Below are 144,179 nucleotides of genomic sequence, written 5' to 3'. Positions count from 1 at the left end.
CAATGTTGATAGCCAAATTTCAGAAATAAAAAGCCATTCTATAAAAAGTAAAAAAGCTTAACTAGTTACAAAAAAAAGCAAACATCAATTTTTTAAGGTCCTAGTCTTTTATAACCTAGTAATATGTCCCTCCATGACATCAAAATATAACGAAATGTCAATAAAAATAGTTGAAATCAGTTTTCATCATGAAGTACCAGGGAGCAAATGCAAATGAGCAAGGCAACAGAAAACAATATTTTGATTTATTTATTTTTGCTTATAATGTGAAAACTATTTCTATATTTGTCACGTTATCACTTAAACAGCAATAAAATAACTAAATAACATCATAGTCTTAATAACTTCTCAGTTTATTCTTCCAAACATCCCTCACGTTTTTTTTTTTTTTTCATTTTGGATATGACTAGCCTAGATTGTGATTTTGAAATCCTGAAGTTCATCATTGAATTGCTTATACTTCTCCAATTATGACATTGAAAAGAAAGATTCTTTGGTTCACGATATGTTTCTTTTATAATTTCATCAAGTCTTTCAATAAAAAATATTATGAACTGTGTAATACATATGTATATATCAGTCTGACCAATTATTTCATATTAAGATTTTTTAAAATAAAATTCCCATTCACTTTTTGCATTTTTTTTGTAAAATACAGTGAAACCTGTGTAAGTTGACCGCTTGCGGTGCAGTACTTTGGTGGTCAACTTAGACAGGTGGTCAACTTATAGAGGGTACAGGGTAGTACTGAAAACTTTTTTTTGTCATTTCTTGCCCCATGCATTCATTTTTTAACTAATTGGAATATTTTAAACTCACTTTCATTGTTTAACATTACTTCAAAACAATAAGAAAAAATATTATTTAAATATTTTTAGAGATTACCAGAATGATGTGTAAGGTATCATACAAATTTAAAATTTCTGTAAAGCGATCAAAAAAAAAAAATTGTCTCATTGCTTATGAAAATCTACTTACTTGAAATTAACAATTCCTAAAAATTCATAACAAGTTAAAAGTGACTCAAATTCTTCATTTGATTTTTTCTTGTACATTTGTAACCGTGGTAATCTACTTATCAACAAAATAACTCCTTATTCAAGTTAGGCGCATTACTTAAGAATAGCCCAATGTTTTTCGATGGAAACATAAATATTTATAGGTTTTTTCTTAAATGTCTATTTGCTTATTTGACGCATAACTGAATAAACTTTTAGTACAATCTAGTGCTTTTGCCAAGTGGTCAACTTACAAAGGGTTTTTTTACAACACTCCAAACCAAAGCTGGTGTATATTAGTAGTCAAGATAGACAGGTGGTCAAGTTACAGAGGTTTTCCTCCATTATGTAGGATAGGACTAATTCCGTTCCTGACAAAAGTGGTCAACTTAGACAGGTGGTCAACTTACAAAGGTGGTCAACTTTAAAGGTTTTACTGTACCCAGTTTTTGGGTATTTACCCAGGCCTTGGGTAAATACCCAAAAAATATTTACCTACCCGCTGGGTATTTACCCGATCCACATCACTAGTTGGGATGCATCAGTAGGCGCGTATGATTTAAGGCGTGAACAAAAAAGTTTTTTTTTTTGTCAACAGGCGAGATGGAGGATAAAGTAATGACTTTCAGATACTTTTGAATTCAATAGACAAGCATTTTTTGCATGAACTCTGATGACTATCAGTCCAAATATTAGAGGGCCATTTTATTCTGATGCAGGATTAGCTGGGATTCCCATCCAGTGTACTTCAGAAAGACAAAGCACCTGCTCATGTGCCTAACACATCAAATATATAATACCAATGTGATGAACTGCCTATCGCTTAGTCCAGATAAAAATCCAATGGAAAATGTGTGGGAACATCTAGCAAGAAAATTATATGAAAATGGAAACCAATAATTTTCGGCCCAGGACCTTAAAGGAGCGATAGACCAAGCATGAAATCAAAATAAACTCCCCCCTCCCCCACAGGTAATGCAAAATACTTTCGATGGTAAACCACGTGTTTTAAGTAATTAAGGGTAACAGAATCACAAGTTCATATTAACATTTAACTGTGTTTCTCAATCTTAAATATTGTGAAATCAAAGAGCAAAATGAGCTCCTACGGGAAAACAAGGGAGGCAACCGCCCTCTCACTTCCAAGAGTCAAGGATCCTGCCCCCCCCCCCCCTAACTTTTCAGGGTGAAAAATTAGCAATTGATTGAGAAGTGTTTTTTATCGAGTGAATTGATTTTTTTTTCACAGAAATAAAGACAAAAAAGTACAAATAAATGGACTTTTCTTATGCTAATTGATAGGAATGCAACTTTAAATTGGAAGTTTACTGTTTCAGTCCAGCCTGATTTCTAAGGCCACATTCCATACTTTTACAGATACTTTAATCGGCAAAGTCGGCTAACATCTAAACTATCGCTAATTTTACCAAAAAAAAAAAAAAAAAATCAGCTTCAGGATGCCCCCGTCCCTGACACTCTTCACTTCTGACCCCCCCTCCCACAATTTTTTGGCGAACCACTTGCCTCTGTGCTAAAAAGTGTCAAAATCATGGGATACCCTATTTTCTGTTTTTCTAAATAAATTCAACAAATGTTCATTTCAACAAAAAAAATTTTACCTACTACTTTGGGCAAAACAGAACAATGTTTCAAAGAATATATCCAATATCAGGGGAGGAGGGGGAGCTAGGTTTTCTATAAAACTAAATCGTCCCAAAAGAATAGCAAAGATTTTTATCAAGTAAAACAGACAACCTGGTTGGCGATATTGGGCTGCTACATTTGCAATTTATTTCCCTTTTAATAGTTTATCAGAAAACGAAAACAAATTCGACGGGGAATATTACCTTAAACTTAATTAATTGGTAAATTTGAAAAAAAAAAACTGACTTTACTGACTAAATTCTGCAAAAATTGACTTATAGTGACCAATTTTTAAAATACTGACTTTGACTGACCCGTTTTATGACCTGGACACATGCATCTTTTATACTGTCATATTTAATTAATACTTCGTTCATGAAGAAGTGTTATTGTTGAACTCGACAAAAGTCACACAATTTTAATTAAAAGATACGTAAATGATAAAAAAAAAATACATACAAGTCGGAACACCATTATGCATCTTTTATACTGTCATATTTAATTAATACTTCGTTCATGAAGAAGTGTTATTGTTGAACTCGACAAAAGTCACACAATTTTAATTAAAAGATACGTAAATGATAAAAAAAAAATACATACAAGTCGGAACACCAGGAATGGACATGATTTAATCTAAGGCGAAGTCTAAATAGCAACATCCAATTCGAGCTTTGAGCTTCGAATGAAATTTCGCGGCCAAAACAAACACGGGTGTCACTTCAGTTCCTTAACTGCATAAATCATCACCAAAACCTCACCAGACAAATATATTAAAATTACAGCCGGAAGAAAAACTCTAGAATGCTTAAATTGAGTTTATAATTACGCTTCAAGCTTATAATGCCCTTTTTTTTTTGGTTAGGTTGATTTCACCATTCATTGCATTTGCTGCGTGCACTAGTGTTTCATAGTTTAGCCTTGTGAATACATTTTATTTTATATTAGCTCTTGGACTAGTTCTAAATTCTCATTAACTGTTCGATCCGGTGATGGTGCTGCCATCTATCGGTATATAAAATAATGGAGGCAAGGCACTAGTATGCAGTCCTCGACATAAATACAGTTGTTGTCAGTTCTGACTCTTGAATAGAATAGAATATTGTTTCAGTTTAGCTTTGGCAACAGATTGATGTAAATAGAAAATAATTTGTGAAAACTTTTGGTTTCAGAATGTCCCCGCGCCAAGTTTACACATAGTAAAAATTCTAACAAGGAGTAAGTGCATGAAATATTTAACCAAATTTAAATGTTTTTTTAAAAGTCTTAAAACCCTAATAATAAGAGAATGACACACAATTAATTAAGGAATGTTTTATAGGCATGAAGACAACAACGCTATATTATTGTAAGCTATGAGATGCGAATCTGTTTCTTAATTAGAAATGAATGGTGATTTTCAAAACTAAATAACACAAAAATATTAAAGGTTTGAAACGGTGCAGAGCAAAGAAAGCGTCCAGGCCCCGTTTTGAAGTAAGACAGTAATAAGACACAGAACGTGCGTAAATGTGCCCCAATGAACATGCGTAGACGTGCTCCGTCGGCAAGTTTGGATTTATTTTTTACATGCAACAAAATATAATATGTTTTCTGTCCATACAAATACACTTCTCAAAAAAGGATAAAATTCTGCTAATTTTCGTATATTTATTTGTTCTTAACTGTGTATTATTTATCCACAATAAGCTTCAAAACGTTCAACACAAAATTGACTCAACTTGGTAGAAAAAGTTTTTCCATCTGCATGCTAAACCGAAGCTCGATGGATGCTCAAAAACTTGTGAGACTATTTGCTAGGGAGTAGCATCGATTTGGTATGACTGTCGGATCTCCAGTTATGACTCGTTTGGGAAAAAGGGCACTGCGTATAGGTGTAAACGTCCCCCAGTCTACCCTGCAATAAATGATAATTTTTCATCAGAAGAAAAAAATGTATATTTAAAACTCCTTTAGTTTTAGAGTAGTTTTCCTAGTCTAGGGCTGTAGTGTCATTTCGTGATCAAAAATTACATTACCCCTTATCTCCCCTTGGAAAATGGTGATCATTTTTTCTAAAATTTATCAAGCTACTATATTCTGATTGTTTATTTTAAATTTCGAATGAGTTATATTACAAACATAAATTGAAAACAAAAATTGCACTAGTTCTTAAACAAAAGCACTTAAGTTTTATTCATCAAACTAACATTATTCTTCAAATACTTAAAATACACCACCAGCTCAGTTATTCCATCCGAGGACTGCAGTTTCGTGCTTTTTAGCACTCATCAGTCCAGAATAGGAATCAGATGAGCTGGCGGAGAAAATCCTCTTAACAAGAAGTTTTGTATACTCTTACTACAAAATACCATGCCTTGCCATCAATCTTTGAGTTGAACTGCACCATTGCTGTGGTCACTCATCTGGTGTGCTAATTCTACATTAGTTACCAGTTTGTTTGGCTCTCGTGGCTCCCTTAAGAGGATTTTCGCCGCCAGCTCATGTGATTCCTATTCCGGGCCGATGAGTGCTAAAAAGCACGAAACTGCAGTCCTCGGATGGAATAACTGAGCTGGTGGTGTATTTTAAGTATTTCTGCCTTAGCCCAGGCTTAGGGCGGTAACTTACTACAAAATATTATTCTTCAATTTATGATTTTTAAAGGAATGTATTAAAAGTATTATGCTAAAATTATTTTTCTTATATCAGCTTCTAAATATTACATTTAATAGTCCTTTGAGTTATAAGTGGAACTGAAATTACTTTGGTAGTGTTGCAAGTTTCTTTTCATAACTTTACCAACTGTTACAGAAGGGAGTTTTTATATAAAGGAGTTATTAGCGATTTACTCACATAAAATATTTTTTAAAATGAACATTTCAGAGAAAAATATATGAAATATTCATTAATTACCTCTAATTAATTCTTATATTTATGCATTAATAGTAGTATAGTAACTACAAATTGGTTAGATTAGACCCCTTTAGCTTTAGCACACTTTTGGATAGTTTAAGACTCTTTTGGATGATAAACTTCCTGCTCTGTCCAAAACCCTGGTCCTGATTACATTATTTTGTTAAAATGTAGAGTATGCAACTAGACACTTTCTTTGCCAGAACTATTTAATTTACTGTTTGATAAGAATATTATTTTGTTTTGAGTTGGTGTGTTGTTTGGACTAACCAAAAATAAAACAATGCTAATCAAACAGTAAAAAGTAAATTAAATAAGTTATGGCAAAAAAAAAATATATCTTGTTGCGCAAGCCCAGATCTATAAATACTACCCCCTCCCCCTGCAACAAAATCTGTAGAACCCCTCCACAGAGGCCAGCAGCGCATATTTGCACCGTTATAAGTCTCAGTATTATTCTTTTTTTTTCTTCAATTTCTTGGACGGTTAGACCCCTTAAGGATGTGAGCCGCATAAAGACATGGAGGGCTGCTTAAGGACATGAGCTGCGTACCTGCACAGGTACACAGATCCGGGCGTGATGTTGCAAACTCGACATTTGGACAAAATGCTGTGAAATGGCCTTTTAGCAAGTAAACATGCAATGCATGAACTGAACTGGTTTATTTACAACATCACTTTTGATTCAAATCCTAATTTTATATAATATTTGATTCATTCTTCTGCAATGTGGAATTTTGCAAACCTGAATTTTTAATTTTTGAATTTTTCAGGAATGATGCAGTTTGGCATTTTTTCGAAAGACAAAATATGTATCTTGGGAAAACTACACTAGTTCATAAAACATGTACATTTATTTTGCAGATAATGATGCTTTAGTTTGTATAAAAGACACAAAGTGTCATTACCATCCCATGTTAAAAAGTCATGTAGAAATTACAAAAAAAAAAAAATAGTGGTTTTAATTCTACAATTAAGTACTAGAAATAGCCTGTGACAGAAAATAAAAAAACAAATAGGGTAAATGCTCCAGTAGTCAGCCTTTTAAGAGATCAGTTGTTAAGTTTTGTTAACCTATAAATTTCAGCTATCAATACAGCAATAAAAACAATGTAAAACTTTAGGCTGTACCTTTCTGATAATGATTCACTAACTTGTTTCTGGAATAATATTTTTATTTTAAAAACCAAGCTATTGTTACTATGAGAAAATGCTCCAGTAGTCGGCCATAGAAACCTAGTAGTCGGCCGTTTCATTTTCGTTACTCTTATGAAGTGAATAAATTTGAACAAAATTGAATGATTATATTTTGTTGCCATTTTAATTTTTCCTAAATATGACAAATTAACCTAACTATTATTTACTCATTTCAATAGCAAAACACTAGAACAGCCGGAAATAACTTCTGGAGGGGGGCGTTTTTATCAAAACTACCTTCTGGGGGATTTAATTTATTTTTTTTTTTTTTGATCAAGAATACCTTTTGGGGGGGGGGATGATCAGAAATACCTTTGTGAGGGTTTTGTTTTTGATCAAAAATACCTTCTTAACGGGTTTTTTGATCAAAAATACCTTCAGGAGGGTTGTTTTTTTTAGTCAAAAATACCTTCTGAAAGGGTTTTTTTTGATCAAGAATACCTTCTAAAGGTTTTGTTTAGCAAAAATATCTTCTGGGTGGGTTTTTTTTTGATCAAAAATACCTTCTGGATGTTTTTTTAGAATCAAATATACCTTCTGAAGGGAATAATTTGATTGAAAGAGTCCTTTCATTTGCATAAACTACTGTATTAGAATTTGCATTTATGTTAAAACCAATGCCTTTGAGGGGTGCTTTAACTTCCCATCCCCCATAATACTGTGACACTGCCAGGGGAAACAAGCGTAAACTTGTTAAGTCAACCATTTGCTAATTTTTCAATGTGCAGCCAAGAATTCCTTCCAATTTTTTTAAAAATTGAACTTAGTGTAGATTAATTGAAATGTTACATGGTCGTGCATTTACGCAGGGGTTGCTATACACCTAGAAAAGAGGGAAAACATGGAATTGTCAATAACCTGGACCTGGCCATGATATAACTCCGTAATTTTATTGATTTAAAATAGAAAAATCATACAAAAAGCATTCTAAATCAAAAGCAAATTAATGTAGCAATTTGCTACTTTTTGTTTCTGTCTGTCTGTCTTTGCATTAATTATTATTAATTCATAATTATTTAATCCTCTTTAATGCCATTGTTTCACTTGCAGATATTTCAAATGGGAGATTTCGGGATGAATGAAAAAAATCATCATCTGCCTTCCTGATGTATTCTCACTGTTTTGCTGCCAAGTTTCGGCATCTTCAGTTTTGTGGTTTGATGTAGCATTACTGCAGGCCAGAGAATGGTAACTCTTTCTCTCTCCTTAACTGTTTTTATATGCTGGGATTGTTTGTGATTCAGTCCTAGCTACGAACCCCTTACTCAGTAGCATTTTGTAATTAAGGTCTGTTTCATCTCAATTAAATGTTTGATCTCACATTAAGCTCTCTCGGCTTAGATTGCTTCATTTCTTCTTGGTCTGGTGTTAGGTTTTCACCACAAATGTTCAGCTGACGTATTTCATATTGCCTTTTCCATTTGCCTTGTTAGCTTATGCTAGCTGTAACTTCTGAAGAGCATTCTTAAAAAAATTTAAGAATTGTAATTAGAAACTTACATAAACAATTATAAAAAAATTCAAACATCTTCAAATATTGTAAATCAACAGAAAAAAAATAACTGCATTATTTAAGCAGTAATAGCGAGCTCCCTACTAGCATGGAGTGATATCAAGATCAAAAGAGTTATTTGAAGGTAAAATTAAGGATAACAACAACGTTTTATTGTATCTTAACTGACTGAATTCAAGTTAATTATTCTCGTATTTTTCAAAGCAGCCATTAAAACAATTGGCAGTGATCTATAGGACAGGGGCAAATACAAACTACCATACTCAATGTGGACAGAGAATTGTCGACTGTTTAGGGGAGTGGACTCCCCTTGTATCCGCCCCCCCCCCCACGGACACATCAGCCTGTGCTACATTTGCAGGTTTAATCCTCATTTCTGACGTTGTAGAAAAAAATCTTCACTTCTAAATGTTTTTTTTTTTTCTTTCCTTTCAAGTTATTTATGTGTAAAAACACCATCTTCATTTATATTTGAAGTAATAACTCAACAGTTTGAAACTATTGTAACTAAGTAGACTACTTTAGAAGAGAAAAGCAGCGCTCTAGAACAAAGAACGCAGTTGAGAGCAGTGAACAACACAAAGGAAGGGCAAGCTAGGGGCGGCAGAGCATGTGTGATGTGCACGCTGCATAAACATTTGAAGGCCATTTCGCAATTGCCTAGTCATTCAACTAACTGTACATTACATATTTATTTCTCTAGAGTCTAATTTCAGCCATTCGTAGTTTCAAATGAGAGACAATTATAAATTGTCATTCCATTTTCGCCAGTTCGGTGAAAAATCTGGCTGAATATTTAGAATTCAAAGTCAAATGGGCAGCTAAAGATATTATTCGATTTTTCGCTGACATTTTCCAGATATAGGCTTACATATATCTCAATTTCATTGTTTTTTACTCCTGATGTCCAGTGTTATAGGTAATTGACCGATTAATGCAAGAAAAAGCGTAGTGCGCTTCATATTAGTTGTTTTAAATAGCTTCCATTTGTTGTCCTTGCAAAAATGTAAATGAAAGGCACCCCATGGTTTTTTTTTACATTAAAGTTAATGGTTTGATCAATTTGTCATACTTATACAAATAAATACAAATACAAAAGTGACGACCAGCAATAGGCTCTGGGCATACTATGTTTTTAAGAGTGATTTTAATCATTTCTTAAAATTCTTATGTTAACTGGTTTCTGGAAGTAAAGTATTTTTTAAAAAATTTCTGATATCTTTCTTTGTAGAAAAATTTAATATACTGTTTTATAGTTTTTTTTTCCAAAAAAAAAAATGACTTGATATGTTTTTTTTTTACCATTTTGTTAAAGAAGTAGCATCTTTTTAAAATATATCTTTAGTTCATCAACTTTACACAACTTAAAACGTTTAAAATACCGCATTTTATAGAAACACACACTGGATTTTAAGTAGAGCAAAGAAAGGAAACCATTATCATTGGTAATGTAAATCAGGGAAATTTGATGAACATAATCAGGGAAAAGTCGGGGAACTCTTTTTCACAGTTCCTGTCGCCACCCTCTCTTAATTTTCGGCGTAGTCGCCATGTTTGGTCATTCCCAAGATGTTGGTACGCAAGACTTGGTAAGTGCCTACGTTTTCGTAAACATAATTAGATGTTTATTGCAATGCAAACTGCTGAAAATTATGCCATTTTTTCAGATAATTCTTAATTATTGTCTCAAAAAATGTAGAATTTTATCTTCAGAATGTTATCTTATCTTCATTGCTTTAGAGGCTGATGTGCTAAAAACTGACCATTTCATCTAAGTTGTAGTTTATAAGGATTTTGAATTTTTCTCTACTTTTTTGTAACAAATTCAAAAATCTATTTAAAATCATGCATTCTTCATGCTGACGCCATGTTTGGTCATTTGCAAGATGGAAATAGACGAGACTATTACTTCCCTAAGTTTCCAAAAACAGAATTTGATGTTTACCTCAATACAAACTATGGAAGATTACATATAATGTACAATAAATCATGCTTCTTTTTAAATGATTTTCATAAAAAATGTGAATTTTTACCTGCACAATTGTATTTGCTTTGGAAGCTTTGCTACAAACTGAAACATTTACCTAAAATGCAGTTTCCTGCCAACTTCTCACATTTGCTAATTTATTTATTGATTCATTTTCTAAAAAAAAAAAGAATTCAAAAGCCTATTTTAATTTAAATTTTCCACATTTAAATAAATATATATTGAATAATTGCTTTTCATAGTTCGCAGAATTCTATTTATTTTTATGGAAGTAGTGAAAACTGTCCCCCCCCCCTTTTTTTATACTTTAAAATGCGGCGACAGTGGTGGCCACTAAGTTTTTCAGGTTTAGTAGCCACTGGCCAATTGGAAAATTTCTGAGTCTTGAACGTGTATTTTATGAAAACTTAAAATAATTTAAACTGATAATAATGCTGCAGATTATTTTCAACTGCCCAAAAGTGTGTCGCAGACTGGTTAGAAAGTTTCTGCTTCCGGGGTTCCCATTGATTAGAATAATATTTCTGCTGCACAAAGACTTTTTTTCTGAGGATCAAAAAGTTAAAGTAAAAAATTTCCTATATGCCTATTGAAAACGGACTGTCATTTCCATCAGCTTTCGGATCGCATTTCGACCGGCGGATCGGAATCGGTTGATGTCGCCGGATCGGAATCCATTGATGTCGGCGGATCGGAATCGGTTGATGCCGGCGAATCGGAATTCGTCTATGTAACTTGTATTGCTTTGAATTGACGGACGCTTTATTAAATTTTTTACTTCTTTTAAAATGAAAATGGACTTTGAAATTTTATTTATCTTCTCCGCGTTTCCGACCTGGGGTTCGTTATCGAGTTTAAGAATTTACGGGTTGGGGGGGGGGGACCTTTGGATTGCGTGGGATTTACCGATTTTTTGCTCGTTTCGTGCAATATCGCGCTCTATTTCAAACCCTGATATTTAATAATTTTTTTAAAGATTTATAAATATGTTATAATGTTTAGATAAGATGTGGTTTTGTTTTATGCTTTGCTTAAAAATAAGGTTTCCATGATCATTGTAGGTCTTTTTTGTGAAATACAGTAGAATACCTTTATAACGCCGACCCATATAACGCAATTCTCTATAAACCGCACAACTTTCAGAAGTAAGCAATAGGTTTTTAAGTTGAAAAAATCCCTCTGTTTTGCCCAGCTAACATAAAAATGGTTAGGAAAATTAAATTTTGAAACAGTTTTTCATCTTTCCAGCTTAATTCAAAGCTTTTAAATGAAAATTAATATTCACAATAAAGAGAAAATATCAGATGACTCTTGAAAATGCAGCTGTTATGCAAACGATGAAGCTGGCAGAAGTGAAGGATAATTCACTTTCTTTTAATTGTAAAGCATATTTATTTGTGAATGATTAGTCGTATAATTAGTGTTTTAAAACTCATTGCAGATAGAACTCATTCTGAAGTGCTAATATATGTATATTCTGAATATTAGTTTCAAAATTTGTGAAATGACCTATATAATGCCAAAACCTGTATAACGCAAAAGCTCTTGTCCCAAGGTGTGCGTTATAACGGTCTTCCACTGTAATATGTTGAACTATTACTTTTCTTAACTATATTAGTCATAGTGTATGAAAAAACTGCAAGTTTTTATTCTGTTCTGAACTAATTTTGGAGAAAAAAGGAATATTGCAAGAGTCTAAAAATCTGTTACACACACACAGAAAGAGGAATCTATGCATAGTTTTTCCAGTTGAAGTGAAGATTGTATGATGCAGTAGGGGAAGGTGGAGCACCTTCGGACATGGCCCACCATGGGACACCATAAATTTCAGCTTTAACACTAGAACCGCGGAAATTTCCGTATACCTAAAACCGCGGGCAGGGGTCAATTTGACTCACAGCTTAAAATGGGTTCGTTGATGTTTAAAAAGAGTCAAAGAAATATTTTTTGATGAACAAGAGTAATACTACTAAGATTATACAGTATAATAGTAACAGCTCTTGCATGTATTCAAGAGCTTCCTTGACCGAAAGCAAACGACGTTCTCTTGACATTTTTCTGCCGAGACAAAGAATGGTTTGCAACTAGCAGTATAAACGCAGCTCTGTCAGATAACAAAAGGAAGAGAAAAAGCTAGTTTTTCTTATCAGTAACCTGTCTTGTTCTATGACCTTGACCCATTTAACCTTCAGTGTCTACTGTAGATCCTTTTCATACCAATTGGGGAGCAGTTTTGACTGTTACCGATTCCAAAAATCGTTTCATTTTGCATCTACTAAGCAAAGGGTCATTCTGACCCTTACCGCGGTTTTAGGTATAAGAATTAATATCTCGGAAATAAAAAATTCTGAATGGCTAATTCTTTTGCAGGTTAATATTTATTCAATTTTAGAAAAAGTCAAAAAGTTTCAAGTCATTCCGCTTGTAAAATCTGTGAAAAAATGGAAATGAAATTTGATTTGGGTCAGATTGACCCCTACCGCGGTTCTAGAGTTAATTTTGTAAAAGAAAATTAGTTCTCTTAGGACATCATCAATGACAGCAGGATTTATGCTTTAGAGTACTTTGGAATTTCTCACAAGAACAGGAAAAATCTGATCTAATTTTCTTTGTTTTGAAAGGATAAGTGTTAACATTAATAGGTGGTTTCATTATTAAATATTTTTTTTAACTAAGAAATGGAATAATTTCAATCATAGCAAGTGGGAATTAAAACATGGCCTTTCACAATAATTTTAAGGTTAAAAAATGTATTATGCTGCTAAGTATAACTTTTAAGAAGTTGATATTGTTACCGATCCCGTTTGATTTCCAACTTTCTTGAAAGGATGACACAGTTCTTGAGAAAAAACACTGAAGATTTATTTACACTATGTACAGGAAAGACCCTTAACAACTGCTAAATTAATCATCAGCAATTAAGAAAATATCAATCGACACCGTAAACTCAACGGTTACACGTATTTACATCCAAATAAGAAAAACAACACAGCAAAATGCCTCGCAATAAACAGAGCTAATACGCTCTCAGTACAACTTCTCAATCGAGACTGACTTTTTATGCCGCAGAGGGTATTTATAAATCCTTGAAAAGTTTCCACAATGTTCCATTGAGAAGTTTCGATAACATTCTACAAATATCTCCTACTTTCTTTTTATTCATTCACAAATTTTATGAATGAAAAAATAGGGGGACCTTATACTTCAGTCGAATGTCAGGGGGTTGTATATTCATTACAAGAAACTATTTACAGGTTACGTTACTACAATAATTTTAGATGAAAGACAATGGAATAAACGCCAAATTTAGCTAGATTACGACAAATTAAACACAAAAATAATTACTGTTTACAGAATTTGTAACAATATATAATAACAATCTTAAATGTGGCAGATTGGGACACTGTCCCAAGCTGCTCCACAAATGTACAGTGCAGAAAAAGCTCATTTCAAAAGTATTACAATAATAAAATAACAGAAATTGTGAGATCTAGAAAAGAAAATAGGAAGTTCCCTGCTGTTGATGCGTCTGTTGTTGAAACAGCAGCAGAGAATTATTAGTAATAAGATTTCAATTATTTAAAATGACACTTATTGGGATTATTGCTTGTGTCCCAAGGTGCCCCACCTAGTGGGGTAGGTTGAGACGGTGTAACGACTTTTTAATTTTTTTTAATGAAAATTTAATTTGATGAAAGAATGGAGTAAAATTAATTTTTATTGAAGCACCAATGTCTAAATTGCACGTTCAGCTAACTACCAAACGGCACGACCTTGAGGGTCACAGATCTGGATGAAATTCTGAATTTAGATCAGCTCGCACTAGATATGAAGCCAGGTGAAGCTGTTTGACTGCATAGGCCCTAGTTCGGCTGCAACGGGGGTCCAAAGTTGCTGTTTGGGTCCAGAAATGCAATGGTTTTTTCTTTGAAATGCAACTTTCTTTTCCATTTTCTTGGTCTACATGGCCGTATGTGTCAATTAAATGCATTCACAACATCCCCTCCCCCCCCCCCTAATGTTGTACTGACAAGAGACGTCGAACGTCTTCGGAGGGTAGACGTTGTCCCAAAGTTTCAAATTCCAATAAAGACGCCATTGCTATTCTGGAGTCCTGCAATTCAGTGTAGTTCAGAAGGCAAAAACTTGAGGGTCATGAATTTGGATAAACTTCTGGATTTAGGTCAATTCATACTAGATATGAGCCCAGGTAAATTAGTTTGATTAAATAGGCTTTAGTTCGGCTGCAATCAGGGTCTATCTTTGCTAGTTTGGCCCTGAAATTGCAATAGCGTTTTCTGGAATTTGAAATTTTGGCACAATATTTGCTTTCCTAACATGTTTTGCGTCTCCCGTTAGTACAATGTAGGGGCGGTGGAATTTATTTTATACTGTGAATGCATTCAGTTGGGTGATACTGCTATGCAATATCAAGAAAAGAGTAAAAAAAGGTTGATTTCAAAGGAAAAACTAGTGCATTCTGGAGCTAAACTAGAAACTTTGGACCCCCCATTACGGCCTAACTACGACCTATGCAGTCAAACCGCTTTACCTGGGCTCATATCTAGAGGGAATTAACCTAAATCCAGAGTTTTGTCCAGATCCGTGACCCTCAAGGTCGTGCCGTTTGGTAGTAAGTTTGGTGAAAATTGGTATGAAAGTAAAATTTCTAAAAATCTTTACCTAAAAAGTGTCCCAAGGTGCCCCACCTTCCCCTATAGTTAGATTTAGAGCAACACATTCTAAAAATGCGAAATTAATTTATAAAAAAAAAATCAACTGATTTAAATCAACGTTCCCTGATGTAAAGCAGGTCCTTAGGTATGCCGCAGGGCAAATCCATAACAGTCACAATGTTTTAGAGGAATATGTTTTTCTCAAGGCATTTTAAAAATTAGCTTTATGAAGGATAAAAATTTTATTTGTTTTGAAAACTGAAAGCAGTTTGCTTTTTTTTTCCATTAGAATAAAATAGTTTTCTATTTTTAGATTGAAGTTCAATCAAGGGATTGTGTATGTGACCAGAGTTTAGTAGTGCAGTCTTGTGAATCCAAACTTAAAGCTTAAAATGCAAATGAAAGTCCAAGACAAATCAGTCTTCCGAATATTGTGAAAAGACATTTAATTACATTTCACATCTGAAAGTACATTTGAGGACTCATACTAAAGAGAAACCATATTCTTGTGAAATTTGTAAAATGTCATTTTCTGAGAGTGGAAGTTTGAAAGTCCATTTAAAGACACATACAAAACCAGTGGCGTAGCTAGACCCGACTTTCGGGGGGGGGGTTACTTCTTTTATCTCTCTCTCTCTCTCTCTCTATATATATATATATATATATATATATATATGTGTGTGTAATTGCTTGGAATTTTTTCCTTTTCTTCTTTTTTTTTCTTTCTCTTCTCTCTTCTTTTTCTCTTTTTTTTTTTTTTTGAGACTAACTTTTCGGGGGGGGGGTTTGTCCCCAAAACCCCCCCTTAGCTACGCCCCTGTACAAAACTGCAAGTTTTTATTTTGTTCTGAACTAATTTTGGAGAAAAAAGCAATATTGCAAGAGTCTAAAAATCTGTTACACACACAGAAAGAGGGATCTATGCATAGTTTTTCCAGTTGAAGTGAAGATTGTATGATGCAGTAGGGGAAGGTGGAGCACCTTGGGACATGGCCCACCATGGGACACCATAAATTTCAGCTTTAACACTAGAACCGCGGAAATTTCCGTATACCTAAAACCGCGGGCAGGAGTCAATTTGACCCACAGCTTAAAATGGGTTCGTTGATGTTTAAAAAGAGTCAAAGAAATATTTTTTGATGAACAAGAGTAATACTACTAAGATTATACAATATAATAGTAACAGCTCTTGCATGTATTTCAGAGTTTCCTTGACCGAAAGCAAATGACGTTTTCTTGACATTTTTCTGCGGAGACAAAGAATGGTTTGCATCTAGCAGTATAAACGCAGCTCTGTCAGATAACAAAAGGAAGAGAAAAAGCTAGTTTTTGTTATCTATGACCTTCACCCATTTTACCTTCAGTGTCTACTGTAGATCCTTTTCATACCAATTGGGGAGCAGTTTTGACTGTTACCGATTCCAAGAACCGTTTCGTTTTGCATCTACTAAGCCAAGGGTCATTCTGACCCTTACCGCGGTTTCATGCATAAGAAGTAATGTCTCGGAAATAAAAAATTCTGAATGGCTAATTCTTTTACAGATTAATATTTATACAATTTAAGAAAGAGTCAAAAAGTTTCAAGTCATTCCGCTCGTAAAATCTCTGAAAAAATGGAAATGAAATTTTATTTGGGTCAAATTGACCCCTACCGTGGTTCTAGAGTTAATTTTGTAAACAAAAATTAGTTCTCCTAGGACATCATCAATGACAGCAGGATTTATGCCTTACTTTGGTATTGCTCACATGAACAGTTCAAGACTAATATAATTTTCTGTGTTTTGAAAGGTTTGGAGTTGCATTAATTGGTAGTTTAATTATTAAATATTTTTTTTAAACTAAGAAGTGGAATAATTTCAATCATAGCAAGTGGGAATTAAAAATTTTCCTTTCACAATCATTTTAAGGTAAAAAAATGTATTATGTAGCTAAGTATGACTTTTAAAAAGTTGATATTGTTACCGATCTGGTTCGATTTCCAACTTTCTTGAAAGAACGACACAGTTCTTGAGAAAAAAACACAAGAGATTTATTTACACTATGTACAGGAAAGACCCTTAACAACTGCTAAATTTATCATCAGCAATTAAGCAAATATCAATCGACACCGTAAACTCAACGGTTACACACGTCTTTACATCCAAATACGAAAAACAACACAGCGAAATGCCTCGCAATAAACAGAGCTAATACGCTCTCAGCACAACTTCTCAATCGAGACTGACTTTTCATGCCGCAGAGGCTATTTATAAATCCTTGAAAAGTTTCCACAATGTTCCATTGAGAAGTTTCGATAACATTCTACAAATATATCCTACTTTCTTTTTATTCATTCACAAATTTTATGAATGGAAAAATAGGGGGACCGTATACTTCAGTCGAATGTCATGGGGTTGTATGTTCATTAGGGTGGAACGAAAAAAACTAAGTTTTTATTTTTGCATTGTAATAGTGCAGAAAAGTTGCGATTGGTGAAGACTTACAAAACAACACAAAAATTTTTAAAATCGGATAATATCTTCCGATCCGGCAACGAGCCTTAAAATTTGAAAAAGTGGAAAATTTCATTTGTTCTTAGAGATTTTTTAAAAAAAATTCTCCAACGTTTCTTTTTAATACTCTAAGACGGAAAAGTTACGATTGGTGAAGCCTTCAGAAATTTTAAAAAACATATTGAAATCAAATAATACCTTCTGATCCAGGAACAAGCATGAAAAGTAAAACAAGAAGTTCTGTCTAGAACTAGACGAGCCTACTTTCCCGTATACCCATACTACTTTCTAGTACCTGATCAATATTCTCAAAAATAGCTAAAATCGCAAATTTTTTCAAACATATTTTTAAAATACTTTAAGCTGATTTCTAGGAATAAAATATTCCTCATTCATCTAAAAAAATTAGATGCGTAAAAAAAAAGCAGCTAATACACTTTTGGCATTAAAAAAATCTTTAACAGCTTTCAAAACGAAAAAATAATAATTAAAATTAATAAGCTCATTAAAATAAATTCATTATATAAAAAAAAACCGTTTCTTTCTCCCCTGTTGCCAAAAACAATTTTTTAAATGAATAAATGCACTTACCAAAATAAATTAAGACAATAAAATGTCAACTTAAAGAAATAATTTTCATTGTCAAAAAAAAAAAAAAAATCGTCTGCGCATATCTTTATGTAGAAACATAAATGACTTCGAGTTTATTCGCCGAAAACTGAATACCTAAGTTAAAACTTTAGCGTAAAAATAAAAACAAGTCAGATCAACAATAATTATTTCACAGTCAAAACCATTGCGTCGGAGTCGGAGTCAATCTCATTTTTGGGTAAAGGAGTCGGAGTCGATATCTAAGAATCGGAGTCTGTCATTTGTCCTCCGTGTATAAATTTTTGCCAAAGCAACGAAGTCAGAGTCGAAGTCGGGGAGTCGGAGTTCGATTAATTGTCGGGCACAGGAGTCGGAGTCGGGGTCAAGTGCCCCTAAATTCTTGTCGTCGAAGTCTGGAGTTTGGTGTCAAGAGCTATTTCCAACAAAATTTGTTTGAAGTAAATTCACATTCAAGTACGGAATCTACATTGACTTTCAGTTTCCCTATAGGTGCTAATGTTAAGGGATTTGAACTGTTCAAAATTGAACGGAAAATTGTTCAAATCAAAAAGATAATTTATATACAAGTTTTTCATCAAACGCTTTTTCCTACAAAGTTTGTTTGAAGCAAATTCGCCTCATAGTTCGGAATTGCCTTGAATTTCCCCGTAGGCGCTAATGTTAAGTTTTTTTGAACTGTTCAAAATTGAACAAAAAATAGTTCAAATCAAAAAGTAAAATATGGGAATGAGATGTCATTGCCGAGATCTTTCGAACAAAAAAAATTTGTTCGAATCGGACTATTCATTCAAAAGTTATTGGGGGGGGGAACAGACAGACAGACAGACCGACAGACATTTTTCCCCATCTCAATACCCTACTTTCCAATTTTTAATTTTTCGATATTTATTCAATTATTTTATTTATTTTTGACTTTTTTTTTGCAATATTTTTAAGATGCATTAAGCCTTCTTTCATGCTTTTTTCTTCTTTTTTTGACTTTTACTGGGAAAGTAGGCTAAAAAGGGAGAATTTCAACTTCTCTTAGTGATTAAAAATAAAATTGTTCTTGTTTTTTCCCCCGGTGTTACAGGGAAAAGCCTTTTAAAAAACCCTATATTACACATAAACATTAATTTATTTCTTGACTTTTAAGGTATCTTCTAAACATGCAAAACTACCATTCTTTACAACAATGAAACATTTTCAAATAATAGAAAGTTATAAAATATTTACCAAATTTACAATCCAGTATACAAGTCTTATTGTTTTAAGTGTTAGTTGTTGAAGCTAATTTAAAATCAGATTTTTTGGAAAATTCGGGCATAATTGATCTGGATTTCAATGTTGCTCTTATGTAGCCATCTCTTGATTTAAATCCACACACTTTGAGTGAAGCCTCCGTCATTAGCTTCACACATCTTTCGACAGCTTGCGTATGGCAGGGGAATAGTTTTATATCCCAGTCGGGTATAGTGCCTGTTACAATAAAATTTTCAATGTCTTTGTTAGGAACTTTTTGAAGAAAAGGTGGAGAAGATAGCTTTGTCGTGTTCCAATTAATAATCTCTGCGTAAACTTCTGCTTCGAAATTTAGAGATGGAATGACAAAGTTTCTAATGCTTTTGCGTTTAGAAACAGATTCTCTGGCTTTCAAGACGTTTTTAAACGCTAGTTCTCTTATGCCTCCTTTCATCAAACACCATTGCCATTAATAAGTTTTCGAGATGCGCAAAGAAAGAGTTTCTTTCAATGACAGGGTAAAAAACTTGTTTTAGATTGTCAGGTAAGTATTGACAGGTTTGAATTGTTCTGTAAACATGAATGGCACCGTCTGTGAAATTTTTGCGGTTCTTTATTTCGCTAATGGGGCGTATTAGATGCATATACTGTACTAAGCGGCATAAACAAATATGAGTATCGCGGGATTAAAGGGCCATGTGGACAATTTACAGGCAGGCTCTAGTACTAAAATATCATATTTGTTTTATAAACAAACGTTCTTCCATTAGTATTTCATACCGAACTTATGAGGAGCGTTAAATTAAAAAAAAAGAAAAAAAGCTGAAAAAGGGCTTAAAGTTTACATTTTTTCAAACATGTAGGTTCGTTGCGCGATCGGAAGATATTGTTTTTTTTCAAAAAGATTTTTTTTTTTTCGCTTTGAAGTCTTCACTAAACGTAACTTCTCCGCTCTGTTGCCTGAAAAAGTACATTGATCCAAAAATGTTAAAAATTCGGAAAAATCCTGAAATTCTCAACTTTTTCGATTTTTTATTCTTGGTTCTGGATCAGAAGGTATTATTCGGTTTCAAGTTTTTTTTTTTTTTTTTTCTGAAGGTTTCACCAATCGTAACTTTTCCGTCTTAGAGCCTTAAAAAGAAAACAAAATTTTTGAAAAATCACTAAGAAAACACGAAATTTTCCATTTTTTCAAATATTCAGGCTCGTTGCGGGATCGGAAGATATTATCCGATTTTAAAAATCTTTGTTTTGTTTTGTAAGTCTTCACCAATCGCAACTTTTCCGCACTATTACGATTCGAAAATAAAAACTTTGTTTTTTTCGTTCCACCCTAATGTTCATTACAAGAAACTATTTACAGGTTACGTTACTACAATAATTTTAGATGAAAGACTATGGAATAAACGCCCAAATTTAGCTAGATTACGACAAATTAAACACAAAAATAATTACTATTTACAGAATTTGTAACAATATATAATAACAATCTTAAATGTGGCAGATTGGGACACTGTCCCAAGCTGCTCCATAAATGTACAGTGTAGAAAAAGCTCATTTCAAAAGTATTACAATAATAAAATAACAGAAATTATGAGATCTAGAAAAGAAAATAGGAAGTTCCCTGCTGTTGATGCGTCTGTTGTTGAAACTGCAGCAGAGAATGTTATTAGTAACGAGATTTCAATTATTTAAGATGACAATTATTAGGATTATTGCTTGTGTCCCAAGGTGCCCCACCTAGTGGGGTAGGTTGAGATGGTGTAACGACTTTTTAATGAAAATTTAATTTGATGAAATAATGGAGTAAAATTAATTTTTATTGAAGCAAAATTTCTAAATTGCACGTTTAGCTAAGTTTGGTGCAAATTGGTTTGAAAGTAAAATTTCTAAAAATCTTTACCTAAAAAGTGTCCCAAGGTGCCCCACCTTCCCCTATAGTTAGATTTAGAGCAACACATTCTAAAAATGCAAAATTAATTTATAAAAAAAATCAACTGATTTAAATCAACGTTCCCTGATTTAAAGCAGGTCCTTCGGTATGCCAAGGGGCAATTCCATAACAGTCACAATGTTTTAGAGGAATATGTTTTTCTCAAGGCATTTTACAAATTAGCTTTATGAAGGATAAAAATTTTATTTGTTTTGAAAACTGAAAGCATTTTGCTTTTTTTCCATTAGAATAAAATAGTTTTCTATTTTTAGATTGAAGTTCAATCAAGGGAATGCATGTAAGCATAAAGTTAAGTAGTGCAGTTTTGTGAATCCAAACTTAAAGCTTAAAATGCAAATGAACGTCCAAGACAAATCAGTCTTGCGAACATTGGGAAAAGACATTTAATTACATTTCACATCTGAAAGTACATTTGAGGACTCATACTAAACAGAAACCATTCTTATGAAGTTTGAAAAATGTCATTTTCTGATCGTGGGAGTCTAAGGAAGCATTTGAGGACACATACTAAAGAAAAGCGATTTTCTTGTGAATTATGTAAAATGTCATTTTCTCAGAGTGGAAATTTGAAAGTCCATTTGAGGACACACACTAAAGAAAAACCATATTCTTGTGAAATTTGTAAAGAGTCATTTTCTCGGTGTGGAAGTTTGATGAAGCATTTGAGGACACACACAAAAGAAAAACCATATTCATGTGAAATTTGTAAAGAGTCATTTTCTCAGAGTGGAAATTTGACGAAGCATTTGAGGACACACACAAAAGAAAAACCATATTCTTGTGAAATTTGTAAAGAGTCATTTTCGGAGAGTGGAAGTTTGATGAAGCATTTGAGGACACACACAAAAGAAAAACCATATTCATGTGAAATTTGTAAAAAGTCATTTTCGGAGAGTGGAAGTTTGATGAAGCATTTGAGGACACACACAAAAGAAAAACCATATTCATGTGAAATTTGTAAAGAGTCATTTTCTCGGTGTGGAAGTTTGATGAAGCATTTGAGGACACACACAAAAGAAAAACCATATTCATGTGAAATTTGTAAAGAGTCATTTTCTCAGAGTGGAAATTTGACGAAGCATTTGAGGACACACACAAAAGAAAAACCATATTCTTGTGAAATTTGTAAAAAGTCATTTTCTTATCGTGGAAGTTTAAGGGTGCATTTGAGGACTCATACTGAAGAAAAGCCATATTCTTGTGAAAATTGTAAAAAGTCATTTTCTCGCAGTGGAAGTTTGAAAGAGCATTTGAGGACACATACAAAAGAAAAACCATATTCATGTGAAATTTGTAAAGAGTCATTTTCTCAGAGTGGAAATTTGATGAAGCATTTGAGGACACACACAAAAGAAAAACCATATTCTTGTGAAATTTGTCAAGAGTCATTTTCGGAGAGTGAAAATTTAAAAAGGCATTTGAGGACACATACTAAAGAAAAACCATATTCATGTGAAATTTGTAAAAAGTCATTTTCTCAGAGTGGACATTTAAAAATCCATTTGAGGACACATACAAAAGATAAACCATACCCTTGAGAAATTTGTAAAAAGTCATTTTCTCAGAGTGGAAGTTTGATGAAGCATTTGAGGACACATACAAAAGAAAAACCATATTCTTGTGAAATTTGTCAAGAGTCATTTTCGTAGAGTGAAAGTTTAAAAAGGCATTTGAGGACACATACAAAAGAAAAACCATATTCATGTGAAATTTGTGGAAAGTCATTTTCTCAGAGTGGACATTTAAAAATCCATTTAAAGGGTCATTCAAGAGAAAAACCGCATTTTTGAGAAATTTAAAAAGGCATTTCCTCAGAATAGAAGAGCTTTCTGATGATGCACTCAAAAGAAAATCGGTATTCGTGTGATGTTTGGATACTTCACATTTGAAATACCATTTGAGGACACATGCTAAACAAAAAACATATTCTTATAATTACTGTACAAATAATTTAAATTCCAGTTAATATTTAAAAATACCTTGGAAACTCATTGACAAAAAAAAAAAAAAAATTAGTTTAGGACATTTGTGAATGCTCACTAAAGAACCACATTTGTGTTTTTCTTTTCTTTTTAAATACTTTATGAGAGCACATGTTGAAAAGGCATTTCAGAATAAGCACCAATGCAATAGCAGAGTGTTGTGAGTTTTTTTTTTACTGAAATCTGCTTTTGAGAATGCTTTCTTCAAAGAAGCCATTACTGTTGTGATAAAAGTAGCATTACTGTAAATTTAACTATGAAAGTCTGTCTGTGGATATATCATTAAGAAAGATTTTGTTCCAACTGATGATTGTTACACATTATTTACTTAGTATGCATATAAAATGGCAAATGATATCGGAGGAGATCCCGTCGGCCTTAAAGACCCTTTGCCTGTTTTCCCGAATTAAGTTCCGGCAAGGCGAAAGAGCCAATTTGGGAATTCCAGATCGGAGGCCCGGCCATTGTATAGTTTGTGTTTCCATTTCGTGAAGTCCAAACTCGGTTCGTTCTAGGGACAACATGTGACTAACCATTTTCTTTGCCGAGATTACCCTTCCATCAACCACCAGTGGGTTTAACAGTTGGAACTTCTACTTTAACGGGAGAAAAATAATATTTTGAACTACTTTTGATGACAGTTTGATTCACACCATCATGGAAGAGTCGAATAGATACGCGCCATAACGAATTGAAAGAACATTTTAATTCAAAAATTGCATAAAAACTTGATGCCTACAAAGAGGTAGCGAGTTCAAATGAAAGAATTTCTTTCCCACACTCCATGTTTTGATCAGGACAGAGCAGTCTTGAAACACCATTCTTGGACAATTTTCTGACCTGTGACAGACTAATGTTGATGATAAAACAAATATTAAAAACTGATTTTTTTTTGACATGCTATTCTCAAATCTATTTTACAGGCATGCAAATAAATAAATTTGCACAAAAGCTTTCGGCAACACTGTTGGTTCATTAGAGCATGATCTCCTTTCTGTGATGCCTGCATGGAGGAAAAGGAAGGTTTGCAATCGATGTAAAAAATACTAAAAATGACAAGTGGTGCAAAGTTGCTCCAACAATTAAGGAGTTTACTTTCAAAACAGATTATATCCACTTTTTTTAAAAAACCTTTTTTTTTTGAGCAATCACGATTGCTTATTGTTGTCACTTGACTGTTTTTGGTGTTCCTATGATTTTATCTTCCCACCAGCACCCTCCGCAGCAACACTGTCGACCGGCTCATCACGATGCTGCACCTCTAGCGAAAACCGTCTCCAGGTTTCGTCAATATCCTACACACACACGCATACACACACACACACACATACCCACACATACTCATGCCTGCACACAGACAGAAACACAGGCCTGCCGAGCGGTTTGAAGGCGAGGGTGTTTCGTATTTCATTGGAGACTAATGATGTAAGCACATAGATGTTTTATCACTGGACGGAGTTACAGCAACACACAAGTACACGGAAGCGCGAAAAACAGAACAACAGTATAGCCACGCACTCAGATATCCTGAGCATACATCAACACAGAGCGGGGCGCCGTCTAGCGGCCAAAGCTCCCGCGACATCCCCCGACGAAGTTCGGAAAAAGGGATTTAAAGATCTAAACGTTCTGGTGGTTTGACAACCCTACCAGAACGAGTTTGTTTATGGGTAATAGTCTTTGGTGTAGGACAGTCCTGAATTGGGGGAGTCTCTGGAAACAGTTTCTAGCGCCTCTGGCGCAGCCTCGGGAACATTGATTGTTTCCTCGGTCTCTTCTGGTTCGGGCATCGGAATTAGGTGTTGGCGATTTTGACGAATTTCACCACTGGGAGTCAGGACGTTGTAGGACCTTGGTGTCTTTGCCGGAGAAGCAATGATTCCCGCTGTTTTGGAGTCTGGAATCCAAACTTTCTCACCTGTGCTTAGAGGACGCAATTCATAAGCAGCATGTTTTCGATCAAAGGCCGCTTTTTCTTTTTCTTTACGAGAAATCTCTTTTTGTAAATGTTCTTTCCCGTTTGGCCATTTTGGACGTAATTGTTTAGGGTGAACTGGAAGTCGAGTTCGGAGAGATCGTCCCATACATAGTTGAGCAGGGCTATATCCCGTTGGCCCCGATGTGTTACGATAGGTTAGTAGAGCAATGTTGAAATCTGAAGACTTTTCCAATAAGTTTTTCATCGTCTGTACCATTCGCTCTGCTTCGCCGTTTGCCTGCGGATAGCGGGGACTACTTGTTTCATGCTTAAAGCCGTAGTCAGCAGCAAATGATTTAAATTCTGATGATGAATACTGTGGACCGTTGTCGCTAATCACTAGGTCAGGTATGCCATGTCTGGCGAATATGGGTTTGATACTGTCTATGGTTGCTGAAGAAGTCAAGCATGCTAATTCACAAACTTCTGGGTATCTTGAGTAATAGTCTGTGACTAATAGAAAGTGTTTACCTCTAACTTCAAAAAGATCTGTAGATACCTTCTCCCAAGGTCGAGTTGGAGGAGTAGATGGAATTAAAGGTTCTTTATTTTGAATTCTTGTTTTGACACAGATCGGACAGCAAGTTACCATTTCTTTTATTTTTTGAGAGATACCTGACCACCATACTGACTTCTTAGCTCTGGATCTACATTTGTTTATGCCTAAGTGTCCGTCATGGATTCGGCGTAATATATCTTTCTGTAATTTTTTTGGAATTACCAGCCTAGGACCTTTTAGTAGTAGTCCGTCAGAAAAAGTCAGTTCGTCTTTACTCTTCCAGTATGGACCCGCTTCAAATGGCATGTTGCCGTGTTCTGGCCACCCTTCTTGGCAAAACTTGATAACCAGAGATAAAGAGCTATCCTTCAGAAGTTCTTCTTTTATTTCTTGTAATTTCTCAGAAGAAGCAGGGATGGTTTTTACGATATAATTAACATAGGCTTGTACTTCCCTGTCCGACAGCTCATCGTGATTCGTTTTATGTGTTTCAGGCGATCTTGATAATGTATCGGCAGTTGCAATTAAGTCACCTGGAACGTAAATTATGTTGTAATCAAAACGCATCAATCTGATACTGAAACGTTGAATACGCGGTGGTAGGTCTTCGATGTTCATCTTGCCTAAAAGAGGGACTAGAGGCTTATGATCAGTCTCTAGCGTGAACTGAAGTCCTAGCAAGTATTGTTGAAATCGTTCTGCTGCCCAGGTCGCAGCCCAAGCTTCCTTTTCGATTTGCGAATAACGCTTTTCTGTGTCACTTAAAGATCTTGAAGCGTACGAAACTGCTCTTAACTCGTCATTGGGTTGTTTTTGGAGCAAGACACAGCCTAAACCAAAGGATGAAGCATCAGCCGATAAAGTAGTTTCATATTCTGGATGATATTTTGCTAAGCAGACTGGCGAAATAATTAATTTTTTTATTTCTTCCATTGCTTCTGATTGAGGAGTATCCCATTGAAATTCCACATTTTTATTTAAGAGTGACCTTAAAGGTTCTGTTAATGATGATAAATGAGGGATGAATCTAGCAACGTGATTTACCATTCCTAGAATTCTTCGAACACCGGATATATCACTTGGAGCACTAAGATTCTTTATTGCACTAACTTTCGCAGGATCGGGTCGAATACCATCTTTATCGATGACGTGCCCAAGAAATTTTACACTAGTGCATGAAAATACACATTTAGATAGATTGAGAGTGACTCCAGATTTGGATAATTTTATTAAAATTTTTCCAGCCTTTCGTCATGTTCTTTTTGATTTCTGCCAAAAACTAGCGTATCGTCGGTTTGATTGACCACTCCTGGTAGCCGTTCTAAAATTCATTGCATGCGGTGTTGAAAATGTTCGGGAGCCGATGTAATACCGAATGGAAGACGTGTGAAACAGAATCTTCCGAATGGTGTTACGAATGTAGTAAGATCTTGGCATTCTTCTGCCAGGGGAATTTGAAAAAACCCAGAGTTCGCGTCAGGTTTGGAAAATATTTTAGCTTCTCCGAGTAGTCCTAATGACTCTTCCACAGTTGGCTTTATGGTTTTTTCATGGGCTGCGTATTTATTGAGTTTAGTGAAATCGACGCGGATTCTAACTTCTCCGATTGGTTTGATAACTGGAACTAGAGCTGCACACCATTTCGTCGGACGAGTTATTCTACGAATTACCCCCATTTTCTCGAGCCTATCGAGTTCGAGTTTCACTTGTTTTCTTAAAGGCAATTGTACTCTGCGAGCAACATTAACACTAGAGGGAGTAGCATCTGAATCTAAAACTATATGATAAGTTTCCTTCATTTTACCCAGTCTGCTGAACAATTCAGGAAATTTTGATTTATAAGGTTCCTTTTCGTTGCAAGACTTTCCTACTGAACTGGCTATCTTGATAATGCCTAAAGCTTCTATAGCAGGCCAACCCAACAAGGGCTCAGAAACTGAATCAACTGCAAAAAGTGTCATCATCAAAAACAGAACAAATTGTGTCAATTTTTTTTTTTTTTTACTATTGAATATATTTATTCTATGTGAACATTCAAGTATAAATATAAAGGTAACTAATTTATGCAGCTGAGTTTAATTAGTTGTGTAGAAATTAAATCCTTCATTAAAAATTTCAATTTTTATGCAACAGTTTTTTTTTTCATTAACCAAATTTTTCGACGTTTATGCAAATGTGCAAAAGAAAGTGTTCAAAATTGCAATTGCAATTCGAAAGTGCAATAATTCACTTAAATGCAATAAAATACAAATTTTTTTAGTTACGGAAAGTAGTATATTAAAAATATCAGCTAACAAAAGAATAGCACAAGTTTTATAATGTAAGTGTTTAATCATCTTAATTTCTTGTACTTTAATCTATGATTTAAAAAATAATTTTCGTTAAAACATCGTGCAAAACCTATTTGCAAAAATCATTTAAAAAAATTAAGCTTTTTTTTTTTTTTTTGCATTTAAATATTGTACATTTAATAACATTCTTTTGAGTTATGAATGAAACTGAAATTAGTTGTCTCGGTAGTGTAGTGAATTTCCATTCACAATTCTTCCAGTTGTTACATAAGGAAGTTTTTATGTTTTAGTTATTGGCAATTTTTTTAAGTAAAATGTTTTTTAAATGAACATTTTGTAGAAAAATATAGTATCAAATACTCATTAAACCTCATTAATATCTATATTTATGCATTATGAATATTGCAGTAAATACAAATTGATTAGATTACACCCCTTGAGCTTCAACATAGTTTCGGACAGTTTTGGACTTTAAAAACCACCTGTCCTGTCTTAAACCAGTTTTGGACAGTCCGAAACCCAACCCTGATTTCGATGGATGCTGTAGTACTGGAGCCATCCTGAACAGATGACAACGGCGTCCAACATAAAGTCCAGCTCTTGATGAGACAGCAACCCTTAGAATATAATGCAGCTGGAATGCAGGCTATGGTAAAACTATGGGATGGGGACCTCACTTAATAAAATGTGGAAAAATAAAAAGATTCCAAGTGGAAGATTATTGTTTTGTTATCTATTCCGACTTTTTTAATATTTACACTCATAAAATTGTGCTGTTACTCAACAAAATTAAGAGTAATTATGATTGTATCTAGCAATTTTATTAAGATTTGTTTTTCTAATGTTAATTACAGTCAAATATTTTAAGATGTTTTCATTTTTGTGTGCAGGTGCTTCTTCGTGCCCAGTTCAGCTCTTTAAACTGGACATCACATCATAGACGTGGGGAGAATCAGTGTTGATGCAAGTGATTTTCATACGTTGAAAGGTTTTCGGCATTGGTATGTTGCCTGAACATACTTTTGAAACAGGACATTCATCATTGCACTTCATTATACTGTAAAAAAATAATTTTTTGAAATTTTGATTTCAAGAGTATATGTTGGACAGTTCCTGTGTATAAACACACCTTACGAAAGGTCCCTGAAAGTGCAGAATACAAAACGCTGCCTGTGTATAAACACCTTAAAAAAGGTCCCTTAAAGTGCATACTACAAAACGCTGCCTGTGTATAAACACCTTAAAAAAGGTCCCTTGAAGTGCAGAATACAAAACGCTTACTTATGTGTTTAAATGAAAATTTGCCACTAAGGGAATAAATTTAGAGTCATCAGAAAACAAGTTCCTTTGAAGAATGATGTTTTCATTAGATTGTTGATAAAAATCTGTGACCATAATGATTATTCTCTAGTGCTCAACAAAAGGAATGTAACACATGTTTTCTTAGTGGAGACATCTGCTGTACTGATGTAAAATTTGGTGGTTTGTAAGCTGGACTGAAAAAATTAAGAAGCATATAGATTTTATGAAACAAAATGGTACATTATTGAACAAGCCTTAGAATCTGCCTTTGTGCTACTGCTTAATGTAAAAAATAATCTTCGAATTTTTTCGACATGTCAGTTCCTATGAAAACAAAATCAAATTTGCATGAAACATTGTGTATTGAAGACAAATTATATTCTTGTGAGTATTGCAAGAAAACATTTTCAGTAAATTCAAGTTTGAAAACGCATTTGAGGATACACACTAATGAAAAACCATATTCTTGTGATCAGTGTAGTAAGACATTTTCTCACAGCTCAAGTTTGAAAACCCATTTGAGGATGCACACTAATGAAAAACCATATTCTTGTATGTATTGTAAGAGGACTTTTTGTCAGGTCTCAAACATGAAAAAACATTTGAGAATACACACAAATGAAAAACCATATTCTTGTGAGTTTTGTAAAAAGACATTTTCTCAAGTCTCAGTTATGAAAACACATTTGAGGATACACACTAATGAAAGACCATATTCTTGTGATGAGTGTAGTAAGACATTTTCTCACAGCTCAAGTTTCAAAACTCATTTGAGGATACACACTAATGAAAAACCATATTCTTGTGAGTACTGTAAAAAGACATTTTCTCAAGTCTCGCATATGAAATCACATTTGAGGATACACACTAATGAAAAACCATATTCTTGTGATCAGTGTAAAAAGGCATTTTCTCACGCAATGCATTTGAAAACGCATTTGAGGATACACACTAATGAAAAACCATATTCTTGTGATTATTGTAAAAAGGCATTTTCCGATAGTTCTACTTTGAAAACACATTTGAGGATGCACACTAATGAAAAACCATATTCTTGTGAGTATTGTAAGAAGACTTTTCGTCAGCTCTCAAACATAAAAAAACATTTGAGGATACACACTAATGAAAAACCATATTCTTGTGAGTTTTGTAAAAAGACATTTTCCCAAGTCTCAGTTATGAAAACACATTTGAGGATACACACTAATGAAAAACCATATTCTTGTGATCAGTGTAGTAAGACATTTTCTCACAGCTCAAGTTTGAAAACCCATTTGAGGATACACACTAATGAAAAACCATATTGTTGTGAGTTTTGTAGAAAGACATTTTCTCAAGTCTCGCATATGAAATCACATTTGAGGATACACACTAATGAAAAACCATATTCTTGTGATCAGTGTAATAAGACATTTTCTCACGCAATGCATTTGAAAACACATTTGAGGATACACACTAATGAAAAACCATATTCTTGTGATTATTGTAAAAAGGCATTTTCTAATAGTTCAAGTTTAAAAACACATTTGAGGATTCACACTAATGAGAAACCATATTCTTGTAAGTATTGTAGTAAGACATTTGTTCAGTGTTTCAGTTTAAAAACACATTTGAGGATTCACACTAATGAGAAACCATATTCTTGTGAGTACTGTAGTAAGACATTTTCTCAGAGTTCAAGTTTAAAAAGACATTTGAGGATTCACACTAATGAGAAACCATATTCTTGTGAGTACTGTAGTAAGACATTTTCTCAGAGTTCAAGTGTAAAAAGACATTTAAGGATTCACACTAATGTGAAACCATATTCTTGTGAGTATTGTAGTAAGACATTTTCTCAGAGTTCAAGTTTAAAATCACATTTGAGGATACATAATGAAGAAAAACCGTAGGGTTGTGATTAGCGCTGGGTGATGTTGCAGATTTTAACATCATATTACAGCAGTAAAATATCTCAATATTCTAATACATTGCAATGTTTTCTGTACATTTTCTTTTCCTTGAATCAGGTGTGTCATCGGCGAAGGGGGGGGGGGATGGTTCCTGTTGCATGCCTCTCTATTGAAATATTTTAGGGGTGTTTGGATTTCTGTCAGGGTTTGTATGCTTCGGGAAAACCTGTAATTTTCAGGGAAAATGACATCAGGGAATGTAACTGCAAATAGTTTGTAAATACTACATAGAATTTCAAACAAGCATAGTATTCTGAACAATAGAATAGTAGGCTTTGTTAATTAACATCAGCCTAAATTGAATAAAGTGGTTAAAAACATTCAAGTTCTTTCATTTTTTGGAACTTTATTTTGCAATTTTAGAGAATGTTATTCTAAATATTAAGTATGTTGTACATATAAAGCATCAGCTTCCATTAGAAAAAGAAAGATCTCTTTTTGTGCATAACATGTTTCAGCCCTCCTGATTTAATTATTATCATTATTTTTATTTCTTTTAAAATCTTAAAATATTACCCCCATAGGTGGACGAGGCGAAAACAGGAAATTCAGTGCATCAAAGAACATCTGGGCCAGTGGATTTTTACGAGGAATCTACTCACAGGGGTTGTCCCCCCCCCTCCATAGCAGAACAAAAACTACCCTATGTGAATTCCTGAGCTTCAAAGAGCCTATGCTAAATTTTGAAAGGATGCAATACAAACTTGATTTTAATGAGAAAAAACCCCATGGGGATGTTTCACATTTAATAACACATTTATTGACAGGCCCAAATGAAAAACCATGTTATTGTGATTATTGTGAAGAAACTTTTGCTCTGAATTTTTAATACACATTTGAGCGTGCACACTAATCCAAAACCAATGCTTAAAAGAAAATAAGCAGCAGTCACTTTCCTTTTTGTCATTCAGGGTGTGTATGCTCTTTCAAAACTACTCCAACAATACTCCTTCATTTTAAGAAAAAAATTAAAAGCACGCTTTGAATTCCTGCATTTCGCAACTCAGCCCTTCAAAACCCGTATTTTTTCATTTGAAGACTGCATAATCTTCCATTTTAGGACTACATAATCTCATTCAAAATGTGTTAATTTTCTTGTTTTCCTAATTAAACACACATTTCTTCAGACTTTTTGGTATTGTCACCGAAGCGGTGATTTGTCACCAAAATGTTTATCCTAATTAAACACACATTTCTTCAGATTTTCTGGTATTGTCACCGAAGCGGTGATTTGTCACCAAAATGTTTATCCTAATTAAACGCACATTTCTTCAGATTGTCACCGAAGCAGTGATTTGTCACCAAAATGTTTATCCTAATTAAACACACATTTCTTCAGACTTCTTGGTACTGTCACCGAAGCGGTGATTTGTCACCAAAATGTTTACTTTCAATTTATGGACATTTATCATTGCGTCCGAAGCTCCTGGATTTCCATTGGATGAAAATGGTGCCGTTAGTCACCTGCCAAAATATGGAGCATTCTATACAGACTTGCTTTTGTTTGTAGGGAGACTAATATTCAGGTGAAGGGTGCAAACTTTCAAGGGGTTGAGTTATAGGGTCCCTAGACCTTGAAAAACAGCGAAATTCCTAAACTTTTATTCATGTTGTGAGCTTAGGTACATTTTTTTTTCAGAATTTAGTTTTGAACTGTACACAGCATGTCAAATAATCTAAACTGCAAAATTGTAAAGTAGATGCCCCCCTTCCCCCTCCCCAACACCTTTATCTGCCACTGCCGACATGTGCTATAGGGTGGTTCAAAAAAAAACTTTTTTTTTGGCTAGAGTCCAGGACACCCCCTATTTATTAAGACTTACTAATAGTATTATGCTGTAAAAGTTTTAGCTTCTTACTCACATTTTAAGAGGATGCTCAATGACCCCATCATTTAACATTAGCCGTAGCATGGAAAATGCAACAAATTTAGAAACATTTAATTTTCCAAGCTGTTTTTATGTAAATTATTTTATTGCAATGTATATGCATATTAATGCTTTATATAATAATAATTGGCATTGTTTTTTCAGTTTATTATTTTATCGCCCCCCCCCCATTCTTATGAAGTTTGGGGAGGGGATTGAGCACTCTCTTTCTGTTAAAATAGGAAGCTAAAATTCTTCCATTATATTACTATCCTCAAGTCTAAAAATACTGAGGGGTGTCCTGTTATCTAGGAGAAACTTTTTTTTTTACATGTATTTTTGAACCACCCTAATGTGCTAACATTTAATACCTTGAACACTTTTTAATTTTCATTTAAAAAAACCTGCTCCATAATTTAGTGTGTCTTTTTCATATTTCAAGTTTGGATATTATAGTTTTGAAGTGATTAAATAAGGAAAAATTGGTTCATTCCTAAGAGATGTAGCTTACCAGTTCCCCTGGTAATTACATAGCATATACCCTAGTACACAAATCCGTAGAAAACAAAATTTTTTATGTATTTTTCACCTGTATGAAAAATTCATAAAACACTCAATCCCCCCCCCCTTGCACTTGAAAGACCTTGCCATAGATTCTACCAGGTGGAATGGAAATTTCAACAAGAATAACATTTAATCTTCCTGTCTATAGTCCTCAAATAATAATTTGAAAATAATTTTTGATTGATTTATTTATTTCATTTCTTGAAGATCAATTTTTAGAAACTAAATTAAGGGCATTGCTAATGTGTTGAAATGGTTCAAATTCATTTTTTTTTTTGGATGGAAAAGATTTTTATTCTATAGGCTTCAGTTGGTTGCAAGAGCATCCATGTTTGAAAATTTTGAACAATGCTGTAATGGTGTAGCTCTAGGCGGCTCGCGTGTGGGGGGGGGGGCCTGTAACTGCCGCTTCAGTTTCAAAAGTTTAGGGATGTGTCCCTTCCCTTTCCTGAGTTCAGAAGTAACAATCGATTGAGAAATGATCAAATGGAGTGATTCACTTGTTCAAAGAAAGAAGAATTGATTCAATATGTATATTTTAAAATTTTCTCATTTTATTATTTTTAGAAAATTTAACTTTAGCTTTGAATTGGAAGAAGTTTACTGTTGCCATTCGTCCCGACTTTTGAAACTATGTCCCGAGACTTTTAGAAAAAGTCATGTAATCAATAATGACATTAGAATTCAATCTCTCGATTAAAAAAAGTCACCTTTAGGGACCTCTCCCCCCTCCCGGCCTATCTAACCTCCCCCACCCTCTCTCCTCTTTTGATCCCCACATTTTTAGTGCCCCTGCCGCCTATGGGTTTAGTTCTATCTAGTAGTATTTTGTTTTAGTTCATCATTTCTTGTATTATCTTCTCTTCAGTAGGCAAAGCGAAGATTACCCAGTATGTGTTCCTTTTTAAATGTTTTGCTTAAATGTATTTCACTTGACTAATAATAAAGAGTTGTGGTGTCTTCATTTTGAAAAGATAAAACTATCTTCGCAAGTGCCTGTAATGTTCAGTACTTTGTGCATTTTTATAACAACCAAGGAATGCATTTGAAAAATGAATTTCACGGAAGACTTGATGTTTGTGATTATTGGTCAATAAATTGTCTCTTGAAATGCTGCTTGTGTGTTTACGCGTTTCTCGTCAGGTTCGTCACTTGACTTTTTTACTTTCTCTATAATGCCAAAAATTGAAAAGTCAGTTCAATTGTCCTACTCATTATCCCCCCGCTCCCCTTCTAACTGTGCACCATTTCAATTTGCTTTTAATGTTTACTTACGACTCAATGTAGTTATTTAGCTGATTATGTTACTTGTTATTTAATGGAGCTTGAATTTCTCTTTCAACGAACAAAATTTGCATTCCCTTGAAGCTCTTGTAAGAGGTTGTTCGCAAATGCTGTCCCAATTTTTTCCATCATTTTTGAACCCCCCTCTCCCCCCCCCCCCCGCTCTTAGTCACAAAATGTAAGACTTCATTTTACCCCTCCCCCACCCTTCATCACACCATTTTTCATAAACATATTCTTATTAAAAAATATGTTTTCACACTTCTAGTAACCACTTGCCTCCCCCGTGTTTGAATTTCACCCCCCCCCCCCAAAGAAACTACTCTTAACTTATGGGAAGGGTTTAGAAAAACGTAACTTTTGGAAATACCCATATTTGATTTTCATTCTTAACAAAAACATACGTAAGATTTTTGAAAAAATTAGCCAATCAAAACAAATTATTGGAATTCCCAGAATTGGCTATAGAATGTTTTTTTTTTTAATTTAACTTTTTTTTTTCTTTTACCGAAATTTGCAGGGTTTTTCCCTGATGAATTGAAATTTTTAAGAATAGTTATGCTATTTTAAAGTTTGTTTTATACATCTACGTATATGAGTGCCCAATACATAACACTGGTGGGGGAAAAAATACCAATACCAAGAAAAGCTTGTGCTAGATAAACGAAATTTGGTGGGCGTGTTTCTACATGTGAAAGATGACATCAATTAATTACTTGCATAAGTGAAGCACTAGTAGCGCTACTCAGAACTTGCAAATTAGGGTTGCCTTAAATGCGTGCTGCGAAGTTCGTTAGCGTTTTTTTTTTCATTTGCGATGCCATGAAATTCGACGTATTGGGTAGATAGCGTAGAATGCTTTTAAGAAGACGGAGGCTAGTTTGAATGACGTTGTGCAATAGGCTGGTGTTTTTTGTCTCCACGATATTGCATAAAGGCTTAGTGGGAATGAGTCCACAGTGCATGATTTTCGGAAGCTGTGATCAAGGGAGGGTAATGCCTCAAGAAGAACGTTTTCCAGGCTGCCACATGGTCTACGTAGAGGGAAGATCACTATATTTGGTGGTCACATCGTACTGCGTCTACGCAGGCCAGGCTCCTAAAGGTAGGCGCCTGCCTAGATTGGCAGATTTTAGAGATGGCGAATTTCAAAGCTGAAACTTTTTTTAAAGCATGAATATCTGTCTCAGCGTCATAAGATTCACTGCTTCGATGTTGAAAATAATAATAATCGTGACAATTTAGAGTGTGCACCAGTGCTTGAATATGCAAAGCATAGTTCGGAATTCAACTAGAAATTCATTTAAATTTTAGAGGCGACAAATTGCGTCATTTAAGAAACTTTTGAAAAATATTAAAATCGGTTTCAGTGCCATAAGATACACTACTTTAATGGTATAAAAGATAAAGTGTGTACCAGTGCTTGGATATTCAAAACCCAGTTTGGAATTCAATTAGAAACTCACAAATTTTAACCACTTTACTATGATTTCTATTTTGTTAATATATTATTATTTTATAGTATTATTATTATTCAATGGCAGGGAGGGAGGATCATTGTCAGTAACTCCTAGTGCTTCAGAACTAATAGGGTCGGCCCTGCGTCTGTAGCAGAAATTCGAGCTGCATTTGGTGCCACAGTGAGACAACGAAATGTCAGTAATATCACGGACAGCTCTGAGTCAGATGCCTTGTGTGGTGTTTTCCACCTAAGCCAAGACCTTGCAGTTTGCGATGCCAAAATGGCGTCAAGCCATAGCTTATTGGAAGACTGAGTGGAGATCCGTATTCTGATGAAAGCAGATTCTCGCTTGGTGCCATTGACGGCATGTGTTGGTCAGAAGGAGGCCAGGAGAACGCCTGCAACAAACTGTCTGCGGCCTTTGCCCGTGGGAGCACTCTCGTGGTTATTCCAAGCACACTGACTGCAAATTTGTATGTCAGTCGGGTATTGCAACCTGTAGTATTGCCATTAATGAACATCACTCAAGGGGCGATTTTCCAACAGCACTACGCTCGCTCTCACACCGCTGTTGTAATGTAACATGCTCTACAGAGTGTCGACGTGTTACCTTGGCCTGTGAGAACACCAGATTTGTGTCCAATTGAGCACAGGGTTGGTAAAACCGTTTTATTTTTTTATTCATATATTTATTTTGAAAAAAAAAACTGATTTTTTTTTTGAACAAACCAGGTCTTTTTTTTTTTTTTTAAGTTTAAACCGGGTTATTTGGTTCAAACAATGTAAGAAGAACAATTTTATTTTTGGAAGATCCTTAGGATTTTATAAATCAATTGTCAATGAATGCTTAGCATTCGCATTCGTACCTGATTCCTTGATGATTAATTAAATAATTATGAGAACAATTAATTTTACCCTCAGTTTGGAGCTTCAGAAAAAGGGAAAGAAGAACCAACAGGAGTGCTGATAAATCTTTTTTGTAAGGCATGTAGGACTATAGGGCAACGTTTTATAAACACTAGTGTTCACCCAGTGGTCGAAATGCGACCATATTCATAAATGAATTATTTGAGAAAGCTTGTATGAATTTAACTATTTCCAACATTTATATTTCTACTCTTACTCATGGTTACTGCATATCTGAAAACATACAATTTTTATACGTACATACAATACCAAACAGTAATAATTTATTCCAATTTTGCTTTTTACCTGTTAATCTCAAAATAAATGGATGAAAGGCGATATTTCGGTAATGGGGTCGTTACCGAAATTTTCAAAGTATTTTTTACTGAAAGAGGATGCTTAAAAACAAAGGTTTTAACCATTTTTTAAATAATTTGAATAAATTTAATATTTTCATCAACTATTTTAATCGGTGTGCAGATTGAAATTGATTTTTTGACATCAAAAGCGTTAAAATGCCACTCATTGATGCCATTAGCGCACAACGCAAATTATCACAACCCGAAAACGCGGTTGAAAGCAAACCGTAAATATTTAGTTCCGCACTGGAGTCGCGCGCCAAAGTACATCACTTATAACGTCATAAAAACCACGCCTTATTTCCAAAATCGGACATTCAAAAAAGTTAAAAAAAAAAAAAACATCTGTTAAGAAAATCAAAGGTTTTTCTGGCTCAACATTTTTTTTTTCTCTTATTCTATCTATTTCAGTGGCTAAAAGTAGTACTTTTGATTGAAGGAAACAACCGTATTGAGAAATAGGTGTGGTCGACAAATTGCTAGATTGAATAATTTTATTCTGGATATCATGTTGCTTTGTGCTAACCCTATGCAAATAAATGTTTCCCTACTCTTTGTTTACGTATGCAAAGGAAAAACATTTTTCGCGCTGGCATTGGAAACAAAAAAATTGACGCCAATGGATAAAAATCACCAATTATCCAATTTTCGAAATCTTCCGTATAAAATGAAGCATCACAAAACTCAATTTATACGTAAAACTTCTGTGTGAACAATGTTACTTATAAAACGTCTGTGATTATTATTTAAGTTACTTCTTCGTCATTAGAAATATAAATTTCCAAGTATCAAATGAACGAACTCTTCTCGTGTCAACGTATAACTTTCTATTCAAAAACACTGGGCGTCGTATTAATAGTAAAATTTTTAAAAAAGGTCGACTTTGTGATTTGTTTATGGTTAATGGCGGTGCATAACTGATGTCACACTTTTCAACATCTTCGACCTTCTCCCTCCCCCCTTTGTCACAATGTTTTGCACGTCACTTTACCCCCTCTTCCCTTTGTCAAAAGTCACGCTGTTTTTCACAAACGTTCCTATGAAAAAAAGGCTTGTTGTTACGTTCTCCCCATTGTATGCTCCTCTTGTCACGTCTTTCCTTGTCACAAACTGTTACTGCTTTGTGAACCCCGCCTTAAATCGGGACTTCATTCGTGGATAGCCCCTATTTTGTGGCAGCCATATGCAAATATACATTTCCCTACTCTTTGTTTTCATATGCAAAGTAAAAACATTTCTCCAGTTGCAATTAGTGCCAAAAATTTGACGCCAATAGATGAAGAGCGCCCGCCAATTTAACAATTATCGAAATCTTCCCGAATGAAATGATCCTGCGAAACTCAGATTATGCGTAAAACTTCTGCATGAACAATGCTTCTTTTAATAAGTTTAAAATTATTGACTAAGTTGCCTTGATCTCTGCCGTTAGAATTATTAAATTTCAAACAGTCAAATGAACGAATCCTACTTGCTACATTACAAAATTGTTCATTCAAAAACACTGGACGTTGCAATAATAGTATAATTTTCTTAAAAAATCGTGTTTGTGATTTGTTTACGGTTTAGGGGAAAACTGAAAAATGCACTTTTCAAAATTTTTTATCTCTCTCCCCTTTGTCTCAAAGTTTCATTTTTCACCATAACCCCTCTTCCCTTTGCCACATATCACACTGTTTTTAATAAACGTTCTTAGCAAAAAAAGGCTTGATGTCACATTTTCCCATTGTATGTTCCTCTTGTCATTTATTTCCTCCTCCTTGTCATGAACGGTTACAATTTAATGAACCCCACCTTAAAAAGGGACTTCATTCGTAGTCAGTTCCTTGCAAATAGACATTTCTGTACTCGTTTTTTACGAATGCAAAAAAAAAAAAAAAAAAAATTTCTCGTCCTGGCATTGGTGCCAAAATGGATAAAGTTCGCCAATTTCACAATTATGGAAGTCGTTCTGAATGAAATGATGCCGCAAAACTCCCTTAATACGTAAAACTTCTGTACAAACAATATTTTTTGTAAAAGTAGGCATGATCTTGCCGTTAAATATAAAATTTCCAACAGTTAAATGAACGTACTCTACTCACGACGACATTATTGCCCATGCGAAAGCACTGGACGTCGTAATAATACGCCAATTTTATCAAAAGTTTCACCTTGAAATCTGTTTGTGGTGATAGCAAATGCAGGTATTATTGGGAGCTGGAACTGAAAGTCGTCCCTCATTCCGTAAAATAATTTATTTAAATATTAAAATCGCGAAACCATAATCAAAATAAAAATATTTTAAATGCCCGTAGTTACCCAAAAAGCCTCAATAATAAAAATAAACGCAAGTATTTCATTTCTTTATGCTCAAGCGAGAATTGGCAACACCACAATATTATCCAGCAATTTCTTCACGCTAATTATTAAATGTCGCGTGAAAAAGCAAATAAAAATCAATTCTCACTAACTTTTAATCGCTTCTAGCGCTGTTTCTAGCCAATATCGAGGTTTCGATTTTCGCGCGGTAAAACCGGGTAAAACGTGTTTCAAAGCATTTTTCGCCAGCTTTCCAACCATACCAAGTTCAAAGCATTAAAATGCATTTTTCGTGTAGAAAAAGCGGTTTAAAAAATGAATTAGAACGTAATATTTCACGCTTCCAACAATGAATTTCAACAATGGAAAGGAGATAAAATTAAAAATGTTGAGTTTCGCCAGCTAAAAAAACGCTTATAACTTTTTTTCTAGTGGATTTAGGTTATTGGACCTTGGTCGCCCTGACAATTTCTCTTCGTTAGGAGTATTTTTAACCACCTTTCCAACCATGTCAAATTCGAAAAAATTGGACCATCCGTTCGCGTAGAAAGAGCCATTCAGGACGAAAATGCGTTTTTTATTAATATCTCCGTTAATTAGCGTTCGATTTCAAAAAATTTTATTGATGACACTAAAACTCGGCAATAGTTCCTAAACAAAAAAAGAATGAAGGAAATCGGTTCACAAACAGAGGATGAATCGGTACCGAAAGAAAACGGCTTGCTTATTAATATATAAAGATTATAGTATGAGTGATAGATTAAAACAAACAATGCAGTAAATATGTTAAATGATTAAAATATCATTTCGCACATGTAACAGACATGGTAATACATGATCCCTTCATAAAATTATTGAAAAAAAAAATCATTTTACTGAAACTATCTGTTTAATTTCAACTAAAAAAATACTGTCAAATAGAGGGGAAAAAAATACCTTTGTTCACGTACTTGTTTTTAAAAAAGCTGGTAATTTGCAGCAGAAAAAACAATTGAAAGCTGAAGTGGGGATCAAGTATCCCCAGTCTCCCATTTTTTCGCAATGACAAATTGCGATAGGACTCGACTCGTTAGGCTTTTTGTTTCTACTTCTGACTTTTATCGCAAACCTAATTTGAAAGTCAAAATTAGAATGAATACCAGGGGGATTGTGTCGTAAAGTTGAGAAGGTTGCTTATAAATTATTTGATTCTGAGGCCCATGGACGCCTGCAATATAAGAAAAAAATATATATATATCAAAAAACGGACGGTCAACGGTCAAGTGAAAACAATAAGATATTCGTGATTACTGAAAAAAGCAAAAAATAAGAAATATTAATTTTGGTGAAAGTATAAGTTTAAGCATTTAATAATTAAAAAATACAAAAAAGTAAATAAAAAATAAATAAATAGTTAAATTTGTTTCTGATAAATTCAGATCCCATTTTTCGCACTCAAAACTGAGACAGGAATCTATTTAGAGTAAGAAAAAGAAAGAATATTCCGAAGAATGATAAAACATGACGTAAATTATTTTTCCTCTACTCCAACTGTTTAAACTTAAATAAATATAGCAAAAGAGGGTACATCAAAATAAAAACAACTTATTAGTTATCTATCAGAGTAAAAACAAGAGTCCACAATAACCCACATAATTTCGGCACAGTAGAAAAAAAAAAGTCTTGGAGTAAATGGCTGTTAATACTTAAAAAGTAAATTCAAATCAAAAGTGCTTCTAAATTAGCCTGTTGATCACAGGCTGCCTCCTTATATTTTTCAATTTTCATGCGTAGTTAACATTATGTAATTTTATTAACACTATTATGAAAATTGGCTCAAAGAAATAGGATGAAATTTTAAAAATATTTTTGGAAAATTAGGAAAGAGGAGAAAACTTAATCGTATCTCAGAAATAAACCATTAACTATTTCAAAAGTTAAAATTATAAAAAAAAAAAGTGGCCGAGACATTGGTAGCATTAAATATACATTATGATTATTATTCGGCTCTTCCGATTAATCTGCAGATTATCAGCCGTCGATTAATCTGAAATCGGTAGTTGGCCATATTGCTTATCGGCGAGTCCCTAGTAGTTAACTACATGTGCAATAAAGTAGTTGTACTTCGTTACAAGAAAAATGTTTTTCCGACCACTGAATCAGCGCATAATTTAATTTTTTGTATAATACAATTTTGTGTATTTCAGATTATACTTGTAGAATTCAGTGGGTGGTATGCGACCTACGGTAAGTGTTGGGTGTGTTCTTTGCGCAAGGTCATCTTCCAGTGATCAGGATTGAATATTAGGCTTGGTGTCAAAAATGCCTCAAATAGGCTCATTTTGACCCGCTGGTAATCAAAAAACAGATTATTATTTGCTTTAATACCGTATGGGTCATTCATCAAAAAGTGTAACTTTTCTGTCACACGGTTTTCACAGTAAAAACTTTAAGGAATAATTCATTTAACAATCATTTTTAATTTCACCAAAAATATATCTATTTAAACCTGCCAACAATTTTTGAATACGCGTAATAATTTTTATTTTAGTATAACTACCATATCACTCCGACCGAGGTGGCGGCCGATACTCCTGTTTGACCAACCTGCTTCTCTGAGGCCTATTAGACGGCCCCTATCAAACTCCGTCAGCTGTTCGTACTGCCGCCGGTTACGTCTTAGAAGCATCTTAAGTCACAATACAGTCAACCGAAGTCAACAGATTCGATTGAATAGCCCTACGGCACAAGTACTCATGCTTTTAAACTATCCCACCTGTGCAACTCACATGCTCATAGCGCGCTTAGCCTTGTTTCATTGGCGCTGAAATTTTAATCATTTGCATATCGGCTACCAAACTGCATTTCTGCCGAGTTTCATGATTGTGGCTCTAATTCTTCTAGGTGCATATATTTTTTTGCGACAGAGTGTATATAGATTTTGCTTTAAAACAATATATTTTGTGAGCTTTTAGATGGCTAGAAGCTCACGCCATCTTTTAAGGGGGTCTTTACACCCAGTAAAAGGGGCATATCTTTGAATTGAAAAGGGGGTTCCTTGAAACCCCGAAACACGTGTATTCCGCAATTTGTTTATTTGTGCCAAACAACGTTAGATATTTCCTGTTAAGTAGTAATATATTTAAAGATTTTATTGTGAAAGAAAATAAGTACTCAACTGAGCAGGTCATTGTTGTTACGTTCTTTAAGTAACAATCTCTTTGAAGAAAAAATAAATTGAGAGGGACACAATGAGCCTTAGCCTCCATAGGGTATTGTGTCTCTTATGTTTTATGGAAAAAATATTACTATTGTTGAAAGTCTTGTTTTTCTTGGAAGAAAAAACAAAAACAAAATTCAGTGAAATGCGTTTGAAATATTTACAAAAAAGCTATAACTCAGAATTACTTACCATGTTGCTTTGTCATAATTCCTTTAGAAAAGAAGAGAAAATTTAAATCAAGCTCAGCAAAAATACATCATTCTTTTATACAGTTAACGCATAAATTGCCCATTTTTGAGTAAAAAAAGGATTCAATTCTGATGATGTGCGTGTGCGTGCAAAAACATTACATTCAATCTTAATAATTTATTGGAACAAAATCTAACCTTACTAATGCCAGCTGACTTCTGGGTACAAACAAAAGACTGCCTTGAAACTTGATGATTGAAAAACTTATCGCTTGATAACAATTTTTGTCCAAAAGTCTCTACGTTTTCATCTCTGAGTAACTGAATACAGTCACTTTTTGCAAAATCGGTTATCGCTCGATAACAATTTTTTTCTTCAAAGTTTCAACGTTCTCATCACTGAACCACTGAATACAGTAAACTTTCGCACATTTTTAGGACATTGTAAGAAAATTTGAGATTGTAGTCTTCATCGATGCATTTTTATATTTCAGATTTTAACTAGTTTTTGGTTATAGATTTACCGGCCCAAATGCAAATTTTTGATGCACAATGTACAGGGTGACAAGCAATAACTTGGACACACATAATACATTATAATTTTAATACTAATAAAAATATTACGACCAAACATCAAAATAAATATGAATATATTATGTTGCTTGATATACAGTCAACTCTCGATATCTCGACTTCGCTGAACTCGAATTTCCGCTTATGTCGAAGTTTTTGGATGGTCCCAAACTTCTGCTAATGTTCTTAATGGGGTTTTTTCGTTAACTCGAAGTTCACTCCGCTTATCTCGAAGTTTGAGACAGACATCTCTTAACATTTATTGTCCTGATTATCAGTAGCGAAACCAACTTGACCGTAAAATGACGGAGAAAATTCTGCTATTTTCACCACCTGCTCCCTTTTGTTAGGGCTTTGAAGACGGGGGCGTAATTGACAGGTCGCCACCTCTTTTGACGAGAGAAAGAGCTAAAATGCACTCGTTCACGCGTTGCTTGTTCACGCTTCGATAAGTTCTTTTCAGTGGCTCTGTTAGAACGAGTACAAAAGGGAGATAGACCAGACGTTGATAAGGGATTAGCAAGAAAGAGAGCACGTGTAATACCCCCTGGGTGAGGGCTAAACCAGTTAGTGACCCACCAATTGAACTTGGAACTGCTCACTTGAAGCTTCGCTGATCTCAGCTTTTTAGCACTCATAGCATTTAGTAAATGATTGCATGCTCAGCGTTTTGAAAAATGAGTAAGAGAAAGCTAAAAATTTTAACTATTGAAGAAAAGGTCGATTTAATTAAAGATGTAGAGAATAATCCTACCGTTAAGAAAAAAGACTTGGCCCTGAAATATGGCATACCGCCGAATACATTATCGACAATAATGTCGAACAAAGAAAAAATATTAGAACATTACGAAACAAAGGGCGGTTCTGCAAATCTTAATCGTAAAAAAATCAAGGAGTGCACATACACCGACATTGAAACGGCACTCTTGAAATGGTTTAAGAATTATGAGCATAAGCGGACTGAAATCCCTGTGAGTGGAATTCTCCTTCGTGAAAAAGCACTTGATTTTGGCAAACTCCTTGGACACATGGACTTTGTAGCAAGCAGTGGATGGCTCGAGAGGTTTAAAGCTCGTCATAACATAGTTTTTCGGAATTTACATGGAGAAGCTAAAGACGTCCCGGAAAGTCTTTGTGAAGAATGGAGAATAAGACTTCCCACCCTACTGTTTGGTTACAAAGCATCAGACGTCTTTAATATTGATGAAACCGGATTATTCTACAAATGTGTTCCCCAAAAAACTTTAATGTTCAAAGGAGAGTCCTGCGCTGGAGGAAAAATGAGCAAAGATCGCTTAACTGTTCTTGTTGGTGCCAATGCTGATGGATCAGAAAAATTACCCCTCTTAGTTATTGGTAAATCGAAAAACCCACGTTGCTTTAAAAACGTCAAATCTTTGCCGGTAAATTACAAAAGCAATAAGAAATCCTGGATGACCAGCGAGCTGTTTGAAGAATACGTGAGAAAACTTGATTTGAGTTTTCATAAAAAATCTCGAGAAGTTTTGCTGTTTGTGGACAATTGTCCAGCACATTCAAAGTTAAAAAATTTAAAGTCAATTAAACTTGAATTCTTCCCACCAAATACAACGGCAAAACTTCAGCCAGCTGATCAGGGAGTAATTCGTAATTTAAAAGTGCATTATAGGAAACGAGTAATTAGAAAGCTCATCAACGATATTGAAAATAATAAAGAGCATACAAGTTCCATATCGGTATTAGATGCTCTTCGAATGGTTTTTAGTGCCTGGCAAAATGATGTTTCCCAAGACACAATTGCTCATTGTTTTCAGAAATGCGGATTCTTTCCTTCAAGTGCTCCCAATATTGTTGATGAGGTTAACGAATGTTTGGACAACGAGTTCAGAGATGTGGTTCAAGAACAATCATTGGAACTTTCTGACTTCGTAAACGTCGACTCCGAGCTCATTACCTGCAATGAACTTTGCGATGAAGATATTATTGCAGAAGTAACAGCTAAAGAAGATGGTACGGACAATGAAGAGAAAATTGAAATTTCTGAACATAATGATTTGCCAACAAATGCAGATGTTAGTAATGCACTATCGATTATTCATCGTTCTATTGAAAGTCGGGAAAATGTTCCACAGGATATATTCAATGCCATGAGTAAAATTAATGATTTCATACATAGCAGAAATATTAATTCAAAAAAACAAGCAAGTATAAAGCAATATTTATTAAATGTGAAGTAAGAAATACATTTTTTTATTAGTAATATTATTTTTGCTTATGTTCTTCAAGTTTTACACACTTTTGTATTTTTTTTTGGGGGGGGGGGAAACTAATACAAGTTTTCTCTCCTATCTGAGCATTTATGTGTGGTTTTGTTTAATTACTTTTACAATTGTTTCAAAAGGGAAATAATAGTTAGTTTTCGGTGTCTCGAACTTCGGCTATGTCGAATCTTTTTCTTGGTCCCTCGTACTTCGAGATATCGAGAGTCGACTGTATTTACAAATTTGAAAGTTGTTACCTTTAGCCTTAATACAGAGCTTTTAACATGTCACAAAATTTTCGGCAGTACGCCGCAACTCTCTTACTGATATTTTATCCCATTTCCTTGCATTAGGATTTCTTAAGGGATGCCATAGTTTTATGATGTTTAGCACACACCATTGTCTGTAAGACCTTCTTACATTGTTAAACGGCGTCAACGACCCTAATCTGAAAAGGTTTGTGGTGGAATAGGTGCTATTGAGAAAACACCACTTGTTGTTATCGATCAAGGGATAGTCTAATCAAAGAGAAAAAAGAGGTATTTTAAATCAAACAAATTACAGGGTGTTTGGGACAAAAAAGTTTTTGATGAAAAGTTAAAACTTTTCATCAAATTTTGGGGAAATATTTCTTTTTTTCAATTTTTTGTGATAGATAAAAATAAAAACCGAAAAAGTTGGTCGCTTGAATTTTTCCAATAAATTTTGAGGTTATGTGAAAAAAATGCAAATACAGAAGTTGCGACCTTTTAACAACTATTTTGTTTTTAACCATTTTCCATAGGACTCGTAGGTTTTCCGGAAATCGTGATAAACCGTTTTCAACGCTTAACCTCCCCCCCCCCTCCCTCTTCCCGACCTCAGATAACCAGTAAATTATTTTTCCAACAAATTTTAATATATTTTCTTTTTTTAATAGGTTTCGTTCTGTTTCTTTTTTTACCTTTTACAATTTTCAAAGGCGTTGGCACTGGCCTATTTGTACATACTCTAAATAATTCTTACCAAAGAAACTCAAGATCAAGCCTTAAATCTGATTAGAGTCATGTTGTCTAAACGCTGCATTATTTTTAACAAAAAAGAAACACATGATTGCCACTTTTGGCGACTAGAACTTGATTCTTTGGTAGCAATTTTCAATAAAATGGTCTCCAGTTGGAGAATGGCGACAACTAATTTAGAGCTTTACATCTCAAACTCGATGACGAATGTCTTTCCATGATGATGCGGGTTTTTTCATAAATCATTTAAATCAGTTAAAATGTTAACATCAACCAACTGTGTCGATTTTCAACGTGAGGGGAAATTTGTTTGGGGCTTTCAGGTTCATTAAATCTGGAGTTTTAAGCGTTTGACATTGAACTTAAAAATCTTTTCTCTATTAAAATCACTAAACTAGCTCTTTTTTTAGAGGGCGTTCCATTTTAATTTGCAAGTTCTTTATTTTCACAACCGTTAGTCCTAGATGTGTACTTCCAATTGCAAAAATGTTCAAAATCAGATGCAGAATTAAGATATTGAAAGTTTGAAGCAAAAATTAAAAAGAGCCAAAAAATACAAAATTTACCTTTTTATACGGACCCGAGGTCCCCTAACTAATCTTTAGAGAAATAATGTCCATTGATAACTATTACTGACACAAAACACTTGACATTTGTGCTACTAAAACTCAAGGAGATATTCGAGTTTAAAGTTTTAAGGGACCATAAAAAAGATGAGATTGGAACTTATCGCCCTTTCAGAAGAATGTCAATTTGTCGAAGTAAATACAATAAGTATTTATATTTTTCATTGCTATTCCAAAATCAATGCAAATGTTATGCCATGAAACGCAAAAATGCACAACAAAACCTTGAACAGTTTGAAAAATCACACTATATGCACACATATAATTTTAAACCCTTGTCAACCGCTGTATTTCCCCCCAAAAGGTGTTATTGATGGCGAGTGTATTTTTTTTCTGTTGGAATGATTTTTCAATGGAGAAAATTTTCCCAAACATAAGTAAGGAGACCTGAGGCCCGAATAAAAAGTTAAATTTTGTATTTTTTTACTCATTTTTATTTTTACTTTCAATATCTTAACTCTGCGTCTGATTGTGAACATTTTTACAATTGGAAGTATACATCTAGCACTTCCGGTTGCGAAAATAAAGGTCTTGCAGGTTAAAACAGAACATCTTGTATATCATATATATATATATATATATATATATATATATATATATATATATATATATATATATATATATATATATATATATATATATATATATATATATGTATATGTATGTATGTATGTATGTATGCATATATATATATTAGTAGTTTTAATAGAATCTTTAATCGAAGAGAACGAAAGTTTATTAATATTAGAAAATACCACTTGGAATTGGAATCGCTTCAGAATCTTGGCAACCTGAAAACTAATACCAGGGAAGAAAGGCAGAACAACTAAACTCTTAGTGTTAAAAGTTCTATTAAGAACAATATTTTGAGATTTTTTGCAAAGTTTTTATAAATGGAATCAACTAAAGTAACTCTTCTCTTAAAGATTCGATTCACCCTCTTAATTGTTGTGGGATCTATATAAAATTGTTTGCATTTGCGGACTCGGATACATCGGACAGACCCGCCGTTCTTTGAAATTTCGGTTAAAAGAACATCAAAGATATGTGAAAAAACAACAGCTGAATAAATTCAGTATTGCCCAACACTGTTGGGAATCGAATAACTCTTTTGATTTTAACTTTTATCAAATTATCCAAAAATGCCCTAATTCGTTGGATCTTGATTTTTGGGAATCTTTCCACATCCTGAGCAACCGGTTTAATTTAGTTAACGATCTTACTGCAATTCCGTATTTTTCTTCTGTGTGGACTTCTTTGATAAAATTGGTTTAGTTTTTCTATAATTTTTATGGAAATTGTCGTACGTTTCTTACTTTTATTTTTTTCATTTTTGGTTTCTTATTTCGTTTTGTGATCAACTAATTCCAATTTGTTTATCATTCACTCTGTTTTTTCCTGCATTTCTCCATTTGATACATTGCTTCCATACATAGTTTTTCCCGCTGGTAAATTTATTGCTAATTTATTCAGAGTGGTTTCATTTTTGGACTATTTGCATTGTTTATGGGTTTTCTTGGAAAATTTATTACTTAACGGTTTTTTTCCTGATGGAATTACGTAATAAATTTTGCCTCCAGGTGTCATTTTATCTATTTCGTTTTGCTTATTTTCTATTTTTTGGTATTTATACTATCTCTTGTTCCACCGTGTTGCTTTTCTCGGATGACTTTTCATCCAAAAGCTCACACTTTGCATTGAAAACAATGTTCCTTGTAAGACCGAAACACGTGTCCAGGGCCGTCCCGAAGGGGGGGCGAGCGGGGCAATAGCCCCGGGCGCCGCGAAATGAGGAGGCGCCGCAAGGTGCACCTCGTTTCGACGGAACACGTCGACATTCACACGAAATGAGGGGCGCCTTGCGGTTCCTCTCTTTGTATAAAATGCCCCGATTGTATAAAATTAGGGGCGCCTCGCGGCGCCCCTTCATTTCAGTTATCATAGATACGCAGCCATAGACACACAAAATAGAGAATCATTGCAACGGTTCTCTCTATTTTGTTCTACGGCACTAAAATATTCCTGTCTCTCAGTCTCCAAAGCATTCGTTTCCTTTGTATCATTGAAACAGATACAATTTCTGTGAATTTAACTGTTTAGAAACAAACAAAAGGCACTTCTCTTTTGTCTAGTTCTCACCAAATTTGCTTGAGTTCTGCCCCTGCATACAGTGACGTAACGAGAAATTTTTTTAAGGGGTCACTTTGAGAAAAAAATGTTTTTTTTTTATTGATCGGGTAGGAAAATATGTCAAAAGGTGTCCGGTCAAAATTTTGTAACTTTTAGTTTTAAAAACGCAATTTTAGCCTTAAAAGCAATTTGTAAGACCATATTTTGTAACATTAGGGCCAGTGATTTTTCGAAATTAGAGAATTCTGAGCGATTTTCGGTGTTGTTGAATGTTTGTGGGCTTCTCCCTAAAACTTACAAATATTTGATGCAAAAGGATAACATCTTTGTTTATAACATATAAGAAAGCTAAATTGGTGCAAGTAAAACCAAGAAACTCTTAAAAAGAATCATTGGATGAGTTCAGATCGAAATTTAATTTTGATGTAATTTACTTCGATAAATACATTTTCTCTTTATAATCAGCAAATTATATTCGTGTTCTTAGTTTGATCAATATGAATAACCAATTCAGTTTTAATTGTTTGTTTTTTATCTAGTGGGATAACATTTTACTGGATAAATATTTGGATTTTTAACATTTCCGTTTTTCGAAAAGTTTTTGGGGCATTAATGTTTCACAAATATCAAAAACAGATTCATTGCTTGGGTTTTAATTTGTATTATGCATAGCCCTTTGATTGTTCTGTTTATCAATATGTAAAATATCCAAGTATGTACTATGCACTGATGTTATAACTAACTTGATTTTTCTGTGTGTATGGGGGGGGGGCGCTAGGAAACTTTCGCCCTGGGCGCCGTCAGCTCTTCAGACGGCTCTGCACGTGTCTGCTGTATTTTGCATATTTTTGTGCTTCAAAACGTTATATAACTAATTATTTTAGGTGGATATGTGTTTTTTTTTTTGCATGAACTAGGTTGGGATGGTTCTCTTTTGCCTGGACAATTTATTTTCTCAATTTAATTAGTAAAAGCCCTCAAAGAATTTGGGCACAGCCTGGTAGTTTCAATTTCTAATCTAATCTGTTGCAATAGCAGCAAACATCACTAACTGGTGATTTAAACACAATATTAAACTCGCAAAATACTCTACGAAACATGGACTTTTTTACTTGTAATTTTAATCGACACAGTTGTTAAATTACTTAAAAAGTTTTATAATATAAAATCAGAATATAAAGACATTCTTTTGCGACTTTTTGCGATTGTGATGACTTTCTCGTCCCCTTTCAGCCTTTCTTAAAAAATCTCAAACAAAACTCTTTTTCCCTTCAAATTTTCTACTAGTTCGTTCTTTAAATCGAAGTAAAATGTGCATAAAAAAAGTTTTTACCATTTGGAACTACTTTTCCGTTACTGTTGAAAATGCTAAAAAAAGCTAACATTGAATCCATGTGTGCATTGTAGAAGTTACATAACAGAACTACAGCTCACCATTGGCTGAAGTGGATTTGTTCTTGTTTGTTTAGGACACATGTATGGCTATGTCCTTTTATGCACAGAATGTCAACTTTCAAAGCTCTAAAATAATAGGATATAATTTTTTTGAGGTGAAACCAAACGCACTACTGCATAGAAAAGAGGCTGACGAATAAAAATCATTCATTACCTCAGTTTTGTAATGAAAATAAGTAAATTTTTGTGGATATGTTTGCTTTTGTATGGCACCTTTTCAGATAGAAGTGTTTAGTTTACTTAATTTTACATCTGTGCACATTTCTTACTGTATAGATAATTTATTTTTTGATGACTAGTTTATGCATTACGTTATGACTTTCAGACTGTTTCAATTTATTAAGTGTTTCCTTCTTCTAGTATTTAGAGTGATTAATTATATGTCTGAAAATACAGTCTGAAATTTATGCAAAACTGATTTTATAATATATTTAATTATTAACCTTTGGTAGGAATTATGAACAATTTAACTCATTATATTTTATTCGGTATACAGAAAACTATGGCAAAGAGTATTCAGGGTTAGCATAAAAGTATCGCGGTTTTGAAAATTGATATTTCATAAACTATCACACTTACCACCATAAATCTATATAAATAAAACAGAGAATATATGTGTGTGTGTGTGTGTGTGTGAGTTCCCTATACAAATCCAGTTTTTTTCTGATCTGGACCAAATTTGGCAAGGAGGTACTTGGGGCACCTGAGAAGGAATGTGAGTGTGGGAGGGGGGGGGGGTCGAACGCCAAAAAAGTACCGAACAGTTCGAATTTTAATTTTAAGACCCGAAACTGGCATTAAATGGCTTTTCTACCCGAAATAATTATCCAACCATTTCGATTTTGACGCAATTCGAAAACCCGCGAAAAATACCCATTAGGTTTATTCATTTCCTTCGAATTGCAAAAAAAAAAAAAAAAAGGCTGTAAAATCACTGGGAAAAAATTAAAAAGCATTATTAAGCGTAATGGAATAGAAATTTTATGTCGAAAATTTATCGTTTGCGCGATCTCATTTTAGGTTAGCATGAAAACAATTCGCAACTCCAGCGCTCGAATACGCTACCTTGCGGTGATTTACAAAATTAAAGAAAAAGGTAAAACATTGCGTTCCACGTGTGTCTGTTGGTAAACATAGGCAGTTTGTTATGAGTATTTATTAACACATTCGATGTATCTTAGATTGCTTTCGGCAGCAGAAATTGTTTCGTCCGTTAATGGTATTCTCGAGCTTTTCAAAATAATGTTAGTTTTCATTATTTCCTTCGAAAAAGTGAGATTATTGTCGTAAATGGCGAAAGCGTAAACACAAGAAAACTCTGGATTAACCAAATTCGCATTAGCATGAATATCTCGTCTCTAAAATGTGAATTGACTGTCGTAAATAACGAAATCCTAAACACAAGAAAACTCTGGATTAACACGCATTTGCATGAAATTAAAAACAAATATGCTGTTCGAAGCTTCTTTTTTTTTTTTTTTTTTGAAAGAGGATAACGTTATACCAGGTATTTTTTTTTTTTTTGTGCGAATTTCTAAGAATATGGGGTTTTTCCCCCCCTTAAGTTCGAAAGAAGAATTTGATAACATTAGCAGAAAAATTAGAGCTTTCATCTCCGCCTAGTTTAAAAATAATTAATTTAACTAACCTTATTTTACTGCAGCATTTGGTTGAAATGGACAGTATGCAAAATATTTTCTTGAATATATTATCGTAGAACGAAATGAAAAAAGTTTAACTCTGAGAATTTTCATCGCCAAAATAGTGCGCCAACTTTACTTTATTGCTTACATTATCAGCTGAAGAGTTTCGCTAGAGATTTGTTTAGGGTTATAGTTTTAGTATTGCGCGAGCTAAGAACCCTTGGCGAGATTTCGCATGCCAGTTATAAACCATTTTTATTTTTTATCATGTGTGGATTAAAATGGTAGAAAGATTACAGAATTCGATAAGTTTAAAGGAATAATGCAAGATCAATTAAAAAGAAAACTACCACCATGTATCCGTGAGAATTTTATTGATGGTGCATGGCAGAATTAAATCATAACTCAGAAATTAGAAACATACGAAACAGAAAAACTTAAAATTAACCGATTCGGCAGTTTGAGAATTAATTCAGCTACAAATATAAAACTATTGGTTCTAGCCAAACAAGACAACGTAAGCTTCTTTCGAACATATTTGAAAGCTTTATCAGCAAATACAATGTAAAATAAATATGTTCGTAGCGAAGCAAAACATGTCACGAACACCATACCCATCGGAATGTATATCTTATAAATAATTCAGACTGTCATTCGTTAGAAAGTCTTTCGACATTTTCTAATGTGGCATTCACATACAACCAGGGTTGGCCGGATTGGACCCAATGGGTTTTTTTGAAAAAACCCATTTAAAAAAACCCATTATTTAGCCCACTTTTGGGTTTTTTAAAATTTTCTGAGAACTTTTTTTAAAAAAATAATTAATTTAAATACTTTTACAATTTAAACTTCTTTTTTATTTCTTCTTCACAATAGGCAATGGACATAAAAAATGAATTTTGAACTTTAATAGTATTTCTTAACTCTTAAAGGCATTAAAAAATGCTTCAAAGATTTTAAATAAATACATTTAACTTTTTTCCTTCAACTGGTCAATAAGGAGCTCAAGTTATCTTGACTAAGTCCTGTCACGTCAGATTTTCTCAATATTTGCAGATTGTACAAAGAATACTACTTTAGCTAAAAGGCTCTCATGTGAATTATTTTCTGCAAACCAACACATCACAAAACTCGAATAAACAAGGTATATTTTTTAGAAATTAACAGGTTTTACAAATGGTCGGACAGAAAATGGAATAGGATGTACAGTATTTTCATTATCGAACGAAAAAGTTTAATATTTCTTACTCTGTACACAGAAAATAGAAAAACAGGCAACATAAAATTCAAAGAAATGTCTTGATTAAGCTGGAATTCAGTAAAAAGGGATTTAAACTACTTGAAGTTCTACAGTAGTTTTGCATAACAAAATGAAATACAATAAAGTAAAATACAAAAAAAAAAAATGTCGAAATTAAAAACGAACAAATAAACAATAGATTTTATCACTCAAGAAGTAACTTTGCCTTAACTGTTGGTAATCATGGAAACTTAAAAAATCTGAAACTTCACCATTCTTGAATTTTGTCGTCTTTTTTACCTTTCTTCAGAAAACGCTGAGTTTTCCAGCTTTTTTTATCAAGACAATTTTTGTGCTTTGTCCATATACTTATGCTACGAGTACGCCACCTTTCCCCTAAAAAAAGACAAAAAATCCCACATTTCTTTAAAAAAAACCCAGCTTTAGTTGGGTTTTTTTTGGGTTTTATTTAAAAAAAAACCAAAAAACCCTGGGTCCATGTGCTTTTTTAAAAAAACCCGGGTTTTTGCCAACCCTGCATACAACGTAACCTTAGGAAAATGAGGGTATTTGATTATGCGCATTTGCGTAGGAATCAGTTTTATTTACGCAGATTTCTTCATTGGGTGCAGGTCGGTTAATGTTCTAAAAGCAAGATGTGTCCGAAGATACGTGTTTTTCTTTTCATGTTTACATTATGAAAAGTTCTTCTTTTAAAATGAAAAAAGAACAATTTTGAATCAGTTGTAGTTATTGAAGAATCAAACCTTAATTTTATGATAGTGCTTGTAAAAAATATTATTTTAAGTTAAAAATATTTAATGCTTGACTAGTAAGAAAAATATTTCTTAGGACCTTCTGATTTTGGAAAAAGTTTTCAAATAAATAAATACAGTAACGAATAAATAATACTAATGTGACTTTCTCGATTGATTTTGAACGAGTGTGTCATTTTTACGGATATATTTTCACTTTAATCCCGTTAATTTAAACTTTTATCTCAATTGTGATGTATTCCAATATAAAGTACCATTATGTACCATAATATGAAGTATCAATTTTCTAAAAAAACATTTTAGCACTAAAAAAATAAGGATTTTTACTTGTTACAGGTGTGAATGTAGGGTCGCAAAAGTGTCTGAAAGAAGAAAAAGAATTGGAGCAAAAAGATACCTGTGGAACTTTCAAAGAAGTCGTCACAAAATTTCTCGGGAACTTCAAGGACCCCCAACTTTATATCTAAACAAAATTCAAATAGTTTTGTTCTCGGATGACTTTGAAAGTGCATTTTTCAAATTCGCATTTGAACTTATTTCCCCAAGATCAAGGTGCGGTTAGTGAGGAACAGAAAGTTTCTACCAAGATATCAAAGAACTGAAGCGTAGATTTAAGATAGGTGGAACAGGGGGTATTCACGGGAGGGGAAGGGGGAGAGAATAGACACGTGTTAGTCCGGGTTCCTGTTTGTTAAAAAATAATAATAACTCGTAGAGGTTTTTTTTTCATCCAAAGGTAAAGAAAAAAAAAACATTAATTACATTGATTAAATAAGATTAGTTATGATAACAAATGTATATCTAAAATAAAGAAAAAACCACCAGAACTTATTAGGGTTCAGCGTGATTTATGTCAAAAGAGAAAGCGGTTTTCGTCAGTGTTTGGAAACTCATCATGACACAGACACGAAAAACTCTTGACACTATCAGGTGGGTCTGATTACCTAACAGGCTATGGTCTAGTCCCAAAAATCTAAATCGTACGTGAAAGAACAATCATGAACAATTTTGGCAGAAGAAAAATCGACGTTATGATAGCAGGACCAACAACTCTGGGCAATGGAGGAACGTTTAAAATTCCTTTTTTTTTAATAGATATAATTTTCATGTTCTTTTATACGGAATTTGAGAACACGTCTAGTCTGTCCTATCTAAACCAATCCACGCTGACGGGAAATACTCCATCTGTCCAATTCCGGAACAGAGTGTTTAAGTTGCGAAAATTTCAGTATATTATTCGGTGAAAATACGACACAAAAATTCAACATTTACTGGGTTTTAGCAATCTGTTGTCTGATTCTTGGAAAAAGCCATCAAAAGTTTTTTTTCTTTTATGATCTCGGAACAGCTGTTTGTGGAGTTTTTTAACTCCTTTTAATAGTTTTTTTTTATACAAGTACACAAGTTGTCCTAATTATTTTCTCATTGTACAAAGTTTTTAACTGTTTTTTTATTTAACAATATTTCTATCTGTCAGTATTAAGTAAACAGGCTGCTAAACATCCGGAGTCATTATAATGCAAAACAGTCTGTAATATTAAAAAAGTTCAGTACAGTATTCATTATGCTTGGAAAATTTAAGAACCTTTTAATGTTAAAACTATTTTCTAGGTTCTTTGACGGGTATTAGTACATAGCAGCACCTATTGCTGGATTCTTGTGTCCCATTGTATGTGGAGCTTTAACTAACGAAGAGGTAAAAAATTATTTACTTATTATTTTCTCAAATAACAACCTAAGTTGTTGCGAATTACTCAAGTTGTAGGCTGATATTTTCAAATTGCCTGTAAAATTGTTTAAATAAGCAAAATGATTTTTTATTCGATCAGTAATTATCAACTTATCAAGTCCTGATGCTGACATGCACCCCCACACCAGTAACACCTCCAGCGTCATGCTTAACTGTTCCAACTAAGTTCTTGGAATTGAATTCCTCACTTTTTTTTTCTTTACAATCGACCGCCTCAACGGAAATAAAACTTTTAAATTTGTTTTCATCTGAAAAATATATCATATTAAAATAGCTTATTTAACATTTATTTTGAGAAGAAAAGCCTAAAATTTCTGCTTTTCGGATTACCAAAAAAAAATTCTACGGGAAGAGCGCCTTTGCAATCTAGCTGTTCCGAGAACTAGACGAACAGTTTCAGGTGAAATTGAAGCGCAAAATGTTTTATTAAGTTCGGCAGTGACTTTTACAGCACTGAAACGTGGGTTTTTCAACAATAACAAAGTCTCTTAATTTTCAAAATTAAGTTGATTTAACAGGGAGGGGCAGGGCAACTTGCTCATTTGAGTTAGAAGTCCTGACGCAAAAACTATTCTGAAGGTGATGGGGGTAAGGCCGTCCTAAAGTCAACCAATCAGATTACAAATCTCTAATCACGTTTTGTTTGAGTGACAACTCAAACAATACAAGCATTATGCATTTTTTAAGAGATGACTAAAAATGCTATAACTATCTTTTCTGATTTAAATCACGATGTTATCATTTATGAAGATAATTTGTTGTTAAACCTAATCAAGGAACAGGCTCTTGGTGAATTGCTTCTCTAATGTAGCGATCGAAGGCAGTCGGAAATGGGCTTTAGACAATAGGGCAATTCCACAGAAAAGGGGAAAAGGTGGCAGAATTTTAAAATAATCTTTTTCTCACAATTTTGGTATCAATGGAAAGGTAATTATCTGAAGTGTATGGAAATAACAAAAAATCTGCAACTAAAGCAAAATTAATTAGAGTTCTGAGGCTTCAAATCAGGTTGTTATGACCATGTTCTTACGAGTAACTTTTTTTATACGACTTAAGAATGGCTGTTTGATACTTACATTGTCGCATTTTTCAAATATTCTCTCTAAAATATGCTTCTCAGAACTCTCTAGAAGAGTTATATAAAAAAAATTGCACTTTAACTGCAAAACTTAATATTTAGGGATTTTTTCATATAAGGCATTTTTGTAATTCTACGTCCGACACCAAATTGGCTGAAAGTTTATATTATGTAAAACTGAGTGGAGATTTTTACAAAATATTTTGTCTGCAAATAAAGATTTTATATGCAATTAAATATAATCATTTAAATCAAATTTCAAAAAACTAGTTATGCTTAAATAAATGGTCAGAAAAATTTCTACGTCCGACACCAATATTTTCCTGACTGAAACTAGGTTTATAAGTATACGAAAATTCCTGGTTAAATTAAATAATTCACACATGCTATTCATGCCTAATTGTGTATTTATATTTATATTTTACATAACATAAATTTAAAGAACATATACACAATATTTTGACTGGGGAAAATATCTGAAGATAAGAAATGAGTCTCATATGTTTATCAATAGCGATTAAAGTAGTTATGTATAAAATTATGAATATTTAAGAAGCATTAGGGTTCTCAGTTCAAAAATAACACTCCTCCCTTCCCCAGCTTTCACTTAAAAACTCTCAGGTATTTTTGGTGAACTCACATTTAAATGTGAGTTCACCAAAAAGCCCCTGTTTGTGCCTAGAAATGCTCAGTTTCGTTTTCAACAATTTGTAATCAACATCCAAATTTCTTATTATTTGTTAATAGGTTAGATTTTTCTTCATTAAAATTCTACAAATCAATCTTCATTTCTTTTCACCCTAGAGATTGAGTTTTTTGTTGTTCACATAGAGATTGTAAAAAAAAAAAAAAAAAAAAATTGACAAAATGCATCTAATCTCTCTTGTTCTCGTTATAGTATTTTCCTTATTTTATGAGTGAAGACTTAAAATATAAATTTCCTGGAATGGTATACAGATATTGATTTATTAGGGGTGTCCATCTCCCTAAAAGCAATGAGATCCCCCCTGCCCCCCCCCTCCCAAATCCCTCAAGAACACCCAGAAGAATAATATTTTGTCAGAAAAACAAAGAAATGTCTTGAAAAACATTCCTTGTAAACAAGTTCTGTGACATAACTTGGGCCATGACCCCCCGCCCCCCCAACATTCTTTTTGCATAAAATTTTTAGTTTCAAATTATTTCAATTTTCACAAAATTATTTGATTTTTCACAAAAAATGGAGCCTTGGGGAAAATTCTGCACAGACTCCTGTTATGCCTATTTTCCCCTTTTTTATGCTTTAAAATACCATAATATATAATTCCATAAACAAATTAAGAGTTAAACAGCTTTTTAAGATGTTTATTTCATGTCGGATGTTGTCTGCTTTGCACATTCTACGTCCGACACCAACTATTCTACGTCCGACACCAAGGGGGAAAAAATTTGTGCTATTTATCCGTGAATTAATTTGGTGAAAAAGGAAAAATTATTCATATTTCAACTTTACTTTTCAACATCCAAGTAGTCAAAAAATCTGAAAACAGTTCATTGTGCTGAAACTTGGGTTTTTTCAACGTACGTCAATTTTCAGTTCCCCTTTCATCTACGTCCGACACCATGAGGTTTTTTATGTTTAATATTTATAGTTTGAATTTTTTTTCAGAAATTCTATAAGTTTTTATATTGTTCCTACATACATAAGTATTGAGAAAAAAAAATGGCTCAGTTCATCCATTTTAACTCTGAAAAATATGAACCTTTATTGGTAAATTTCGTGCAAATTCTACGTCCGACACCGTGGAATTGCCCAATACAACCATACTTTATAACGCGGGAGTTTTGTGCAGTACAAAAGTCTCCCGACGAAATAAATAACATTGTTTTTTCAAGTGCTTAGTGTACGTTAAAAAGGCTAGGTTAATCGCTAAGTTAATAAACTGCAAGTCCAGAAACGACAAGAGTTGTTTTCATCAAAAATCTGGCATTTCAAACTGATTTTTAACAAATTTAAATTGTAAATTGAAAGTGAAGTAAAAAAGGTTATACTTTAATACATATTTTTTTAACTTGTTCCTGATGGTGTGTCATTGTTACTGAGTTCTTTAAACATTACTTTCAAGGAAAACTAAGCCTGTCTTAAAGCAACCCTTCCTAGAAGGGTAAATTAATGACAATTACGATTATTTATACCTGGATAGTAAATTAATGTTTAATGCATCCTTATACGTTGTCAAAACACCAAAGAGTGTAGCTACATGTAATTGTAAATATATCAGAATTTATACCATTTTGATCCTTTTTAAACGAGAAAACTGAAAAAGTAGCCCCCCCCCCCAAAAAAAAAAAAACGATTGATTAGTTGCCATAGTTTTCTAACCTGTACCTTAAACTACACCACTCGGACTATAACTACAGCTGTGTCCCAAAGTTGTCGACCCGTCGCGATCAAAGTTATTGACCTCTAAACTTAGCCATTTTTAAAAAATCATCGACTTTGAGACCGTTTAACTACTAAAGCCAAGAGAAACGAAAGCTATTTTATATTTTTCTTAATACTATACTGTAGTGAGTTGCTAATCATATACTTATTTTCGAGGGTTACTCGCGACTTTAGCAGATATACAGACCCAAACAAGGCAAAAAAAGTTTAAAAAATTGCATTTTCAATTGACCTTTGCCCTCGAAGTCATTAGTGAGTCACCAAAATATTTATACTACAACCCAAATTCAAAATAATAGAATATCAGAACTGTTTGAACAAAACTTGTCCCTGAGTCGAGAAAAATGAACACATGCACACACACAAATTAAAAAGACTATAACTCGTTATTCATGAATGGGTAAATCAATTTAACCAACTTTTCATGTATTATTTTAACAATTTATGGATCATTAATACATTGGAAAAATAGATAGATTTTTCATATGGGTCAAAAAATTAGAATAATTTATTCATTCAATGTGAATTTCAAAAGATAGCGAAAATGTTTGCATACCTGTTTCCCTATAGTTTGTCACAAGTATGGAGCTTGTGGCCCGGATAGTTTTACGCTCTTGTAAAGGTCTTTTAATGCTCAAAATGGGTCTTCGAGGTGATAAATAGGAAAAAAAAAACAAAGTTGTATCGTTTCTTAAAGTTAGAAAAAAAGCTGTCCAACTCAATTCAAATGAATATTTTACAATCTATGGTATATAAGATTTTAAAGGAACATAGAAGGACTGACCATCTGAAAAGTAACCAAAGTGGACGAGGTAGAAAAATTGTCAACACCTGGCAGAGATGAACCCAAATTAAAATAAATTATCCAAAATAATCGTCGAAAATGCTTCTTACGTCCATTTAGTAATGGACAGAATGTATAGTTATCTTATCCATGCCAACTACACCTGACGGTTGCGTAAACGGCAGTTGAAATTGCGGACCTACGAAGAAAGACCAAAGATAAACATGAAGCAGAAACGTGCACAACTCTCCTGGAGCAAAGAGAAGCTCTAACGGGGGCAACAAGGTTGGAAAAGTATTATATTCAGTGATAAATCTTTTTTTTTTTTTTTTTTTTGAAATATCTGTGAGCAAAAAAAAAAGGTGTTTGGGTTTGACGTTTAAAAAGAAAAGCGTCTGAGAAATCTTGTGTAAGACGTTCTCTGCACTTTGACACATCTTTCTTGGTTTGTGGGTGCATGAAGGCTGCTGGAATTATATATATTTTTAAATAAAACAATGCGCGACTTCCGCTGCTTATCAATAATATTGTATGATACTTCATCTGAGGCACAATAGTTACACATTTAGTGACACATTTTATCTTTCAGCAAGATTCTACTCCGTGTCACATCTCTAAAACGACTCATGGATTTTAAACAGAAAGTCGAATTTCAGTATTAAACTGGTCAAGCAACTCTTCCAATCTCAATACGATGAAGAATTTGTGGTGCCGTCAAATCTAAAGAAAGCAGTTCAAGACCTGGTGCCCGCCAACAAAGTTGAGCTTGATGCCGCATTCAAAAGGGTATAGAAACAGTGTCAGAAACGAATTATGTAAACAGGTGGTAGAATCCGTGTGAGAAAGGGTTAAAGCATTAGATCCAGCAAAAAATGACGCATTCTAATATTGATATTGTTCCTTTTGAAAGTGTTTTTCCCCCTTTAATTTGAATATTCTAATTTTTTGACTCAATGTAAATCTTCATCACTATAAACATTTGGATTATTCTGTCTGAGATTATTTTTAGTTGAGTAAATTTGAAATGAAATGCACTTTAAGGTCCAAGAAAGGTGGCACGTTTATTTAAATACCTAATTTGCACTTATATTTGGTTAGAATAAACTTTTTTCCAGAAAGTGGGAAGCATTCTATTTTTTTGAATTTGAGCAGTAGAATGTACCTAATATCAAGTAGTACCCTTATTTAAAAGAATAGGCTTGGTTCACTCATTGCTTTTAAAGCAAAGCAATTATATATTTAGGTCTTTTTTTCCCATGACCTTAAACTTTGACCCCTACTCAAGGACAAACATATCAGTTTAAAAAAAGAAAAAGAAACTTCACTTTTCTTATCATAGTACCACTACCACATCCTGAAATTTTTACGAAAATTGAAGACATCAAGTATCAAAGGTATCCAGCTTTAAAAGAAATGACTCTTAACGATCCTAGAGTCAAATGATATAGAAGAAAAATGATCATAATTCGATTACATTTTTCTGAATAGAAAAAACTTTTGATTAAGTGAGAATTTTTGCATTTTGATACACATACATGTTAAAGGTGCGTTGTCTGTCGAACACTATTACTAGGATTCGTATAAAAATTGGTACGCATATGCACCTCAATAGGAGAGGTGGAGATAAATTTTAGCCACCAATCATTTCGAAGGGGTGACACAGTAGAGTGATTTTCTCGTCAATCATTAGGGCTACTTATATATCTCGTAAAATAATACAATAATTCAAACAAAAACAGAAATACAAGGGTACCTCAACTGAAACATTTGTGGATTTACCTTTGGTTTTTGCGCTTATTGCTCAAGAGGAGGACTTGGAATGCGTTTGTCTTCCATCATGACTCCCTTTCATAATTCAGTGCCTGTGCAATGTGCATGATTAGAACTGTATCTAATATACTTAATCTATCCAACTAGATTACGATGATACATAAATTTCAAATATCTCTAAGACAGCAAAATGCTCCAACCTGGCTAATATAAATCGTCAATTTCAAATGTCGCTATAAAAATGAATTTTGATAAATGCGATAAAAAGAAAGAATCGATTGCTCACATATGAAATATCGAGAGGAAAGTTTCATTATATAGGCCCATATCATACTTTACTGCACACTCCAGGGTCCTCTACAATGTCGGATTTATCTTGTCACAAACAGAAAGGCTCCCCATGACAATAAGGGCTCTGAAGGGAATACAAAAATGCACATGATAAACGTTTTATATAATTCTGTGATAAACGAAGGAGCCCCAAATATGCATTTAACGGACCCCCAAACCTATAAATATGCCACTGATCCTCCGTACATACCACAAAGAGTATGCTACCAGTTTTTTTAAGAGACCCTAAAGACCACGGACTAAGCATTTAATCCTGACCAGGGGCTAAACAATACCAGCCCACTCTCCCTAGAAGTATTAATTTAGGACGGAATCTTGGAAGACTTCGACCACAACTGATTGAACTCACACCAGTCAAATTAGCGCACATATAGGACCTTCGATCGTTGTCGGTATCGAATCCGAGACCCTTTAGCCACGAACTCAGTGCTTTACTGATTGGACTACCTTAGCTCAAATTAATTCACTGTGAAATTGATAAAAGCTATAAATTTTTGCTTTTGACCGAAGGTTGAGTAATGAGTATGTACCGCAGGAGCTGCATCCAAGAACTAAATTAGTTTTCTGGGTAGCATAGCTTGTTTTGCATTTTTAAGTTGTTACGTGAGGAAGAAGTTTTAAGATACAACTTTGTTACCCGATAACGGGTATTCCATTTCAACACTAAGCCAAAATGTATTGTTTGAAACTGAATCAAAAAAAAAAAAAAAATTGAAAAAAAAAAATGGAACCGACTTCAAAATTGCTCTAAAAAGTGAAAAATAATTTTACTCTTTAAACGTCACCGATAATGCTTTTAAACATAATTTTTGAAGTTGGCGCAAAAACGATAGATAAAATCATTCACAGACATAACTCAACTACAACTATAAATTTAACCAGGCCCAGTTTCTTCACTATCACATACATTATGCATTGCTGACAACATATTTGAATAACGATATAAATGCTTTGTTCGTAACTTTGGATGCTTTTCTGAAAAACCTATGAACGAAGCATGGTTACACTGGATTTTACGTTTTGTTTTTGCGCCAACTTCAAAAATTATGTTTAAAAGCATTATCGATGATGTTTAAAGAGTAAAATTATTTTTCACTTTTTAGAGCAATTTTGAAGTCGGTTCTATTTTTTTTTTTTTCAAAATTTTTTTATTTCATTCTTTTTATGTAAATGTAGGTATTTCAGAAATAGTAAGAAGTTACGAAACTTCACCTTATTTTTTTCATAAAAAGGCACCATACTAAAAAAAAAAAAGAAAAGAAAACTATAAACAAGCGTTAAACTTTAAGTGATTGGCACTTAAAACTTATCTTTCTTCCTCTCTGGAATTCATGTGTAGTTAATTTAATTATAATTATTTAAGTATTAAGTTTTTCCCAACTAATTTTCATTTCACAGCATCTAAGTTGCTTATTATGCAATCCTGTATCTTCTTACTTAGCCCCGATCATCTGTTATTGGCATAGACGATAACGATAAAAATACTACTGTGTGTAGTTGAGGCAAACCTAATGGTAGCATTGTGAAGGCTAAGCAGATCCTAATGACTGCGTCACCTCGCTTCCAGGTTAGGTTTACCCCACTATGGAGCAATAACACTGATGAAGGGAAGATTTCGATAATTCACATAGGGTTACTATAAATCAGCAGGGTTACCAAAATAAAATTATTTACGCCAAAAATGAGACGACAGCGCCAGATTCCCGATTATCGAAATATCCCCCTGAAGAAACTTGATGCTTGCTTCAGAGAAGCCTTCATTCAAAATTATCATTACAATTACTATTAATGTTACTGTCGTATGGCACCAAACTTTCATAACAATGGGTTTTAAATTTAATCATTTAATAGGGAAATTACATGAAATTTATTGTTTTTTGCCCATAACTTTTTTTCTAAAGAACAAATATGGTCAAACAAAGTAATGGGACCTAAGTTGAGACATCCCCTATCCATTAAAAAAATAATAATCAAAATCGGTTCACTAGGTGAGACGCTGTGAGTGGACAAACAAAAAAAAAAACATACATACGGTATCAACTGATAACCGCCTCCTTTTTGAAGTCGGTTAAAAATTAGTTTCCAGCAGATGGACTATAAAAATGCAATCATAATTCTTACTCGGGCATGGACAGTGCCATATGTTTCTCAAATGAACAGTAAGGACTTTTATAATCACAAAATAGTTGCACTGCGTTTTCTTCATAGAGATTGTTTTTGGTAGAAATTCCCTTTAAGAGAGCAAATATTCTACGTTGTTCTTTTTAGGTAGGGAACACGGAAATTCAACCTTCTTTATAACGCTGTTATTTTGCCCCTCACAACAAATGTGTTTACTGTTACCCGTTGGGTGAAAATAGCCACTTCATTCAGTTCACCTAAAATATCGGATAAGTACAGGTACTTATCATCCGTCGGTTCTCGTGTGAAATCTGGAAAACAGCCGAAAATATTGATGCCTTTTGCCCCAGCTGAAAAACCCTCATTTCATGTGGAAGTTCATACAACCTTTTAAAAACTTGTTTTGGATAGTCAGCATATTTCATATGAGAATATTCATACTGTGCTGCCTACCCATCTCTTCATAAATCTTGCAAAATAGTCTTGTTTATACAAAACGAGATTTAAAAAAATAAATTATGTTGTAAGATCCATCAAAAATATTCCTCAAGTCAAATGACAGTTACTTGATTATGCTTACATGGCAATGCAAAACACAACTTCAATCAGGAGCAACATTATATGTCCTTGATGACGAGTATTTCATTTTTCTTGAAACTACTGGAAAATATATTTATGCAACTGCTAATTCGCGGCGGAACCCTTCTTATACTTCGGCGGAACCCCAGGGCTCCGCGGAACACACTTTGGGAAACGCTGCCTTAGAGCAACAGTGGGATATCTTAGTGTTATTTCTGGGATTAGATGTCTTGGTGTTGCCCTGAGGCGACGATATATTCGATAAATGGTTGTAAAAAAATATTAAAAACTATTTGCTATGCCACCAAAATTTCCAAAATTTTAATAGTCAGCCCCAGGAGAAATTTTTAGTCACCACACAAATTATTTTTAAGATTTCATCCAAGAACTCAGAGTAATAGATCTTCTGAAATATTCTTGTTCTGAAAGAATTAGTCGCCATTCCGAATATTTTTAGTCGCCCGGCTCGAGATTAGTCGGACCGGGATACATAAAAATATCGCAAGATTTTAGCATCAAACAACTTTCTTTGCTGCAGCAGTGACAATGATTTGGACGAAAAACCTTGTTTTGAAAGGTAATAGACGGGCGGGAAACAAAAGAATCCTCTCTTCCATCGATTAGAGTTCCTATATGTTTTGTACTTACGAATTTCGAAGCAAGAGTAGAGGGAAAAAATCACCAGCAATAATATTTTTTTTAATCCCGGAGTGGCAGTTATTTTTAAGCAATTCCGACTCCCCTTTCGTAACAAGTCAGTCCGAATGCGACTTCGCAGCCCAGTAAAAAAAAAAAAAAAAAAAAAAAAAAAAAAAAAAAAAAAAACTTTAAAAATAATGAAACGCGGTCGGTGCAGTAGTTAAATGGCTGGACGAAGTTATGTACGTCTCAGACAATGTTGAGCAATGCGATATTTATTCAAATGTTGTTTTGTACGTAAATGCCGTGTTCTTTCAAGTAAAAGTTCACTCATTACAATGTTGAGCAATGCGATATTTATTCAAATGTTGTTTTGTACGTAAATGCCGTGTTCTTTCAAGTAAAAGTTTACTCATTTGGTTTGTCTGGTAAAATATGATCAAACGGCAATTAGTTTTATGTATTCAACAAAATAATTTTTAAAAATGAAGAGGATCATTAGGAGAAGGAGAAAAAAAAACCTTAAAAGGTTCAAATTTCATAAAGCCTCTTTAAAGAATTGAAAACCACTTAACACACGAAAACACACACACGCTTCACCTCACTCCACTTTGTCACATGTCACGCTTCATTTTTTATTACGCTTTTATTTAAAAATGCGTTACGTTACACTTTTTTTGCTTCCTCCCTCCCCCTTGTCACAAACTCGCACAGTTTCATGACCCTCTTCCTCCCCACTGCTACCTCAAAGCATGACATCGTTTGTAGACATTGCCTTTTCTTAAAACTATACATTTTTTTTATGCGCAGCGAAAAATCAATTGCTTTAAACGTTTATATTTCATTAAATTTTAAATATTTTAACTTCAAACTTTATTATGTTTCTCTATTATGCTGTCAAATATTCTGAAAGTTTAGTAATGTTTGACAAAAAAATTCTGCGTGATATGAGCCGAAAACCTTCAAAAAAAATTTTGCATTTTTAAAAGAAATGCTTATATTTCTGTGGGTATAAGAGATACTCTCACGAAAATATAAAAATAAATTCTAGATAGGTTTTTAACTTATTTCTGAAATTTTTAAGTTGTTTCCAGCTATTTACATTGCAAAATGGTCAAAAGCCTTTTTTTTTTGTTTCCTCAATTTGTTATTCATCACCTAAACGAACAGTAGACTTAATTTTTATTGCAAAATAGCGGCAGGAGTATACCTTTTATGTGAAAAAATTACAGAGCAATTAAACTTTCATTTCTTGAGAAATCCGTAAAAATGTGAATTTTTGAAAGTGTCCCAATACTTTTGGTCATATAGTGTATGTATGTTTGTTCCTATGTGGCGTTCTAGAGGTTAAACGCCTAGGCCAATTTTGATAATTCTTGCTTTAATCGGTTTGTCTTAACCTTAGGAGTGTCACTAAACACACGACAGTAATCAAAATTCACCATATCAACAATCAGTCGCCATTTTGTCATTTCGAGATCGTGTCGCGTGCTACCTGCTTGCGACACAGCGAGCGACAAATGCAGGTAGCGTTTTCACTGCCTGAATGTTTTGTTCACTAAGTCTGCTAATTCGAATTTAATCTTTAACATATGTTGCATTTGTTTTTGCCTTGATTCAAGGGACTGAGTTTCGCGTCGTGTGCTTTCTTGATGGGCTTTTTTAGTTTTGCGAGAAAAATTTGACTGACGACGTTTCCGATTTCGCGTCATCATGAGCTATATAGGCTGTGATGTGGCTGACTTAAGTTCGCGCATTTTTGCTAAAGGTCAAGCACATCTAGCTTTAAGCCGAGTTAAAATGATCAGTAGTTTAGACCACTGAAAGTTACCTTATAAACCTCACGATATAAACTCTCTCACTGAAATGACAAGATTTCGAAATTTACCGTCCTATAATCATAACAACTAAGACAATGAATATTAACTAAAAAGTGTAAAATAAAAATAAGTATTAAATAAAAACAAAAAACCAGACTGCGTGAAAACCAAAAAGAAAAAAATATATGCCCAGTAGTTTAGAATTTTATTAAGTAATACTGAATAACTACACCATTGAAATAGTTTTATTATCGATACACACATAAGACGAATCATAAATTCAAAAGCAGAATAAAAGGATCAACAGTAGGGGCCCATTCAAATTCTACGGGGTTCCTTGATTTGAAAAGGAACTGGCCCCGAGGGGGGGGGGCAGTTCATGGGAGTTCCGATAGGAGTCATAGAAGTAAGTCTTATACTCTCATTCTGCACCGAATTTTTTTAAGCTTCTTTTTAAAAAAAAGCAGAATAAAAAGATCGTTTTTCTTAATTTTTCTAACATTGGGGGAGGGGGGTGGGTATACTTGCCCGCCAAAACAATGTTATCAGTTAATATAAAGCTCCTTTAACCTCCAAAAAAAATAATAATCGCTCTAAAACTAAGGAAAATTGAAAAAACTTATGGGGCCTTTAAAAAAAAATCGGTGCGTATAGGTGGGGAACGGAGGTCATATTCGGATTCAGGGGGTCATTTTACATAAGAATCAGCCGAAGAAGCATTTTGAAGTTTTTTTTTTTTTTTTTTTTGGCCGCACAGTGTACTTGGACTTCACCGATTTATTCAGTTTTTCTAACAAAAGAAAAAAAAAAGACGAAAAAGTAGATACACGTTTTTGATATTTTAGCCAGTCGAGAAAAAGTATTTTTCTTTGATGGATAATAATCTTCACTTAGAAATTTCAGATTTCAAAGTTAGCACCCCTTTATCTGATTGGATTTTTTTACAAGATTTTTTTACAAGTTAAGATTTTCGGAGAGAGCTGTTATTTCTGTTCTAGTTTTTAGACACTCTCCCAATAAATTTTTACGTGTCTTCGAATAGGGATTTTTTGGTACGAAATAGACATTTTTAAGAACTAGTACTTGTACTCTAGCACTGGTTTCAGAAACTGTTGTCTTTAATTTACTAAAGATTGTTTTGGTCCCTTTTTCCCTATTCAAATGGCACTGTAGTCATTCATGAAGTGATTTTATCCTTAGTTTACTGCTGATTGTACAAAACTGTTGTCCTTACTCAAACTGGAATTTTTTAGAACAACTGAATTTATTCTAATAGAGATAGATTTTTAGGGTTGCCACCTTTGTTATAATGAAGAGTTTTCTAGATGTTGCTTGCAGTTGAATATGAATTTGTTAGGGGGAAAAAACTTCGTTAACAAGCACGAAGCAGTCTATGCGGGAGTGAAGCCTAATTTTACAGCTCAGTATCGTTTATAATTATCTATATAAGTTTTTTCCAGATTTAAAACTAATATTTGCTTTCGCTGAAACAATATTGGTTTTCTCGCTCGAAGGGAAACTCTCTTCTAAAAGAAGTGCGCTTGATGAATTAAATGAATCTTTAATGAATTAAATTATGATCCCACTAGATGACGCTAAGGCTTAACGGGCCTTGCCAATTAATGACTTTTCTGTGTTAAACCGATGCAGCTCATGCACCTACCAATCAATGTCAACGTTTCAAAGTTTGTTTATTTTTGATTGGACGGCGCCTATTTTGACCGGAAGAGGAGCTGAACGGAAACCTTGAATCCACCAATCAATGGCAACGTAATCGAAAGAGGGTGTTCACTGTAGCGCTCTCTTTTTTGCCATGAGTTTCAGCGATAGTCACGACTTTTAGAATTAAGTGGGGCCATGTTTAAATTCAAGGTTTGAGACATTTTTTGTGCATTTATGCTCCCAAATACTAGTAATCCCACTGCGTTTTGTACCCATAAAAGCCTCTAAAAATCACCAAAACGCATAGAGGATCTGAATGCGCTATATCAGTAGTTACCAACCGGTGGTTTTGCGGACCAAAGGGGATCCATGAAAGCCTCGGGGGTGGTCTGCTGGAGGTTCCGTGACTATTTTCAAAAAAGATGCTGATTGCATCAAAATTTTGACTTTCGTCAAACAAGAATAAGTGAAAATATTCATCCTGATATATGTCAGATACGCTTTGAATTGTTGTCAGATCTGTAGTGTTTTGAAGTATCATTTACTTTTGAGCTACAGTTTTCCTTACTCTTTTTCTAACCCGAAGAAAAAAAGTAATGCGTTCGTGAAAATTTCGACGGATTTACACATTTTCTTAATTTAAGTGTAAATAACAAAACTATCAAAAGTGTGAACATTGGTTTTCAATAATGACTCTCATCTTTTATTTATCTAGACGAAACAAATTTGAGGAAAACCGCCACCTTTTACTTTGATAAGTATTTTACCAGCTGCCTGTAATGAAAGCCTTTATAGTCCAATGAATGCATTGTCGCTTACAGGAAATATGCGACGAATTTTTGACTCCAGAAATTTGTTAAGAGTGGTTAGTACAGATGCTGAAGGTTCCCGGTCCTGTAAGGTAAGTTAAAGTTGGGGGGACGGGGGGGGGGGGCAATTTTTCGGTGTTTCGAGTATTTCTCGGAAGCGGTGGAAAAATGTGTTTCAAACAAAAATGAAAGATAACAAATTTACTGTGAAATTATTTAGATACATATTTGTGAAACTTCCAATGTTTTTATAAGTGCATCATTTTTCTTAAAAGTATTTATCTTAATGTGTAACAACTGTTTTGAAGTGTATTGTTTTTATTTTACAATTTCTCTCTCACTTTAGAGTAATTTTTGTCGTGCTGTTATATCAAATGTGAATAATTGCAATTCTTCTTTTACAATTTATTGCAGTGTTTTTGTCAGCAATAATAGCACATTTTAAAAGTCTGTCGCTTCAACGGTTTATTAAATAGTATAAAGAAGTTTTAATTGAAATACTAATGTTGTGATACCAGAAGGATACATTATTAATTGCTGCTAGGTTTGTTAAAAATCATTTCTGCAAACAACATTTATTTTGACAAATTATTTTAATTTGTTTCGTACTTTGAAAATTTTATAAAATCTACTTAGTTTGAAAGTGATGTTGGAAATACATCTTGAGGATAATAACCACTATAAAATCTTCGTAAAGGTTGCTCAAAATGTTCAGAGTTACCCTCCTCCCCCCCCCCTCCCCTCACAAAAATTATTCCTGTACATTAAGTAAGACTGCAGAAAAGTACCCTTTGCGAGCGGCTTATCTGCGGACTTGCAAAAAAAAAAAAAAAAAAAAAAGTGCTGAATAGTATCTGAATGTAAATAAACACATCAGTTTTAACTTAGCGTGATCAAAATCCATTAAAAAATATTTCTATTTATTTCTCCCCTTTCCCCCCTTCCTATGACATCAAACCTTCCAAGATCATCGAAATCTGACTAGTTGAAATTTAACTCTTAAATCTGCGCTAAAAATATTTTTTATGTCTGCAATACTTACTGCTTTAGATCTACATTTCTAGTTGAAACCTAAATTGTTCTATGTACACTACTTTCGCGCTTAAACGAGTAACTGGACCAGTTTTGTTCGGATAGAATTTCGTTTCTGCTGAAACATAGCTTGATCTGTTGCAGTTAATTTGTTTGCACGATTTCCTTTCGTTTGTGTGGAATGTGTTTCCAATAATGAGCGATCCCTTCTTAGCTTTTACATACATTTTTTACAAACCCTTTTCTCGTTCTTAGCAAACGTATGCAAGTTTTATTAATTTTTTAAGTTTTCGCATACACTAGCATATTTTAAACCTATTTTGCAGAGTATCCGTGAAATCCGATAATCCGTGGTTACTGTGCCATCCTATCCAGGGCCGGATTAGCCATAGAGCAGAAGTAGCAAATGCTACGGGCCCCGCTCTTCTGGGGGCCCCGCGCCATGAGAAAAATTCCAGAAAAAAAACTACTTTCCGCACTTTAATCGTTTAAATTCATCTCTATCTTTATCTTTTTATTTAGATCTAGCTTTTCTAAATACTCAGGGAAATTAAAAATCTTATTTTTTTCTTTGGATTGCTTTCCAGAACTTTCTCTCAATTGAAGTCTTAAAAACGCAATTTTAGTTAATCTTTCTTTGTGGACGGAGAAAAAGCTCCGTTGGGTCAGAAAAGTTTCAAAACTAACCTAAAAATTACAATTTTAGGCAATGTTTGGAGAACGGAGAATTGGGTTTTCTCTAGATTTTTTTTCTTTTTCTTTTTTTCAAAATGAAGTCAATTTTAAGGTAACTTAAGAAATTTAAGGGAGTTAGGGTCCTAAAACTTTAGGTTGTTTTATAACAATAGAGGATAGGGGAAGGGGTTCTTTCCTGAAATTGTGTTCAAAAATGAAGTCAATTTCAGGCTATCTTTGGAAGGAAAGGGTTTGAGGGATCGTCTCATGGTATAGCTGAAAACAAAATTTCAAGCTATGTGGGAAGATTAGAGAAAGGGAACTCCCCCAGAAACAATTCTGACGCGGTTTTAGATTATCACTGGAAACGTTATCAGGGGGGGGGGATACGGGTTTGCTTCGTAAAATGTTAGAAACTGAATTATTTCAAGACGCAGGTTATCTTTAGCTTTAGGTAAAGAGTGGTGGTTTGGAGCCTTTCCCCCCGAACGTTGAGAAGCTAGCCAAGTAGGTGGATATTCTCCTTTGGAATTTTTTTGAAATTTTGAAATCGAGATGGTTCAAGGGCTTTCTCCGGAATTTTTCGGAATTTGGGGTCGAAAAATTTAACAATTTTGTAAGCAACTCTTAAAGCACAAATCCTAAAACCACACTTCAAAGCTCTCTTTGGCGATGTTAGACAAGAGATGGGAAAGGGTTACCACCCAGAAATTGTTTGAAAGTGGCTTTCTTCTTGAAGCTTTCGAAATTGGAGTCCTGAAAAGGTAATTATTAGTCATCCTTTAAATCCTCTTTGGTTACTTTAACTTCATGTCAATTTGTCACCCTCAAAATCCCCCCCCCCTGCCCGCGACACGAGCCCGTAGATCCGGCACTGTAAACAACAATGAGCAAAATTAAGAGGTCATGATAGAAGAGAAGAAAAAGATTCTGAGACTTACACTTATGTTGAGCGAAATTGTTAAGAGAATATTATTTTTTAATTTTTAATGAACTAAAATAATTATGTGTAAAAGAGAGACTTTAAATATAGTTTTTAATTTTTTCCTCTGAGTGGGAGGGAACTAAAAATCTGCCGCTCATGCCCCGAACCTAACCCATTTCTTTTGCATCACCAAAGGTAGCCAAAAACTTTTTTATTCGAACTTGAAATTCAGAAAAATTCAGGAAGAAAATAGTTTGACATAATCGAAAACCCGCTAAAACTGCTTTCTGGAACTTCAGTTTCGAAAAATTTCCACGGGTGTAATCCCGAGCTCGATCCCGTCCTATAACGTCGTCTAATAAGGTGGCCTACAAGTGCGTATTTTGGACTATAATTTCGAAAACTTTCTATGGGAGTGTACCTCTCCCCCTCCGACATTGTTAACGATGGTCCAAAATGTACTTTTTAGATTTCAACTTGGAAAATTTTCCGGGTTGCCTTGGAGAGTGCCTGAACCCCATCCCATACCGAAACGTAAACCGCGATAGCCTTCAATCTATCACGTTTTCACAACTTCACTTTCGAGAAATTTCCAGGGGATGGCTTTCGTGAACTCCGCCCCAAAATCACCAAAGAAGATAAAAAAAAAACTACCCTTTCAGAGTATATAATTACGAGAGTTTTTGCTTAAAATTGTGTTTTTAGATGTATAATAGGTAATCAACTCGAAATTTTCCCAATGGGACCTCCTTGAACACCCCTCTTCCCTCTCTCTGCAACATCATTAAAGATAATCTACAGTTTTATTTAAGGCTTCAATTTTAAAAAACTGCCTGGAGAGAGTCGCTATGAACTCAAATGTTTTCCTTTGATCTTACCTAAGATATAATGCAATCGCGTTCTTTGACTTCAGTTTCTCCAAATGATGACCTCCGTATCTTCGCTTTCTAATATCACCAGGTGTCGTTAGAAGTGAGTTTTTAGTACTGAAATATCGAAAATTTTCCGGGGGTAAGCCCCCGGACCCCCTCCCCCCTCCCTTTATATCGTCCAAACATTACGTTTTTGGAATTAAAAGTTAAAAACGTGTAGTAACGGGAAGACGAGGGGCAACATAAGAGGGTCCTAACCGTCGTAAAGCTCTAAAATTATATCCACATTTATGTATTCATGCGTGTTATAAGTGCACCTCCCATCTCCATGAAGAAAGAGCTCTATTTACTATATCATGCAAAAACGAGGGCCCCTTGGAAACATTTGCTACGGGCCCCGCGCTGGCTTAATCCGGCCCTGATCCTATTCCGCGGATAATCGAGAGTTTACTGTACTACTTGATAATCTATAGGAAACTGCGACTTCTTACTTCCTTTTACAAAAAAGGAATATTGTATTCGCAAAAAAAATTTTACTCAAAATTTGGCATTAATTTCCATTTTGCTCACCCCCGAATTAACGTTGAGTTTTTTTTTTTTTTTTCAACCCGACCACACGTGGATAAGTACCTAAGAACGTATAGACACCCGAAATATCCATTTTGACGTTCCCCGAGTTAATTACAACGACTTTTCTCGTGACGTCCGTATGTGCGTATGTGCGGATGGGCGTATGTGCGTATGTATGTCGCATAACTCAAGAACGGTATGTCTTAGAAAGTTGAAATTTGGTACGTAGACTCCTAATGGGGTCTAGTTGTGCATCTCTCCTTTTGGTTGCATTCGGGTGTTTCTAAAGGGGTCTTTTGCCCCTTTTTGGGGGGAAATCATTGTTAATTTCGATGTAAACTCAAGTGGTGTTATAATTTATGCAAACACTTGGCAATATATCGCCAAGATTTTGGTCGCCAAGTTTTGTCGAAAACTTGGCGACAAATTTGTCGATTTTTTTTTTATTTTTTATTTTTTTTAAATCTGGTTTCAATTTGGCCATTGTTGATGATATTTAGAGAGTTAACAATTGAATCACATGAAAATTGCCAATAATGGGGACATAACTTTAAATTGGTGTAAATGAAAGTCATGTGAGGAAGTCATCAGCTCGTTTTGTAACTGATACAGCTTCATCTTACATTGCAACTATGCTAAAAAAGAAGTAGTTTCGGTTACTAAAAATATTTATGGAATTGTAGTGTGCTAGAGTATACCCAAACTATACATTTGCACTGCAGTTTTATTTCATTCCATTTTATTTATTTATTTTTTTAGTGTGGACGAAAACTATTTTTTTTTAATTTTAATTTTCAATCCTCAAAGTAGATGGTAAAAATTAACACACAAGTGGAGCAATTACTTAGAAAATGATAATAAAAGTTTTTAGACAATAACAGGGTTACTTACACCGAAATACCGTTAATCCTTGCAGACATATGTAAGGTGTAATTAAACACAGAAAGTGGTGAGAACTTACACTTAAAGATGAGTAACTTTCCAGGAAAGTTCGGTGAAACCTTACTCTTTTTGAAAGTGTAACATTACAAACAGGCATAAGATCAGTTAGAGAAACTTTCTGTTGATCATTATGACTTCGAAAGGGTGCACAGTTTCACTTATCTAGGCTCCATTATCACAGACTCTGGAGGTAACACCGAAGAAATACAGGCTAGAATCATAAAAGGACACCGGACATATTTTCTATACAGCTACCTTCTGAAAAACAAATTGCTGTCGAAATCATTAAAATACAGACTGTATAAAGCAATCATCCGACCGATTGTGACGTATGGAAGTGAAACCTGGACCCTGAATAAAAACGATGAAGACCTATTGATATTTGAGTGAAAGGTCACACGTAGAATCACTGGTCTTTTGAAGATGGGTGAACAGTGGAGAGTAAGAACTAATATTGAAATTGAGAATATTCTTAAAGGAAAAAATATAGTTCGCTTTATAAAAGCCCACCGTCTTTCATGGCTTGGTCACATTGAGCGAACAGACAATAATTTAGACTGAAAAAGATCCTGAAATGGAAACCTTTGGGAACCACACACGACCAGAGGACGACCTATAAAGAGATGGTTGGATGATGTTCTTGCAAACCTGGAAACAATGAAGATCCGCAGATGGAGGGAGAAGGTCGGTCAGAGGGTGGTCTGGAGCAAAATTGTGGATCAGGCCCAAGGCCCATAACGGGCTGTAGTGCCACTTGAAGAAGAACATTACAAACATTTCATGTGTAAGCTTGCAGACAACTGTGATGTAACCTTACACAGAAAATAGTGAACCGTTACGCTATAATTACATTATCATTGTGTGACCTTCCACAAGCGATGTGTAACTTTACATCAGTTATGTCAGTTAAGTTACTCTAGAGCAGTGGAGCCACCTAGACTGCTACCGATTGCGTGGAGTGAGGTTACATTTTTATTTATTTATTTATTTATTTTTTACAGTGCAGGGAATGCAGGGAATTCACTTTCAGGCCGGTTGTATATTTCGAAATCTATGATACACCGTCAGATCAAAGCAGTTTTGTTCGTTACCATAAGTTTCCGTTTTGTTCTTTAGCTAGATATTTAATTATAATGTTCTGCAATTTGTGTTTATAGCAGAAATTGTCATTTTTAAAAGTAGATGAAATTCAGATTCAAACATATTTTTTAACTTTAAATTTTCAAGAATGATTTTTTTTTTTACAGAGCTAGACACAATAACAGTTTCGATGCTTTTAGTTGTCAGATTTTCTTTTAGGGGATAACATTCTTTACTTTCTTGATATTTATCCGCATTTCAAGTCTGAGAATAAAGTTCCTAGGTCATTTTTGGGCAATTATAAATTGCTTATTAAGCTCACTTGACTAAAGATGCTCTTATTTTTCAGATCGCCATAAACACGAGAATATGCTAGCTCATTGTTTTAATATTTATTAAGAGGAAAATATTTCATCGCCACGGTTACAAATCATTTGCGTTCATTCCAAACTTAACTTAAGCAGATTTTACTTTTAAAAAGAGACGGGAGAAGGAGGTGTAAAGTTACGTTTTTTTCGGAAAAAGCATCAGCATAGATGAACTGAAAAAACAAACTTCATCTAATTACAAAATTTCAAGATTACTAATTACCACCATTTAAGATTGGTAATAAATAAAAATGCATGACGTTGTACTCTGTAAATAATCTATATAAGTGTACTAGTGGATATCGGCCATAAAATCTTTATCTTTACTACCGCATCTCAATCATCAACTATTTTTCCATGACTAAACTTGTATTACCTATTCTAAAAAATCGCTAGTCTTGATATGACGGGTGCAAATTTCTTGGTCATTTCTATTCCATTCCATTTGTAAAAACAAGAAACTCATCAGTAGGGTCCGGGCAAAAACATAATTTGAATTCAAGACGTCAAAATTAAAATAAATACTGGGTGATGCTGGGTGGTTTTTTTTTTTTTTTTTGAGTTTTACTTTTATTTAAACCAGTTTTATTTTTCAAATTCAATACATATTAAATACTTTTCCTAAACTAAACTAACCGAAATTTTTTTCAACGCTTTATTTTACCACGGAGAGACCAACTTTAGGAGCTTTTGCGCCATAACTTTTAAGACATTCATCAGTTTTAGAGGAGATTTAAAAAAAAAAAAAAAGAAACTTTTATTTTTCATTCTTATGAAAACAAAATAGTAGTAGACGATTTTTCTGAAGTTAACAAATTGTATCTTCAACTGGCGAGTAGAAAAATAAAAGAAATTCAAAATCATTTCTATAAAGTGCGAAAGACCTTTTTATATGATCGTTGCAAAAGAGAATATGTCCGAAACACTTACCTCGTCAGAATTTTTTAAAAATAAATATTCTGACATTGCACAACTTTTTTTTCCTTCGATAATCATGTGACTTACACATACAGCGATTCCCTGTGACAATGAGGGTATTTGTATTTTTGCATATCCATGCGTAACAATCTTATTTACGCAGCTTTCTTTCGCGCGTGGAATCATGGAATAACGCAAGAAGAGACAGTAGGTACGAGACTTTTTGTGATTTCTTTGGAGAAAATAAGTTTATCATAATGAAACACAACTACTTTTTATTGATACCAGTTATTGATACCAGGAGTTGATTTTTGAGTTCACCAGTGATTATTAGATTTTGAGACTTTTTTTTATGCATGAAATAGTTTTTGATTTCGAGAAGCATTTCCTAAAGAAAACAAAATTATGAAATTTATGTTAAAATAAGTCCAGTGCTCAGTTGTTTCCAGTTACTATGAATTAAATTTTGAATTAATCATTGATAAATTGATTTTAAGAGCAGTGTTTTATTCCATGAAATGATTTTTGATTTTGAGAAGCATTTCCAAAAGAAACAAATAAATCAAATTGTTGATGAAATAATTCCAATGTTCTATTGATTCCAGTTATTTAGTATTACATTTTGAATTAATCAGTGATAATTTGATTTTAAGAGCTGTTTTTTATTGCAAGAGTTTTTGATTTTTAGAAGTATACTCGAAAGAAAAGAAAACTTTTATCAAGCTAATGTTGAGGTTATTGTACAGTCTTTCTTGACAATAGTATGTAATTCATTTTACAGCAGTAAAATGTTGTAAAATATTGCAACTCCCCCCCCCCTCTTTTGAAGCTATACTTGTTCCCCGTCCCTCTCCTTCCCCCTAAAAACTTTAAAATAAAATCTGACCTGATTTAGAGCCGAGCCCTCCCAAAGGCCGGGGCTCTAGTTTTTGTTTAGGCTGTCATTGGCCTGGGTATACTTACTTTCCGCAGTGATATGCGAGAACTGCGGCGGACATTTCTTGTCACAATGCATCAATAATGGACTAAGATAAAGACTTAATTCATGATGAATGAGTTTGTAATACTACTCAATAAATTACCTATTTTTATTGCTTTAAAGAATTTTATTGCTTTAAATTTCTTTTATGAAAAACAATGGCTAAAAAATAAAGGCTAGAAGATTTTTGAATTTTTTTCAGTTTTCTAGTGAAAATGTTGTTAGGATAATGACACTATTAGCAGAGTTATCAATATTATTCTCTTATTTTTTGTCCCTTTTCCTTTTTTGACTATTAGTTCCGCTTTTCATATAATTCTCTTATAATTTACAATTTTTATCCGGATCAATTTTAATACTTTGGTAATGTAATCTTTTTGTTTGACACCTTTTTCCCAGTCTATCTCGCCCTGTTTGCTTCTTTTTAATGTTCGTCATGATATATGAGTTTGAATGAGTAACAAGAACAAACAAAATGAAGCGTTATAATCGTGAGATGAATATATATTTCCAGTGACGGAAAAAAAATAATAAAACGCCGGAGGAATGACGTCAAAAAAGTGACAAAATCACACATAACCTGTAAAAACAATATCACGCATTCTTTTTTGTAGACCTTAAACGTAATCCGTGATGTTTGCATACAATAAACAGTAAACAATACAAAACTTACATATAGTAATAGTAAAATATAAAAGCATATACTTACCAGGGGAATACTGCAACGACTGACACAAGCACGCTTTGTGGCAGTTATAACGCGATTATATAATTATCGTATTGATAATTGAAGCGACAATATTTTAATTTTGATCAAAACAGTTAACTTGCTTTTAACTTTAGTCTGTTACGCGGATTATTCGCGGTTAAGGAGATCCTTCAGCAGTTTAAATGTTGAATATCAATCTTTCAATTTCGCCAGGTGAGGGTAACATTATTCTTCCGTGACGTAAAATATCACTTTTTTTGCATATAAATAAATATAAAATATGTTTTGATGTTTATTCAGGCGTATGATTATGGTAAAATACATTATGCCAGGTTATTTAAAAACGAATGTTAGAGGTATTTGTATAAAAAGTAGAAAAAAGGCAAGCCAGGGGAGTATACATCTATAACTATTTTCTGTTATTTATGCTGAAATGAAACAGTATTGAGAATTGACTGTGTGTTCCAAATAAAATACAACGTTCTTTACGATTTCATACGATAACAATAATACAGGATGTTTCAGTTAAACGTTTCAGAACTCCTAAGAGGGGTAGGGTGCATCCTGACTGCTAGAAATCACATAGTAATGCGATTCGAAATCGTTTTCTTGATCCAAGAAATTTGAGATATGCCGGAAGAATTCCTGACTGTTCGGAGCTAACTGCGCCGATGATGTGAGGTTTGCATTGTAGCCGATTGAAAAACCTTCGAGCTCTTACTTGGTCCCATGTACCATTTGCTTTCTATCTTCACTTACGGTCTCTTTTTCTTATGATGCTTCTGTGTATATCACCGCTTAGGAAAGCATTTCCGACCCCGCATTGCTGTATGATTTCGAGTCGCCAGGATGCACCCTACCCCTCTTAGGAGTTCTGAAGCGTTAAACTGAAACACCCTGTATAATTTGTCTTACCTAAAGAATTTCCATGATCCAATTAAAATAGCGTATATTCACCCAAATGTGTAATATTATTAGTTTTTGTAGAACAGTTCTTTTGCTCAAGGAAATGACTTTATCGGTAGTACCTTGTATTTGCTTACTGATTAAACAATCAAAAATCGATCTTCAAATGTGGAATTTCTGCTATTTTTAGCACTCTCATCAAAACGATTAGAAGTTGATTTATTTATTGAAGTCACCATAACTTAAGAAGCCCTCATCAGGTAAAATGATTCATGTGTCCAGGAAAATTATGATGTGCTTAGACTGCTGTCGTTGGAAACAAAAGTATAGCGTAAAAGATACAAAAGAAAATAAAAATGAAACCTCTACGACAAAGATCAATGGTAAGTACTGCATGCATTTTTGTAGTTCTTAAAAGAGAAATATTTTAGCATTAGTGTCCGGAAGCTGACTTTTCTTTCCGATTTTGATGATGCTGGACAACTTTGTAATTGACTTTCGCCCCGTTTCTGTTACCGTTTCTGAAATAAGAAAGCTAACTCCGAGTTTTTCCATCAGGTGGCGCTGTAAGCTGGTTCATTCAATCATATGTGGCAACTTAACTATAATTAGACCCCACTTTGTGACTCTGCTCTGGCAATTCAGAAATTATTGGGTACGGAAACGTAATTTAACGAGCACCCTACAAAGTGCAGCAAAACATTTATCATCGACGGTTAATTCATTTAAAAAATTAAATAAACAACTGTGTCTATCAAGACCCGGTCTCAACTGATTCAAAAAGTATCTCATGTTTCGCAAATGTTTACGTATTTCAGTGGCTCAGATGAAAGTGTTGAGGAGTGCTGAAACATCAAAGGCTAACTGTTATCAATTGATGACAAAGGTTGATCAAGCTTCATGGCAGCTTTGGCATGCGCTAAAAGAACCTGAGAAGCAGTCAGATCACGGGACGCGGGAGCGTCCCGCCCCGCCAAGGAAACCAAACGTCAGCAGCCAGCAGAAGCAAATCCACCGCCAAAGACGAAAGAAAATAAAAGCGACCAAGAACAAGATTACACGACAGATCAAGTTGGGATTTTTTGGGTTTTTCACCCCTCTGTATCTCAGCCTCATGAAGACCCCCGGAGTTGGTTTTTGGTACACTCAATCTCTAGTGGCCCCTGACGCCGTAAACCAGAATACAATCCCCTGGACCATCAGGGGGAGGAGGTATTAAAGTTATAAAATCGCTGTTCAAAAAAGTTTTCGCTTTCTTTGACAGGGCTACAGCCCAGACGAAAAAAGGAATCAAGCTGAAATTTCGCACACATTCCTTGTGCCCTACTGATGTGCCTTTTGTGCCATTTGACCCCCCTCCCCTTCCAACCTCGTTTTTACCCCCCAAATTGTACCTTCCCTGGGTTCTATCACAGCCCCCCGGGGGGCTACGGTAATGATTTTTTGTATACATGTTCTTGGGGGAGCCATTGAGTACATATACAAAATTTCAACCCCCAGGGACATCATGGGCCGGAGTAATTAAAGTTTGAAAATCACTAATTTTCCATAAATTATCATGTACTTACTCTCAGCTCATAGGGTTTGTTTATCTCGGACTGCAATTGCAAGGTTAGAACAGATCTAACAGTTATTCCAAAGTTGTCTTAGGAAATGAAATTCAATCAAGACTAAAACAGATCCAACAGTTGCAACTAGACGTTAAATCGCGGATAAAACAAATTTGCCACTGCGACTGCGCATGAGCGCAGACTTAGCTCATTGGGCTTTCTGTTTTCAGATTCTATGTTTGTTTATACTTAAGCACAGAAACAAATTAATGAATGAGATTAGAATGTTGTCCTTTCCCCTCCCCCCATTGCCGATACGAAATTTCCTTCCCCCTGTTTTTCAGTTTTGATATATTTATGGAGGGAAGAAATTTTAAATGTCGGCGCGACACTGGGGTTAAGCCATTACGATATTTTACGTGACAAATTATATGAAACTGTACGCATATGAATACGGCACATATAACTTTTTAATTGAAAGCGAAAAGTAGCTACTTTTTTTATTGGTGTGCTTATTTTCTAAATTAATGGATTTTTCACAAACAACACTTAATGAATTGAAAATATATGAAATACTTGTGTCGATATCCGTGCTTTGCAGTAATTTGTTAGCTGAAAAAAATTTTGCAATTAATTTAAGCAAGACTTTTAATGAGCTTAGTCCACGCGCAACAATGCGCATTCGCTATGGCAGATTTGGGATATCCGCTATTTGACATCGAGTAAAGTTGTATAGATCTTCTGACACATTCAAATTTAAATATTTAATGGCTTAGCTTTTTTTTTTTTGCTTGGTGATAACATGCGTTATTTCATTTTTTAAATGAACTTCTAAACAAAACTAGGTATTAAACAAGACAAAGACTTCTATCAAGAAAAAGATAAATCACCAAACAATTAAAATTATCCCATAAAACGTAAAATAATCCACGATTTAAGAAAAAATTTAATGACAAAATGTGAAAAGCTAGATTAAAATAGCCGTCAAGCTGTAAAACATTTAAAGAAACCTTCATGAAAATGTTGAATAATCTGTCAAATAAAGAAACTGTAATAGAATTTATTTAAAATACTCAAAAACAATATAATTTAAAATATAGTATTTTATTGTCCAAGAAGTTTTCTTGGCAACAGAGAGGATACAAGAATTGTAATAAAATTTAAACCGCATAATTCTCGCAAAATGAACATAGAATCTTAATAGTCAGAAAATAACTTGATGTAAAATTAGGCTAGCCATTATTGTTCCTTAAAAACACAAAACAGCGTTGTTTCAATTGAAAATTTTCTGACTTGAAGTTGTGAATTCTATAAATACAGACAAGGTAATAATATCAATGCAAAAAGATGTGATATCTCATCAAAAGCAACCCTGTTGTAAAAATTTCCCCGCCAAGAAAATCTTTAACTTTTCCGTACAAAAATAACCTGCATCCTAAACCCAAAAACCCTCAGCCATAAAAAGTTATGATATCTAGTTTGCCCGTCAAGTATCTGCCAAACTATCATCCTCCCTCTTCTCCTTTTTCATCACAGCTACTTCCATTAAAACCTCCTCCCACCTTCAACTCCTCAGAAATATGGATAGATCTTTTAAATTGTTTATCTTGTTTGGAGGGAAGCTTTTTGCTTACCAAGCAACCACTTCACTTTGAAAAGTGAATTTTGTGCGGAAAAGTTAAAGGTTTTCTTGGCGGGGAAATTTTTACAACAGGGTTGTTTTTGATGAGATCAGATTTAACTTCGAAAAAATGAGTAATGTAATGAATAAAATGTAATCTGTGTCAGAATCTTACTTAAAATTAGAAAGTGAATGATAGCATTTTATAAGATAATGATATAATTTTACGTAATTTACTTTAATTATTTGCTTGTTTTCTGAAGAAATTATGAAGAAGGCAGATGGTAAGTAAGTTTGAACAAACAACAATTTTATAACGTTAAAGTGTACTTTATTCAGTTGCATATGTTTGTTATTAATTTGAAAATTCAACAAAACTCGAAAGGCTATTTATATTTATGCTACAAAGAGTCGATACTGAAAGAGTTATGACATGATGCCATGATACTTCTGATCAGTTTAGTTATTATTTGTGATAAAGTGTTTAATTCAGTGAGTTTCAAGCTTTAGATAACTACGCCTTCTTCTCTCATGAAGAAATTGTTATATACCCCCCCCCCCCCATCTCCTTTAATTTTCAAATTTCACCCTAAAGTTAAAAGTAATTTTCAAAATTTTGCGAAAAAAAGGTTTTATCATACATTGTCAAGTTTCATTTATTTACAATTTCAAAAAAATGATTGAAATATAGTCACTCCCTAGTTTTTTTCTCACTGGTGTATCATTACCTACGACAAATTTGCAGATAAAGACGCTACAAGGCTCGCTAGCATTAATGCTTTAAAATTATATTAGGAAAGTAAAATATAATCCTAAGCGATGTCCTCCAACTCTATATTGTGAAATATTTCCGTAGTAATTAAACGTTCACTATATTAGATTATTAAAAACGATTAGCTTTTCTTGGATGACTTTTGCTTGAAAGGGTGCTGCATTGTAAGCCGAAAATCTTTAAAATATCTTTAAAAAATTTCCGGTTTCAATTTTTAGATTTTTTAAAGAAATTACAGCATGTGGAGCTTAGTCTGCTTAAAACTAGACATTTTCCCACAGAAAAAAGGGATGCTTTTACGATTACATTAGCTACATTTATGAATTTGCATATGTGTATTTTAATTGCAATTATTTGATTGAAGTAATGTATTTATACTTATGTGTGCGTCGTTTTTGCTGTTTGGCGACATGATAGGTGTGCTGTCAAAGGGTAAGTGTTCATGTAAGAAACTGTTCCAGTTATAGGCGAGGTGTTTTGGATAATTAATCTACGTATATATACGTAAAATTACGTTCATTTTATAAGCCACGTTAGTAGGGGAGAAAGGAGAGTTTACCGACAGCAGGCGGTGTGCGGTGGTAACACCGCCTGCGACCTTCGGGTTGCGCCTGTGACCTCCGGGTTGCGCCTCCCACCCCTGGTTGCGCCGTCCCTCCCCACCCCTGGTTGCGCCGTCCCGATCCGCCTCCTGCGTCATCCCACCGCCTCCCAACTCTTCGTAGAAGATGACGGGGTTTTCGCTCGTCCGCGTTTTCGCATCGTGAAAGGTTAAGAGGGTTTAGTTTCGGTTTTAATTATTTTAGCACTTTTTTTTTTTTTTTGTACTTAGAATATTTTGGACTTTGTCGTTTTTTCTTCTAACCTTATACGAAGGTTTTCGAGCGCCTGCGTTTATTGGACTTTGCCGTTTTTACTTTGTAACCTTATACGAAGGTTCTCACAAAAAATAAGCTTTCGCACGACCGCGTTTTTCCATGAAAGGTTACAATAGTATTTTTTGCAAAAATAAATTTTTTTTTTTTAAGTTGATGGTCCCACCAACCAGCCCGTTGTATTAAATCGATACACCCCATCAACTATTTTTCAATAATCTGCCGATGCAATTTGCGTACCAATGCAGTTTGTCAACAAATTTGCCTAAAATTTCCTGAAACAAAATGTGACATTAAAAATCAAAGAAGGACCCTAGAAGTGTCACTTCTACAATCCTTTAAAGTGTACTGAAATGAAATGCAACTTTACGCAATTCCCCAATTCTGAAAATAAACTTTGAATGTTTCTTCCTTTCGAGACGATAGCAGAAATAGAATATACTCTTAGCACTACATAGTATAAATCTGTTTCGCATATGATTCGCATAAATATTATCTCAGGCACTTCACTATAAGTGTTTATCACCATCTCAAACTTGGTTTTTTTTTTCCTGCTGAAATAAGGAAATCAATCACGTGTTCATGTTTTGATTATTATTTTTCTTCCTGCTGAAATAAAGAAATCAATCTCATGCTCATGTTTTTTGATTATTTTTTTTCCTGCTGAAATAAAAAAAATCAATCTCATGCTCATGTTTTTTGATTATTATTTTTTTTTCCTGCTGAAATAAACAAATCAATCTCATGCTCATGTTTTTGAGCAATCACGATTGCTTATTGCTTTCATTTGACAGTTTTGATGTCCTATCTTTTTATTTTCCCACCGCCACCCTCCGCACCGTCACCATCGAACGGGTCCTCCAGATGCTGCTCCTATAGCGAAAGCCGTCTACAGGTTGCATCCATGTCCTACACACACGCGCATACATACACAACTACACACACAAACACACATACACCTACACACACATACACAAACACATACACACAAGTACCCACACATTCATGCCTGCACACAGACTCAAACACATATGCCTACACACACATACACATACCCCCCCACACACACACATTCATACACACAACTACCCACACACTTATGCCAGCACACAGACACAAACACACATACCCCTATACACAAACACACATACCGCCCGCACACAAACACACACGCCTACATACACACACTCGTGATTACGAAAAACATAATTTGAATTCAAGATGTCAAAATTCAAATTAATTTATTATTATTATTATTATTTTTAGCCTGCTGAAATAAAGAAATCAATCGCATGTTCATGTTTTCATCATTTTTTTTTCATGCACCAAAGTAATTTTTGTAACTTGGAAAATTTCGAAGAAATTATCTTCTTAACATATACTTATATTTTCTTCTTTTCTTTTTACCTACCACAATAAAGAAAATTTGTTTATTCCATCAAATTTTCAATCTTCCGAAAAGGAAGAGAAAATTATGTGTCAAATGAATCAATATATACTAATAAAATAATTATTTTCAAATAAGTGCTTCAACATCAAATTAATTCACATGATTGAAATTGTGTCTAAAATAACAACTTGAAAAAAATTATACTGATTAAATACATTTATTTTAACATTTATAAAAAAAAAGTACTTACAATTCATTTATTCGTGCTTTCAAATATCCGATTGTTGCTATGTTTCTAATTTCATAATCACATATTTTCACTTTTGATGACAGTTCATTTACAAGTCTTAAAAAGTCAATGCAACTGTCAATATTAAGAGTGTTCAATTTTTCTCTTGAAGTGTAAGATAAGCAGTCATGTCGTCTCTGTGAGGGATGATTCACTTTACACCCCTCGCAAATGAAGAGAAGGTTGATGCATTGGCACATTTCAGAAATAAAGCACTCGCGAATTATTTCAGATGACTCCAACTCATCATTGTAATTTTGCGTAAGTCCCATCTCTTCGCATGATAACATTTCTCGAAAATGTTCAAATCCAGCTGCTAAGATTTTCTCCTTTAAATTCTCACAATCTTCTTTCATTTTTTTTATACACAATTCACTGAGGACGTCACAATCCTTTTTCATTGTTAATCCGTCAGAGCTTTCTTCAAGTTGATACAATTCACATACGCCATCTTGGCATACTACTAGCACATCACTTCCCGCAACAAAATTACTGCTGGAATATTTTGAATTATATTTCCAAATTTTCTCTTGAAAGTAAAGCCAACTCAATGGTTGAAAATTAATTTTCATACCTGAAACAACATTTTCAAGTTCGATTATAACTTTCCCGTTTTTTCGTAAACATACATTTATGTTTACATTATCTGTTAGTGTAGCAATTTCTATGTTTCGTTCCTCAAAACGATTGAACGCGTTTTGCAAAAATCTATCCAGCCAGTCTTCTTTTGTAAATTCTTCACAGGGGTGTGAAAACGGGAGGATTTCACTGCGGGGTTCCTCTATTGAACTCGTTGTTGGACAGATATCGCTTGACGATGACACGGTCGGGGAATGTTCCAAGCTAGCACCTGAAAGCATACGCCGTTTTCTCGACAATTGAGGTAATTTCCCACTCGAAGAAATCAATTGAATATGTACTTGCATCTGAGAATAAAAGGCGTTTTCGATGCGGTTCTTCACATGTTGAGGCAGTAGCACTTTGTTGCGATTTGCCGTAAGAGGGCGTGTTCCTCACCTATTTAAGCAAGTTGTCTTGTATCTTTTGGCTTATGTTTCGTTATGCTTATGTTGTGTGATGTTATGTTACATTAGTTGAAGGGAGCCGCCAGCCCTCATAATACTGGCAAGAACGAGCACTGCCTCGTTATCTTCATTCTCTTTTAAGTTTTAAATAAAAGTTAGTTTTTAAATTAGTGTTGATTTTTGGAACCACCGATAAAGCTACATAATCATATTTTATATGGTGCATTACGGCCACGAATGGAGCTGCTATGAATTTGAGTAAAAGAGAATGTACAGTGAATTAAAGCTTCTACAGAAACTAAGGTAGGCTCATAAACTTCATTATTCAGTTTATCTCAAGTTTCAATTGTACGAAAATAAGTTTAAAAAAATGACTTCAATCCAAGAATTGGAAAGCGATAAGTTTCAAAACCTTACAGCAAAGAGAACTGTTTTGCGAAGGTTAACTACTCAATTAGTCAATCAAATTGAGAAAAAGTTAAAACATGTAGGTGAAATTGATGAAGCAGAATTACGCGACGATTATGAACTTTTAATTGCAAGGTCTAACGGATTGACAGCGCTTGATAGCGAAATGTTAGAATTTATTGAACTCGAACAAATAGAGAAAGAAGTAACTTTAAATGATGAATACGAAGCTAAATGCCTAAAGTTTTCTAAAAGAATATTGCGTTATTTAGAAGATAAAAATAAAGGCAGTCGAAATTTAAGTTCTTCAAGCAACCAAAGTACAAATGCTAGAATTAATGAAAACTCTAGACAAGGGTCAGTTAAATTACCTAAGCTAGTTATAGAAAAGTTCTCAGGAGATCCAAAGCATTGGCAAAGTTTTTGGAACAGCTTTGAAAGCACAATAGACAAAAATGAAACAATTTCAGAAGTCGAAAAATTCGCGTATTTAAAAGCCCTTTTAATCGGTCAGGCAGCTAATGTTGTGTCTGGATTCGATCTTTCAAGCGAAAACTATGATAATTGTAAAGAAATGCTAAAAAATAGATTTGGCAAAAGAGATATCATAATTAACTCTTTTATGAACAAAATAATTAACTTAGAAGAGGTTAAGAGCTCTTCCAATGTTCAAGCGCTACGGAGAATTCATGACGAAATTGAAATCGCTTTTAGAAATTTAGAGGCAATGAATGTAGAATCTAAGTCCTTCGGACTCTTATTAATGCCTATTTTGCAAAAAAAGCTACCTCATGATTTAATACTGCAATTTAATAAGCAGAGAGAGGACGGTGATATTGAAATTTCTGAATTAATTTCATTTTTAAAGAAAGAAGTGGAATGTCGGGAAATTACTTTAGCAGCATGTAATGAAAATAAAGCTTCGACAATTTCTAAAGGTTATAGTAATCAAAAGAATGTTAGTAAAAGGTACGATAGAGATATTGCTACAGCCAGTGCATTGAATACTTCCGTAAATCAAGTATGCATCTTCTGCCAAAATGCGCATAGTTCCTACAAGTGTAACATTCGTGCAACGGAAAAAATAAAACAGCTTAAAACGAATAACAGATGTTTTAAATGTTTTAAGAAATTTCATTTGAGTAGGGTTTGTAATGATAAAAGTGTTTGTTTCAAATGTAATGGGAAAAATCATCATGAATCGATTTGTTTCAGAAACAGTGACGAACGTTCTAACTCAAGTAAATCTTTAGAGCAACTTAAAACTTCGGAAAATACTTTAGTCGCTTCTAATTCAAATAATGAATCTGTAGTTCCTAACGTAAATGCAAACGCTTTTGTTTCTCAGAACTCTAGTAATGCTTTGAGCGCGAAAAATGTATTGCTACAAACGTGTACTGTAGTAATTTGTACAGAATCAGACTCGAAAACTACGCGTGCAATTTTGGACCAAGGTAGTGAACGTTCTTTCATAAAAGACACTTTGGTTAAATCTTTGAATTTAAAACCCATACGCACTGAGAAACTATCCGTTTTCGCATTCGGAGCGGAAAAACCCATTGTTAAAAATTATCCTGTGGTAGTAATTGAACTTTGCGACATGGAGTTGAAAAACAAAATAAGATTAGAATGTTTGGTAACCGACACAATTTTCTCATGTCCTGTGAAGGGTCCAAGTTTACGCTCACTCGAAAAAATGCAGTGCTTGGGACTAAAGCCGGCCGATATTGTAGATAATGTCTCCGATTTACGACATTTGGGGGTATTAATTGGGGCCGACAAATTTTGGGATGTGGTGTTGACAGCGAGAAAAAGCATAAATAGAGATCTTCAGGCCGTTAACTCTATATTTGGGTGGTTTTTAGTGGGTTTAGACAGAAATACGTTTAGGCAAGCCAACTTTTCGAAGCATTCAAATGTATCGGTAGGAAATGCAATTGTTTTAAATGATTTAAGAATACTTTGGGAATTGGATTCTATGGGGTTAATTGAAGAATCTAGTAAATATTCCAAAAAAGATGAAGATTTAATTCATCACTTCGAAACAGATTTGCGATTTGTAGACGAGAGATACGAATGTAAATTACTTTGGAAAACCACAACTGACGGTCTCGAAAACAATTTTGAGGTAACTAAAAGACGTTTTGAAACTTTAAAACAAAAACTGGATAAAACTCCAGAAATATTAGCGAAGTATAAGGAAATAATAGAACAGCAGTTAAACGAAAATATAGTTGAGAAATGCGCTAATGAAATCAAAGATAAAGATTATTATATGCCCCTTCGTAATAGCGAAACGACGAATGTTCGTATCGTATTTGATGCATCTTCTAAATCTGAAAATTGTAAATCCTTAAATGAATGTTTAGAAATTGGTCCTAACTTGAATCTGTCCATTCTTGATATTATTCTTAGGTTTCGGGAGCATGAAATAGTATTTAGTGGAGACCTAGAAAAGGCGTTTTTGATGATTGGGATAGCTAAACAAGATCGGGATTTTTTGAGATTTCTCTGATTTGGGGAATCAAACGAACAGTTCAAAATTTTGCGTATGTGCCGCACGCCGTTCGGTACCAGTATTAGCCCATTTATACTAGCCGCTACTATTAAATATCATATTAAAAATATAAAATTAAAAACCCTGATGTATTTGAAATGCGTAATTCATCAATTTATGTAGATGATTTGTTTTATGGTGCTAAAACGGTGGAAGATGCATACAAATTGTCTGTAGATGCAGTAAATATTTTCCGTGACGCGATAATGAATTTGAGAAAATTGAAATCGAATTCAAATGAACTTAATGCTTTGTGGCTCAAGGATAATATTAAACAGGACGAAAATTTGAGTAAAAAATCAAAAATTTTAGGCATGAATTGGAATCTCATTAATGATTCTATCAATTTAGAGCTAACTGCTGTAATTGAATCTGTGAAAAGCAAACTAAACGACACAAAAAGGACAGTTTTAAGAACTGTAGCTAAAATATTCGATCCAGTGGGATTTCTTCAACCTTTTACTGTGCGGATGAAAATATTGTTACAAGATCTTTGGCTGTTAGGTCTAAACTGGGATGAAAGTCTTCCTAGTGCTTTAAAAGGAAGGTGGAATAATTGGTGCTCAGAACTTGAGTTCTTAAAAAATCTGACTTTCCCAAGGAAATTCTTCAGTGAGGCTGATTACACGGAACTGAGCATTCACATTTTTTGCGACGCCTCTCCTAGAGCGTTTGGAGCGGTTGCTTATTTTAGATACTCTAATAGTTACGGGGAGATTAAAACTTCCTTCATAATGGCCAAGGGTAGAGTTGCACCTTTGAAAACTTTATCTTTGCCAAGATGTGAGCTAATGGGAGCTCTTATAGGTGCTCGATTAGCGAAATATTTAAAAGGCATTTTTCCGAACTTAACCGAAAATCTGTATTGTTGGAGCGATTCAACACTTGTACTACACTGGCTAAGAAGATCTCCAAATGAGTGGAAGCCCTTTGTTAGCAATCGCGTAGCAGAAATTCAGGCAATTTGCAGTCCAAATCAGTTTTTCTACTGCGATTCAAGAAATAATCCAGCAGATATGTTAACAAGAGGAGAACAAGCTGAAACAATGGCTCCTAGTCCACTGTGGCGAAATGGACCTAGTTGGCTTACCGAATCCGAAGAATTATGGCCAAAGAAAATAGCAAAGTTCAACGAGGGAGAAATGTCCATTGAAAGCAGAAAATCGCGAAACGTCCTACAAATTTCCGCTAATAGTGAACCCAAGCAATCTGATAGTTCACTATTTGATTTAGATGAATTCGGCACTTTGAAGAAAGTGTATCAGAAGTGTATTACCGCATGGATAATGAGATTCATCAATAACTGCTAACCAAAATCTGAGAAGTTGTGTGGACCAATTGCCGCAGAAGAAAATATGACTGCCGAAATATTTTGGAGTAAAACCACGCAAATAGAACACTTCAAAAGGGAAATTGAAACCTTATCCGATGGAAAGAATATCGAAAAAATTCCAGCCTATATTTGTCGCATCCTGAAATTGATGAGAATGATCTTCTGCCTTTAAAGGGGCGAATACAGTTTGCAGATTGTCAAGAATCAGCAAAGCATCCATTGATATTGCCATCAAAGTGCAGATACGTGGAACTTTTAATAATGGATGCACACGAAAGAGTATTTCATTCTGGAGTAGATGCCACACTAACAAATCTCTGTGAAAAGTTCTGGATCATTAAAGCACGACAAAGAGTTAAAACGGTTCTTCACAAGTGTTTGATTTGTAAAAGATTCAACGCGCGTCCAGGGGCTCAGCTCCACTCCCTGCAGGTAGAATAATTGAGTCACCACCCTTTGCAGTAACTGGACTCGATTACGCAGGACCCTTTTATTGCAGAGAAAATAATGAAAAACATTATTTGCTTTTATTTACGTGTGCAGTTACGCGCGCGATCCACTTAGAACTGGTACCTTCCATGAACACTGAATCATTTTTACTGGCCTTCCGGCGGTTTATATCTCGACGAGGACTGTGTAATACAATTTATTCTGACAATGCAAAGTCATTTAAACGAGCAGATATTGAGTTGAAAAAAGTATTTAAATGCATTGGTCATCCTTCTGTTCAAGATTTATTTTCACATTACAATATAAATTGGAAATATATTGTAGAAAGAGGTGCATGGTGGGGAGGATTCTGGGAGAGAATGGTAAGAACAATTAAAACAAGCTTAAGAAAAATTGTTGAGCGCTCATCGCTCTCTCTCAATGAACTTGAAACGGTGTTTATTGAGATTGAAGCAATAATTAATTCTCGACCCATTACTTACGTATATGATGATCCCTCAGAACCCTCTCCCCTCACTCCTGCACATTTTTTAGTAGGTAAGCGATTGTTATCCCTCCCTCCAACGAGAATTTCAAAGGATGATTTATTAGGATCTAGAAAATCCACAGTTACAAAATTTAAACATCAGCAAAATGTGTTAAATCATTTTTGGAATCGCTGGCGAAAAAATTATCTATTAATGTTAAGATATGCTCATGTGTGTCAGCAAACTTCAAAAAATAAGGAATTTAAGCCTAATGATGTTGTTTTAATCGAAGATGATCGTTTCCCAAGAAATATGTGGTCTTTAGGGAAAATTACTGAAATTTTTCATGGCAGGGATAACAAAGTGCGCTCTTGTTCGATCAAAACTAAGACAGGAATTATCAGAAGACCTGTTCAACTAATTTACAACTTAGAGCTTACTTGAGCAAATAGACTGTTAAGTTTGTGCACAAAATTTAAAAATTTTAGTAAGCATATTAAAATTTTTTGTTTAAATGTATTTAAAACTGTATTGTGTTAATAATTGTTTATATTTTGACAAGGTAGTCATAGAAGAAATGTTATGTTTATCATTTATGTAGATGAAAACATTAGATGTCCTATCTGGTAAGTTTGTAAACTCTAAGTAGAGTTTAGGTGGGGAGTGTTGCGATTTGCCGTAAGAGGGCGTGTTCCTCACCTATTTAAGCAAGTTGTCTTGTATCTTTTGGCTTATGTTTCGTTATGCTTATGTTGTGTGATGTTATGTTACATTAGTTGAAGGGAGCCGCCAGCCCTCATAATACTGGCAAGAACGAGCACTGCCTCGTTATCTTCATTCTCTTTTAAGTTTTAAATAAAAGTTAGTTTTTAAATTAGTGTTGATTTTTGGAACCACCGATAAAGCTACATAATCATATTTTATACACTTAAAGATATTGTCACATCTGTTCTGTTTCTTCTTTGTCTGTTTTCATGAAGCATAATAAGGGCTGTTCTATTGAAGTTTGCTGAAGCGTTTCGCAAGGAAAACTCATCGAGAACCGTTGATCTATGGGTGTCGAATGGTGAGATAAGTTTGCCGAAATTTATTAGGAAAACTCGGCATGAACATTTAGCATATTCACAAAATAAAATAATTCTTTTTCAAACGGCACTAACGACTATGCACCTTTAAAATCGAAGTAGAAATGAGAATTTTATCTCGCTTGCAACGTCATAGTTGCTTGTGGTGCTGTAGTCAAAACTGATTTAAAAAATCACAAGTTGATGAATCAATGATAATCATAGCTTGGGAAAGGTACATCGGTGCTATCGCTTATCATATGATTCACAGTCACATGTTTTCTGACGGCGTCCACATTCGATCCACGTGACACTTAATCACCGCTGATCGAAGGGTTATCGATACGCGCATGCGCACAACGTTTAATAACACACGTATTGTCTTATAGTCCAGTTGCATGCTTAGGGTAAAAGATCCTCCGTGGGAAATTTCGTGAGGAAATTGTGAGACCAATTCTAATGCATTCCTTATGGCCTATATAACTATGCCTCACCGGGTGTTTTGCTTGAATTTGTGTCAGACGGCCTATATGACGTCATTAATCCAAGATGGCGGCTGCACTAGATATTGATGACAATTTTCGGTTTTGATTCATTTTTAAGGCATATTATGAAATGTTTCAACTTTTATTATATATTTAATATTTTAATACTATTATATTTCAAATTCAAAAACAAATTATCTGTATAAAATAAATTATGTATTTTGTCACTTTTGATTTTCGATACAGATTTTATGAACTTTTTTATTATACAATAGCAGTTAAAAATATTTTAGAAAGCTTTTACGATAAAAATCAAGTTTATTATTCCAAAAAAATTGTGAAATTATTTGCATACACGTGTTTTTGGGGTTATAAGAAGCTTTTTTTTTTCTTTTATGTAGAAAAAATTTACAACGTCCGTTACTTAATATCGGAAGCAATGACAATTTTATTATTTACATTTTTTGTGCTCTAAATAATGAATAAATTATTTAAACTCTGATTTTAATTCAAAAATATATATTTAAAAGTAAACAAACAAGTCTTACTTAAAGTGTCATCAATATCGCTTTGTTGGCTGTGCTTTTCACATAAGTCCTCATCACCTCCACCCATACAAAGTTCAGTGCATGCAATGTTTTAAGATTTGCATTTGCATGAAACAATGCATTTGCCCTTTACGCAGCTGCATCGAACTAATTTCAAAATGGACTCAGATGCACAAGGAAGTACACATAACTTAAGCATAGAAGTTGTCTTTCTTTTCCCATCCGAAGTCTAACGGTGATGGTAAATTCTGGTGCTGCTGGTCAGCAAGACGCCACTCCAATACCTGATAATGCGCTCTTAAAATATATGGGGACAAAGATGCTCTTGTAGGGGGCAAAATTTCATTTTGAGCCTACTGCTTGGAAAACATGAACCAACGAAGTTCTCCAATATCTGAAATCTTGGTCACCGGCACATACAAGGAGCAAATAAATCCTTCAATAGCAACTTTATCATTTGCATAAATTCTTCGGTTGACCCCAGATGACTCAGAGCATCAAGAGTATTTTTGTCTGCCGTCTTATAAATTTTTCAAAAAGATGGTTTCCCTTCTTAGTAAGTGAACCTGTTGTATCACATCCTGATAGAGCATGGAGTCCTGATATTCCTTTGAGTTTTTTTCTGGTCCTAATGCTATTATAATGCCTTTAATATCTCTCTTTGTGTTTTCTTATCTTTTAATGCTTCCCCATATGCTGAACATTTGAGCTTACTTGTCTTTGCAATTTTATAGGACGTTATTTCAGTCAGGGACTGAGGTAATGTCGAAAGGGAACGGGATGCTGAAGGTATGATAAGAGAAAGTGGAATTTGTCTATCCGAGTCTTTTTTCTGTTGATAAAGTACCATTACAATGCCATGCAAAGTACCCTTCCCATAAGATGTGTCTTCAAGAAAATCAATGTTATCTGCAACATAAAATAAAAATCTTGCCTTTTTCAAATCAGGAGGAATATACATCCCGTCACTATCATCCATGCGCCTTATTAACCTATTGGCTATCTATGTTTCCAAACGTAGAACTTGAGCGTAATCAATCGAAACACCTAGTTTATGTAAAAAATCAATTATGTATTTGCTTTGGGTAATAGAGTACATAGTAAGGCCAACACCAACTTGCAAAGGCATATCTCGGGCGTGTGGATGAACAGTTTCTTTCGAAGCTTGGTACGGAGACAGTATTTTGTACATGAATATGCGTGACAGTCTTTTAGCTTTATTCAGCACGATATTGTCCTGCACCTCAGAAATAGAATTAATTTCGAATTTTCCGTTGCAGCACCATTTAAAAAACGGATCAACTTCGATTGGAACGGCATCAACTATCTGATTCTGTTCAAAAGATCCTGTAAATGTCCATTTCTGATCAGATGAAACTGCTTCGCGTAAAATGTTTGCAGCTTCAAAGATAGTTCTCATGTTTTTTCCAATGTCTATAAAATAATCTTCTGCATTAGATAGGGTAATATCTGCAGTTTCCTTTGAAGATACGCGTTGCGACACATTTACAATTTTTGGATAACTAAATATAGCGTCATCAATTTCTTCTTGAATGAGATTTTTAATTTATTTTCGCGTTTTATTTTTTCCTAAATTTTTATTTGCAATTGACCGATAATTCATTTCAAGGTCTGCTATTGTAGTAACATTTCCCTGAACAAGAAAATCATTTAATGCACACAGGAATGCTACGTCTGTTGCTTTATTAGAAATAATGTCTTGTGACTTTGTTACAACATCAGGATCGCAATTTTTTCGTAAAACATTTAATACATGTTTAGCAATATTTATGGTGTAAAATGTTCTTTGCATGAGGGTCTCTTGGATCTGTACAGTCACTGAGTTTAATTTTGAAAGTTTCATTTTTGGAAATTTTAATAGGTTTTTTTAATTGCTGACCTGCAGAATTTGTTTTTATCGCCACCAATGGTTTTCTTACACCGCCTTTTCCGAGGCAGAAAAACCACTTATTTTTGTCACCAACGACAATTTTGGATCTCGTTGTGTATAGCCTACAACATTGTCTTCACGAATGGAAGTAGGACAATATAGTTTATTCTTATCCATTTCGTGAAATCTCTTACTTCTGTCCATGATTGCTTTATGAGTGCACTTCTCTCAGCATCCTGCATGCCATGATGCGGTTTTCATTTTTCAATTCTTCTACAGTCACATTTGTTAATCGTTCAGTAAATAATGTATATACTCTTTGTCATTCCATTCTACTCTCTTCTTGATGCATTCTAACACTTTATCATAACCAATGGGTTTAACTAATGATCACTTCTTCTTAATCTGACAAAAAATACATAGTTTATATTTAATTTGTAGCCTTGCTTTTTTCGAAGATGGAGGCAAAAAAACTTGTAAATGAGTTTCTGGGAGAGAAGACATAGTGAATAAAATAGCAGTGATAAGTTAAGGGAAAAATAGTTAGTCATTGTTAACCGTACTTGAAGATTTGCAGACTATTCACCAACGAACCGAGAAACAATACTTTCTCTACGCAAAAGAAACTTTCTCTTCCACTCTCCCTACAAATTCCTTAAGAGCACCCCCAATGTACGATATTCATATCCGGTCAAAGAGTTTAGGGGGTCAGGGGGTATGCAGGTTATTAGAATTCAGTCAAACGATTATACAGTCAAACCTTGTTAAAATGAACTCAAATGGACTTTCAAAGTAAATTTGTCTAAACAGTAGCTCGTTTTATCCGAAAAACAATAGCGTTAGGTGTGTTAAGTGATTTTCAACAGAAGGACGGGGATCGCAAATGTTATTCGCTTTAACAGTAATTCGTTATAATCGTGTTCGAATTAACGAGGGTCGACTGTACTAATGTTTAGTAATCTTAGCGTGAAAATTAAAAGTATTTTTAACTGTGAAAGTTCACCCGAGGTACTTTTAAAACAGCTAATTCTGAGAGCCAAAGTAAAAAAAGAAGATTTATCAGAATTTTTTTTAAAATGAGTTAATAAAAAAAAAATAAATAAATATTTTGCTTTTAATTTATAATAAGAAGATGAATAGAATATTAATCAAGTAAATTCACCAGAAAATTATCACAAAATACCCAAAAATTAACTCATAATTGCAAAAACTCATTAAAGCCGCCATCTTGGATTGATGACGTCATACAGGCCGTCTGACACAAATTCAAGCAAAACACCCGGTGAGGCATAGTTACACAGACCATAAGGAATATATTAAAGTTGGTCTCACAATTTCCTCACGAAATTTCCCATGGAATGTAATATGCCCCCCTACTATTATATACAATCTGCTCATCATCCAATCAAAGACATGGAAAAAAGTGACATCACTATTTTGAACTTTAATTGGTCAAGGAATTGACGTCATCGCGAGTATAAAAGGGTCTTGATTACAAAATTAGTCACTTCTGAGTTTTGTTGTTATCCAGACCAGACCAGACGTTCTCTCGCTACTTTGGCTCTCGCCCTCTACGTTCGAGCTTTTAAAACTATTTTCACTTTGCTTTTTAAGCTTTCCAGTGCAATTTTCTTGAGTTATTCATTATCTTGATTTTTAAGATGGAATTTACTAAGGAAAACATCGCTTCAACTTCTGGATCCAACGTAAGTTTATTTAGTACTCTTAATTTTAGTTTTTAATTAATTTTAGTTTTAATTATTTTTTAATTCAAATACTTCATTTAACTTTAGAAGTAATTTTTTTAGCTTTTCAGATTTAATTTGTAATTAATTATTTTTTTTTAACTTTTCAGATTTAGTTTTAATTTATTAATTTTATCTTTTAATTAATTTTAACTTTGCAGTTAATTCTTAACTTTATTCGACATTCCTAATTGTTAATTTCTAATCTTAATTTAACTCTTAATTTTAGTTCTTCATTTAGCTGTAGTATTTAATTCTTAATTGTGTATCAGCAATGACAAAAAAATTCTTTTCTTTCACAGTTCATTGATTTCGGTATTAATGATGTTGAATTTGATGCATTGATTGCTTCAATTCCGGAAGACCAATTGAGATTTGCAGTTGTAGCGCCTCCACCGGGATTTGCGCCAATTGTAAGTATTATTTCATATTGACGTGTTGTAATCATATTTTTATTGAATATGTATTTATTATTTTTTATTATTTTGAAACCAGGCTGGCCCCAGCGGAGTCTCACGACCTAATACTGCTTCGATTGTGTCTGATCTTACATCCGGGTCATCTTCCAATTCGAACGCAGTTTGTTCAAATGTAAGTATTATTCCTTATTAGTGTTTTGTAACAAAATCGTTTTGCGGGATATGCATTCATTATTTTTATTATTTTTAAACAGGTTGGTCCTAGTACTGTAACACCACTTGTTGCACCGGATCCTGTAGTTCCGACTATGATACCCTCAACCATTGTGTCTGCAACATCCAAATCTGTCCTTGCTCCATCAAAGATGTCGCATGTAAGTACATTTTTTTATATTTCAATGATATTACATTTTCAGACATTATCGAAATTATCTCTTTTGATTGTTCACTGCAAGTAAAAAATCTTTTTGATTGTAAAATTTTGTCTTGCAAATTAAATCATGCCTTTTAGTTTCCCGTAAAACCGTGTTAGAAAAAATTATATTTTTTATCGTGTTGTAACAAGTCAAATCCTGTTACAAAGACATTGTCACTTTTAGTTTTCCATTATGATATGATTACACTTGTATTAACATGTCTGAAAAATAGTATCATGCATTTTTAAATTTCTCTCTCTCTCTTACTTTTTTTGGATATTGTTAATTTTTAAAATGTATTCAAAGAGAGAGGGATCCATTTTGGGTGGGAAAGTGTATTTATGTGTTTCAGGTGCGCGATTGGATATTTAATTTTGGAAATGTGAAAATTACATTTCATGTGCTTTCAGACGCGCGAATAGGGAAAATTGTTTTTATTTTTTATTTTTTGGAAATTGTATTTTGTGTGTTCATGAAATTAATTTACTTGAGAGAGAAATTATTTACAAGCTTGAAAATTTATACATGTTAGGAGAATTATTTCATTCGTTTGAGAAAAAAAAATTATTTATGTTTTTACAAGTTGAATTATTTTATATCACAGAGGGAAATCTGTGAGAAAAAAATTTCAGAAATTATTTACAAGTTTGAAAACTTTGCATGTTCACTTTAACAACTTGTTGGAAATAATTTTATGTGCTAGAAAAAAAATTTTCGTTAAAAAAAAATTATTTTTATACTTTTTATAAATTTGAGAAAAAATTTATGTTATAAAAATTTTATATGCGTGTAATACACGAAAAATAAAAAATAATTGTTTAAGAAAAAAAATATTATTTGATTATGAAGTTATTTTAATAGTTTGAAAATTTATACATGTTAGGAGAATTATTTCATTCATTTGAGAAAAAAAAAAAAAACGCGCGATTCGGAAATTATTTAAAAGTTTAGAAGAAGCGCACTAGAATGAAATCTCAATGTGGAATAATTTTCACCCTTTGTACAAAACTTCTTTTCAAAAACCCTTTTTTCAATGTGTGCTGATATTGTGACGAAATTCGTCCTATGACACACTGCGAAAGTTAGATAGCCGTTTCCCCTCTCATACATTCTGGTTCATTGGCGCGTAAAAGCTCTGGACTTTCGAATGTAATGAAGCGTAAATTTCTCTTCTTGTCTTTCTTGTTGATATTGTGTAATGCGCGATTACATAGCATGTTTTGGAAGTGGTAAAAATTGGATTATTTTGGAAAATGTATTTATGTTTTATGCAGGGACACCATTGGGAAACTGTTTTAGATTATTTTTAGAGTATTTTCAAGCTTGCGTTAGTATATTAATATGTTAGATTATTTTGGAGAAAAAAAATGCTCCTTTGTGTGTATGTGAGAGAGAGAGAACCCCCCCCCCCCTATGGTTTTCACATGTTCATTGACGTGTGAAAAACTTTACCCATAACGTCTCGCGTATTTACACATAGTGAAGCCACGCTTTGTTGAGAATGAAACTTGGAAAGTCAGATTTCTTCCTACGTTTTTACGCTCGAAACATATTTTGTATTGTATACTATGTTTTCAGATGCGTGATTAATGGGGGGGGGGGGGGGAAATTGTGTTATAAAAATGTATTTTTTTACTTTTAACAAGTTGAGAAATTGATGAGAGAAAAATTGTGAATGTATTTGTTTAATAAAAAGTTATTTTGATAGTATGAGAAAGTTTTGCTTAATGAAAAAATTATTTTGAAAATTTGAGAAGAAAATTCTCGATTAATGAAAAATAATTTACAAGTTTGGAAACTTTATTTTTTTATACGTTTTAAAAGTCCTAGAAAAAAATTTATACTCAAAAAAAATTTTGTATGAAAAAATTTATTTCATTATACATTGTTAAAAAAACACTTTATGTGTAAAAATGATTGAAATCATAAGATGTGGGGGAAAAATTACTTATGTTTTTACAAGTTAATTGATTGAAATCGCAAGTTTAAGAAAAAAATTGTTTCAGAAAAGTTTTGCTTAATGAAAAATTATTTTGCTAACTTTAGAAAAAAAAATTTATTACTGAATGAAAAATTATTTACAAGTTTGAAAATTTCACAATTGAAAAAAAAAATAATTATGTTCATGAAATTATTTTTGAAAAATAATAATTACAACTTGGAAAAGAAACGATTTCGATTAAGAAAAAAAAAACTTTTGCTTAGAAAGAGAGAGATTTACTTTTCGAAAGCTTTCAGTCTATTGACGCATACTAACTACCCCCTGACGTTTCACTCCTAACAGATAATGGTGGGGATTCCTTTCCTCCCCTCTCATGTGTAAAATGCATCGAACTTTCGAATGCGATGACCGAAAAATTCTCTCTCTCATTCTCACTTTGTTGATAAACAAAACGTTAAGAGTTAACAGAAAGTTAAAGCTGCGTTCTTCAAATATTTGATTCTTGTTGGTTTTGAGAATATATTTTGGAAAAGTTATATTTCAGGGACACGATTTTTATATTATGTTTTGGAAATTGTATTTTTATGTATTTTCAGATGTCGCGATTGGGAAATTGTTATATGTTATGTGTGGGAAAAAAAAATATTTTGGAAGTGGGTAATTTCAGATTCGCGATAGCATATTTTATTATCAAATGTATACTGTGTTCGATTAGTGTTGAGAATGTATTTTTGTTAGGATTTTCAGGTCTGTGTTTTGGTAAGTCAGGTATTTGTGATTAAAATACTGTTTTTGTCTTCCATTGAGAATAGGTTTTCATTGAGTTAGGAGAACTTTCGTTAGGCATTTTTTAGACTATTGTTAAGAAAAGGTTTTCGTGAGGAATAGGTTTTCTTAGAGTTGGGTTTGTCTCCTTTGAGTGATATCTGTCAAGAATAGAATTTCATTAGGAATAGATTTTAAGGGGGAAAAACTTTGCTTTTTAAACCTCGATTCTGAAAGAGATTTTTTTTATCTCTTTGATAGGTTTTCCCTACATGCAGTAACACGTTTTCGAGGAAGGATGAGCTTACACGTCATGTAAAGACACATATGGTTGTAAAACCATTTTCATGTGATGAATGCGGCAAAGGGTTTACACGCAATTCGGACTTAATCCGTCATAGATTGACGCATGCCCCCGCTCCTACTCAAGCTCCAATTGAAAGCGAAAAATGCGGCAAGGTATTCTCACGTCAAGATAATTTAAGAGCACATATTCGCACAGCACATGGAGAGCCCCTTCACAAGTGCTCCCATTGTGAGCAAATGTTTCTCAAGAGGTCGAACTTGCCACAACACGTCAGGGTGTCACATGGTGAAAAACGAAAAGCTGAAGATCAAGGGAATGGCGTTCGAGGTGGTAAACGATGCAAACGAGAAAAGTCTTCGCGCGACAGCGCATTCGGAGTTTTCTCCTCCGAATTCTTCGTACCACTTCCTGAAAACGCTGAAGATGTGAAAATGTGTTTTCGTGAACTCCGTCCGAAAATAGAAGATGTGCTGAGAGAGGAAATGAGGGAAAAGAGAGCCATTAAATGGCGTCTAGTGATGAAAGCGCTCCTTTCTCGCACATCAGCCGATGGTGCAGAAGTCACATCCTCCTACTTCAGCTGTACATGCCTGACGGAGTTGACGGAAGAATCTATCCCTGCACATATGGATGAGGCTATTGCAGCAGTGGATAAAAATCTTGAAGAATTCATCCAGTTATATAGGATCGGGCTGGACTCTCGAAAAAATTCAGCATGTGGAACTTCTAGTTGCAAAGTATCGCCCCCTAGCTGCTAGCAGCTACATTCCGCTGCCGAAAAAATTAGCTTCAAAGAAAGCAATTTTGAATATACAGAATGAGGACAACAAATGTCTCGTCTGGTGTCTACTTGCGGCAAAAATAAATATTCACTGGGAAAGGCATCCCGAAAGAGTATCCCACTATCTCCTATATGAAGATGAAATAAAAATGGAGGGAATTGATAGTCCTGTTCCACTCACCCAAATCCCTAAAGTGGAGAAGCAAAATAATCTCCGGATTAATGTATATGGATTTGAAGAAGATGAAGTGTTCCCATTATACATTTCAAAGCAAGTGAATATCGAATGCATCAACCTTCTGCTAATATCCCGTAAAGAAAGGCAGCATTATTGCCTCATCAAAAACATGAGCAGATTGCTGGGAGACTTGACGAAGCACAATGGTTCAAGATTCTACTGTGAGAGATGTCTCCATCGCTTTTCAGAGGAAAGATTGCTGAAGGATCATAGTGAATACTGCAATAAATTAAAGCCACAAAAAATTAAAATGCCTGAAGGCGAAGATGCCATTTTGAAATTTAAAAATGAACATCCTCAGCATCCCCTCCCATACATTATTTATGCAGACTTTGAGGCAATCATCAGAAAAATTAGTGGAGCAACACCGGACATACAAGCTTCATTTACTGAAAAAAAGTCCTCTCATGAAGCCTGCGGATATTCATATGTTATTGTGGGGCTTGATGGAAAATCAATGAAACCAGCAGCTGTGTATAGAGGCGAAAATTGCATAGAGTATTTTCTTAATGCAATATTAAAAGAAAAAGAAGAATTATCTGAAAAATTAGCACATATAACACCATTTAAGATGACACCTCAAGATAATGCAAAATTTTTAAGGGCAACAACATGCAATATATGCAAAAAGCCTCTACAAAATGATCGCGTGAGAGATCACGACCACCTCAAGGGCGCATACAGAGGGGCATTGCACAATACCTGCAATTTGAAATTTAAAATGAGTAAAGTCATCCCAGTAGTATTTCACAACCTCAAGCATTATGACGCACACATAATCATGCAGAAACTGGGGAAAATAGAAAAGCACGAATTCAATGTCATCGCCACAAGCATGGAAAAATATATATCCTTCAATATAAGCAATATGCATAAAGAAATTAAAATTACGCTGCAATTCATCGATAGTTTTCAGTTTCTCTCAACATCTCTAGAAAAATTAGTGCAAAATATGGGAAAAGATGAATTTCATATTCTGAGGGAGAATATTAAGAATAATGCAGATCTGCTCATTAGAAAAGGTGTGTACCCCTATGAGTATTTTGAATGTTTTGATAAATTTAATGAAACCTGTCTTCCACCCAAAGCAGCCTTCTACAGCTCGTTGAGTGACGAGCACATTACAAACGAAGATTACATGCATGCAAAGAATGTTTGGGATACATTTTAAATAAAAAATTTAGGAGAGTATCATGATCTCTATGTCAAGTGGTGACGTGCTATTATTAGCAGATACGTTCCAAAGATTTCGAAGATTGTGTCTTCAATCCTATTCTATCGAAGCGGCCCACTGTTCACATTACCAGGATTTGCATGGGAGGCCTGCCTGAAAATGAGTGAACAGCCATTGGAGTTGTTAACGGATATAAATATGCACTTGTTCGTCGAGAAAGGCATTCGTGGTGGCATCTCTATGATCACCAAGTGCATGGCCAGTGCTAATAATCCGTTGGTTCCCAATTATGCCTGCGACAAACCTACAAGTTATTTAATGTACTGGGATGCAAACAATCTGTATGGTTGGGCCATGTCCCAGGCTCTTCCATATGGAGGGTTTAAATGGGTATCCCCTGATTCAATTTCTTTGAATGAAATTTTATCAACGCCAGATGACGGTGAAATCGGTTATTTTCTTGAAGTCGATCACCACTATAAAAAAGAACTGCATGAAATGCATTTTCAATATCCGTTAGCTCCTGAGAGGTTAACAATTTATGAAAATATGCTCTCTGATTACTCAAAAAGATTATTAGGGGAGAGCAAACATATTAAATGTGAAAAACTAACGCCCAACTTGATGGATAAAAAAAATTATGTACTCCACTATAGAAATTTAAAATTTTATGTATCCCAGGGATTAGAAGTAACCAATGTTCATAACATCATCCAGTTCAAGCAAAAACCATGGTTAAAGAAATACATTGATTTCAACACGGAAATGCGGAAAAATGCAAAATCCTCTTTCGAAAAAGATTTTTATAAGCTACTCAATAATGCAGTATATGGAAAGACGATGGAGAATATTCGTAAACGAATTGACATCCAATTAATTAATAATAGTAAAAAGGCTGAAAAAATTGTTGCAGCCCCAACATTTCAATCCTTCTCCATTTTCAATGAAGATCTTGTCGGGGTTGAAAGAATAAAAAAAAGCATAACACTCAGTCGTCCATTGTACGTAGGCCTTACTATATTGGAACTGAGTAAAATTCTTGTTTGATGTTTAGATTTCATTATGAACATATTTTGAAAAAATATGGAACACAAGAACAACTCCTTTTCACGGACACAGATAGTTTATATGTTATATTATTTTTACGAAATGTATTTACAGTGATATGGCTGAAAATCCTGAACTTTTCGATTTTTCTGAAAACCCAGCAACGCACCCTCTTTACAGCGAAGCAAACAAAAAAAGAATTGGTTGTTTTAAAGATGAACTGGCATCAACTCCAATGCATGAATTTATAGGGCTACGAGCCAAAATGTATTCCATAAAATCCGCACGTGGTGAAAAGAAAACAGCAAAAGGAGTTTGCAAAAATGTGATTAAAAAGAAGATTAAACACGAAAATTATAAAAATACTCTGCTGAATGGAAAATTACTGAGAGAGAGGCAAATGAGGATACAAAGTATCAAGCATAATTTATATACCATGCATCAAAATAAAATTGCAAAATTGCTCTTTTGGCGTTTGATGACAAACGCTATATATTAGAAGATGGGGTACACACTTTAGCATATGGCCATTGCAGAATAAAGAAGAACAGCTGAAGAATTTGTAAATAATGAAGAATTGTAAATATTTGTACATATATTGTAAATAATTTCATATAAGGAGCAGCTATGATGGGGGCGATACGAAAGAATGAATGCTGAAAAAGAAGTAATTGATACAATTTGAAAACAAGAAGATTTGTTCGAAGAAATGAAGATTTTATTTTTGACCACTTTTTGATTGCATATATTTTTGTATATAGTGTATATATTTCTGTGTTTTACATGTGCGAGTGAATGCTTGAATGATTTTGAATGAATGACTTTGAATGAATGTGTGAGTGAATGGATTTGTGTGTGATTAATGATTTCCTGGCTGAGCTGAGGAAGGGGACTGATACCTGGGTATCAAAAAACCCCTCGGTCTATGACGCCCTGAATGAAATCTCCAGCTGTCAGGAAATGATTATTTAATGAGTGAATTGCTTGAAAATCTTAGTTATGATCCGCTTAAAGTCCCAAATGTATTTAATATTAATGTTGTGTATGTGCCACAAATTGAATGTAAGTGTTTGATAACCTTACATAATAGGATTATGCGCACTAAAATTGTATGTACATGTTGTTAGAAATTTTCATTTCAGAATATACTTAGTGATATGAAGAAAAATTGATTAATTCGAAGTGTATAAGAAGACGAATTTTTGTAAGTACATTTTAAAGGATTGTAGAAGTGGTATTTCTTTGATTTTTTTGAGACAATTTTATTTCAGGAAATTTTATTTCAGAAAATTTTATTTCAGGAAACTGTATTTGGCATATTCAAAATTAATCTGCATTGGTATGCAAATTGCATTGGCAGATGAAAAAAAAATAGTTGATGGGGTGGCAGATGAAAAAAAAATAGTTGATGGGGTGTATCGATTTAATACACCGGGATGGTTGGTGGGACCATCAACTTAAAACTTATTTTTTGTGAAAACCTTCGTATAAGGTTACAAAGTAAAAACGGCAAAGTCCAAAAAAACGCAGGCGCTCGAAAACCTTCGTATAAGGTTAGAAGAAAAAACGACAAAGTCCAAAATATTCTAAGCACAAAAAAAAAACGTGCGAAAATAATTAAAACCGAAACTAAACCCTCTTAACCTTTCACGATGCGAAAACGCAGACGAGCGAAAACCCCGTCATCTTCTACGAAGAGTTGGGAGGCGGTGATATGACGCAGGAGGCGGATCGGGACGGCGCAACCAGGGGTGGGGAAGGACGGCGCAACCAGGGGTGGGAGGCGCAACCCGGAGGTCACAGGCGCAACCCGAAGGTCACAGGCGGTTTTACCACCGCACACCGCCTGCTGTCGGTAAACTCTCCTTTTTCCCCTACTCACGTTAAATCCATCACGCTCAGTCAGCAACGGTCATTCCAAGAACCACTTTCACTTCACCAATTACGTTCATTTAATAAGTGTCGTTCAATGAATGAATCAATCAATCAATCAGGTTCAGTCCACCAAGTACAATCACCGACTCAATAAATCACGCCCAAAGGCTCCCAATTGCTTTCAGGCTGCCCAAAACCAACTGATTTTTTAAGGTCGTGAGACGAAACAAGTCTTCTGAAATAGTTTGTGAGTAAGCCTACTCTGTATTAGAAGAACGTAACTGTTTTTCGATGATCGTGACAAGCAGGTCAATGAAAAGATACAACTTTTCCGGATGAGAAAAACAAAATTTTTGAAGGGTCATATGACTTTAAAAGTACTGTCATGATGTTTAAAAAAAACTTTCTTTATATTAAAAATTGGCATAAATTTTCCAATCTTCAGTATGGAAGTTAATCAGTAATAGTCCAAAAGTCCATGAGTGGCAGACCTACGTCATAGTATAAAGACCCAAAAATTTTCTACGCAAGGACATCATAGTAGGTAAGAAAGGTTCGCTATTATTTAAGCTAATTCGCGCTGGCTTTGGCAGGAAATAAGTAGCAAAGGCGCGTAAAATTGATGCAAAAGCTAAACATCCTAGACTCATTCCACGTCGCGTGACCTGGTGTTTGACATCCAACCATCTACCATTTGTAGGACGTTCTAGAGAGGAGCAAACATGCCTTTGAAACTAACCTATGGAAAGTTTCAGCATCTAAGACACAAATCATGAGGATCTAGGATACCTCAAAAAGAAAAAAAGGTGCGCTCCAAATGACCTCCAATGGGGGAACTGTGCCAAACATGACAATTCGCTTCACAAAGCTGATCCGCCATTTTGGAGCCCCTTTGTTTAGCGGTTCTAGATCCTCAGGATTTGGGTCTTGGAAGCTGAAAATTTGTGTCGTGAGTTTTTTGAAGGCATGCCTGCTCCTGTGTGTAAAGTTTCAATTAAATCAGAGATGGTCGGGTGGGGACGACGAAGTCACTTGAGGTGGAATGACTAAGATTTTCACGCAACTTTTGCTACCTGTTTCCTGCAAAAGCCTGCGCGACTCAGCTTAAATAAGAGCGAACCTTTCTTACCTGCTCCGATGTGCTTACGCAGAAAAGTTTTGAGCCTTTATTCTATGACGTAGGTCTGGCACTCACAGGCTCTTGCTCTACATTTAACAGTAAGAGAATCTATTTTGTTGATGACACGTTACCAATTGTGGTAATGAAAACAAAAATAAATTCAGAAAAGTATCTGTGTATTCTGGATTGGGACTTGACTCTCCACCGTCATACTATTGTTAACAGGAGAGTGGGTACTTGAGCAGGGAAATGCTAGCCAGGGGCGCTCCGAACTATAATTTTTGGAAGGGTAGAAATTCTCGATTCGCCGAATGGAATTCCAAATTTTGTCGAATGGAACTCAACATTGCACCGAATGATGATAAATTCGCCGAACCGACAGTCAAAATTTGCGCAATAAGGAAATTTTTGGGATGCCATAGTGACCTCCCGTGACCTAACACCTGGGCGCCCCTGATGGTAGCATTCATGCTGCTCACTCAACAAAAGCTTGATTTAGAGAAAATGGGTTTCGTATGCTTGACTGAACATCATCCAGTCCCCGATTAAAATGGTATGGAAATTATTTGTCGCATACTTGCGCAATTTGTTCCTAAAAACATGCGATAATATCGAGGGAGAAGCAAATTCCTCAATGCGGTTCGGAATATTCAAGAAAATATCAAAAAGAAACTTTATTTTAATTTAGTACAACAACTAGTCTATTCTTTCCTTTTCATTTATCAAGCCGCTATTCAAAAGCGTTTAGTAAAAAACTGATAGAATTCTTAAATCGGTGTTGCATTAAAAGGAGTTACTTTTAACAGTAACAAATGCAACAAAATTTTAGATACGTGCGTAAATATCTTTTGCCATCTTTTCTACACTGGTTTTAGTTTAGGCAACATTAGAAATAACTAACAGTTTCCCTTACTTTTCTTTGTTGTTAAAAGAAGCTTAGTTTATCCTGACAAACATGAAAATTAAAGAAGCAAAAATATTTCTACTCATATGTATGACTGTGACCATGGTATGACATAAGAGCTGTTACTACTTTTTAAATGATTCGTCTGCTGTGCTTTACATTTATTATTTTTCGATTCATTACTATCTGCAATGTTTTATATCCCTTTGTATTATTCAAGTTAGTTATCGTCTGCGATATCAATTGCTTTTGGTAATGGCAACGATAAAAGAAATTTTGGTGGAATGTGAATGTTTTTTTCTCACCCGTTGTTGGCGGAGAATACTATTTTATATTTTACGCAAATATGTTATTAAAAGTCTTCTTTTTTACACTATAGAAATTGAAAAATTTGATTTTATGTACTTGAATGCAGAAATTAATTTTTTTTTAAATTTCTAAGAGGTAAAACTGAAGAAACAAGTGCCAATTTTTATTTGTTCTCATTTTAGAAGAAGACCAGCCTTGTTTCAAGCGCCGATATTATATTTCATTTATAGGATTCCTAACGTATCTCATCATGAATGCTCATCGAATGAGTATAAGTGTCGCCATAGTAGAAATAGTGATTCCTCCAACCCATAGAAACCTACCTGTTCCCCATGTTTTGAATGCAACACAGGAAATAAATCATCATATTTCCCAAAGTGAAGTACAGGTACTAAAACCACTAAACTCCATTCTGTAGTTTGATTTTGCTGGAGTCTTAATGCTTTGTTTCGTAGTTTTTGCAATTTTATTTTTTAATTCTAATTATATTATGGTTGACGTGAAACGTAACATTTATACTGTATATGGTAGCTAAAAGCAGTCTTATAAATTACTTCTGAAGTATGGCATAAATATTATTACCATCATTTAAATTACTAAAATATACAAACAATAAGTTAAGTAAATATGATTGATAGGAAACTTCACCTTCCTAGCTAAACTGAAATGTTCATTACAAACAGAAAGATATGATAAATGATTAGTGAACCTTTTGTCAATCATTTTTCTTTTGAACTCAATCTCTCTCTCTCTCTTTAATTACTGCAGCATTTCTGAATTGATACGAGACTTTTTGATATCTTGACCTGCAATAACTTCAAATCTAAATTTATTGTTTGCAGTTTTAAAGACATCGGTATTCTTTAACATTCGCTTTAAGAACTATTCACTCTGTTAAAAATAATACGCAAATATTGTATGTGTTTCTGTAAAATACCGAAAGCAAGTAAATATTCACCGCTGATTGTCAATATTCACATAGCAAAGACATCGGTGAGTGACTATTTCCTGTGAATCATCTGTGAATTCGACAATCTCCCATTTCGGTTTTTTCTCTATTCACTGAAATTTAAGGTTCGATTTTCTATGCTGAAATATAACTTTCTATTCTATTTTAGACCACAGTAAAATATGACTGGAGCCCTCAAATGCAAGGCATCATTTTGGGTGCTGGGTTCTTTGGATATGTTTTAACTCTGGCAGTTGGAGGAAAACTAGCAGAAACGTTTGGACCTAAAATCACACTTTTTAGTGGAACATTTGTTTCATCTTTCACGACTTTGATCACTCCTTTAACGCCAGCAGTACATGTTTACTTTTTAATCGTTATTCAATGTGTTCGAGGAATTGCACAGGTTGGTAAAACTAACAAACTGTTATTTTTTTAGCAGCACTAGTTTAAAAAAAAAAAAACAACATTTATATTTATGTATATGATGCCTCACCTGTGCCAAATCGATTAACTCCATGAAACAAAAAGTCGAGAAAAATTATGAAGAAGATTGTGTTTTACGTAGGAGTAAATAGGACCTCATGTTACATTTTCTGCCATCACATAGTCAGAAATATACTGAACCAAAACTTTAATATAAATTCACATGCTAAGCATTGATTAAGCACTTTTAAAGCAAAAATGACGATTTTTAAAAAGTGGAGTTAATCGATTTGGCAACGGAAGCATCCATATATTACTTATTTGAAATGAATTTCAAGAAAATTTTTAATAATCAGAAATTTGAATCTCATTAAAGGAGCTGAAGATTTCTACTTCCACATAAAAAATATATTTTTCATATTTTTGAAAATTGTTTTATGTGAATATTTTTACCATTAAAACCTGCTGTTTTTTTTCGTCTTGGGTCATAAAACTTAATACCTCTATTCGCTTTTTTTTTTTTGTCTAAACCGCGAAATATTTCTGCTGTTAATATAAATTGAGATTGTCTTTTGTTCGTTCAATATCAAAGTCTTTTTCTCGTTAGATTGAAAATTAACAAATGATTATTTTGACGCCAGTGTTCAGGTAAAATTATTTAAAAAAAAAAAAAAAAAGAAAAAGAACCGACTTCAAAAAACAAAGAGGAACTAAAAACTAAAAAATAATTGGTCATACTTACATACGATTTCCTACCCAAACGTATAAATCAAACTTATTTTACAATTCCAGTACAAAAATCAACTAAACACCCTATCATAAAATAAACACTGATTTTAATTACTATACGATGAATTATTTTAATACCAAACAAATTATATTCCATCTCTTAGTTTTTAATAACCATTTGAAGTCGAGGCCTCCTATAAACTACTACCTAACGTAACTGAGTAGGTTTAGTTTTGAAGACTTTCGCGTTTTGTTAAATTATGCAGTGTTTAACTCAGGGTTTGGTGGGTTGTCAGTTACGTAAGTCGAAATTTCGCGTTGCGAAAAAGGGTACGTGTATGAATTTTTACAAACGTACTCAATTAGCTTAGACGCTTGTAAACACCACTGCAAACTGCTATAAACCATTCCTAAACTATACTTTACATTTTCTCATAAAAATAACTGAATTTTAACTGCATTTTTTTTAAAGCCGTTTTATTCAACATAAAATACTGTTACGATGCATAAAATGGATGTTCAATGGAAGAGAAAGACATAAAACAAAACATCACGTACTGTCTGTGGTAATAATAAGTACTGCACTATAATTGATCTATACAGTGTACAGTAGATGCAGTAGCAATATATGTAACTTAACGAGCTGATGTGTGCATCACATGACTTCCTTTTACTCCAATTTAATGTCATTTTCTCATTATTGGCAGTTTTAATGTGATTCAATAGTTTACTCTCTAAATATCATCAACAGTGGCCAAATTGAAACCAGATTTTATATATATATATATATATATATATATATATATATATATATATATATATATATATATATATATATATATATATATATATATATATATATATATATATATATATATATATATATATATATATATATATATATATATATATACTAGCAAAAATACCCGGCGTTGCCTGGGTCAGTAATAATTATGAGAAAAAATCGTTACTTGCTTTTGTTTTCTGTTTTAAGTGAAAGAATTTAAAACACATCTTTTTGACGTGATTAAAAATCGAGTTTCTTCTTTACCCATAAAACTAAAATAGCAATAAGTATAAAGAACAAAATAGTACTGATTTAGAAACGAAATCACTATATTTAAGCATATACAAATTTCCAAAACATGAAATTAATCTTCTCATGTTTAAAAAGAATAATCTCTTGATACTTTTTTTTTAACATGGAGTTTAAAACCTTCTCTGTATAACTATTGAAGTACGAAGTTGTAAAAAAAATTTTAGCCGCGCTCGTAATCCCCTTATACTTGCTTTAGTTATTTTGGGAAATTTCAATCATTGTGGGCTCTTGGTGCGATTTTACTGAATTTGCTTGAATCGTTTTGGAATACCTTCGATGATGCTCCCCCCTTCTTTCCTTACTTTGTAAAACGATATGATATTAATTTTCATTGAGATATTATCGACAGGTGCTGAGATACTTTTGGTCACCATAAAATGGCGCTAAAGAGTTTCATCCAAAATTTTTCCAAAATAAGTAGCAACATTTGAGTATTGTTTGACATTGTGCAAAAAGGAAAATTAATGAAAGTTTTTGTGCTGTTTGTGGATTTGCCTAATTTAGTTGCTGGATTATTTAACACAGTAAAAAAAGTTTTTTTTAAAGATTCTTTGATTGGCGATATTTTGTTTACATGGTGAAAGCTGAGAAACATTATGACGTAGTCTTCGGCTTCAAAAACAGCGACGTTGAAAAAAACTGCCAAATGCATCAGCTACGGAAATCTTTCTGAAAAAATTTTGGCGATCTGCTAAAAATTTGGCGATTTGCTGATTGATTGGATAATGAGTAAGTGTTCAATCAGCATAAATAATATTAAAAACCATTAATTACATTAAAGTTCCGTTTAAATGGAAAATGATCAGCCAAATCGTGTATTATTTGCCAATCTTGTGCAAAAATCTTACTTCAAGATTTGACTTGAGAAAAGCCTTGAACAGTCACGAAAAGCAAAGATAGTCAACAATACAACATTGCCGCTATCGACAGGGAGTTGAGATGATACACTAAATACTGTATTGAGTTGAGGAAAGCCTTCGAACATGGAACTAAAAAGCTCATAACTCGTTTTTCATTCTACTTAGAAATTTCGAATAGGTGCCATTTTCAGCAGAAAAATCAGAGCTTTCGATGGACATATAATGTAAATATGTGCAAGTATTTTTTCATCCCTATATTAGAGAATTTATACGAAAATTGTATTTTATTGCCCCTCTAAGGGTGTTTTGAAGCCCATAACGGGACGAAAACTACCCTATGTGTTATTCTGATGCATAAGCTATATTATTGTAAAGTTTCATCAAAATCCGTTCAGTAGTTTTTGCGTGAAAGAGTAACAAACATCCATACATCCATACATCCATACATCCATACAGACAAACTTTCGCATATATAATAGTAGTAAGATATATATATATATAAAATCGCCAAATTTGTCGCCCGACAAAACTTGGCGACCAAAAGACTGGTGATATATCGCCAAGTGTCCGCCAAATTATAACGCCACTTGAGTTTACATCGAAATTAACAATGATTTCCCCTCAAAAAGGAGCAAAAGATCCCCTTTGTAGCATCCGAATGCAACCAAAAAGGGAGGTGCACAACTAGGCCCCACTAGGAGCCGAAGTACCAAATTTCAACTTTCTAGGACATGCCGTTCTTGGGTTATGCGACATACATACACACATACATACGTACATACAGACGTCACGAGAAAACTCGTTGTAATTAACTCGGGGATCGTCAAAATGGATATTTCGGGTGTCTGTACGTTCCTAGGCATATATCCAGGTGTGGTCGGGTTGTAAAATAAACTCAACATTCATTCGGGGATGAGCAAAATGGAAATTAAGGCCGATTTTTGAGTGAATTTTTTTTCGAGAATACAATACTTCCTTTTTTGTAAAAGGAAGTAAAAATGATGATGATTTATGATGCGTGATCTCAAATAGTTATTCTAATATATTTTCTAAATGCAGTTGCTTCGACGTTTTCATCTATAGTAATACCCCTCCTTTTGGTTTCTTTAATCCACAACACAGGAGCAGCTTCTATTTTCATAATGTTTGCATTAAGGACGGATACAAGGGAGGGGCGATGGGGGCGATCGCCCCTCCCTTTAGAGAGACAGCACCGGCAAATTTTCGGAATTGAAGTCTTAAAACACAAATGTAGGCCATATTTGACAACATTAAGGAAAGAAATTGGAATCGAATATGAATCTCCTTCTCGGAAATTTTTTAGAGTTGAAGTTTCAAACATACAAGATCAGACGATTTTTGGCGATATTAAGGAAAAAGGAGTATGGAGATCTCCCCAGGTAGATAATAATGTTGTGCCAAAGCGCGGCTAAGGAATTTAAAACAAGGCCAAAACCAAAACAGGGGTTAGTTTTGACAGTAAAAGAGGTTACGAAAAGGCTGGAAAAGGTAGGGTAGACCGGGGCACGATTACGCATGGGGTACATTTATGCAGTGCCCAGTTTCCAAAACGAGTTATAACTGAAGAGTCAACAGTCATAACAGATTGATGCTGCTCCCTTGCAAATATTCTCACAAGTTTTTGAGCATCAGTTCAGCTTCGGTCTAGCATGCAGAAAGAATAATCTGTTTTTTACCGAGTCGAGTCAATTTTGAGTTGAACGTTTTGAAGCTTATTGTGAATAAATAATACTTACTACCAAACGGCACGATCTGAGGGTCGCAAATCGGGATGAAATTATAGATTTAGGTCAGTTCGCACAAGATATGAACCCAGGGAAAGTGGTTTGACTGCATAGGCCCTAGTTCAGTTGCAATGGGGTTCCAAAGCTGCTCTTCGAGTCCAGAAAAGCAATGGTTTTTCCTTTGAAATTAAACCTTTTTTTTTACCCTTTTCAAGCATTTGCACTGTAGTATGAATCAATTAAGTGCATTCACAACATAAAACCCTCCCTCCCTTTTTTTTTTTACTAACTAGAGACGCCGAATGTCTTGGAAGGATATACGTTGTTCGAAACTTTGAAATTCCCATGAAAACGTCAATGCAATTCTGAAATCCTACAAATCAGTGTGGTTCAGACGATAAAAACTTCGGGGTCACGAATCCAGTTAAATTTCTGGATTTACGTCAATTTCTACTAGATATGAGCACAGGAAAAATAGTTTGAGTGCATAGGCTTTAATTCAGCATCACCAAGGAGGGTCTAAATTTGCTTGTTTGGCTTTGCAGCTGCAAAAGCGTTTTCTGCGGAATTTTAAATTTTGGCACAATATTGCTCTCCTAACATCTGTCGCGTCTCTTGTTAGTGCAACTTAGGGACGGTGAAATTTACTCTATACTGTGAATGCATTCAGGGGGAGGGGCGAAACTGCAATGCAATATCCAGAATGGAGTAAAAAAAGGTTAATTTCAAAGGAAAAACCATTGCTTTTCTGAAGCTAAACTACATACTTAGGACCCCGATTACGGCCGAACTAGGGCCAATGCAGTCAAACCGCTTTATCTGGGCTCATATCTAGCGGGAATTGACCTAAATCCAGAATTTCGTCCAGATCCGTGACCCTAAAGGTCGTGCCGTTCTGTAGTTAGTTAAAAAAGAACAAATATAGAAAAGATAGCAGAATTTTATCCTTTTTTGAGAATTGTATTAGTATTAGTGATGTTCCGGATATTCGTATCCGTATCTGTATCCGCGGATATCCGAGGGAAAATAAAGATCTGTATTTGTATCCGTTACTTTTTTAGCGGATCTTAAACGGATCATTTCTATTCTAAATTTTTTTAAATATTTGAATAGAAGACTTAAATTCCGTTCAAATTAGGTTTTATTCCCTATTTAAATTATATAAGGTATCATTTCAGAAGGCAGTTTGTACCCCCCCCCCCCCCTCCGTTGCAAAAAGGAAGAGGAAATAAGTTTTATAAGTGTGTATCAGTGTGTCTTTTTGTGGCATCGTAGCTCCTAAACAGGTGAATCGATTTTGATAATTCATTTTTCGTTCAAAAGGTGACTTGATCGAAAGTGTTCTTAGCTTGACTTCGTTTTTGTAGAACTTTAATTACCGGAGATATTAATTAAAAACCGATTTAAAACGTTTTTCACAATTATGGTAGTAAACATTTACCCGTATGTTAAAAATGTTGGCCGTAATTGAAAGAACGAAGTTTTCTGCATTTGATATTTATTTGAAACTTCCAACTTATATACAGTAGGAGCTATAATCTTGTTAAGTAAATTTTAAATACAATTCTAAGCCTTTACACGCGTGATTGGTAGCGATTTCATAGTCGGAAGATAAGGAGAAAAGGCTCAATGATTTTAAATAAAAAATGTGTGTTCTGAACCGGGAAATTCATCTTAATATAAGGTTGGCTCTCTGGGACATGTTTTTTTTTTTTAATTTAATATTAGTTTTTGTTATTGGATTTGGGGTTTCTGTTATTCTTCATTTTTGTTTTTCTCGGCATCCCTTAAAAAAAGGGAGACTAAATTCTCTATTTACTGTTTGTAAAGGTGTTCCCGGCTCTGTATTTCGTCGGTTGGAGAAGTTCGGTGGAATGGGTCAGCGCTGCATTTATGCTGAAATAAAATGGGAAAACTTATTTCTAGCCTGTCCAGTAGCAGCTTTACACTCTTGCTCCTGTATCCTACATCTACCGAGTAAGCTAAAAATAATTTTTCACATTCCATCTAAGCATTAATGCAGCGCTGACCCATTCCTTCCAACTCTCCCTCAATTTTAACGGATATTTCTTTAAAGAGTATATCATAGTCTTGATTATATTTTTGCCGCAGTTGACATTTTTTAAAGAAACTGCCATTATTCTGACGGGAATACCTTCCGTAACAGATTTTACACTTGGATAGTTGACTTGGGTATAAAAAATTCAGATCCGTATCCGTATCCGCGGATCTTTACACCAATGATCCGGATCCGTATTCGTATCCGCGGATCTACTTTTTTAACGATCCGGCACATCACTAATTAGTATGAACTGAAATGTTATTACATTCTTTTACGCGTTAAAAATAAATCCAAACTTGGCGTCGGGGCAAGTTTACGCGCTGACGTCTGAGCACCTTTTTTTTTACGCACGTTCTTACTGTGTCTTACTTCCAAACGTTTCGCTCCAAACTGTCTCAAAACTTTTTAGTATTTTCAGGCTATTTAGTTTTAAAAATCACCATTTAATTTTTAATTGAGTTACAAATTCGCACCTTATAGCTTACAACATTGCAGTGCTGTCTTCATGCCCGTTCAGCTTTTATTTTATACACCATTCAGTCTGTAATATTTTTTTTTTTAAACGATGGTAAGACATTATGTTCAAAACACTAACAGAACTGCGTTAGGTATCAAAATAAGTATGCGTAAACGGGGCAAGATTACACAATTGACTTGGACTCAAAAATAATTTTTTAACGGTTAAAAACAGAAAGTAAGCAACAACTGAATATACCAATTTCGACTCCATTAACTGCTTCATCAAACCGCAATATTGAAAATTTCCTAAGTGAAAGCATAAAATTTTGAAAATTCATTGAAAAAAATCCGCGTAAACGTGGCCCGGTCTACCCTACAGAAAGTACAAAAAAAAAAAAAAAAAAAAAAAAAAAAAAAAAAAAACACACACACACACACACACACACAAAAAAAAAAAAACACACACACACAAAAAAAAAAAAAAAAAAAAAGGATGAATGGAAACATACCGAACTGGAAAACCAAAAAAGTGGACAAGTTAAGAAGACAAGCAAAGCATCAAATGAAAAATTATTAAATAAAAACAAAAAACCTGACACAGATAAGACAAATCATAAATTCAAAAGCAGAATAGAAGGATCAACAGTCGGGGTCCATTCCTTTCTAAATCAAGGAACCCCATAAAATTTCCAAACAAGGAGGATTATTTCCGAACGCAGCCTAAGGCTAACAATGCTAACAATGCGGCTAACAATGCGGTGTACCGGGTACACCGCATTGTTAGTCCGGTGTGGTTATGACGTATCTGGAATTTCTCTAGGAAGCCTGGTAGAACAGCTGTGTATCCGAACGCTCGTGGTTACACCGCAGTAGTTTTAGTTCAGAAGCAAACAACGCTCCAATTAAAGCGTAACTTTCGTGATGGGGAAAGTCACGTGCGTCACGATCAAAACAGGAAACACGACCGGATTGGCCAACACAGACTTTGTGACGTATGTGACCTCGCTAACCGCTTCCAGATTGCGGTACGAGAGGTTGCTACCAAGTCGACCGCCAGAAAACGACCGCAGCGTTTCCGAACGCGGTTAAGTGACGTCACCGGTTCGACCGCAAGCGTTTCCGAACGCTTGCGGTGGCACCGAGGCGACCGATACTTGTTTCCGAGTTGCACCCTTAGTATACTTTCTTTTCTTTGGTGTTCATTGCATAGGTTTATTTTGATGAGGACTGCAATCTGAGTGTCTTGCCTCCCTTACGCATGATATATTTCTTATTTCAGTACACAATACATAAAAACTACACATGAAAGAATTTACGACAGAAAGAGAAGAAAGTACATCCGGAGCGAGGATAAGAGTCGAACCCACCGCCTCAAGTGAGAGAAACAATCGCTTAGACCACTCGGCCACAGAGGCCCCAATTAGTAGACTTAGGGGAGACCGGGGCAAGATGACGAGCCGGGCAAGATGACGAATGCCTTATTTTTTCCGTTTTTCCTAATTAACAGCTTCTACTGCATACTACTGGCTCCCCTATGTGCTATTCGTTCGGCAGTAGTATAGAGAAGCTGGAAGTCGCCATATTTGTGTTAGTTCTGAAGCTCTGATTGTTTACCGTTGCCACGATCTAACTTTTATGCACTTGTAAATAAGCTCTGAAACAGATACAGATAAGTTGTATCGTGTCTCTTTAGTATTTATGAGTAACTTAGTTTAAATACTACCTATTACCATGAATAAATGTCAATTAATCGCCTTCTCTTATGGCAATGGAGAAGAATCCGTTCAAACAGGCAGTCCGGGGCAAGATAACGGGCCGACACGCGGGGCAAGATGACGAGTTCGTCATCTTGCCCCGTGTTTCTGAATTTGTTAAACTATGTTGTTCATTTTAATAAATCCTGTAAACGCTTATTTGTATGTGTGTTTGTTCACGCGACCTTGCGCTTCTATCTCCTTTGGGGTAAAATGACGCCAGGAATCAAGAGAGGTGTCGTTCGAAAGCCGGTGACCAAAGACTATTAATAAACTAGTTGACCAAACGACTAGTTGACTGAATTAAACCAAGCAAAGAATCTCCTGTTCTGTTGATTATTGACAATCATAAATCTCACATAACTTTGCAGGCTATATTATATTGCAGAGAAAAAACATTATCATGGTTGGGTTGCCACCCCACACATCGCATCGTCTGTAGCTCCTGATGGGTCATTTTTCTGCCCATTAAAAACCTATTATAGCCAAGCATGTGACAACTTTATAAGACAAAAATATTGGTGAGCTTTTGAGCACCGCCCTCTTTAAAGCATCTGCAGTTGGAAATGCCGATAAAGAGTTTAAAGAGTGAGGGATCGAGACTCATAATTTTCTTGTTTTTAGCGGACTATGATGTTGCTGGAGATTAAACTGAGAATAATAGTGCTAATTCTCTGACTTTGGGAATAAAAAAACAAAATACGAAGCAGAAGTTATGGCAAATGCTGATTCCGATGCACCAAAAAAGCCTGTCGTTAGTGTTTCTGATTTCAATGCATTGCCTAAAGCACCGCAATGTGAGAAAACAAAAAGGAAATGCAGAAAACTGAGCTCAAACATTCTTACAAGCACACCCATCAAAGAAATGTCAGAACACGGAGCAAAACTGAAAAAAAAAAGGATTATTAAAAAAAAAACAGGGAAAATAAGCTCATAAAGCTAAAAGGGGAGTACAAAAACTGAAACTTAACATTCCTTTAAATCCAAGTCTATTCAATTCATGCCAAGCAATTCAGTTGCATCAACTTCAAAGAATGGTCTTATAAGAACCCCGCTTGTAAAGAGGAATATTGTGACCTAAAGAAGAACGGACCCAGTGCTGTGAAAGTCAAGAGTGGTAGCATGAGGCATGTTCCAGTGATGAAAATGCCATTTTTATTTGTGTCCATTGTTAATTGCACACCTTAACACTTCAACATAACGCTCCAATGCGTTACGCTTAATTTGATACTTTGTAAGATGTAAAAACACATTTATCATTTTTAAAACTAGGTAACATAATCAAAACATAAAATGTGTTCAACCTTTTTCAACGTTGTCATCTTGCCCCAAGGTCAAAGTCGTCTTGCCCCAGTACTGGGGCAAGATGACGATTTGTTAAGGTTATGAAAAAATAACAATTTCCTTCTTTGTTTTTATTTGAAAAATTAAATGGTAATATATTTAATACCACAAAAGACGACTCTAACAGCTCATGTGAAATTAATTTTACTATCCTTAAAAATAAATTAATAAACAACAAAAATTGTTAACGTAGTCATCTTGCCCCGATCTCCCCTAGTAAAAAAAAAAAAAAAAAAAAGCAGGCAAGGAAAGCTACCTGCATTTGTCGCACGCTGTGTCGCATGCAGTTAGCGTGCGACACGATCCCGAACTGACAAAAAGGCAACTGGTTGTTGATGTGGTGAATTTTGATTACTGTCATGTGTTTAGTGACACTCCCAAGCTTAAGACAAATCAATTGACGTAAGAATTACCAGAATTGGCCAAGGCGTTTAGCCCCTACAATGCCACATAGGAACAAACATACATACATAGACTTATAAACACATTAACCTCCTTTGCATCACGCACGCGCAGTCGGGTAAAAATTCAGGCAGCGAAAACTACCTGCATTTGTCGCGCATAGGTAGCGTGCGACACAGTGTGCGACACCCAGCGTGCGCCGATCCTAAACTGACAAAATGGCTACTGGTTTTTGAAATGGTACTTTTGATTACTGTCATGTGTTTAGTGACACTCCCAAGGTTAAGACAAATCGATTGACGTAAGAATTACCAAAATTGGCCAATTCGTTTAGCCTAAAGAACGCCGCATATGAACAGACATACATACATAGACTGTTAAACACATTAACCCCTCCTTTGCGTCGCGCACGCGCAGTCGGGTAAATAGGATAAGAAAAGAGATTCAATAGCCTCAAGTTAAACAGTGAGTGAAAATACCCTTAGATTTTGTGATCACGTTCTGATTGAGACACCAGGGAAACTGCAATTTATGACGAACAGAGGACTTAATTTCTGGCAAAAGGAATACAAGAACTCTGTAGTCCTCAGATTTTATTTTGGCACATAAATAGGAGAAATATTGTCTAAAATGTAAAAATGTACAAAAAATTTAAAGTTTTGATGGATGTTATAAAAAGAAATGTTCATAATTCTACTCCATGTAGCCAGAATCAAATCTTTTCTTTCTTTCTTTTTTTTTTTTTTTTGAGATAATTCGTTGATTAAATGTAACTACGCCTTCAAGAGCCTAAGTAAATATTTTCGGGGTATGTTTTAAAGAGTCAAAAAAAATCACCCACACCAGTTGAAATAATTAAACTTAATTTATGAAGACATAAGAAAAAGTTCAAAATAAAAAAAGCCAGAAGGGGTCATAATTGCATCAACTGATAATGCAGAGTTTTTATGAAGTCTTGCACCCATAGAATAATTTATTCATTAATCCTAATATAAGAATTTATATCAATATTAGGACTGTTATGAACAAACCCGCCGGCTAGTGAGGTGCTGGCCTCCTCGTTGGACGCGTTTGTCTTTGAATGCCCTCGGCGAAATTAAATTCCTAATGCAGTTTCGCATCAAAGAGAGCCCAGGTGCTTCCATCTGTGGAAACTGGGTGTCAGAAATTTCTTGTGTCATGCATCAGCGCTTCAATGGTTTCGCATTAAAGACTGATGCCCTGTCGGGGAAAGCACTAGATCTTGTAAAGGCCATATGACTTCATCAACAGCCTCATTGGAAAAAAAAGACCCCCTCCCCAGTAGGTAAAATCAGGCTGCGTCAGTGCCTGGCATAATGTTGTAAATCGACTAAATATTTTCAGAACTATGAAAGGTGCACTCACAGAATTGTAAACGTTGTGGGGAGAAAAAAAAACTTGAGCTAAAATGGTCAAAATAAAAAAATAATTGTGTTTAAATCTGAAACAATTATTTAATCACTTTTTTTCATCCAGTACAGGACTTTTAACACCCTGTACCCTGTATATTACGCATTACTATTCAAAACATTCATATTCTTCTAATTCATTAAGCCGAAGATAAAACGTTTAGAGTGCTGATATTTTTCATGTGTTTATTTGTTAAGTTTATAAAACAACAACGTTATTCAGTTAAAAATAATTGACGGTTTGTATGTAAAAATTAAAACCGTTATGCCGAAGTCACAGTTAAAGCATGCAAATCGTGTCAAATCAAGTTTAAAGATCCATTACGTCTGTCTGAAAATATTCTGTTTGAAAATATATTGCACAAAATAAATGTACAATATAAATAAGTTTAAATGCTGAACACTTAACATGCAAGATTTCGCATGTTTTTCAGGGGTTTATGCTGCCAGCAACTAGTGTCTTATCAGCAAACTGGTATCCTAAAGCTGAAAGAGGATTTCTGGTGGGTATTGGACTTACAGGATATCAGCTAGGACGTTTAGTAGGAGGAGTCCTTTCAGGATTGATCTGTGACAGTACTTCGATGGGAGGGTGGCCTTCAGTGTTTTACATTTTCGGTAAGTATTGTAATTCATTTTTGATATTTCCAATCTATGAATCCTGTGAGGTTTCCTCTGTTGAAAAATGACGCGATTTTTGTGATCTCTTAGAGATGCAATTCTAGTCATATTGCCAAAATACATTATTTTCGTTCGTAAAAAAAAAAAAGGCTGTGTCAAAACTCATTATTTTCTTTGTAAAAAATCAAATTGAAGAAAAAAAAAAGAGGTTGTGATAATGAAATTTGTACTTCGCGAAAAATTGCTTGTGTTGCAGAGTAGAATAAAGCAAGGTATTTGAGTGTTGGGGTGAACCTAAACCAAGGTCAATTTTTTTAGGGAAAAATGGGGAAAACCGCAAGTTTAAGCTTTGAAGTGAAATTAAAATAAAAAGATTACTATAAAAATTAGGCATCGCATTTCCTTATGTATTTTAGAGGCAATATTCTAAGTTTGGGAGACATAGTTATTTAATTAATGAGTTCTTTTTTGTGAACTTTTGGGAAATAACGAAGCAAAACGGAACATCATATAAACTAAATGGAAGCAAAGGCGATTTCATGTCAGTGTAATTGTAAGTTATATGTATCATTATGAGAGAATATTTTTGTTTTGCTTTTCTTTGAGTATATAAATCAATTTTTTTACATTATCTTACTCGCCCCACTTTTTAGTGTCATTTCAGCTCGCTGGAGAGGAGCTCTTAATGGATTGAGAATCGCTGATTTAGTTTAAATCTTCAAGTGGCTAGTTTAGCTCATGCATTAAAGCACCATTTTATCTGGACATTTACTTAGCTGAACCTATTCATATTCTTTTCTTCGCTCGAAAAATTCTTTTATCTTATTTTCTTTTCAATTAATTTTTTTCTTACACACACATTATATATATATATATATATATATATATATATATATATATATATATATATATATATATATATATATATATATATATACTCCTGTCAACTGTAGTATAGTATGACTCTGTTAACTTGATACATGGCTTACGATGAGCTCATTTATGTTTAGGTTAAAAGAGGAGAAGCTCTTAAACTGCTACGACGTCATTAATCTTTATCACAACGCTAACTAACTCTCCTTACCCCAATTTCAGCAAATAAAATCGTTTAAGCTTCAACGGATCAGAAGTCATCAACCAGACTATAGCCGTACCCGATTGCTTGTTTATTTTAAAATTTTAACTTTTTTGTTTGGATTTACTTTTGAGAAATTCTATATTTTGTGCATTGTAGCTGATTGAATAACTGTATACATCCCTATCTTATTTTATTTTGGCTTAGTTTTCTTAGCGAATCTAGCTGTACTTCTTTTTTAGAACTATAACTCGCCATTTAATGTCACAAAAATGAGCGCATCGTACAAACTTTTTAATCACCCATTGTAAAGTTAATAAACGTCTAGCAGCCGAACTTTTTATTGCCAATCTCAGTAAAAGAAAGTACTTTTTCTTTCAGCCAATCTACGAATAAATGTTCCTAATACATGTTATTTTTTAGGTGGATTTGGAATTTTTCTCTCTCTGATTCAATTATTCACTGTTTACAGCATGCCAAAGGATGACCCAAAAATTTCAAAAGCAGAACTGAACCACATTCAAGCTGGTCAAGAAAGTGTATTAACCCGGAAGGTACTATTTGTGAAAATTCTACCAGCATTAATTTATTTTCTGCCTTTTTTTTTCTCTTTAACATAATAGCTTTTAGTATGTTGATTTTACTATCGCCGCAGCAACTTTAACCTACCTCCCTGTTGTGTCTGATCCTAAATATGTGCTATGATTTTACTACAACAAAATCTCAATTTTATTTTTCCACTTTATCAAAGTATGGTGATCAAAATTTTTAATGGACAAAAAAGCAGCCAATAGAATAAATAGAGCCAAAACACAAAAAAGGTTCCACAGTCGTAGATATACACTGGCCTCAAAAAGTTAATGTTAATGTACAACATGTTTCTCGAAGTTCACCGTAAAAAAAATTTCAGGAACAGCACAATGCATAGTTTGCATGAATGATAATAACAAACTTAAAAACTATTTATGAAAAAAAAAGGTCACTACTACTTTTATTTTATAGAAAAGAGCATTTTTTACGAGTGAGAAAAAAAAAAAGCAAATATCAAGCTTTCGTACTTTTGTGTAAGTTGTGTTGATTTTCAACTATTGTTGGCAGTTTCGGTGACAATATTCAATAGAGTTCAGAAATGTCTCAGAGACATCGTTTACCCGATTCGTTAAGTTGGAGGGCAGTTAGATGGATGGAAATGGGATTGTCGCAGGCTGATGCTGCTAGACATCTCAATGTGTCTTTTAGTGCTGTTCATCGACTTTAGGATCGATACTAATCCCAAGGTGTTGTGTCCAGAAGACTGTTTCAGGTCGACCACGAGCAGACCGTCCGACATCTGCAGAGAACACCGTTTTCGAGTTCTTTCAGTCCGAAGGAGAAGAACCACCACTGTGCCGCAGCTCGTTGCAGACCACTTTGTAGCATCAGGAAGAAGAATCTCTGGATCTACGGTGCGAAATCGTTTTCACAATGCATGTCTCTCTGCAAGACGACCACTTGTGTGTGTTCCCCTCAACGAACCACAGCGAAGAATCCGCTTATGCTGGGCAAGAGAACATGTTTCCTAGACCCAGCAGCAATGGGCTTCTGTGCTGTTCACAGACGAGTCTAGAATTACATTGGAGAGTGATTCAGGGTGTCTACTGATCTGAAGGGAATAGAGCAAAAGATACCATCAATCCAACACTGTTGAAAGACCATAGCTATAAACGTGGTGGAATCATGGTTTGGGCAGGGATCTAGCTCTGTGGTCACACTGACCTGCATGTGCTCTATGGAGGAACTCTGACTGGTCTGAGATACCGGAACGAGATCTTTCATTGATATGTCCGCTGGTGCTACTGGTTATGACTTCATTCTGATGAATTATAATGCACGACCTCACCGAGCTCGGATTGTTGAGGAGTATCTTGAGGATCACGGTTTGGGACAAATGGAACGGCCGGCCCGATAGAACATTTTTGGGACTATCTTCGCAGACAGGTTGATGCTTTAAATCCTCCTCCAAGGTCGTTACATGAGTTGGAACAAAACTTACTCTGCGTCTGATCTTCCAGATTCCGACAACGTAATAAACAGCATGGAAAATCGATGCCGCCAATGAATTCAATTTAGGGGGGGGGACACATTCCTTATTAGAACATATTTTTGTGTTTATATGACATTTTATTACATAACACTGTGATGTTCTGTTTTCTTCAAGAATGGACTTTTCGTAAATATTGCTTTTTCTGTTATAAATCGTTTTTGCAGGACACTTATAAATTTCTATGACGCATTCAATAAAAAAAAACATTTAATGCACATATCCTCCAAATTTTTGGCTTCTACATTCATTCATTTGCAAATTAGATGAAAAAACCGGTTGCACTTGAACTTTTTGAGGCCAGTGTGCATCTAGAACAGGGTTTCTCGACTGGGGCCATCTTGCTCCTTTAGGTTCCACTGAAAAATTTAAAGGGGCCCCAGAAAACGTCTTCAAAATGAGGGAGCCACGAGCCTTAGTAATAGGCAACTACTGTTGAACTTTTTTTTTTTCAGAATAGGAGAAAATATTTCATCTGATTTTCACCAAATTTTTAACATGTGTATGAGAGAATGATTTATTATACAAAGCCTAAAATGACCATTAGTCTTTTTCAAACGTACTTCGAATTGTACAAATTGTACAGTATCGAATTTTGAGCCATGTGCAGTTTTATATAAGATATGTAATTATTTTTGTAAAGAATAGTTTAACAACGAAGAAATCAACTCTAGTGTTTTATTTTGTTATTTATTTTTACGCTTTTATAGCAAAAAACTTTTTTTGCTCATCTTATTATTTATTGTTATAAATTATTAAATGAAATGAATACGATTTTGTGGTGTCCCCCCAGTTTTGCCGATCCGAAATTTCTTCTCCCCCCCCCCTGGTTTTCAGTTTCAATCATACCTGTTGATATATTTAAGGGGGAAAGAAATTTTAATTAATGGCGAAACGGAGGGTAAACCCATTTTGTAGAGTTGATATTTTTATTCAACTTTTCCAATTTTCTTTTCGTCCAGTTTTATTTTCTGTGCTGAACTAAAACTCGAAAAAAATGTACCCCCTCCCTTTTTTTTTCAAATTCATCTTAGTCTAAGCAAGGAACTGTTAAATTAAAGATAGTTGCAATATTGATAAGTTCAATTAAAATCAAACCGGTGCTTCAAAAGTTTTCCTAACCATTTATAATTGACTTACTCATCGAAAAAACTCAGTGAAAATGAAATCTTTCTTTAACAGAGACCACCTGCTCCTTGGAAAAAAATATTTACGTCCCTGCAGACGTATGCTCTTATATTTGGCATGTGCGGCCAGTACTGGGCCGGAATATACTTCACGTCTTCCCATGCGACTTTTGCTGCAGACATCCTTAAGTATCCAGTTTCTCAGGTAGTTTTCGACACACTGTATATATACATAGTACAGAGGCTGTTCGCACATTTTTTACACGATTTTGATTAGCGGTAATAAAAAATCTGTTGTTGCAGAAGAAATTATTGCAATTTTACTAAGTTTTCAAAAGTCAAATCTATCTTCTGCGGTGCGAAAGGTTTGTTTTTATTAAAAATGGCTTTTTCAACGAAGCAGTGTTTCGAAGGCTATATTTATGCTCTTTCCGAAGAGGAATATTCATATTCAGTTATCCAAAAACGATGTGAGAGTCATGCTTTTGTGACATTTAAAGCGTCGATAGGTAATATCGTCGACAATAAAGGAAAAGAACGTCAAATTGGAGCCTCAAGTAAGACCCAAATTCCAAACAAGTATCCAAGGAAAAAACTGACACCTTCGACTGGTGCAAAAGTACGTTGTTTAATGTTAAAGAAATCCCCCTGGTCAAAAGACGGTTGCAAAATCATTAAACTGATCGGTGTCTACTGGAAATAAAATGATAAACGGTGATTTAAATCTTAAGAAAGCGAAAAAACGCAATGTGCATCGTCTTTCTCCAAAGCATATCACTGGATGTAGGACACGCTGAAAAATTCTATACGAGAAACACTTTTCCAAAGAAAAATGGAGAAAAATTGTCACAATAGATTAACCATGGCTGTATTTAAATGACTGAAGCAAAATAAGAACCATTTATTATCATAAAAGGGGAGAAAAAATTTAAGTACATGGTTCAAAGAATCGAAAGAAAGTTTTTCTTAGGGCTTCATGATTGTTGCTGTTTTTTCATATAATGGCAAATTAAAAATAAAGAGAGTGGGAAAAATGTCAAGATTAACTCCAAATACTATCAGGAACATATGTTGCCGCCATTTTTACTGGATGAAATACCATCGCTTTACCCACAGTGCCATCAATCTGTGAAACTCCATCAAGACAAAGCTAGCAAGTTACACTTCAAAATCCACTGTACATTTCCTAAAAGAAATGGAACAAAAAACCATTATCAAGGCTATACCTTTCATTGATATCCCTACTAAACCTCCCGATGTACCACATATGGATTTTTGTGCTTTCGGAATTTTAAAATCTGCATTATCTAAATGTCGTCCCACAACCCTAACAGGACTCCGGAAGGCTGTTCTGGAGGAATGGGATAGAATGCCTCTTCTGACACTTCAAAAGACATTATTATCTTGGAAATTGCGTTGACAAAAAATAGTTCAGAGTAAGGGCAATAAAATAGAACATTTAAAACACAAGCATTTTACGTAATTTAGTTTTGTGAATGCAATATACATCGTATAAAAAATGTGTGAACAGCCTCTCTGTAGTTGTTATATGATAAAAAGAGTGGCATAATTCAATTCTCTCACTAGCTGTTTCGTTTTCTTTTCTTTTCTTTCTTTCTTTTTTTTTAATTACTATCATGTTTAGACAAGTGCATGTATTTTGATTTCAAATTTAAAATTTCCTGACTTTTCATGGCATGTTTCTTTTTCAAGTTTCCGGGAAGTAAAGAAATTAATAAATTAATCAATTGAAATTAAGTGAAATGCATTGGCCCCTACGAACTGGAGTTTCTCAATACGCCGCGCCGGAATATAGGCGGAGGGCAAAAGCACATTGCGAGCTTTAAAACTTTAGATAATAATTTAGACACTTCACGGGATGTTTTGACGACAAAAACGGAGCAACGATGCGGACTTCAAGCCCTTTTTATGCAGCTAATATTATCCAGGGCCGGGGAGCTGCATAAATAGTGTTATAATGAAAAAGAATTAAATAGATATCAATCGAAAGAGCTTACTGGGACATGTTTCCTCATAAATCATTTGTTCTCGTCTCCCCGCTATCGAGACATGAGGTCTTAAAGAGTGCGAAAGTTTAAGGAAAAGTCGCCTTTGAGAAGAGATAAAATGGAGGGAGTGAAGACTTTCATTCGTGAAACCAAGACCCCAAGTCACGCGATAGCTCTTAAAGCAAAGCATTGGAAGAAATCAGGTTTATTTCCCATTTTTTATACAAAATTTGACAACAATTCGTCGTTGTTGAGTAACGTGACTTGTGTCTTTGGGTCGGCTTTTGCTAAGCCAATGATTGGACTTGCTCCGTCCATTTTAATTCCTGCTCTAAGGCCTGCATGTGGCAAGATATCCATCTGCAAGGCTGTGAAAGGTGTCATCCATTTCTCACCGAAACTCGCTAAATTTATATTTTCTTTATTATTACTATAATATCGCGTGTGGTTTCCTGGTGAGGAAAAAGTGAATGTTAGCTCTCCTGCTACATAAAAGTAATTCAAATTCCCATTTCTCGACATTTTTTTACTTCCCTCACATCCATGTCAAAAATCAAGTGTTAATTTGGTGGTTTTGGTAATTTTAGCGAGATTCTCATAGAACCAAGGCTTAGATTGTCAAAAATTGTAAGAGGGATGTTTATAGTTTTTTTTTTGTATTGAATGGAAACAAACTAGCGGTTTATATCTAAGTGTTCGATATGTTTTTTTTTTTTTTTTTTTGATATTAGATTACAATTTTGATGATTTCTTAAACTTGAATAAGCGCTCGGTACCGTGAGTTCAAACTGACTGGGATTTGTAGCGTATAGAAGTCAGTGTGTATCGTAGCATCTTCGCATAAGCTTAAACACCATATCCCTCCCCCCACCCACCAAAAAAAAAAAAAAAGAAAAAAAAGAATCAGCTCGAACTTATGGTTACTTCTTTTGTAAATCAATTTTATTTGAAGAAACAAAACTAGTTTAAATTATATAAAAAAATGATGAGTTAAAAAAAAAAGGTCAGTTATTTATTTATTTATTTTTTGGAAAACAACCTTACGTACTGTTGTATTAAATGAATCAATTAACCAACGTTTTGAAACACAAAAATTGAAAATTACAGCGGACACGTGTTTTGATATTACAAGGAACAACCTTTTTCAATGCAAAGAAGTGTGAGCTTCTGAATGAAAAGTCATCCGAGGAAAGCCAAAATAAAAACATACTGTTGTATGTTTGTTGGGTAAAAATTGAGCTAAGAAAAAGCAGAACAATAAAGAAGTGACATTGTGTAAAATTACTTGTTTGATTGAAGGTTATATACATTTTTTTTTATTTAACAGAATGGACTTATTGTTTCTACGCCGTATATCATTCCTCTAGTCGTTGTACCAGGTGTGAGCTACTTGTCCTCATGGTTAAATAAAAATAAATATTTAACTGTGAACAAAGTCAGGAAGCTTTGGAACTTGTTTGGTGAGTTATTAAAAGGTGTTTGAAAACTTTTCTAGTGAGGTTAAGAAACAAAAGCAAATAGTATTGATACAACTTATAAATAATTAATGCTACGCAAAAACTGTCAAGTCCAGCAGGTTATTAAGAAGTGCTTGATAATTAAAAAGAATAAATACAAAACACTACCTAATTTAAAAGGTTTTTTTTTTGTGCATTTTATCAAGGGAATACGTATACGTATATTAAAAGTTGTAACTTCTATAACTTCTATTTTTTGGGGCACAGAACTTCAACAGATAAAACACAGCCAAGTTGTACTGTAATTAGATTAAACCCAGCTTAAGCTGCCAGGCATGACATTTTTGCAATTACCAAGAACACCGGCACCTTTTCAAATGTTGACTTTTGTTGTAAGTTACGTACTTTTACCCTAATGAAGAGGGCACATTGTAGCCTTCAAATAGCTATTTACTGCATTTTCATTGGCAACTTGTGCTTTATTAACGTTGTTTTTAAACGTTAAAGTTATTTTGATCAATCCATATCATCACCCCCTTAAAAGCCAGAAGGATGAGACGGGGCGCAATCTTGGATGTTCTGTATCCAATGGTACCAAGTTTGGAAGAAATAGAGTTGCAGACACACACACATACACACAGGTTAAAAAGAATAGATTATGGTCGCTAAATATCATTTTCCTAGCCAATATTTCCAGAATAAAGCGAAAACTGTCCAAAATTTGGCGATTGGGCCAAAATTTCGAGTATCAAAATATTCTCCACTATTAGGTGCTTTTTTAAGTGCAAATCATTTTGCTGAATGAATGCATAAACATTTTGCAACAAATTAGTGTCACACTACTAATACTACTACTACCTTTACTACTATTGTTATTACTATTAACATTATTATTATTACTATTATTATTATTATTCAAATTTAAACTATTTCAGCCCTTACTTGAAATTTTAAACGTCGATTATGAAATTCCAACTTTTCTATATCATACAATTTTAACGATTTCGTTTACTGCTACGACGTCATCTTTAGACCTTTAATATAGTAACACACATTGCCTACGTGCTTTTTTTAGTTTGAGCGGGAATAGCAGACAGTTAAATATCATGCGTTCCTGTTAGAGAATACTATTATTCGCGTTCTGGAAAAAGTCTTAAGTCAAAAAAAAAAAAAAAAAATCATTGCAATAAATTAGACGTTCCAGTTCGTTATTTTATGATGTGATTAATTATGCTGTTTAAAAGTTACAAAAATAAACTTACTATAAGAGTTAGGGATCTGTAAAATATTTTTGTAATTGCTCCTAGAGATTTAAAAGTTTTAATTGACAGTTTAATTTAACAGTTTAATTATAAAAATAATTATAAAAATAACAGTTTATTTATAAAAGTTAATTATAAAAAGTTAATTATAAAAGTTAATTATAAAAAATAACAGTTTAATTTAACAGTTTAATTAATTTAATTTAACAGTTTTAATCAAAAGTTTTAATCTCTTAGGGAGTTTTGCCCGAACGAAGACGATATAAAATGAAATTTATTATTGCACCCAAGTTCCTAAATAACTAAGTTTTGTTTACTTTCATGTAGTTACGTATATATGTGAAATTTCGAATTTGTTTTACAGGGTCTCTTGGATTTTCAATTTGTCTTATGGTTATAATACTAACAAAGTGTGAAAAAGTGGTCGCAACAGTCTGTTCCTTCATTGCGGTAGCAACATCGTCCATATCAATAGTTACCACAATGACTGTTCCTGTCGACATGTCACCAACATTCGCGGGTATATTTTGATATTTTTTATTGAGAATACATATTTATAACAAATAACTTAGGAAAAAACTTTTCTAAGGTTATTGAGTTGAGTTTGGGTGCTCATTAGTGCTCATGAACTTGTCACATATATTTGAAACCCTACACTGTTAAAAATTCAGGAAGAATTTCTGGTAATTATTACTGTAAAATGGCGGACTTAACGCATCGATGATTTTTACGGTAATTTATACCGGAAAAATAAGCGACCCCAGCTCCAATTGGTTGCTGTGGCCTACCGAGGAAACCGTAAAATTTTACAGTAACATTTGATTTTTACGGTAATAGTTACTGGCAACATGGATGCCAGTAACAATTACCGTAAATTTTCCGGATTTTTTTTAACAGTGTAATCCGATATTTCAACATTTAGATGGCCGTAATGCATACTCTGAAGCATATTTAGATGGAGGGTCATTCCATGTGACGGATCGAGACATTTTGAGTAGTTTTGTCAGTAGATTTTGTTTCATAAATACAAAAAAAGCTAGAAATCTTATTTTTGATATCAACATTGCAGATTTTGCATTAGAATTACGTATAACATTGTTTTTTAACAAAAAACTGTAGAATATGTAATAAAATGCCCGTGACGGAACGGAACTCGTATGATTCTCGTTCCCTCACAAGCATTTTATTGCATATCGTTCAATTATCTTCTTCAAAATTATAAACTTTTAACTTTCTACAAAGTTTTTATGGCAAATCTTTACCGTTGTTTTAAAAAATAAAACTACTAGCTTGTTTTCTTTATATTTTTGAACCAAAATCTACCTACATACCTACTTTAAATATCCGAATGGCCCTGGACAGCTTGTCTTTTTGCAAAACAAATATAGGCGTCCCTCATATAACACGGTACTTGTACAACGTGGTTTCGATATTACACAGTACCAAATTTGCGATTATTATAACACGGTTTTGATATTACACGGTACGGTACTTGAATTTAAGTTCTACTGGGTTTCGATATAACTCGAATGTTATATTTAAAAAAAGATGGAATTTCATTTTTGTTTAATACATTCTGTTCATGGTTGATAACTCTAATAAGATTTTCCTTTTTTTTTTATGAAACTTGGTTTCGATATAGCACGGTACACATCCCTTAATTTACATTATTTCTAAGTCTCGTATAACGCCGTTTCGATATAACACGGAACACGGTTTCGATATAACACGATACATCTTAACCTGATTTTTCTCATGCACATACATAATTAGTATTAAAAATAAGTAAAAATTTTATTTTAAAAAAAGTCTCGTATAACACGGTTTCGATACTACACGGAACGAATGAACCGTGTTATACGAGGGACACCTGTACTGTCTATTTCAGTTAGTAAAATGTCTCGGAAGACAGCTTCTTGTATGTCAAAAGTACGGAAAGAAGGATGGTTAAAAAGAACTCGATTTCGTAGCAAAGAAAGCGGAAAGAAATTTGCCTTTACAATTGTTTTGAGATATAATTTTTCTAAGCATAATTTAAAACTTTATTTGTGAAATTAACATATTTTTATGAGTTCTAGAGTTATTTGAGGTAAATGGAAACAAACTCTATTACCACACTTGCTGTAATTTTTAAAACTAAACTGTGGGTGTAACTATTCCGCGCATTTCTAAACAACTGTACAGTAGGGTGGTTAAAAAATTTTTTTTTCAGCTAGAGTCCAGGAGACCCCCTACTTTTTTTACACTTACTAACAATGTTATGCTGTAAAAGGTTTAGCTTCGACTCAATTTTTTAGACGGTGCTCAATGATCCCTTCATTTAACCTTAGCCGTATCACAGAAAATGCCACAAATTGAGAAATATTTAATTTCCGCAGCTGTTTTTTAATAAATAATTATTCTATTGCAATGTATATGCATATTTCTAGTATAAATTATAATATGTAGCATTGTTTTTTCAGTTCGATGTATTTTCAAACCCCTCCCCATACTATTGAAATTTCGGGGAGGGGGTTGCTCTTTCAGTTGAAAAGGAAGATAAAATTCTTCCAGTATATTGCTATCTACAAGTCTGAAAATATTGAGGGGTATCCTGTTATCTACGGGAAACTTTTTTTTTACATGTATTTTGAACCACCCAACTGTACAGGCGTCATTATTGTTTGAAGATCACACCGAAAAAATGTGCTTTTTAAAGTTTAGTGGTCTTACCTTTTCCTTTCTTAGCAGATCTACAAATACAAACTAACTGTTTTCAACTACTCTTGCATATCACGTTAAATATTGCTAAAATCATTTATTTATGAATATGACCTTTCCAGCTATTTTTGATGTACAATTGACGTGTTTTTTTTTTATCTCCCCCATAAACACTACTCCGAGAAGCGGAAACAACTATATTTTCATCTTCCTTTTTTTTTTTTTTTTTGGAAGATTAATTTTAAACTGCTTTGGGGAATTAGCGTGTCGCATGCGACGTACGGGTCTCAGATCAAGTATTTGATAGGGTAGATGGTAGAACTTTTTACGATTTTAAACTGGTTGTGCATTTTGCAATTATCTACCTGCATTAACCTCATTGGAAAATACATGGGTGTTTACTCTTACCCTTTAGTCTCGCGAGTAAAAGGAAACACGCTGGGATAAATTTAAACCAACGCCATTCGCATTTGCAAAAGAAAATAGTGATTTTCCGGCAACTCTCACATTGATTTCTAATACCAAGGACAGCGCTTGTGACAATCCAACGATGGCGACGGATTTAAACATTTGCCTCGCGAATATTGTAATAATTCTTAAAACAGCGCTTTCCAATAAAAGCTTTGCTATAGCAATCTATCCAAACAATGCTAATCAAATTTTTAATTGATTAATTTCGAAGTTTAAATTTAAAAATTATCAATTGTTTTCCCCGCTAATAGTTTCTGGCACCTACGATAAGATGGCAGTGCCCTTCGTACTGACATTGACTGGTCCTCGTTCTCTAGTTTTAAGTTCATTTTTGCTCTATGTAATAAGCGAGAAAGCAATAGGCATTTAGTATACGGGGGCGTTGATTTTAACACAATTTCATTCACTAACTAATAGACATAAATTCTTTTTTTTTTTCATTTTCAGTTACAATGCACAAAATTTTATGTTTAATTTCATCCCAAAGAAATGAAAGTCATATAAAAGTTGAAACGATGAAATTATGTTTACCTTTACCCTAAGTGACCCTACATATATTTTTAAAACCAATTTCTATCTAAACGAGCTGATGTGTGCATCACATGACTTCCTTTTACTCCAATTTAATGACATTTCCCCATTACTGGCAGTTTTAATGTGATTCAATAGTTTCTCTAAATATTACCAACAGTGGCCAAATGGTTAACCGGCCAAATTGAAATCAGATATAAAAATTAAAAAAACGCCAAATTAGTCGCCAAGTTGGTGAAAAAACGTGGCGACCAAAAGACTGGCGATATATCGCCAAGTGTCCGCTAAATTATAACACCACTTGAGTTAACATCGAAATTAACAATGATTTCCCCCAAAAAAAGAGGCAAAAGACCCCTTTAGAAACACCTGAATGCAACCAAAAGGGAAGGTGCACAACTAGACCCCACTAGGAGTCTACGTACCAAATTTCAACTTTATAGGACATACCGTTCTTGCGTTATGCGACATACATACATATGCACAAACACACATACGCACATCCGCACATACGTACATACAGACGTCACGAGAAAACTCGTTGTAATTTACTCGGGCATCGTCAAAGTGGATATTTCGCGTGTCTATACGTTCTTAGGCACTTATTCACGTATGGTCGAGTCGAGAAAAAACACTCAACATTCATTCGGGGGTGAGTAAAATGGAAATTAAGGTCGATTTTTGAGTGATAATTTTTTGCGAATACAATACTTCCTTTCTTGAAAAAGGAAGTAAATACTTTGAAGCAACTTCTTAGCTGAACTGATATACTACAGAATTAATCAAAATTAAATGTAATTGCTTCTATTATGATCGTAGCAGTACGTTATATCTTATTGAAACAATGATAGCAAATGTAAGTATATTAATTTAAAAAGCTGATTAACATTTACTCCCATTTCTTTGTTAAGCATATTACGTTTAATGTCTGCAATATTATGAAATTTCACAACATGCATGAAGCTAAGATAATGTAAGAAACTTTTTCTCGTCAAACTGTTTTCCAGGATCTCTGACGGGTCTGAGTATAGGGATAGCATCTTTTGTTGGATTCTTTGTTCCCGTTGTTTGTGGAGCTTTAACTAACAAAGAGGTAAAAGAATCTCTCTCTCAACTATTTCCTATCAATTTTAATAAGCTACAGTAAACTCTTGATTATCCGAGGTCTTTTATAATTTCAAAAGAATGACGATTATTAACTGAATGTAGATAAATGTACCCATTTTATTTAACGCGTGAAAATTCTATTTTCAGAAAATCATGTTTGTTTCACCCCCGCCTTTCAGTGACATAAAACCTTTCAAAGTCACCAGAACCTGACTAGTTAAAACGAGATTTTTAGATCTACATTACTCACTGATTTTTAGATCTACATTACTCACTGATTTTTAGATCTACACTACTCACTGATTTTTAGATCTACACAACTTGCTCTCGTACACGAGTAACCATGCAAGTTTTGCTTGAAAAAAATTACCTCCCTTCCCCTATACGTTTTTGGTGTAATCTCGCTCGACCTGTTTCAATTAATCTGTTTGTACGATTTGCTCGCTTATGTGCTTAATCCGTTTGCAATAATGAGCAATCCTTGTTAAAATTTTATCTACATTTTTACACACAGTGTACATTTATTAGCTGTAGAGTTAACGTTTATGAGTGTTATTGATTTTTGTAAGGTATTGCATATACTAGTGTTATTTTGTTTTTGTTTTTATCATTTTTTCGCATTATCCACGGTATTTGCTCATGTGTGGTTACCGTTTCACCTAATTCCGCGGATAATTGAAAGTTTACTGTCGTTAAAAAAAAACTTTTTAATTCCAAATTCTTAATGCGACTTATGCCATAAATCTTTTCGAATGTATGATTCAGGAAAAGTGAGAAGTTAAATTTGAACGGAAAATAATTTGCGATCTATTATAAGTCACGAAAACTTTCAAAACCCCGGATAAAGGGGGTTCTTTTCCGTAATAGGAATGCGACGGCTCATTTTAAACATTTTTTGCCAACTGTCAAAACAAACACGGTTTGGTACGAATGAATCCGATATAACATTTTTGGGACTATCTTGGCAGACAGTTCCTGCTTTAAATCTTCCTCCAAGGCCGTTACATGAGCTGGAACAAGGCTTACTCTGTGTCTGGTCTTCGCTTACTATTCCGGTGTCCGACAACTTAATAAACAGCATCGAAAATCGATGGCGCCAATGCATTCAAGTTTGGAGGGGACACATTACTTATCAGAACCCATTTTTGTATTGTTTCTATGAGATTTTACTACATAACACTGTGATGTTCTGTTTTCTTCAAAAATTGACTTTTCCGCAAAGATTGCTCTTTTTTTTTTTTTTTTTTTTTATAAATCGTTTTTGCAATATACTTATACAAATTTCAATGACGCATTCAATAAAAAAATATTTAATCACATATCCAACAAATATTCAGTAAGTTACCGCCCTATAGCCAGGGCTAAGGCAGAAATACCTGCCTTGCCTTCAATATTCGAGTTGAACCGAACCATTGTTTCGATCACTCGTCGTCGTCTGGTCTGCGCTAATTCTGTATTAGCTACCAGTTTGTTTGGCATTCTTGCCTTCCTTAAGAGATTTTCCACCTCCAGCTCATTCTCTCCTATGCCGGGCTGATGAGTGCTAAGTACCACGAAACTGCAGTTCTCGGTTGGATTTGACTGAGCTTGGCGGTGTATTTCATGTATCTAACAAATGTTTTGCTTCTACATTCAATCATTTGCAAATTAGACGCAAAAAACCGGTTTTACCTTAACTTTTTGAGGCCAGTGTATTATCGATGTTGTTTAAAGAATAAAATTATTTTTTCAATTTTTAGAGCAATTTTGAAGTCGGTGCTATTTTTTTTTTTTTTTTTCAAGTTTTTTTTTATTTTATTCTTTTTAATGTAAATGTATTTCAGAAATAGTAAGAAGTTACTATAACGAAACTTAACCTTTTTTTTTTTCATAAAAATGCTCCATGCTAAAAAAAGAACTGTAAACACGCCTTAAACTTTAAGCGATTGGCACTAAAAATTTATCTTTCTTCATCTCTGGAATTCATTTGTGTGTTAATTTAATTTTCAGCGTTTAAATATTACGTTTTCCCTAATTAATTTGCATTTCACAGCATACAAGTTGCATGTGATGCAATCCTATATCTCCTTACTTAGCAACGATCATCTGTTTTTGGCATAGATGATAAGTAATAAGACCTAAGTTGAGCCACCTCCTATCCATTAAAAAAAGAATTTTCAAAATCGGTTCACTGGGTGAGACGTAGTGAGTGGACCAAAAGAAAAAAAAAACATACATGCGGTATGAACTGATAACCACCTCCTTTTTGAAGTTGGTTAAAAATTGTCATACGACAGGCAGGCGGTTAGTACCAGATTTGTGAATTATAGAGTTGCTCTGATAAGTTAAGGTTATAACCTTGAAACTTTCAACCTCCCCCCTCCCCAATGGAGCTGTATAAGAGACACACCTCAAGAGCCGTCTGGGCCATAACCAGACCTAGTGCGCTCCCCTACAATACATCAGTCTTTCATGTGTTACCATTAAGGCGCTGATGCATGACACAGTAGTTTTTTTTTTTTTTTTTGACACCCAGTTTCCACTAGATGGAGCCACCTGGGTTCTCTTTTGCTGCAAAATTGCACTAGGAATTTTATTTTGCCTAAGGAATTCTAAGCCAAACGAATACCTTAGGGATCTTTTACAAGCCGCATAATCATACGACATGGACGCTGATGATTTTCTGCATCTTGAAAATCCACCGACTGGCCACCTCAGGCAGGACAGAACCCGGGTCCACAGGCGTAGAAGGCCAGCGCGTAAACATCACACCACCGGCTGGTGGTGTGATGGTTAGGAAAAATAGTTAAGAAAAAAAACCTTGAAATTTTCCACCTCTTTTGTGACACTTCAGTGAAAAAAGGACGGGTTATTGTCGCGGACTTGAGTTGGAACTCTTTTTGCAAAATGACTAAACCCTAGTATCGTATTAAACGCAGTGCTAATGCACCTTTACTAAAAAAGAGATGGACATTGTAAAGGTCATAGCTCAACTTATGAGAGCCATACCATATAGTATCAGGCAGCTCCACATATCTGTACCTCAGAGCCAGACTAACGTAAGTCCAAAAATTGTGATTTTCACTTTATTAGTGCACTGTATGTAGAACCCTGTTCTGCATAGAGTCATATGGACATAATCTTTTAAAAAAAATCCTTGGAATAATTCACCAGTGTTAAAAAAGCGCGAGTTCAATCGTTTGTATTGACCAAGCGACCGTTTTTCTGATCTCCTGTTAAGTAGCGATTATATGATTTACGTTAATCTGGGTCTGAGGTACAGAAATAAAGATGATAAGAGGAAATGTCTGACAGAGTTATTTAATTGAACATTTGTATGATTTAATTTAATGCATGTTGATTCCTGTTCTTTTCGTTACAGCAAACAGTGGAGCAGTGGACAATATTCTTCATCATATGTATTGCAATTGTCCTCAGCTCCTCGATTTTCTTTGTTCTGTTTGGATCAGCAGAGGTGCAAAGTTACAATTATTCAAATAAAGATTTACCAGAAAGTCTGAAAAAAGAAAACAACTTACCTCTCGAAAAGAAAGATGGACTTGAAAAGGAATCATAATAAAAACTAAACGTGATATGAAAGACGGCCATTTTTACAGTTAATCAATGCTTATTATAAATTATTTCAGTTTCATTTATGAAAATTATACATAAACCGCATAATGCAAGAACCGTTAAATATTTCATAATTACTTATAAATGCTAAAAATATTTGGATTTCGTGGGTGATGCAATTTTTTTTACCACCACTGTATATTATCAACTAAAGGCCGGTCATTTGGTTTGTAAGCTTCCCGCTGGCCGGACCAAATCCATTCACGGGACGAATGTGGCCCGCAGGCAGTAAGTTGTACAACACTATTGCATGCTATGCTAGCTTGTGTTATTTCAATCTATAGAAATAACGAAAATAATTTAACAAATGTCACTTCTTTCCAGACGAAAATTTGTAAGCTAATTGTTAATATACTTCTCTAAATAATAAATAAAGTCAGCTGGAAGTACGTCGAGGGAAAAGTCGTCAGCTGGTGCATTCTAGTAGGCGATAAATGATCCCGCTTAACTCCTGCGTCATAACTGAATCGATTATTTCAGAAAAGGCGTGAGTTCTACGGGAATCCATTGGACTTAAGCCCTTTCTGAAGTAATCGATTCAACTTTCAATGTACCAGCTGACCATTTTTCCTCCGGGGTACAGTCAGCTGACTTGTGTGTTTATTCATAATTGCATATAAGCTGTCATCAGGCAATTCTTAACTGAGAGGAAATCATTTAATTTTATTTTTTTACATGTTTGACCTACCAGCTGACTCATAACCCACCGCGTTACGCCAGCTGACTTTTTGTTTTCCTTCGAGATATTGTCTTAACCATAATTCGACAAAGTTTCAGTCGGGAGGAAAAGACTGACTTTTTACTTTTTTTTTTGCATGATTGGGAGGCTACCGCCGCCCGTCCCACCCACGGACACGCAGCTGACGTTCACGAGGCGTTTTGATACCACTCCCTGATGACTCTCACCAATTATCGTTCGAGAGGAAATGATTGACTAAATTTGTACCTGGCTCCCGGACTATTGCTTCTCACTGCCTCAATTGTTGTCGAAGGGCTGTTAGAGACGGGAGATACTGAAAGCATAGTTTGGCTGGAAAGGCCTCCGAATCTAAACCCCGTCGAGCATGTCGTCGGAACCATGCTAAACTAACCAATGTGAAAAATCGCGAATCGGATTTTTCAAATTCAATAGTTTGCTGTAATACTCAAAAAGGGCTACCTGCAGATTTTAACTGCTTCAAACAATAGTTTTATACTTAAAGTTAATCTACAAAAATGAAACATTGAAAATTACTAAACCTGTCAGGCGGAAAAAAATATTGTTTCGGCTCTCATTAAAAATGCCAATTTTCACATTCGTTAGTTTAGCATGGTGCCGACGGTATATGGGATTTTTTTAAGCGTCGCTTGGAAGCGCGGAACTTACCCCTCGTAACGATTCTGGAGCTGCTATTGGTGCTATAAGAATAATTAGTAGCAGTGGCTCGACAACTCATATAGCTACCTCATATAACTCAGCTACCTCCTATTGAGCTTGAGCAGGCGATGTCAAAACTGCACAGCAGTCAGGGAAGATCATTCTTCTACTAAAAGCTGAGTGTTCCTTGCTAGATCCTCCCACATGAATGTTTCAAACTTCAGCCACATTCTGTTTTTTGCTACTTTTTCAAAAAAATTCCTTTTTAGGCTTCTGACCGCATATTTTGCTAAATGTTGCTAACATTACCCATGTTATTACGTCTTGGGAATCTTATGGTATTGTTTCTGATGATTTTGTAAGCTTTTACAGAAAATTATATTGAGAAAACAGTCTCGTTCTTAAATTTCCCACACCAATGTAAGTACATGCAAGTTTCATGCTGTTTAACCGTTTATGAGATCGAGAACAGCCGAAAGATTTCCCAACAGTCTCCAACATTCAATGATGAGAGAGGACAGAAAGCTAAAAGTTTCCATCAAATACTGCAAAGAGAACCGATAATCAGTAAGAATAATTGCTTTGGAAAATTTATTTAAGTGGCAGGTCAACTGTGAAAGAGCAACTTTGATCACCAGAAGCTTTCCATCAAATGCTGTAGCAAGAGCACCTGCTGGGTTTGCAAAAGAAAAAGAAAACGTGTTGTTATGAGCTACCAAATCAATTAAAGTGAGCACCTTTTTATATCAGTTTAAAGATGGTTATAAATTATTTATTGCAAAATGTATACACATTCCCAAAAAAATTTAACATTTTGTAATAAAAATAACTAGGTCTGCTAAAATACAATTCATAAATGGAGGCAGTGAGAAGCAAAGGGGTGTAAGTGGCAAAATTTAAAATTTCGGGATAACCTGCGCAAATGGTAGGAACACCTACTCTCTGTTTCAAGACAAGAGACAGAATATGTATCCC

The 144,179-nt window shown here is 34.3% G+C and overlaps 2 protein-coding genes across 5 annotated transcripts; both read left to right on the top strand.

Moving 5' to 3' along the window:
• Window positions 1–22,428: 22,428 nt before the first annotated feature.
• On the top strand, window positions 22,429–30,590 carry LOC129233713 (zinc finger protein 233-like; the record flags this gene model as incomplete). The annotated part of the gene is made up of 2 exons (XM_054867689.1): window positions 22,429–22,699; window positions 30,500–30,590. Coding segments are annotated over exons 1-2 (279 nt in total), but the record flags the coding sequence as incomplete, so codon positions are not given.
• Window positions 30,591–70,855: 40,265 nt separating this feature from the next.
• LOC129233714 (sialin-like) lies at window positions 70,856–141,958 on the top strand. Of its 4 annotated transcripts, none has more exons than XM_054867691.1 (11): window positions 70,856–70,885; window positions 80,960–81,152; window positions 110,719–110,924; window positions 111,655–111,891; window positions 124,230–124,413; window positions 125,915–126,045; window positions 128,754–128,903; window positions 132,035–132,167; window positions 133,791–133,946; window positions 138,136–138,221; window positions 141,597–141,956. In XM_054867691.1, exons 2-11 carry the CDS (start codon window positions 81,035–81,037, stop codon window positions 141,789–141,791), a joined length of 1,596 nt encoding a protein of 531 aa, XP_054723666.1. In that variant the 5' UTR covers window positions 70,856–70,885; window positions 80,960–81,034; the 3' UTR covers window positions 141,792–141,956. The 4 variants fall into 4 exon arrangements, with proteins under 4 accessions (XP_054723666.1, XP_054723668.1, XP_054723667.1 ...); XM_054867693.1 differs by lacking the exon at window positions 70,856–70,885 and adding an exon at window positions 78,336–78,386 and having other exon boundaries at window positions 110,767–110,924; window positions 141,597–141,958; XM_054867692.1 differs by lacking the exon at window positions 70,856–70,885 and adding an exon at window positions 78,336–78,386 and having other exon boundaries at window positions 110,722–110,924; window positions 141,597–141,958.
• The last annotated feature ends 2,221 nt before the right edge of the window (window positions 141,959–144,179 follow it).

This window comes from Uloborus diversus, unplaced genomic scaffold, assembly GCF_026930045.1.
Source record: "Uloborus diversus isolate 005 unplaced genomic scaffold, Udiv.v.3.1 scaffold_65, whole genome shotgun sequence".
In the NCBI taxonomy this organism is placed as follows: domain Eukaryota; kingdom Metazoa; phylum Arthropoda; class Arachnida; order Araneae; family Uloboridae; genus Uloborus; species Uloborus diversus.
The sequence above is the reverse complement of the archived record's forward strand: the minus strand, read 5'-3'. Positions and strand labels throughout refer to the sequence as shown.

Excerpts from the sequence above, each read along its gene's own strand:
- LOC129233714 (XM_054867691.1), top strand. The coding sequence starts at position 81,035 with ATGATTCATGTGTCCAGGAAAATTATGATGTGCTTAGACTGCTGTCGT. Across the intron at positions 133,947-138,135 it reads CATGTCACCAACATTCGCGG|GATCTCTGACGGGTCTGAGT; the intron begins GTATATTTTGAT and ends ACTGTTTTCCAG. Across the intron at positions 138,222-141,596 it reads GAGCTTTAACTAACAAAGAG|CAAACAGTGGAGCAGTGGAC; the intron begins GTAAAAGAATCT and ends TTTTCGTTACAG.